The 144,179-nt window shown below is 33.2% G+C and overlaps 13 protein-coding genes, 1 long non-coding RNA gene and 1 other non-coding gene across 50 annotated transcripts in view; 6 read left to right on the top strand and 9 right to left on the bottom strand.

Annotated features, from left to right (window-relative positions):
- Positions 1 to 6,662: 6,662 nt before the first annotated feature.
- LOC108209144 (glutamine synthetase cytosolic isozyme-like) lies at positions 6,663 to 14,538 on the bottom strand. Of its 33 annotated transcripts, none has more exons than XM_064087331.1 (13): positions 12,324 to 14,533; positions 12,155 to 12,207; positions 11,756 to 11,817; positions 11,560 to 11,662; positions 11,409 to 11,465; positions 11,179 to 11,256; positions 11,029 to 11,068; positions 10,450 to 10,602; positions 10,004 to 10,122; positions 9,780 to 9,853; positions 9,138 to 9,457; positions 8,770 to 8,860; positions 6,663 to 7,073 (listed from the first exon to the last, which is right to left on the bottom strand). In XM_064087331.1, the coding sequence occupies exons 4-8, from the start codon at positions 11,619 to 11,621 to the stop codon at positions 10,480 to 10,482; spliced, it is 360 nt and encodes a 119-aa protein (XP_063943401.1). In that variant the 5' UTR covers positions 11,622 to 11,662; positions 11,756 to 11,817; positions 12,155 to 12,207; positions 12,324 to 14,533; the 3' UTR covers positions 6,663 to 7,073; positions 8,770 to 8,860; positions 9,138 to 9,457; positions 9,780 to 9,853; positions 10,004 to 10,122; positions 10,450 to 10,479. The 33 variants fall into 33 exon arrangements, 31 of the variants coding, with proteins under 31 accessions (XP_063943401.1, XP_063943405.1, XP_063943399.1 ...); XM_064087335.1 differs by having other exon boundaries at positions 11,756 to 11,792; positions 12,159 to 12,207; XM_064087329.1 differs by having other exon boundaries at positions 12,453 to 14,533.
- Positions 14,539 to 31,835: 17,297 nt separating this feature from the next.
- Positions 31,836 to 31,907, bottom strand: TRNAE-UUC (transfer RNA glutamic acid (anticodon UUC)). Its single transcript has one exon. It is a non-coding gene; the product is annotated as a tRNA-Glu (tRNA).
- Positions 31,908 to 32,129: 222 nt separating this feature from the next.
- Positions 32,130 to 38,260, bottom strand: LOC108208867 (enoyl-[acyl-carrier-protein] reductase, mitochondrial-like). The gene is made up of 10 exons (XM_017379446.2): positions 37,800 to 38,260; positions 37,523 to 37,620; positions 36,356 to 36,487; positions 35,784 to 35,927; positions 35,607 to 35,709; positions 34,238 to 34,337; positions 33,795 to 33,871; positions 33,632 to 33,710; positions 32,951 to 33,069; positions 32,130 to 32,546 (listed from the first exon to the last, which is right to left on the bottom strand). Exons 1-10 carry the CDS (start codon positions 37,982 to 37,984, stop codon positions 32,453 to 32,455), a joined length of 1,131 nt encoding a protein of 376 aa, XP_017234935.1. The 5' UTR covers positions 37,985 to 38,260; the 3' UTR covers positions 32,130 to 32,452.
- Positions 38,261 to 44,727: 6,467 nt separating this feature from the next.
- On the top strand, positions 44,728 to 48,182 carry LOC108208866 (probable serine/threonine-protein kinase PBL7). The gene is made up of 5 exons (XM_017379445.2): positions 44,728 to 44,950; positions 45,750 to 46,000; positions 46,187 to 46,376; positions 46,595 to 46,980; positions 47,767 to 48,182. The coding sequence occupies exons 1-5, from the start codon at positions 44,851 to 44,853 to the stop codon at positions 48,046 to 48,048; spliced, it is 1,209 nt and encodes a 402-aa protein (XP_017234934.2). The 5' UTR covers positions 44,728 to 44,850; the 3' UTR covers positions 48,049 to 48,182.
- Positions 48,183 to 49,904: 1,722 nt separating this feature from the next.
- On the top strand, positions 49,905 to 57,629 carry LOC108208865 (phototropin-1). 2 transcript variants are annotated; one of them, XM_017379443.2, is made up of 24 exons: positions 49,905 to 50,162; positions 50,836 to 51,329; positions 51,470 to 51,644; positions 51,796 to 51,978; positions 52,551 to 52,642; positions 52,716 to 53,004; positions 53,175 to 53,382; positions 53,503 to 53,573; positions 53,759 to 53,865; positions 53,996 to 54,045; positions 54,121 to 54,225; positions 54,327 to 54,386; positions 54,469 to 54,558; positions 54,736 to 54,812; positions 54,902 to 54,986; positions 55,090 to 55,170; positions 55,432 to 55,535; positions 55,686 to 55,735; positions 56,013 to 56,119; positions 56,244 to 56,357; positions 56,512 to 56,563; positions 56,678 to 56,790; positions 57,011 to 57,151; positions 57,256 to 57,629. In XM_017379443.2, the coding sequence occupies exons 2-24, from the start codon at positions 50,843 to 50,845 to the stop codon at positions 57,355 to 57,357; spliced, it is 2,943 nt and encodes a 980-aa protein (XP_017234932.1). In that variant the 5' UTR covers positions 49,905 to 50,162; positions 50,836 to 50,842; the 3' UTR covers positions 57,358 to 57,629. The 2 variants fall into 2 exon arrangements, with proteins under 2 accessions (XP_017234932.1, XP_017234933.1); XM_017379444.2 differs by lacking the exon at positions 49,905 to 50,162 and having other exon boundaries at positions 50,698 to 51,329.
- Positions 57,630 to 59,630: 2,001 nt separating this feature from the next.
- Positions 59,631 to 66,705, bottom strand: LOC108209453 (kinesin-like protein KIN-5D). Its single transcript, XM_017380363.2, has 23 exons — positions 66,572 to 66,705; positions 66,114 to 66,302; positions 65,788 to 65,917; positions 65,506 to 65,661; positions 64,939 to 65,415; positions 64,737 to 64,834; positions 64,490 to 64,646; positions 64,308 to 64,377; positions 64,094 to 64,170; positions 63,945 to 63,998; positions 63,770 to 63,850; positions 63,527 to 63,638; positions 63,224 to 63,310; positions 62,962 to 63,137; positions 62,703 to 62,864; positions 62,513 to 62,620; positions 62,270 to 62,428; positions 62,103 to 62,186; positions 61,126 to 61,331; positions 60,910 to 61,011; positions 60,707 to 60,816; positions 60,264 to 60,415; positions 59,631 to 60,135 (listed from the first exon to the last, which is right to left on the bottom strand). Exons 2-23 carry the CDS (start codon positions 66,290 to 66,292, stop codon positions 59,935 to 59,937), a joined length of 3,138 nt encoding a protein of 1,045 aa, XP_017235852.1. The 5' UTR covers positions 66,293 to 66,302; positions 66,572 to 66,705; the 3' UTR covers positions 59,631 to 59,934.
- Positions 66,706 to 72,979: 6,274 nt separating this feature from the next.
- LOC108208509 (two-component response regulator-like PRR1) lies at positions 72,980 to 76,367 on the top strand. The gene is made up of 3 exons (XM_064087309.1): positions 72,980 to 73,433; positions 75,747 to 75,920; positions 76,049 to 76,367. Exons 1-3 carry the CDS (start codon positions 73,086 to 73,088, stop codon positions 76,235 to 76,237), a joined length of 711 nt encoding a protein of 236 aa, XP_063943379.1. The 5' UTR covers positions 72,980 to 73,085; the 3' UTR covers positions 76,238 to 76,367.
- A 4,942-nt stretch (positions 76,368 to 81,309) lies between these two features.
- On the top strand, positions 81,310 to 82,930 carry LOC108208864 (uncharacterized). The gene is made up of 2 exons (XR_001804443.2): positions 81,310 to 81,780; positions 82,693 to 82,930. It is a non-coding gene; the product is annotated as an uncharacterized LOC108208864 (long non-coding RNA).
- A 109-nt stretch (positions 82,931 to 83,039) lies between these two features.
- On the bottom strand, positions 83,040 to 91,371 carry LOC108208863 (calcium-transporting ATPase 4, endoplasmic reticulum-type). The gene is made up of 9 exons (XM_017379441.2): positions 91,215 to 91,371; positions 89,535 to 91,018; positions 88,228 to 88,300; positions 88,007 to 88,128; positions 86,778 to 87,059; positions 86,301 to 86,678; positions 85,706 to 85,815; positions 84,009 to 84,237; positions 83,040 to 83,897 (listed from the first exon to the last, which is right to left on the bottom strand). Exons 2-9 carry the CDS (start codon positions 90,930 to 90,932, stop codon positions 83,313 to 83,315), a joined length of 3,177 nt encoding a protein of 1,058 aa, XP_017234930.1. The 5' UTR covers positions 90,933 to 91,018; positions 91,215 to 91,371; the 3' UTR covers positions 83,040 to 83,312.
- A 1,032-nt stretch (positions 91,372 to 92,403) lies between these two features.
- Positions 92,404 to 94,174, top strand: LOC135150180 (putative F-box protein At1g47790). Of its 2 annotated transcripts, none has more exons than XM_064086325.1 (2): positions 92,404 to 93,640; positions 93,742 to 94,174. In XM_064086325.1, the coding sequence occupies exons 1-2, from the start codon at positions 92,703 to 92,705 to the stop codon at positions 93,752 to 93,754; spliced, it is 951 nt and encodes a 316-aa protein (XP_063942395.1). In that variant the 5' UTR covers positions 92,404 to 92,702; the 3' UTR covers positions 93,755 to 94,174. The 2 variants fall into 2 exon arrangements, with proteins under 2 accessions (XP_063942395.1, XP_063942394.1); XM_064086324.1 differs by having other exon boundaries at positions 92,555 to 93,648.
- A 6,624-nt stretch (positions 94,175 to 100,798) lies between these two features.
- On the top strand, positions 100,799 to 101,929 carry LOC108207481 (F-box protein At5g18160-like). The gene has a single exon (XM_017377923.2). It carries the CDS (start codon positions 100,799 to 100,801, stop codon positions 101,927 to 101,929), a length of 1,131 nt encoding a protein of 376 aa, XP_017233412.2.
- A 1,423-nt stretch (positions 101,930 to 103,352) lies between these two features.
- On the bottom strand, positions 103,353 to 106,392 carry LOC108207951 (ankyrin repeat-containing protein At5g02620). Of its 2 annotated transcripts, XM_017378405.2 has the most exons (5): positions 106,312 to 106,392; positions 105,857 to 105,958; positions 105,156 to 105,681; positions 104,669 to 105,078; positions 103,353 to 104,328 (listed from the first exon to the last, which is right to left on the bottom strand). In XM_017378405.2, the coding sequence occupies exons 3-5, from the start codon at positions 105,481 to 105,483 to the stop codon at positions 103,456 to 103,458; spliced, it is 1,611 nt and encodes a 536-aa protein (XP_017233894.1). In that variant the 5' UTR covers positions 105,484 to 105,681; positions 105,857 to 105,958; positions 106,312 to 106,392; the 3' UTR covers positions 103,353 to 103,455. The 2 variants fall into 2 exon arrangements, with proteins under 2 accessions (XP_017233894.1, XP_017233892.1); XM_017378403.2 differs by lacking the exon at positions 106,312 to 106,392 and having other exon boundaries at positions 105,156 to 105,602; positions 105,857 to 106,270.
- A 975-nt stretch (positions 106,393 to 107,367) lies between these two features.
- LOC108205812 (nudix hydrolase 9) lies at positions 107,368 to 115,472 on the bottom strand. The gene is made up of 9 exons (XM_017375894.2): positions 115,301 to 115,472; positions 115,142 to 115,216; positions 113,256 to 113,312; positions 111,324 to 111,406; positions 110,450 to 110,508; positions 109,891 to 110,039; positions 109,612 to 109,746; positions 108,920 to 109,078; positions 107,368 to 108,248 (listed from the first exon to the last, which is right to left on the bottom strand). The coding sequence occupies exons 1-9, from the start codon at positions 115,379 to 115,381 to the stop codon at positions 108,159 to 108,161; spliced, it is 888 nt and encodes a 295-aa protein (XP_017231383.1). The 5' UTR covers positions 115,382 to 115,472; the 3' UTR covers positions 107,368 to 108,158.
- Positions 115,473 to 119,107: 3,635 nt separating this feature from the next.
- Positions 119,108 to 120,930, bottom strand: LOC108206302 (3-ketoacyl-CoA synthase 12). The gene has a single exon (XM_017376551.2). It carries the CDS (start codon positions 120,797 to 120,799, stop codon positions 119,423 to 119,425), a length of 1,377 nt encoding a protein of 458 aa, XP_017232040.1. The 5' UTR covers positions 120,800 to 120,930; the 3' UTR covers positions 119,108 to 119,422.
- A 21,407-nt stretch (positions 120,931 to 142,337) lies between these two features.
- LOC108206492 (exocyst complex component EXO70H1) overlaps positions 142,338 to 144,179 on the bottom strand; it is a 2,322-nt gene continuing 480 nt past the window's right edge. The window contains exon 1 of the mRNA XM_017376813.2: positions 142,338 to 144,179. This exon is cut by the window's right edge and continues 480 nt beyond it. Within this exon, the coding sequence (XP_017232302.1) occupies positions 142,680 to 144,179 (1,500 nt within the window). The 3' untranslated portion in view covers positions 142,338 to 142,679.

Here is a 144,179-nt window from a genome sequence, read left to right as displayed (position 1 = left end):
AATACTACTACTGCTGCTGCGTCCCATTCATTTTTATACAGTTTCTTTTTTTAGACATCCCATCAATTATATACATACCCAAAGTAGTAAGATTTTATAATATAAAATTTCAACTACACCCACTACTTTCTTCCACCACACCTACTTTATACATTAAATATTAACTGGTCCCACCACTTAACTCACACTACATCCACTTCATACATTAAATATTAGTAGGTGCCACCACTTTACCCACTTTTACTACTTTACTTCACTAAACTCCAGATTTTTCTTAACCTCCATGCCATACCCCATATGCATAGAACTCACCGGGACAGGACAGAGGGAGTACTTAACTAGTGATCAGATAGTTAAATCGGAGATTCATTTTACTTGAGTGCCAAGTTGTATGACCTGCAGTGGGCCAAACATGGAACTCGAAAGTCTAAAGTGAGAACATTTCTTATTCTTTTCCAAAATATATCTACAAACACATATCCACGGCACATTGTAAGCGCGAACTCTCATAAAAATGACTTGTTTTTATTGATGGAATTGATGTGCATGCAGGAGGCCATCAACATTTATTACTCATTTTTTTCTAATACTCCCTCTGTTTTGTTTTATAGGTCATTTAAAAACAGTTTTTCTATGGTGTGCCCATGGGCACATGCTAAGCGCGGAAAATTTTGTGCTTGGATCATCTTGATTGATTGGCTCTTATCTCATGATAATGGTGGACCCCCTGCAAATACACCAACCACACCAATCAAAATCTCTCAAATACAAAAATTTCCGCGCTTAGCATGTGCCCATGGGCACACACTAGCCAAACCGATTTAAAAAAATGTTGTTTGTTCATAAATATAGGATGTCTAATGACTTATTTTACCCTTATTTAATACCATGAGTCACGAGAAGAAAGAGGGAGGAGAGATATTAAATGAGAACAAAGATGAAAAAAAAGGGTTATTAAATGTTTTTTTGATATAATAATGAACTTTAAAAAACCTTAAATGACCTATAAAACAAAACAAAGAGAGTACTATTAAAAGCGGTAATCGGTAAAAGTAGGTGCAGACACTGATTACTAGTCAAACTTGCATTTATAAGTTAACATGTCATTTAATATATAACGTTACTTTGTAAAGTAAATTGTAAATATAGCATCTATAACTTTTTTTAATTCATTAATGAATATGGTTGTGTATATGGTGCCTCAACTATCACATTCATTTTTCCATTAATATATACTCCTTCCATCTCATTTTAACAACCTTTTTAGAATTTGATTTTTGTCCCAGTATAAGTGATTTTTTCTTGTTTTCATACGTTATTTAGTAGGTGAATTTTAATTTTGCCTGTCATTAATGCAACTTATATTTTCCATGTAATACAAATAAATGTAAAGTTTGGTTTGTGTGCATCTCTCTAAAAAGCGGTTAAAATGGGACAAATGGAGTAATATTAACACTGTCACCTTTAAACTATTTTTGCATTCTAATAATTTCTTCATCTCGACAGTTTTTTTCATATGGCGAATTCTAACTTGCAACTTCTCAGTCTAATTTGCATAGTTCTTCTTTGTCAATTTACAAGCATCCAATGTAAGCATGTTCATTCCTTAAACATCTTTATTCCTATGTTATATATACTTGTACATGTCTTTGTCATTTATAACTGTTTACTAAAATTTCAAGTTCTTTGACTATTTTGTCAATTAGGCGAAAATGTGATCGAGAAAAAGTCTTCCACATTATCAAAAGCAATAAAGATATCTGATGAAGTTGACAGACTTACTTTCTGTGTCCCTCGTATATGTCTTGGTTTTCCTTCTGGACCATGTTGGTGTTGCATACATGATCTTAGTAGTTGTTCAACGGATAAACAAACATGCATTTACTTCTGCAAATTATAAAGTGCAGTCACATTATCAATAAAACATGTATCCATTTATTTTAATTATATGATGATCGTTATGAAAAGTGTTAGGTATATTTAAAGAAATTATTATTAAAAGAAAATAAAACCTATCATGTCAACATGAGTTTATATGGGGGGATTTTTGTATACTAATTAATATGACTCATTTGGAAGTTTTATTGTGTTCAATATTAAATACACATTTGTAATTATATTTGCAGGTTCAAAAGTGGAAAGAGTTTACATCAAACTTATAAACTAAGAGAAATGTTACTTCCAGAGCTCTTTTTTTATTTCCAGAGCAACAAAGCTTGAAAAGTCCATATTATCCTTACATTGATATTTTCTAAGGGCTTCTTATTTTGCTCTGGAAATAAGAAAATGCTCTAGATTTAGCATTTTCCTAAACTAAAAGTAAAGGAAAATATTATATCCAGAGCAAAAGTTTAATTTCCAGAGCATACACAACCACAAATGGAAAAAAACAACGTGAGGGGTAATTTCGTCTTTTCATGTTTTTTCAGGATATAGAATTTCCCATAATAAAATATATGTTATATAATTTTACTAATTTCAATATACACTTCACTAGAAGATACTGAACTCTTAAAAACATGGGGCTAATATTACAAAACACAATCAAATTTAAAAATATCAAAGCCAACATAAAGATAAATTAATTTAAAAGTTAAAGAATGTATCAAAATTAATTTTTTAATTCAACCTACATGTAATAATAATTTTAAAATTATTCTAAGATTAACAGTAAATATGTAAATCTCTTTTAAAATAATTAAAACTTGTATTGAGGTCAATAATTAGCTCATAAACATCATGTCTATAATTTGGATTATGGGTTGAACAATAAAATTGGATTAAATGTCCATCATTCAAAAAATGATTCTATTTTAGTTTTTATACAAGATTCGATAATATCTGATTTTAAAATTTCTTATAAGATTTGATATGTTAATCTTAATTATAGTTTAATTTGTTGTCACAAAAATAAATTTTATAATAGCATTCTCTCATATTCAAACCCAAACAATCTCGTGTTAATATTAAGGGATTTAAAAGTTTGGAGAAAATCGTTGAGAGTTGGTTGGTTCTTGTTGATCAGAGGGATGTAGATAGATTTGTCTCAATCTTACTTTTGTGGCTCTCTTGTACTCCCTCCGTCCCTATTTATCTATCCACTTTTAACATTTTCACGCATATTAAGAAAATTTAAGTTTGATAAGAAACTTCCATCAATACCCTTATTTAATGCCTTAATTGTAGGAAAATACTAGTGGGATTACTCCATTATCCAATACATATTTGATGAATCAGTGAATCATAGTCATGATATTTATAGTTAGAAGAACAAAGTCAAAGACTCTTCAGATTATTAAATGAAAATTTTTGCTTTGGTTATATAAATGGACAGATATATAGGGACAAGTTTATTTCCATAAAATTACCATGTAATTTGAAGATTATCTTCAATCATGTAAACCTCGGTGGCCTTGACATTGTTGTCGGGCTTTTTTGGGCCCATCAAGGAGCAGTTCCTCATCCTCTCTTATGGCGACTTCTATCAGGTATTTCTGATAACATGTACAAGTACATGTAAGTGTAGCTATGGTTCTCAGTTTCCATGGCCTGTTTACTGATCATCTATATCAACTTTTGTTTTGCAGAATGTTACTGATTTTTATTTATTTTTTTGCAATACAGGTTTTTTGAATTCTTTTTAATATAGATTAAAGCAAAGGTTAACTACTATAAGTCTGAGTGCAGCTTGTTTTATTTGCTACTCCATAGAGTGATGATACACTTTATTATATATGATGATATTAAACAAATATTTTTTTTTGTGCAGACATTTGGTTTTTTTTGATATAGGGTGTACATGTTTTGATTTGGAATATTTTACCAATAGAGACATATATCATCACCGTACGTAATCCTTATCTTATTTATTTTAAATCCTATTACAAGGTGGTAAAAGGGAGGGTTATCATTATAGTTACAAATGTTAGTATCTTATTTAATGTATTACAAGGTGATATCTGTATTCATATTACTTGTTGATTGATTAAATATTTTGTGATTGATGACAAACTAGCTATGTAATCAAGGTAATATATATATGAATTCTTTTTTCTATATAAATGTGTACGCGATTAAATCACAAAGTAGCCACGTAATAAAAGTAAAATATACAGATCATTTTTTGTCTATATTACACCCCAGGGACCAGGTTTGCTCATTGCAGTGTTGCTATTTTGTATTTAGGTATTAAATTATACATCAGAAGTTCTGCTGTATAAGCTTCTTATTGTAATTGCCTCTACTGTAATTTAGATGTAACAACTGTACACCAATGTTCAGTAATCAGTAACAGCAATTTTTTTCTTAAAGTAACTTTCTGGTTCACAAAATCACTTCTGCATTTCAGGATCTAAGTGAGCCACCGGTTGAAGGTCGTCTTTGTAATGCTACATTGGCTTAGTATGCTTGATTTATTGATCAGTTTCAATGTAGTGTTGGATGTTAATTGTACATGCAAAGACAAAGCTCCGAATGTTTTATTTAGTGGCTAACTAAACTGTGGGAATTCATTTTCTGATGCAGGAAATGACCATTTGAGAGTTGTGTTCGTGAAACAAATGGGACTTTTCGACAAGGATATTGTTACTCTTTCTGGCGGGCATACTCTGGTAGATGCCGCTACAGATTATCTTATTTTGTTTTACTAGTTCTCTTTCGTGCATTTTATAAATAAAGAAGGCTTAATGTTATGTCGCACCTTTCCTTCAGGGAAAGGTGAGCACTGTCATTATATTCCATTTTTTGTACGAGCCAACAGGGAGTTTTCAGTTTTAAAAGAGAAGGGCGGCCCTTAAAATAATAGAGTAAATTGTGAAGGTTTTCTTCCCAGATACTGAAATGCGTACATAGAGGCGCTTCTGAAGCTGGTGTGTTGTGGCTAGAAGATTCAAAGGGGTGTTCCTGTTTGAATTGGAGTCGATCAGGAGGCTCTTGGAAATCTCTTAAAGAGTACTATTATTTTCAACTTCTGAGTACAAGATCAAAAAAGCTAGTAAATTTCTCTTGGGTTTAAAGCTAGGCAATTTAAACGTGTTTCGCATAAAAGGTTTTTTTTCCATAATATTACTGTTTTTAAGAATTACTCCTTCCGTCTTACTTAATTTTATACGGGTTTTTTCAACTGCGCGACACGCATTTCAATGCTCTTATGAAATGTAGTTGTGCAACTTATTTTTAAGGTTTTCTTTTTCTGAATAAAAATTTAACATCCAAATTTTTATTCAGGAAAAGAAATTACAGAACTATACTTTCGCTACTTTACAAGAGTATTAAAGTCTGTGTCGTGTCACCGTCCTCCAATGTATACTATCTAAGGGAACGGAGGGAGTAACATTTACTCATTACTATCGTCTAATTTTTTTTCTCAAATGACATAGTAGACAAATGACTCATTTTAATTGGGTCGTTTATGTCCATATATGGGGTTCCATTATTATTTTTTTGACAAACAAAGGGTTCCATTATTATTAGTGTAACTCGAATCAATCATATAATGCCAACTAAGAGCAACTCCAACCATGAAAAACCTTTAACTAAAAAGTGAGTTGGCATACTAAAAATAAATAATATAGCTAAGAGTATCTCCAACCATTGAAAGCCCTTAGTTAAAAGATGAGTTGGCATACTAAAAATAAAATTTTTTAGCTAAACTCGAAAAACTCATACTCCAACCATACCCAGCTGTTGTCTATAATTTTAGCCAACCTCCAGTGGATGACTAAATTTGTTGAACCTCTACAGGTCTGTAAGAAATCTGTAGGAAGATTGCACATCATTTATTACCATATTGAACTGATATATTCTATTTTAACAATCTAAAATATTAATAACATACTATTTTTAAATTATAGCCAACCAATATAGCCAATAGCATTGAAGCAAAATGTCTTACAGGTTCAGCAAATTTTACATAATGTCTTACAGGTCCTATTTAGCCAACGATTATAGCCAACGTCGTTGGCGACGCTCCAATGTCTTGAAAATATCATACTCCAATCATCCCCATCCGTTCTCTATCAATTTAGCCAACCTCTTATGGATGACTATATTTAACTTAGTCAACCTCTTATGGATGACTATATTTGTCGAACCTCTACAAGCCTGTAAGAAATTTGTATGAAGATTACACATCGTTTATTATCATATTGAACTGATATATTCTATTTTAACAATCTAAACTATTACTCCCTCTGTCCCATCAATTCTTTACGTTTTAAAAGAGAAAAAAAAAGTGGGTGAAGTGGTGAGATCAATTGACTTTGAATGTATAAAAAGGAGATATTTGAGTAAAAGAAATGTGAAAGTGGGAAAATGGGAAAGTAGTAGGACCCATTAATTATTTTTGGTAAGTTTTGAACTGTAAAGAATTAAAAGGGATATCCCAAAAAGGAAATGGTTGGGACAGAGGGAATAATAACTTATTATTATTAAACTAGCATAATAGCCCGTGCAAGGCACGGGACGCTAGTTCGAAACATTATATGATGAAATTGTCGAAATATTATTTTCGCTTTAATCAAATGTTCCTTGTAAAGTTTGAAACGTTTTGATGAAATTGTCGATATGTTTTTTAACAAAAGTTTCTTGGTTATTTTCAAGCATTGGGCAATAAGATAAAAGGAAACATAATTTGGAATATCATCTAATGATGCATAACCCGATTATAAAAGAATAACACAACTATTTTAAATTATTTTGGACAAACTTGCAAGTCTACACATTCCATGATTAGAGGTGAATAAGCTCTATCATATCTAGAAAGTATTTAATGATCTCGCATTGTAACGATTGCTGCCCCAAGAAGATTAACGTATTTGTTGGTTGAAATCTATACCAGTTTTGACAAAAATGATGTCGTCTTCCACTCTCATTTTGTGTTCAAAAGTGTGCTGAACACTCATCCGCATTTATGTAGTGAAAGTTGTCAGTTTAAATAGGACAAAATATTTATCGTTGGGGGGCATATAAACTGGAATCAAAACACCGGGCACAATGCTGACCTAGTTTGGCAACTTTATATGCATATGCAAGATATGTGTGCCCCTTCCGCAGAATGCGGGTTTGTCCAGCAACTGAAACACACAAAGAAAAAGATCAAACTAAACATATGATATAAAAATCATTGAGAAGCAATCTAAAAGCATAAATACAATGCTCTGAATCCTGTGAAAGCAGGAGCAATCACATTACAAAGCTCTAGTGCAAGTTTAAACCAAATATTTCTATAATGTGTTCATTTTTTAAATAAAAGGCATATATACCCTTAATAACATAAAAATCTAATATTAGTTCAAACGAACCTCTAACTTTATTAATCAATATTAAAGAAGAGCACACAACTCAGGAGGCGGGCCTAGCAAACCTAAACAATGATATATCGCTACAGCTGATTTTTTGGGAAACGCAATATAAAGAGCTTGAATTTACTCAGCTTTAAAACTTGAACATAAGTACAGACCTCAATGACCAAATTTACTCTAATTTCTAATTTGGTTTATTCTATAAAGCAAGAAGTGAAGACTAATGTCAAAATACAGTGCAGAGCTGATTAATAACATGATGATACAACTGGTCTATTACAGTATTTATTAAACTAATTTATATACCTAATTGTGACTCTGTTTGGGTTCAGGTATTTACGTGAAAGAACGTATAACACCTCACATGAGGATAATTAATTCGGAAGGGACACCTTTATACAAAATATCTTGTGTGTGGAGAGATATAAAGAGATATAGCAAGGATTATATCAGGGGAGAGGTTACCAGTTTGACTTGTACTCTCGCATTAGTCGTGACATTAATTAATCACTTTAAATAATAATATAACAAACTGATAAATTTTAACTTGGTTGAAACAGATTAGAAAAGGTGATCATTCTTTAGATTTACTTTAACTATTTGTAAGTACACGACCTGGTCCACTTTTCGTGTGCAAGCATTCAGGTAAAACATCAATTTGCAGCTGAGATTGTTTGGTTGTACAATAAGAGGAAAAAAACTAAAATAATGGTATCTTGGGTTATTAAACTTTTATTTATGTTACGAAGCCATAATTATATCATGATTTAAAATTATTCTTGGAAAATAAAATTGTTTTATATTATAAAAGTAGAAATATTTTAATAAAAATATATGTTTAAATAAATAATATGTTGATACTAAGCTTATGATATTTAACTTTTAAATAACTATGAATACTATATTTGGAGACAGTAGAATAATGAATGAAACAAATAGAAGAGAACTTCCATGACTGATACGGTTACTTGTTAAAAGGTACGTGGAGTGTGGTACAATTCATAAACCAGTTGATGCTAGAAGAGGAGCATGCCTGAATGAGGAAATCTGATGCTCTAACCCAATAGAATTTGTTAACTAAAGATAGTGCTTCTCACAATATTTTATTTTCCAATTTAATTTATTTATCTTAAAATTCAGAAATAAGAGTATGTACTGTAAGCAGGACAAACTATTGGCTGTTGACATGACAATTAAATTTGAACACTTAAATAGATAACTGGAGCACATGAATTCAGTCTTTTGAGTGGTAGATTTTTTTTCCTCAAGTAGATTTTTTTTCCCTCAAGACTGTGGAGAATACTGTAGTTAAATCATATAAATATGTTTCCACAGCATATTCAAGCCTAAAAGATTTGATCATATATCAAATAATCATCCACCCCGACATTAAGACACATCAGAGCATGTAAGTGGAGAAGCATAAACAAACTACAATAGAACAGAAAGTGGATTAATCTTGTCTTACCAAGTTCAGGAGAGCTTTTTAGAAGACTCCAATTGCGTGTAATTTTGTCGCCCTCTCCATTACGTTCAGCGTCACTGCCTTCTTTTTGTTCCTATTTTTAGGAAAACCAAAAGTGTTACGAAAGCATTGGAAAGTAATTGGTACAAAGCTTTGCACTGTAAATACCACATCTCTAGAGCATAATAATGAACAAAAATAATGGAAGAGAACTTGCATGGCTCATACAGTCACTTCTAAAAAGTTATACACAGTGTGGAACAACTCATAAATCAGTTGCTGCTAGACAGAGCTGTGTAGACCTGAATGAGGACATTTTTATGCATTCCTAGTCTTTATTTGAATGAGAAAGATAAGTGGCTGTACTTTACCAAAGTAATTCTGGTTAAAAAAGTAAAATTCTCGTCCAGTTTCTTCCACATCCTGTATTTTTCTCAAATCTGGAATCCTGATTTTATCAAAAGGTATTGGACTGCAATGAAGGCTGTCGCATTGGCGCTCCTCTGTCCATTGACATAATAAATTTGTTTACGTGTATCTGGAAGAGGTAATTTTTCCTATTGGAACATACAAATTTGTCAACCAGGTGTTTCTGTTTCCTCTAAGCATCCCAAGGGAAAAAACCTTGTATTACCACCGGCGTTAATGTCTCTTTAGCAGAAATGAGGGTGGAGAGTCACAAGCTCAAAATCTACAAAATATTAAGTAGTCAACTCATTTAAAATTTAAAATTATGCTTTTATTCACCAAAAAAATTAAATATAATAATGTTAAATAGGTAGTGGAAAAATTATTAAAAACTGAAACGACCTATGGGAAAAACGGAGGGAGGACCTTGTATAAATTACTTTTCACAGAAATCTCGAGTTCATTTAAGCTAATCGATGTATAAATTGTTACAGTGCCACATGTTCATTGCTCCCTTATGATAAATTGGGCATGTGAGCTAATTAAAAAGAAAAGAAAAGATAAGGGTAATAAAATGATTGTATTTTAGCAAGATTAGTATAAACCTGTCACATGATTACTCTGGATTACCTCGACCCGCTAATAATTTATGTAATTCCTTGTCTTATGGCCCTTGAACCTGCATTACATATATTTCCCAAAACAAAATTGCTTAGCACATGTTATCAAGTTATCATAAATTTTTTAAAGTAGGTGTATTATTGTAGAGAAAATGACAACACTAAAAAATACATGCATATTTTGTAGGCTGGAATCAAATCATAACTACCTGCGCGACAAAGAATCTCCAAATCAAATTGGCCAAGAATGTATGTTCATCTTCAATGTGCTATCAAGTTGAAATTCAACAGTGTGCTAACTATTTAAGAAATGTGTCCAATTCTGCTCCTGTAAAATTATAATTGAGTTGACCAGCAACAGTAACGTAAGCCTGGAAAAAATGTCCATTGCCAAATTTCTATATTGAATCAAGTTCTACATTTAAAAATATTTTAAAATCATAATATCACCTACCATTCTCACACAAAGATATAAATGGGTTTTAAGTTTAACTACTCACCATAGACCGCTAGAGTTTGTTGATGGCATATAACAACATTAAATTTTTATAGTCATCTTAGACCAAAACAGACCCTTAAATTCGGCAAAAAAAAAAAAAAACAGACCCTTAAATCACACAAAAGTTTTCATAAAAGCATAAAGGTAGCTTCTTACAGTGTGCATTGGACATAATTGTAAGCAGACTTATAAATACTGCTCCTCATTCGAGTTGACTGCATTAGCTGCATTTTCAGGATGCGTCTTCCTTCTCCGTCTATTATGACCAGCTAAACCCTTGCAACAACTTATTTTACCTTCATCAAACTCCTGAAGAGCACAAAACATGCCATACGTTTATCCAACAAAAATCAATCAATATTTTTATGTAATTATTACATTCAGCATGAAAAGTATACACAACCCAATTATACATTTATCAAAGGCTCAACTATATCAAACCCATTTTAACTAAATGCTGCAGCAGATACGCAAAATACATCAAACAAAAATGCATCTCATTGTCAATGTTGACTGTTGAGCTTGTGTCCTCAGTCTCTGCACAAACAGTGTACAAGTCTCCTTGACATGGATAACATTATTCTTAAGTTTTTGCTTCGGGCTATTAAGAGCACAAGATTATTTCCAGAGACGGCGGAGCTAAAACCATCAAGAAAATCACTCTTGGAGAAGGTATATTTTCAACTATTATATATGTTTTTCTAATAATGTCACGACAATTCTCAGGAAGTTGACCTCTTTCTTCAATAGGGTGTATTCTTGCTCAATACCAAACCTATTACAAAAATAACATTTTTAGAATATATACAAGAAGTCCTGGAAAATAAGAATTTCAGTTTGACTGTTAAAGATAGATATGGAAGACTGAGAATTTAAAAAGCATACCAAGGAACTTCAGCTGAAAATCTTAGCCGCATTACATCTGTTGTTTGTAAGAATTGGCTCATCAGCTGGTGTGTATACCTGTATCATAGCAAATGGACCGATAATTACTGGTTTGACCGGTTCATCTTGTACACTACAACTTCAAACCAGGTTGTTTGTTTTTCATTATAATTCTTTTGTGCAACTTAACAGTAAAATGGTTTAGACAAAAGAAAGTGAACATAGCCTACCAATATGTGGTTACCCCTTCTGAATGGATCCTTAAATATTGCTTAAGGACTGATAAACTAACACAAACAAAAAAGAAATTACCTAAGCAATTTTAAGACAACAATCCAAATTGAAACAAACACAAGAGCACAGTAAGTGACAAAAACTTACTTTACGATCACTTCACTATCATCCCCTGGTGCCTGACCAGTACTTGATCCATCAAATTCCATTTTGGGAGCTTGATGGGATCATCGACCGGACCAGAAAGGGACTGAATACAATCAAATATACAAGTTACATGAGCGACGACTGTTAACCAATAGTGAATAATCCAAAATTACTTTTAAGAATTTCAGATAATTACTCTAGCTTAGCCCTTGAGGCCGCCAACAACATCAATCCTGTTAAGAAGGACCATTAATAACCCTATAAAAGGTTACACATATGTGTAAGATAGCCATCAATTCTCTTGGAACTCATAGAGAACCTATCTAACACATGGAAAGGTGTTTGCAAATTAGGAACTTTTTAAGTTAAAATTTATAGAGTATTCGTTATAAGCAACTGGTGAGGCCTAGTTCTATTATTCTTTCCTTCTATTTAATTACTTAACATATCTATTTATCTAGTATACTCAGTAGTTGACACAAAACTAAATTCAAATCCTTAACATGCCAGTACATACACCCATCTGCAAATAATATATCACAAAAGAAAGACAAAATACAATACACGATGCATTAAACAGATAGAGTAGATACACCTACAGACAGCCCACCACTATTCGGACCTGCTTCGGATCCTGATCCTGCAAAACTGCAAGAAAGAAATTTTAAGTACAATGCAACTAAATTGCGGCCATTAGGCCTCAAATTGTAAAAAATGGTGGGCTTAAAGACAGCAGGAGGGAAGGGGAAGCAAAGTAATGAGACCTCTGATTTCTCAATTTTTTGCAAGAAATGTACCATCAACATGGTTAACCAAAACCATTTCCAGATTGACAACCTTTATAATGATACCAGCATTTTCACCTGGAGAATATGCGAGCTTAGCATACAAACCTTGTTGGCCAGTTTGCCGAGTATTTTGCCTCCGCTTAGATAGCCTTCACCTTTCCAAAACATCCTCGCTGATGGTAACCTTAGGCCGCCCAATATTTCTAGTAGCTTGGTCGCTTAAGTTCAAAGGGTCATTCTCACAAACACCTTGGACTGGAATACTTCTTTCTACATACTAAAATCAGACTTTTATTAAACTACTCACTAATCATCAGTGAAAACATTAAATCAGTTTTAAGATTAACCTCTATCCTGAAAAATAAAACATATTGTTTTCTAACACGAATTTTGCCACAAGGCCCAGCAAAAGCTCCACTAAAATGACCACTCAGCACAGAAAATTAAGCGAAACACTTCCTGAAAACATAAACGAAAAGGCAACCATACAACTAATTGCAACCTGTAAAATTTAAAACATTGTCTAGTTGTCTTACAAGCAAATTCAGACAATTCTATTGGACACTATTGCATGCGATATATACATGGAAGTTTTATTTAGCTATCAAAATCAACATTTTTTTTGTGCCTCAAGACAGGACCGAGTAAATTTATAATTAAGAGAGGCACATGTGATTTTAACCATCAGCATGTGATATGCACAGGTGATTTTTAAATGAACATCTTACTTATATTCTAAAGTAGACCGCACAACCCTCTTTCATCGTACATAGATATAACACAAACAAAATAGCTCACAGTAAATAACCCTGTTGAAATTTTCAGCAAAAAATAAAATAATAATATACCAAAAAACAAACATATTTATCAAGGTATCAACACAGACTTCGTCATATGAATTGGCATGTATATGAAAGTCAAGTCAGGATACCCAGTACCCATTATACCAAGCTTTACTAAATGATCAATCACCAAAGAGCAAATCGAAACAGTTGCAAGTGTGTAGCTACAACAAACAAGACATAACAATACCAAACCAATAAAATAGTGCAAAAATAGAGATTAAAATCATGTTTCATCACTGATTCACGATCAAAAAGCACAAAAAAATATGAAACTGCAGCAAGACATTAGTGTGTGCAATATTAGCTCCATGAATTAGGAAAAGTCATAAACTCAGAAACCTTCCGAAATGGGCATGGTCGGGGTGTGATCGGACCGAAGGGAACCGCGGAAATTAAGGGGAGACGACCCGCCGAATTCACACCAAAAATCGATAACATAAACACAACGAAAGCTTTAACTGCGCATATAAACGAAACGGTCATCTAAATTGAGAGAATTAGGAGGCTTGGAGTTATCTTTAATTAACCAATTATTAGTCATATATTTGTTAAGACTCCCCTCGCACTCTTCTAAAACAAAAGGGGGTTAGGTTAAAATCATCCAATAAAAAGAATAGATATTTACCTACACTTGATCATTTGCATTTAATCCAGAACCTTCAAGTTGTCTAACTTGATTTTAATTAGTTCTTGGCAAACCTTATGCCAATAGTGGAGGACTACTGAAAGAATAGAGGGAACTGTGTAGCTGGGGGAAGACTAAAAAATAGATAAGTATTCAAATTATATTTTTTCATTGAACTCAACACAACGACATGATCAATATATCCAATTAACTCAAATCTACACTTCATAACACAGCCTAGCCGGTAGTTGCATTCTTAGATATTAAACAAATAGAAAACTAATAACGACTAATTAACATCCAACACCTTCAAAATTAGAACACGTTATTCATCAACTGTGATTGAAAGATATAAATCAAGCACTCGTATATTAATGAACAGCCTTCCGGCAATCGAAAAACTAAGGCAGACGACACGCCTTTGATCCGAACTTTACTTGTAATTTCACACTCAAAACAACTCAACCAGCTCCTAAGATAATCAAAACCCTAAAAGTAATATACATATTGACCAATACAATCAGGAGCAAAAAAAATCATAGTTCGACCTTGTAAGAATTGGCACCGACATGGATCGGGGGAGCGAACGCCAGCGGACACTTTTGGAATTTTCTTGATTAGTGTAATTTTTGTAAGAGCAGAAAATAGCGAAACCGCAGCTTTGATTTGTATAAGCTTGTTAATAAAATTGAGATTTTCATATGCTTGTAACGTATCTTTGTTTAGGAACTAGTTGAGAAGCCGCGCGTTGCGGCGGTTTATAAAAGTTATATTAATGATTCAATATTAATATTTGTAGGATAAAATAATTTTATAGCTGTCTATAAAAAGTATATTAATGTTTCAAAGTTAATATTTGTAGGATAAAATAAATTTATATTATAAAATTCTTGATGTAATACCAATACTAACATATAAAATTGCAAAATTGGACTATAATTCATGGTGAAAAAATGAAAATAAATTTATACACGTAATTAACAATTTAAAGTATGACGAATCTTAATTTTATTTGTTTTTTTTTTTTTAAAGTAATCATGTTCTTACATTGTCACCTTCCTCCAATTTTTTTGGATTGATTGTGCACAAAAACATCTAACTTAAATATAACTACTCTCTCAAAAATTGATTGAACGGAACAAACAAATAATGCATGAATAATTCTTTCATGTATACAAAGTAAATAATATAAACATTAACAACAACAAACATGTCCGATGAACAAAACAGATATTATAAAAGAATAACCAACAAACATACATCACTAATAATTAATTTATTGACATCAACCATCAATATCATGTCAAGACTATATTCTTTTCCCGTGTTTGGTTTTGTCGACTCCAATATAACGGTTTATAACTACATTTGCTTGCAACAACCTTTACTGTATAAACAGCCTTCACTTATCGTTGCAGAAGAACGACACTTCCAAGTTAGAAATCGAGCAAGAGAAAGGTATTTCTAATTTTTGATATTTTTCATCCAAAAATTTCAGAAAATTAGAAAAAATAGAACGGAGCGATGCGAGAGCTGCCACCTACACGCTCCTCGCTTCTCCTCTAAAAATCGAGTAAGAGAACTATCAGGTAGGTTTGTGGTATTGAGAGAGGAGGTTGTGTTTAGATGATTCAAAATCCTACGATCTATACGGGTATTGAAAATTTGAAAAATAGAACGGAGCGATGTGAGAGGCGCCACCTACACGCTCCTCGCTTCTCCTTTAAAAATCGAGTAAGAGAACTATCAGGTAGGTTTGTGGTATTGAGAGAGGAGGTTGTGTTTAGATGATTCAAAACCCAACGATCTATACGGGTATTTATAGATGCAGAGAGACTTGTTTGCTACTCTTTTCCATAATTAAATAATCTGAACAAAATCAGATTAAAATTTTCAAGCTACTATATTCCATAAATAATTTGTCTTTCCCATAATTTAATAATCTGAGACAAAATCAAATCAGATTAAAACTTTCAAGCTATTATATTCCATAAATAATCTGAAACAAAATCAGATTCTGAAACCTGCTTCTAATATATCCGAAACTAAAAAAAGGTAGTTCTAATTTTTGATATTTTTCATCCAAAAATTCCAGAAAATTAGAAAAATAGAACAGAGCGATGTGAGAGGCGCCACCTACACGCCCCTCGCTTCTCCTTTATATAAGTATATTGATTTGCTTCGGAATCCGGCTTTGTTTAGGAATTTGCTTCGGAATCAGGCTTGTAATGTATTTCTGCTTATGAATTTGCTCCGGGATCAGGTAATTTATTTGCTCAGGAGCTAGGCTTACCATGTACCTGTTCTGCTATAATATATACTAGCAGAAAAGCCCGTGCGAGGCACGGGCCTCTAGTTTATGTAGTGTTTTAAATAATATTGACGTGTCGTTGTATTGTTTCGAGCAACCTAATAGCAAATATGAAAATTATATAATATTGACGAAATTTTTATTTTTTGACAAAATAAATAGATATGAAAATGTTATATTTGCAACCTAATAATAATAATAATAATAATAATAATAATAATAATAATAATAAGTACTATATTTTTCAAAAATCTATGTATCAAAAACTACAGCTGAATTGATTTTTCTATATTCAAATTCGTGAGGATATAGAGGTCATCATCATACTATCTACATGTTCAAAATTACATTCGACATAAATACTGAAATTTTTAGATTTTAAATATATTATTCCTCATTAAAAGTATTTGTAATTTATTGTTGAAAATTATTAAATTATTTCACCTAACATAATATGATTTTGATGAAAACTTGTTCTTGATATTTTGAATTACGATATTCTAAATCGTCATTACAAGAAGATGTGTAGCGTGCATTGTTTTACATTTATTTATTCTTTTTTTGAGCATAGATTTGGCGTCATAGTTAAATTCAAAATTACATTCGACATAAATATTGAAATTTTTAGATTTTAAATATATTATTCCTCATTAAAAGTATCTGTAATTTATTGTTGAAAATTATTAAATTATTTCACCTAACATAATATGATTTTGATGAAAACTTGTTCTTGATATATTGAATTACGATATCCTAAATCGTCATTACAAGAAGATGTGTGGTGTGCAGTGTTTTACATTTATTTATTCTTTTTTTAAACGTAGATTTGGCGTCATAGTTAAGTGACACATGATGGGGCAGATCATCAACACAGTCTTTTTTAGCATATGCTGCACACATTTTGCATAAATAGAAATTGTAACAATTAAAAAGACTAATACCTTATTTTCTTATAAAAGTATAATTTCAACAAATAAACTTATAACTGTGCCCAAAACAATTCTGACACCTTTAATGTGGTTTAACTTTTTAATTTTCATATCAGCGGTAAAGTATTTTAATGTCATAGATTTTTATTGTTAATTTAAAATATTAGAAGATTATTACTTTGATACAATCTGTTATAATATCGGCTTGTTGTTAAATTTTAATTTTTATAATTAGTTTTCTAAACTTGATGATCAAGACTTTTAATGATTTTTTATATAATTTTTATAAATTAGATCTCAAACAATGATTTCCTGGAATCTGAAATAGCAAAAACATATAAGTCACACCCCATGAAGTTCACAAAGACATGATATAATTAGCTCAATTAGTTGTGTATTTATTTTTTTAGCTTTGTGCAAACTTAAATTTTTAAATATTTTGATACTCGTATTTCTTAGGGGTGAGCAATGTAGCATATCATGTTCATTTGTTAAAGATTAATTTGCGTGAGTTCGTGGGTTTACCCAGTGCGCACCCGAAAGGTAGCGGCTGCGGGTTTCTACGTTAAAAAAAAATAAAATATATTCAATATCTAATATTCTGGATTATGAAAAGAAAAACTATTCTTGTTCTACTTCCGTTTAGTCAGATATTAGTTTTCACCGTATCGCGTCAAATTATCCGGTTCAAAATTAATTATATTTTTTAGATTAATTTGTAAATGATTAATTAATTTAATTGCAGTTTGAATCATTTTATTTAACTGGTATGTTATATATTATCGATGGCATATTAAAAATTATAGTTTTAAGACTTTAATATATATATAGTTTATTTCTTTGTGTTATTTCATTTTAACCAAGTAATTTTTTTTGAAAATAAATCAAGTAAAATTTATAACTCAATTCTTTTTAGTAGGTCTCGTAAACGCTTTTTATTATTATTTGATTAACAATATAAAATTTCCCTAAAATCAACTTTACATCACAAGTTTGATAAAAAAAAAAACTTTATATCACAAGTTATAATATTTCAAATTCATATATCATTAAAGTTACATCATTTAGATATATATTCTGACACCAAATTTGATGTCTTTGGCAATATTCTTATATCTATATTTTTTTAAAATAGATTTAGTTACACGTCCAATTCTGAATTCATAAGTTTAAAATAAAAACTATTCTAAATAAGAATATTCTTTTAATTACCTTATTTAGTGTTCTCCAAAATATTGCAATCTCTATATAAATCACCTTTTATAATAATTTTTTTTAATATGACATAGTCCATGTTGAAAGGCCATCAACTTTTTGTTTCAGAGATGCTCACTGAAATCTTACACGATATATGAGACTTAACTGAAATAATAACTTATTTTAAATAAATAAGATATTGAAAAAATATAAATACCACAGTTTTAATGTATGTATTTAAGGCTTTTGAATGACATGTTGAATGCTTGTGTAGCTCAAGTGGTTTAAGCGGTGCATATGAATAGAGAGGTCTCGGGTTCAATTCTTGTCAATAACATATTTTTTATATAAATGAGGAGGAGGTAGGTTCGGAGTTAGGCTCAGGTTCGGATCTAGGTAATTTATTTGCTCAGGAGGGAGGCTTAAGTTTAAAATAAAAACTATTCTAAATAAGAATATTCTTTTAGTTACCTTATTTAGTGTTCTCCAAAATATTGCAATCTCTATATAAATCACCTTTTATAATAAAAAATTTTAATATGACATAGTCCATGTTGAAAGGCCATCAACTTTTTGTTTCAGAGATGCTCACTGAAATCTTACACGATATATGAGACTTAACTGAAATAATAACTTATTTTAAATAAATAAGATATTGAAAAAAATATAAATACCACAGTTTTAATGTATGTATTTAAGGCTTTTGAATGACATGTTGATTGCTTGTGTAGCTCAAGTGGTTTAAGTGGTGCATATGAATAGAGAGGTCTCGGGTTCAATTCTTGTCAATAACATATTTTTTTATATAAATGAGGAGGAGGTAGGTTCGGAGTTAGGCTCAGGTTCGGAGCTAGGTAATTTATTTGCTCAGGAGGGAGGCTTAACACGAACCTGTTGGGCTACTATATATACTAGCCTTTAACCCGTGCAAAGCACGGGCGCTTATATAACTCGTAATTTATTAATTATAATTTAAATCTTAACACCATTTTATTAGTATTTTAGTATTAATAATTTGGATTTTAGTTAAATTATATTAACCAACTGATTATATCTTCTAACGGAAATTTAACTTTCACAATTTATTATCTATCTATAATTATTTTTCTGATATTAATATGTGATAGTTTATTCAATTAATTTTAAATCAAAATTTTCATATTTCATATATCTTCATATGTTACGTAATGGTTCGTGTTTGTAATGAAATAGAACACGTTAGAGTTAAATTTCGAGTAGAATACGTTATAATTAAAAAATAGCGTCTCTAATTATTTATATGTATTTTAGACAAAAGATATTCAAAATTGTATATTTATAATTAGTTATACATTTATCTATAATTTTTTTTAAATATTAATATATGTTATTAACAGTAGTTTCATCTTTTTCAACTAATTATAAATTATATTTAAAAAGATATTAATATACATAAGGAGTGTTTTTAGTATATGAAACTGTTTAATAGCTATCTACATGTTGTAGACTTTTAGTTTTAGAAGAGAGTACAAAACCAAAATTTTGTACGACTACAAATTATACGTATGTTGGCTTTTTATAGTATAGTATAGATAAGTAGATTATAGCCAATTAATATAGTCAATACCATCGAAGCACGATGTTTTACAGGTTTAACAAATTTTACATAATGTCTTATAGATCCAATTTAGCGATTGATAATAGTCAACCGAGATGCTCTAAGAGTTATGAAAAAAATTGGAAATAATTTTTTGGATACCTAGCATTCTTCTAATACTATTGAAAGCAATAACCAATAAAAGTAGGAGTAGACACTGATTACTAGTCAAACTTGCATTTAATTTAATACGAGATATATAAGGATCTCGTTATTTTGTAAAGTAAATTGTACTCCCTCCGTTCTTAAATATCTGTCTTTTGACTTTTTAGTACACATTTTAAGGTGCTTTGACCACATAGCTAGAGATGTTATTTTCAAGTATTTCTTTTTGTGAATGAAAGTGTTGATATAATATTTTTATTCAGAAAAAGAAAATTTCAAAAATAATATTTTTAACTATATAGTCAAAACACTTTAATATGCGTGCCAAAAAGTCAAAAGGCAGATATTTAATAACGGAGGAAGTAGATAACAACATCTATAACTTTTTTGAATCCATTAATGAATATGATTGTGTAGATAGTGTCCCAACTGTCACAATCGGCTGTTCATTAATATATAATATCAACATAGTCACCTTTAAGCTACCTTTGCATTCTAATAATTTCTTCATCTCGGCAGTTTATTTGTATATGGCGACTTTTAGCTTGAAACTTCTCAGTCTAATTTGCATAGTTCTTCTTTGCCAATTTGCAGGCATCCGGTGTAAGCATGGTCATTCCATAGATATCTTTCTTCCTATGTTATATATACTTGCACATGTCTTTGTCATTTATAATTATTTACTAAAACTCAAATTCTTTGAATATTTTGTCAATTAGGCGAAAATATGATCGAGAAAAAGTCCTCTACATTACAAAAAGCAATCAAGACATCGGATGGAGTTGACAGACTTACTTTTTGTGTCCCTCGTATATGTATTCCCGGTGGACCATGTTGGTGTTGCATACATGCTCTTGGTGCTTGTGCAAAGGACAAACAAGTGTGCCTTGACTTCTGCAAACAGTAGAGTGTAGTCACATTATCAATAATACATGTATCCATCTATTTTAATTATTTGTTGATCGTGATGAAAAGTGTTATGTATTTTTTTTTAAAAAAAATATTATTAAAATAAAATAAAACCTATCATGTCAACACGAGTATATCGAGAGATTTTTATATACTAATTGATATGACTCATTATAAATTTTAATTGTGTTCAACGTTAAATACACATTTGTAACTACTAATTGGAAGTTCAAAAGTGAAAAGAGTTTACATCAAGTTTATAGTTAGTAGTAAAATATGAGTGGCCGGAAAGAGTTTACATCAAGTTTATAGTTAGTGGCATGGTGAGTCTGGGGTGCGGCCTAGTGAAAGGGCTTATTGAGACTAGGATAGGTATGTTGGGAGCTCTTGGGCATGTCTGAGATTTGTTGAAAGTTTTGGTAGGGCTATAGTGAGCATGTGATGGATTGAGAGGGGCTAATTATGACATCCCAAGCCCATAATTGAATGCATATCGGACCCAACAACCCACCACCGCTCGTCCCAAAAGTGCTAGCAAATTGATATACTTTAGTTATGTTATTTGCTTGTACTTATAAAGGCCCAAATACTCTTACAAACACCCCCTCTTATATGCTCGACCTCCTCGTCGAACCGACAATCAAACTTATAAAACTCGGACAGTGCCTTTGCACTTCCAGCCGATTAGAACTCTAATGCCATTTATAAAATCCCAAACTCATAACATGTATTTAATTAAAAGAACACAATATTTACAAGGTGAAGAAAATAGATACAAGAAGGGAGAAAGAGAGCACGCTACTAACACTCTTCAAACAGAGTATTCCATTGTCTTTCCAGGGATTCCTGAAATTACCCAACCATTGCTTTAGCCTGGAAGAATCTTACCACCTAATTTTTTTATCTGATATATAAGATTATGAAATGCTTTTAATTTAAAATTTTAAAATAAGTGTTGAATTTTTAGCCTAGCAACGAAAAAATTGGGGGTTAGTTATCACTTAACTCTTTTATCATGATTTGCTATATCATTTGATAACCTTTAACTTTTTGATCTCATTTGCATCATTTGACATAAATTAATTATAATTATTTAAATTTATATAATTCAAGTTAAAATAATGAATTTCGGTGAAGTTCCCTGATGTATATTTGACTAAGATTTGACGTGAACTTCTTTATATGATAATATAATGATAAAATAAGATATAATTAAAGAAAAGTTTAAGACAACTCTCCATTTTTAAATAGGATGATCATTTTCCCCGTCTCGCCTATATGAGTCTCGAGGACCAGAATTTTTTTTATAAATAATTCGGGATCGGGACGGGGATTAGTGTCTCCCGGCCCGATCATCCCAATTATGTGTGTGTGTGTTTGTGTGTATGTGTTTTCTTATATATAAATTTGTGAAATATAATTACATTTAGATGTGATTTTTTAACATCTTAAGACATAAGTAAAAAATCAAAAGCAGTTAAAAAGAGATAAATGAAATAATCTTTGATCATCTTATAATTTTAATTCTCAATTATTTTATCGTTATTCTGATTCATGAACAAGTTCGCGTCATGTTTAATCAAATTCATGTCATTTCATGAAATTTTAACATAAAATGTTTATTTCATTAGCAACTTCAAATTAACTTTGCGTTGGATGACTAAATTTGTGATATAATTCTAACGAGATCTAAAATTTACGAAGATATACTTGATAATTCAAATCAAAATAAGTGAATTAACGAATAATTAAACTTAAAACAAGTCCGGCAACAATATATGTGGTTAATTATTTCAATATTTCCTCTTTATATTGTCCATAGTGGCAACCACATGACCTATTTCATCATACTTGGGAGTTGGGAGTAATTCTTTGTGTTTATTTCATTCCATGAATTAGATACGAAGCCCCCGTTTTTTACTTTGTTTAACAGAATAAGAGAAGCTAAATAGCTGTGACTTCTATTTTCTTTAATCTGTTTTGTTTATATAAGTATAAGTATTTTTAAAAAGTTGACAATTGATAGCTTTTATCTCAAGCTTGGTTCTTCTCCAAACATTTTATTAATTTATTTACTTCTCATTTCTAATCCACTTTTTTATTTTAAGCAAGAAATCATTTTTCTTAAACTTATCCAAACGGCCTCAAAGTCTATTTCGTATGTACTTCATATTTCCGGCAAATATACAATAATGTGCATCGCAAAACCTCTGTTCATAAAAACACTCCCACGACACAGCAACAATATCCAAATCAAACCAAACTGAAAGAAAGTTTCTATTGGAAGATTTCTAATGAAAATACAACCCCTTAAAACAATGCAAAAAAAAGAAACATAAAAAGAAGCCAAGTTTCTAAGCAACAAGCATAACCAAACTACACAAACAAGTTACGACCCATAATTTATTAACTAAAAATTGGAGCAGATCAGGCATCGAGATGATCATCTGAGCCATACCCACTTAAGGTTCCATCTGAAGCAGATGAACTAGAGCTAAGAGACCTTCCACTTCTTCTGCTAACTCCTCCGGATCCACGACTAGCCAACGATACAACTGTAACTGCAGATTTGAGTAGTTTGCTTAGAACCTTCCTTTGTACTTCTCCTCTCTTTGGTGGAATCCTGTGATGTGGGCTGCTCTTTGACTTATAAGCTGTGTATTCCATTGCTTCGAGATTTATTACTTGGACAAAAAACAGAGGAAACAGAGCAAAAACAGAGGAAAAACTGGTGATGAGGATGCTAGTAGAAGTGGTCAATTTATAGGTGCAATAATTAACGTGATAATTAACTGGTGATTAGATATTTAAATCGGAGATTCATTTTACTTGAGTGCCAAGTTGTGTGACCTGCAGTGGGCCAAACATGGAACTCGAAAGTCTAAAGTGAGAACATTTCTTATCCTTTTTTTCAAAATATATCTGCAAACACATATCGAATAAATGTTAGGTTCAACATCGATGAATATCATATTGTGCAATGATATTTTCATGCTATATGAGTTCAAATGTCATATATTAATAATAATATAGAATAAATGACTTTTATTGAATTGAAAAATTAAGTTCATGTATTAGATTATTTATCTTTGGAGTAAAGTATAATATACTCTTCGATCTCCTTCACCGGATTCTCATTTCTCATTTCGTCTAATCGGAAATTATATCTCATGTTTAGTGACTATATTAAATTAAATACTCTTTCTGTCTCACTTATTTTTATAGAAAAATTCACTACTCGGGTACGCCTGCTTCTATATAAAATATAGTTTTATAGTTTATTTTTAAAATATTTTGTAATGGAAATTTAGTATATTTTTATTCAGAATGTTTTTTTCTAAAAATAATTTATTAAATATACTTTACATTATCGAAATATTAAAATACGTGCTTCGTCCCCAATTCTCAATATGCAATTTAGGAGGAATAATAGAGTATCAATTATGTTAATGTATTTTAAGATAATATAATTTTCCTGATAATCATCAATTTATTTTATATAAATAAATAAAATATGAATTTATGAATACAAATAAAAAAGAGTGAAACAGAATGTGTTAATTAATCGGTAAAAATTTTGGATTTACAACGAGTACTCCTTTACACTAGGAGGATGGAATCAGACTCCACCCAACAAGAAAATGACACATTACCAAATGTTCCTTGTCAAGTAAGCTAACATAACAAATTGCACAGAATATATTTGTCTTGTTTAAAAAGCAATCACTGTCGTAGGCGCTAATAGTATAATCTATATCTATAATCCTTGTTCTAGAAAGAAGTAATCACATAATTTAGCATTTTGTGCTCTGTTCAAAAATATTCTTATGTTATTATTTATATAGATTTGAAACATGTGAAGCTCGCTACTATAACTTGAGTAAATATAAATAGATACATATTTTCAAAAGAATTGATTCAAATTTCAAAGATACAATAATTGGCTAGTTGTGGTTAGCATCAAGGAAATATAATCGAGAATTTTATACTTTTACAAAAAGCAAGCAAAAAGATAGATTCTGTAGTTATTTTTCTAGTTAAAACTTGAACATATTTTCCACCCATAATCAGGCTGCTAACTTGCTTTTTACCAAGTCCCTATCTTCTGCTCAGTTGTCGTTCTCTCCAAGTTAGGAGTTTTCAAGCTTGAGTGCCACGTCACTGCTGAGCTGGTATAACAGAATTAACAAATTCCGCCACTAGAAACAGAGGATGCTAGATTCATTTTATGTAGACAATAGACATTCACAATTAGATTTTTATATCTCCCTAAACATTGAATACATGGGGACGGGGGTTTAAAAGGCTGGCTTCTAAAATTATAATTTATAAGCACTTATTCGTATCGTTTGTGTAAAAAATAAGAAAATATTTATAAAAAACTGAAATTACCAATCTACTTCTTTCTCAAACACTTTAATCACTTATAAATATTAACTTGTTTCTAAATTTTACGTCACTTTTTAAATTTGAGCACGAAACACTTATTTTAAAACTCAAACGAGCCTATATCTCTTTGCTTTCTCTCTGGATATTATTTACGAGACGATTGATTCATGTTAACCAGTATGGTTAATAGGAACCAGGATCGTAATAATGTTTAGATTTGTATTTTGTAATATGAGATGAAAATTCCAAACCATCTTAAAAATTAAAAAGATAAATCATTCTTGCTTTCAGAAAAACGAAAGATAAATCATTCTTCAAACTTGATTTGTGATGCATATTCTCATATCTTTTACTCTCATTTAAGTTCTCATTTTCACTCAAGATTTGAACGCATTGTTAGTGCCCTTTTACACTTACATACTGGAGTTGGTGTGGGATTATTGTTGATTTACGACTTATTTTTCGTTACTGATTTACTGCAGAGTGATGTGTTCTCACGTATACATCGGGATAGTATACATCTTGCAAATTTTAATTAAATTTTTGATGGCCTCCCCTCTTTCAGAAATGATTTCGTATGACCTTCATGTCTATTAATTTCATAACAATCATAATTTTATTCAGAAAAAAAAGCACAAAATATAACAATCACGATTTCACGTTACATAACCTATTAATAAATATGATACTTGTCATACCATTACAAGGTTGGCACAGATGGCCATCGTAATGTTCGCATTCGGCATCTAGATTATAATTATATTGTACACTTATTATTTTATTCACGGTGTCAGTGTGACGTAACAAACCTCTTTCTTTATATTATTTCTTATGTGACGTGATGTCACCTCATATAATAAGAGGGGAAAATTATTTTAATCAACAGTACAGACGATTAGATGCACAGTCATTACGCATGTATATCTTGTGTAAGGTAGACTAGGTAGTTGATTCTGGAAATGTGAACAGAACTTCTGTTACTTTCGAACAAATTGTTCTTTCTCATTTTATTTTTAAAAGCAATGATCCATGATAAGTTTCTAGATCACTGAGGGGCCGTTTGGTTCAGACTCTGGGAAATGAAATGGAATCCAGAAAGAGAAATGAAAAGAAAGGAAAGGAATGATGCTGAATTATATTACATGTTTGGTTTTAATCCGGAAACGGAATGGAAAATTATATGATTATCCCTATATTTGATTTTCAAATATTTTAATATCAAAAATTTCAAATATATTTACATATATAATAATATAGTTCATTTATATTTCATAATTTGATATATTTAATTATTTAAAAATATTATTAATTTTATATTAAAATTATTTTTAATATATAAAAATTATATTAAAATTTATTTTTGATTTTCAAAAATATTTTACATATTACTTTTGATGTTAATGACAACTGAAATAAATTATAAATGTTAATAAAATAAGAATCAGGAAAGAGAAAAGAAATACTCAGGAGAGGGTGGGGAATTGATAATGAGGGATTTGGGGTAAACCTAAAATTAAAAGAAAGGAAAAGGAATGACAATTTTTGTAAAACAAAGGAATGAAACTGGTTGTTTCCCTTTCCTTTTGTTAACTACCCCAACCAGCCCCTAAAATTCATACTCATATCAATGACGGTAGTGAATATTCCCGTGCAACAAAAGTTATTGTCAAAGTAAAGTGGGTTTAACTTCTTTATTTAAAATATATAATAATTTTTATATATTTTCTCTGAATTTTTTGTATATCGATCGGTGATTTCAAGATTAAGTCAAATATTTTAACTTAAAACAAATGGTTGGAGGATCTCAACTCTAAAAATCGCTCAACTAAAAATCTATATAACATGTTAAAAATGAATTTTATAAATATCACACGTGTAAGTTTGAGCATACCTATGATACAAAATCTTTATATACGACGAACATCTAAATACATGTAACAAGATTATGCATCATCTATATCCATAATAATAACATACTCCCTCCGTCTCAATTTATAAGTCCATTTTGAAAAAAAAATTTGTCCCAAAACACTTGTCCCTCTCTTCTTTCAATACAAATTTATCTACATATTAATTGTGATTTTTTTGAAAATCAACATTATTTTCATTTCTCAATGCACTAAATCCCAATATTTATTGTGATTTTTTTGAAACTCAACTATATTCTCACTTATCAATGTACTAATTAATGATACATGAGATAAAATTCTATCTAACCAACTTTTTTCTTAATATGCTTGTTTATTCCAAAATGGACCTATAAATTGAGACGGAGGGAGTATCATCTTTGAAAATATATTTGACCAATATAAATTCACATAATATTTTATATCTCCAATTTAAGCAAATATTTTTATTCCATACAGTTAAATTATTTTATATGGTCAAGAATCAATTATTTTTATCCCCGTGAATATATCACTTGAATCATTTATACTTTTTAATTTGACTCGTTATTATTACTCAATCTTTCAGAGCCTTCTCTATTACATTATCATTAAAATCATGTCGATAATTGTAGTTAGTTTATAAATATGGTTGTTTCCTTCAAAACTACATTAGAGATTATAACATGGTATCGCCAGGTCTTCAATAAAATAATATATGATTAAAATCAAATTATTAACTATTTTTATTTCAACAGTATACAATAAAGTTCGGAATCTCCCGTATAAATACCTTCTTATATATGCCTTATACAGTAATCGCACATTGGTGTTATTGTTAGCTCTCGGGATGACCCGTAACAATATTATTAAATATATTATCGTTTAGTTTTGTCAAAAAAAAAATATATATTATCGTTTAGTACTACTGGAACGCCAAGTAAACTTATACATACACAAATATAATATGGCAAAGGCCGGCATGTATCCAATTAGTTCACCCGATTTACACTCTTAATTCAGACCAATCATCTTTCATTGCGCATCACTGTTCACTGCATTCTATTTCACGCCGGCCGAATTAATTTGGTTAGCAAGGCAAGTTAAATTACCAAGAAGATAATTAAGCTTCTTGTTGGGAGCCGCCAACACAAATCCTGGAGTATGATTTAGTTGAATACTTGGAATAAAATAAATAAATAACACTCGAATATTGTTTGAATAATAATCAAGAATAGTTTCAGAATTGGGTCTGTCTAATATATGTTTATGTAACGTGGATGCATAACAATAACTAGCTTGATAAAAAAAAAAAAAAAATCGTTAACTAGATAGAAATCGAGCATAAACTAAAAAAATCATTCATAATTTTGTTAAATGTTGATTCCGAATTAACCGATTAGTGCATATACGTATGTGTAAACTATGTTGACCAATACGAAGTCACGAAATAGCGGTAACACCGAAGCTTAGCGTAAAAGCGCGTGGGGTCTAGTTGGATGTGACCCGGGACGCGGCAATATTTGATGGAGACTGCCCCTTAGTTCAGTTTTGTTTTTGTTCAGTTTAAAGCATGGCAGCGAGTGAAGTTAATCTAGAGTGTCTTAATTAAATAACGGGTCTTTCTAATATGTGCTCCACTAACAACTACTTTTTGTTGAGGTGGATAAATTTTATTGATCATGATTTTTGTGATCTCTGGTGGACCTCTCAGTAGGATTCAAATTGAAATGAAGTTCTGACCTTCTGTCGGAGAAAAAAGAATGAACGGGTCTGGTAGGATTCTCAAGAAATTCTTCGATTTCTTTTTATACAGATTATTAATGAAATTTGGCCAATAAAAATCTTTCAACTCAGCAAAAAGTGGTTGTTAGTGTATCTGGAAAATCCGAAGAAAGGAAACCAACAGAAAAGTTGTTTTTTCTTCTATTTTTAGAGATATGCAAGATTTCTACTTTTTCTAAATACTTAAAGTATAAAAATGCATGTGACGTAACTACAACCGGAATTCTATGACAGACATGAGACAACTGACTAAATCTTATCTTAACATGCCGTGCAGAATCTATAACCTGACAGACAGTATATAATCTGCATGTCGATAATCAGAGGCCTCTTAAAAACATGTACTATTTCGTTTTGAGTTACACAATTTAAGATTTATATTAATATGGAATTTTGGAATTTTAATTGATATTTAAATTAAATTATTTGATCAATAAAATTCAGGCTCTCGATTTTTTCCGGTCATGAATTCATGATCAATCAGAATTGTCCGGTGAGAGAAAATAAAGCATAAAAACTGTGAGAGAGAGGTTCGATCAGACGAAATGTAGAGAAATGAAATTTTGTGATTCACCCAACAAAATATTTTACATAGCACATGGCCAAATAGAGCTGAAAAATATCATACAAGACAAACCCTACTCACATCTGACATTTAAAATCACACAGAAAGAAGAACATCTACATTCTACCCCACACTCATCTGCCCTTTCATTTATTTATGCACACATGAATATCTTACACTGAAAAAAGGGCACCATCACACTATATAAACATCAGACTGTGGGGTCACACTTACACGCACACACACACTTTAGCACCACCTCTCCACCACCGGGCTTGCAGCCCAAGAGGTGGTGCTGTCTTAGTCGCTGCCGCTACCAGCCTTCTCATTGTCCCCTCCACCACCAGCTCCGCCGCCGCCTCCGCCACCAGCGCCGCCGCCAGCTTCGAGTTTGACTTTAGTGAGAGCTTCCCCAGCTTTAGAGGCAATAGCAACAAGGGCCACAGCCAAGCTCTCAAAAATCTGAGCTTTTATCTGTCCTCTATAAGCTTTGTTTCTTCGGGCTATGGGCCTCAAGCATGTAGCCACCGCCATTTCAATCAAATATTTAACTGAATTCAACAACTCTAAAACCCAACAAAAAAACCAGGATCAGGAGAGGTTTAAGGTTAGACACTACTATAAGCTCAAGCTTTTTTATAGAAAAAAACACTACACAGACATGGTATATATAGATCTCTAAATGTATTAAACACCCTTTCTCTATCAAAAATAAGAGAGGAGAGAAAAGCAAGAGAAAGGAAAAATTAGATGGAGAGAGATATTGATGATCTTTGTTGTTTTTGAAATAAGTATATGGAGAAGTATTGGGCGGAGAAAGGTATTTATAAGACGAGAAATAGGGGGATGAAATTACGATATTTGAAAATTTCTTTTAAACCGTACTCCTTTTGTCCCGTTTAATTGTATACGTTTCTTTTCAACTGCTTGACACGCATTTCAATATTCTTATAAATATATATAGTTCCATAATTTATTTTTGAGATTTTTTTTAAAAATAAATTACACAACTACACTTTACAAGAGCATTAAAGTCCGTGTCGCGTCCACGTCCCCCAATGTATACCACTCAGGGGACGGAGAGAGTAAATATTACTAAGTAGTCCCTCCGTCTCATTCAATTATATACTTTACTTTTTGGTATTCTTTAAAATATAGATTTATAATATATTTTTAATTTTTTTTGCCTGAATAAAAAAGTTTGATGTTTTACTTTTCTTCGAAGAAGAAATATTTTTAAAAACTATTATAAAATTATACTTTATAAGAGATTCAAAATACGTCTAAACAGTGAACATATACAATTCACCGGGAACGACGGAGTAAAGCGTAGCAAATAGAACTACCCATATATCCATCCAATCAAAGAGTCGAAAATTTGGACTTGTATACTTGTGGTTGTGGAGATGTGGTAGGTGTACGGATCGTGGCACTTTTTCCACAGGTAGTAGGCACTTCCACTCATCTTGCAGTGTTGTGCCGCGTCAGTTGGCAATTTTTTTATGCTTAAAAAGGTAAAATTATACTTTTGGATTATAAGCGCGGTTTAATTTCACTCTACATAACCTAAGAAAATTTTTCGACTGAGACCATATATATCACTTAATCTTTTCTTAAAAGATTAATAAATTATGTAATTTCTAGGAAGTTTATTTATTGAATTAGACAAACACCAAACTTGTTTTATATTTTATTTTTATTTGAGAAGAAGGTTAAAGATAGAATCAGAAAAAAATGAATATCATATTTATAAACTAAAAGTTAGGAACACTCACTCGACAATCTTACAGAAGACGCACGTTGCTCTTAAATTTGGAAAGAACACGTTCAGTTAATTTCATTACTAGACAGTAGATACATAGTGGATTAGCAAGAGTTGCATTGATATGCTCTCAGGTGGATTCTTAAGTAATAGACTCCAGATTCCAGAAGATCTGTTTAAAGAGAATCAGGAAGCATGGTACCCTGGATATTAGATTAAGGACTGAAGCCCGGGAGTATAATATTTTATGAAAAAAGTAGTATTGAAAGTGATTTCTCGCTATAATATTTTTCTCTCTGCAAAAACAAGAATTCATTTCGACTTATCAGGGAAAGAGAATGTCAAAGGAGTATATGATCATATCCCTGCTAAAACAGGATTCAGAATTTTCATGTGTATTTTCCTTACAGGTTCAGAGTATTATTATTCATAGGTTCTTCTGTAACTATATATCAGTAACAAGTTTTAATACAAAAACTGCCTTTACTTGAAAGTAAATTCAAGGCTTGATCACAAGTATTTTTTCTTCAAGCTGGGAAAAAAGTTCCATTGCCGGGAATCGAACCCGGGTCTCCTGGGTGAAAGCCAGATATCCTAACCGCTGGACGACAATGGATTGTTGATACACAGTGGAACTTAAACTACTACAACGAAACACAGGCATAATAGCCCTGACACTAAAGCCACTTTGATAGTTAAGAAAATTGTATAATACTGTATATAGGTTGTTTGCCACCTGTATTACATGAACTGCCTTGTAAAATATTGTTGACTTATATATCACTTGTAAGTTGTATGAGATCCAAAAAGTTGAAAGCTTATACAGAAGATACTCTCATAAACAAACAGCGAGAAAACTTATTTAGCATAACTCAAACTGTGTCAAATTAAACAAAAAGTTCTTCTTTTATGGAAAATTCAGAGTACGATTAAACTATACAAACCGCCATTAGAATAACATTTAAACTAAACTCTATTTCTCCTGATTGATAGTCCAGGAAAAGTGGAAGAAGGATATATCTGTCAAGGCCACAGTAACCCACGATGTATACTTGCATAACAAACATACTTCCTGAATACTCTCCTCTTTCTTCCTCTAGTACCTTCCATCTCTTTCTTCTTAACCTAACTCTTTAAATATCTTCCATTCTATAATCCCCGTTAAAATTTAATGATTTGTTTAGGCTGGCTTCCTAGCTTCCCCAATGATTTATCCAACCCTATGTGGAAATCCTTAAATGGGGTCGATTCCATCCTGTAAAACAAATTTCTGATTAACATGGAAACATCATCCAAAAAAATTAAAAAAACTAGCACAAACTTTTTTGGTAATGGTATGATCATCACTGATGTGTACATCTATATCTAGTATCAACCAAATAAGATTAAGAAGGTTCACTACAGGAGATCAGTTCAGCCTTACTTGTATAAGCCTAGCTACCAAACTATAAAGATTTTATGCTGTATTTTTTGTGACAGACTAATCCTGGTGTAGCACTGTAGCTAGGCCTAGGTTTATTATTGCTACTGTATAAAGCTGAAGTGCAAACGTACATTTGTCTCCAGGGAAGTAAAAGCGGGTGGAGTTGCATGTATTTATGGTTTTAATTATATAAAGTTGTCAAATATGACAAGAACAATATGATAAGGCAAACATACCCGTATGTCAATTTCCCATCACGCGCGAGGCCCAAAAGGTAATCTACCATACTCTTGCACTCTTCTCCTTTAGCAGAACTCACCAAATTTTGCAACCAAAATCCCCTTAAGGAGAGTTCCTGGAAACAGATTAAGTGCATATAAGAATTACAACAAAATGAGATGAAAATATACCATTAAACCTATGATACCATAAATAATCCTGTTGTATAAACTTGGTTTAAAGGAAATAATACAATAGGTAGAATCTGGTACTTTTATTTTCTTTAGCTAATTTACAATGGATAAGACTGTGTAATTTAATATAGCTTTCCTCCTTTTACTCCACCTACTCCTGCCCAAACTAATACTCCGTATAATCAAGCCTTGCAAAGTTGAACCGAAAGTGCAAAATTGTTCACTCCGAACCTCACTACAGGACAAAAAACCATTGATCAGACTGCTCAGGACGACAATAAAGAAACTTGAAAGACGTGCAAATACATTATTTTTCTGCTTATCTACTCATCCAAGGTTATTATTATTCCTACTAATGTTTTCAGGGGTCAGTCACTATAAAGGCAAAAATCTTATTAATTCACTAAACGATTTTCTTCCTGAATCTGTATTTAAAAACAAAGTCTTGACTCTTCATCTCTGTCTTATTACTATGCATGAATATTTTCCTTATAATTTCAGTACCTTAAATATGAAGGCCGATGTTGATACAGTGACAGGTTTCTTCGACATCCCACCATATGTTACCATGGTTCCTCGCTGCCTGAAACCATGAATGTCACCTTAAAGAGGAAAACTCAGGAAGAAAGCATGTCGAGTTAATAAAATCTGATATATAACCTCTTACCTCAAGAATTTCATAACCAGTGTTGCAGCATTTCCGCCCACACAGTTAAATCCTAAAGCTGGTTCAGGAATATTATCCTAGCAAATTGGTTATGAAATGATTAAAATACTTGCAGTAAAGAAAGCAATGCATATGAAACACAAACTCAACAAACTAGTTCAGCAGCCATAAATAAGGTATAGAGGTACTCTGTTTTGTCTTTTTTTAAAGGTATATGCTCACAAGTCATTGCAAAGTACACAATAATGGTTCAGCTAATTCAGGAATAAAGATAAAAGGGATTCCCTATTTTTTTATATTGGAGATTCCAGAGTTCAGCATCACAAACTTTTTTATTTTCACACCACGGGCTTAGTTGTGTTCTGAAAGAGTTCGAAAATAAAAATGGGAGTATTTTTAGAAAAAAAAAAATGAAGAAAAATGAATATGGGTGTAGCTCATACCAGGAGACTTTTCACATTTTTCACATCCAGTTGGCTCTCTGTATATACTTCATCTGCACCTAGCTTTTTTAGCTTTTCTTTTGCTTCATCTGATCCGGCTCTGCAACAAACACTCCATGAAAACCAGAGCCATTGTTCTAACTCACGATCCACATATATATATATAAAACAGATGCTGGTAAACCAATCATAGGGAAGGCCAACAAAAGTAAGACCAAGTAAATAGCATCAAGGAATTATAATTTACTACACCATATTCTTCCTTTTCTATAGAAGATCAGTCCCACTACATGATTGTTACTGCTAAACACTGTTTAGGTCCTAGCTATGAGTCTAGTATCTAGAAGAGTGATTAGGATTTTACTGGGCGAGTAAATATTATATTTTCTCATCTAATGATTTAGCAAAATAAAATAAAAGAAGTTTCATCTAACGATGTGATAGAAAATGTGAAAATTTAGAAGCAACTGTGCCAGTAAGTTGGAAAGTTTCATGACTTGCTAGGTCAAACCCATAACATCAATCAAATTTACACAATTATAAGAAGTACAAACAATGGGAGTGCTTCAGAAACATGAGATTATAAGAAGCCTAAAATTGAGAAGGCTTCATTTACATGAAGATCGAAATTACAAACCACCAGAACAAGGAACTGCTCCATATATAGAACCATTTACGTTACTATGTTTTTACGATGAAACCAAGATAACACACACCACACACTACGATAAGATTGATGTCTTCTATGCTCGGTAGGTCGGAAATTTTTACTATCATCTGCGTATATTTTACATCTTCATCTACTATGTCATTTGTACTCGTAACTGTGCCCGCTTTTTTTAAATTTAGTATAAAAAGCATCTTTAGCAATTTATTTTAAGAAAATTGTTATCCTTCACAATGAAAAAATCTTGTACTTAAAGATGAATAAATTCCACATAATTAGAAGGCCTTATATCAGGACATATGACCATGTTATATAAAATGCATGTCCATTAAGCCAGAGGGAGTAGTATATGGATTTTGATAACTCCACTAAACTATTGTGGAATTTTCTGTTCTCTTACAAATTTAGCAATTTGTCTCCAATTCTGCAGGCAAGAGAACCACTACTTCAGAAAATTTGCTTTAGCATATACAATAAAGTTTTCATTAGCGATTATACTCCTTTTCCCATCAACACCAACATAGAAATCAGAGGCTATCGTAAAGCCAAATATAGAGCTCACCAAGAAATTCATAGCATTATTTGGAGTCTTAAAGTTACCACAACAAACATATTAAAGAATCCAATCTGACAAATCTAAGCATGCATTAGCATATATATTTGTGAGTGTACTATAGAATCTCAAATTAATCTGACTCGCACCTGTCCCTTATAATATTAATGCTCCTGATACCACGAATTCGAGCAAGCTGGATGATGCACTGTCCAACGATGCTTGTAGCCCCATTCTGCACAATGGAATCTCCTGTTCCGGCATAAAAACTAATTAGAGGGATGTACAGCAAGATAGTCCTGATAATAACATTGTAGCTAAATAACCTGGATTTAGATCCACAAAGTCCTCGAGCATTCTTAAGGCCGTCAAAGGGTTAACAAACACAGTGGCAGCATATTCTACTGGTGTCCCCTTAGCAACTTTATGCCAAACACTCTGCTCTTTCACCACATATGTCTGCCATGTACCTAAAACCACAAGCTTCATGTTACTTCTATTGATATATAATGAAAAAAAGAAAAAAACAGATATCCTATTGTGGTTCAGCTACATACTACTGTCTAAAGTAGATCACTTTAATCACTTGGAGTATGGAGCATTAACATGCAACGCTGTGAGCATTTGATTCTTCGTCAATTATCTACAATCCCACTACGAGTAAAATTCGTCTTCACAGCCAAGACACATAGTTTCAGGGCCTTAAAAATTCAATAGGTGGAGCAATAAACATGATTATTTTTATATGCAAATTATATGAAGGATGTGTTCCACTCTTTGTCATATCTGATTCAAACTTATCAAATGTAAATTTAAATAAACAAGAGAACGGGCAACTATAAGGACAAGTTTATTAAGATATATGAAATGAGTCTTTGACATAAGCAAAAGAGGGTACCAAAACTTGGTGGACATGGAATGACTAAATCGCCAGGAGATAAACCCTTCACTGCAGATCCTAATGAGTGTACCTCTCCAACTCCCTCATACCCACCAACTGCTGGAACCTGTGGCCTCACAGGGTATACACCTACAGTGCCAGTCAGTAAGAATCAATGAAGGAAAGTAAACTGTAAGTTTGTATGTCTATGCACTTCAAATTAACAAAAAGGGATACACCTCTAATGCCAGTCAGGAAAGAAATAATGAACGAATATAAACTGTAAGTTTGCATATCACTGCAGTTATATCAACAAAACCACAAGCAAGAAATTCTGTGTAACAAAATTCTCTAATCCCTCGACATTAGGGTGGTGAAAACAATATTAACCAAGGAACATGAAGTCCAGGCCCACACTAGTATTTGCAAAAGGAAAGGGGGAAAAAGATAAAAAAGAAGAAACGAAAAGGAAACAGGCACCTACACAAGTTTTCAATTTTCACAACCAAAAAAAAAAAGTGTCATTCTAAACGAGAAAGCGTTAAATAATACAGTTCAGCGTGTACTCTTCAAATTATATTGAAACTGGTTCACACAGTTTTGACGTCTATGTTTATAAACTTATTAAGGTTGAAAGTTAATGTTCATAAAATAAAACATCGAACCTCGAACTATGTAAAAGCAATAAACTAAACTTTCAAACCACTTTCTGCCCAGATATGACAAAACTGGGAGAGTGTGTATAGCACAAAAGTCTTTTTTTCAGCATAATAGTAGAACATTAGACTCTTGAATTCTACAATTCAAAACGTGCGACAATTTGATTCCTGATAATTCACATACTTGTAAGTTCATGTTGCACTTCCTGAACATTAGGATCACCGTCAAATCAGTAACATACATAAAAGATCAATATCACCTTGGAGGCAAAAAATAAAAATGGTTCTTACATCAACAAAAAGTGCTAGTAAATTATATGTTTATGCAACGTGGCGATCATTTTGCTTAATTTAGGAATTTATCGCTACCTTTCTATTATCTTGAACTCGAAATCATCTTCCACATTTAAATATTTAAGCGTATTAACCATTTCAAAACACAAACAAGGTCTCCACAGCTCCAATTAAGAAGCAATTCAAAATAAAGAAACACACAGAATAAATTGAATTACAATTTAAAGGCAACCTTGAATTCTATTGATATCGGACGGATTGATAGGAGCAGCAAGCATCTTAACACAAACATCATTCTCTTTTATTTCAGCCGGGGGTAGCTCCACCATTCTGCACCCAAATGCAAATAATTACACAAAGTAATCAATAACAAATAAATCTGCAGATACAAATAAACACTAAATTAAAACCTCTAAATATACTCCGCAGCCTTGGTCCCACAGAAACAGAACTAAAACCACAATGTACATATTATTATATTTTATCGGAAAACGAAAAATAAGAATTACTTGGTGACGGAATCAGGGGGGCCCTCCTGATCATACATAACGGCGGTGGAAGGCGGCGACATGGCGGCGGAGAATGATCGGAAAGTGAATTTCATGTTAGAAAAATGGTTGATGATAATCGAAGAAGAGGGGGGTTTATGAAGAGGTTTTAGGGTTAGTAACTTGAGAAAGGAGGAAGACGCCATTGATTAATTGATGGGCGTAAGTGCAGGTTAAGTTGAATTAGAAAGGAGGGAGATGAGGTGGGAGCTGGTGGAAAAGAGTTGGAGCAGAATATAAAAGAGAGATGGGTAGAGTTGTATTTGAATTCCGTGGCCGGAGCTTGCCAGAGGAATGGACTTGATTCTCCCGATTTGTTCTTTACTCGAATCTTGTATAGGCTCGGTCGCTCGGAGCACGCCGATTGGCGTCCATTTGTTGACTACACTGTTATAGTGGGCATTTTTGTCATGTTTCTACTTATTTCCGCCAAAAATATTACATTTACATGAAACTATTGTTTTCTTCCCTCAAGTTGCGGAATAAAAGTCTCAAATATCACAAAATATGCTGATTAAACATTCAAAATAACAAAATGATAGTTTTGGGAGAAATGACTCCCCGTATCATTCACTAACATAGACAAAATAACGTTTTGTTTTTAATATGTAAAACATTACACGATACAACGTTATAGGTTTTAAAACCAACCTAACACTATACAGGATTTCATGAATACTCCCCTTCTTAATAATTAATCAACAATCATGCCTGATGTTTTTGTGTAACGTTTTTTGTGTTGAAAATACTATACGATATAGTGTTAGATGAAATTAGGGATACCCAATGTTACATCGTGTAATTTTGTGTTTTAAAATGAAACGCCGTTAATAATTGATATTGAGGGTCATATTTTTGAGTTTTGCTATTTATGACAATTTACAATGCTAAAACTTAAAATTATGATATTAAGGGCCAACATCCCAACTTCCGTTGCCTCGATAATATACATTAAGGACAGGACAGGCATTTAATAATAAAAATCTTATATACAAATTATAAAATTATTGAAATATGTGTCGAGTAGTGAGAACAATATATAAAATTAAATAGAACAAAGAGGCAGTAGTTTGTATTTAATAGATATCTAATATTACTTATTTGCAAAACTAAGTCACGTATTTAAAAAAAAATAGAAATTTACATAATTTTTACGTAAATGAGTGACCTCTTATTTATAAGATAAGACGATCATAGGTACCAAAAATTATACTCCCTCTGTCCCATTTAATTGTATACGTTTCTTTTCAACAGCTCGACACGCATTTCAATGCTCTTAAAAATATAGTTCTGTAACTTATTTTTGAGATTTTCTTTTTCTGAATAAAAATATAACATCCAAACTTTAATACAGAAAAAGAAAATTTCAAAAATAAAATTACACAACCACACTCTACAGGAGCATTAAAATCCGTGCCGCATCCCCGTCCCCCAATGTATACAACTCAGGGGGACGGAGGGAGTAGTTATCAAATTTGAAAAATATTGCAACCTTTGTTTTATATGATAGCTATTTTGAATTTCACATATTTGAGATATAAAAATTAATGTTATGTTTTTTCAAAAAATTCTAAATAAAAATAAAATATTTAACTTTTATTCAGAATAAAAAATTTGAAAAACATATTCATAGAAATAATAAAAGGATAATTGCATTAGAATCTTTTAATATTGTAATTTTTAAATTTTAAAATGACAATGAAATCCTATAAAATTATAATATTTTAAATAAACATGATTTAAGAATTAGAAATATGAGTTTTAAATATTCCTTTTCTCAAATTAATTATCATATCTGATTAAAAACAACGAATCAAACTATATGGGACCCAACCATTGTGAGAATCAAGGGGAGGATGCTGACATGAACGAGTATTAAATTTTTTCGATTAATGATCGAATGTATAATTACAATTTTGTAAAAATTAAAACTGCGGACCACCTACGCCAAACCTGTAATGAATGAGTTTTAATACACACAGACACAGTTACACAGGTTTATTATCTGTTCATGCATTTCATGTTCATCTTCTAGAACCGAACATGGAGAAGAGTATTTTATATATGCATGCTTCATGCTATGCGCAGTACTTCTCGACTCCTGTGGGCTGTGGACCTGTGGCATGATTGTTTACCCATAAGAACTGGTTTTTACTTGTGCAAAATTTCTGGAGATTTTTGTTTTCTATGACAATCAATAATCATTATTAATAAGATCAGACCTAATTGAAACTTATCATCAAAGTAGTAAAATACGACTTTAAAATATAAATTCAATATATTTCTATAATTTTTTAAAATACAACTTAATATTAATTTACTTATTATATAAAAATTAATTTTGTGGTTAAATATATTCTCGAGGATAATAATTTATTTGTTTATAAATGTTATATTTTTCATTATTTCACTCCCAATTTATATATTTATAACTAAAATTAACATATCTACAATATATGCAAATCATATATAGCCATAGAATCAAATTCCGATGATTTCTGATATGTACACATTTAGTCGAGAAGTAATCTTGAATACATTTGAAAATAAAATGGGAATGTATCTTACAGTTATAGAATATTATATATACGTTTACAGAGAGGTCGCAAAGAAGTAACAAAGAAAGTACGATGAAAATCATCGATTTGAATTTTAAGTAGTTGAATTAAAAGTTACTGATTATGTGCGTGTATATTGGGTGAGAATTTTGGGTTTGAAATATGAATAGGCATGAAGCCGATCGATCGACCAGTCTTCATATATTGAAAAGATTCTTAGTGATATTGGTGTACTAATGTATCTTGCCAATTGTACACGTCCAAACATTGCTTTTTCAGTTAACCTTTTGGCAAGACATAGTTCTGTCCAACTCGAAGACATTGGATTGGCGTGATATTTAGATATCTTCGAGGAACAATAGATATAGGTTTGTTTTATTCTAAAGACTCAAAAATTGAATTAGTTGGTTATGCAGATGTTGGATATCGGTATGATCTCCACAAAGGTAGATCTCAAACAGGTTATGTATTCACATATGGTGATACCGCAATATCTTGGCGATCTACAATGCAGACTCTTGCAGCAACTTTTTCAAATAATGCTGAATTATTCGCACTACATGAAACTAGCTGGGAATGCGTGTGGCTATAGTCTTTGGTCCATCATATTTGAGAATCATGTGGTCTTTCAATTAATAAAGGAACCCCTATTGTTCTTTACAAAAATAATGAAGCATGTATCGCTTAGACTAGAGAAGGCTACATTAAAGGAGATCAGACAAAGCACATTGATACAAAACTCTTCTTCACTCACGAACTTCAGCAGAGGGGAGATATTAATGTTTGTCTAATTCGCTCATGTGAAAATCCAGCAAATTTGTTTACGAAAGCACTTCCAACATCTTCTTTCGAGAAGTTGGTACACAAGATTGGAATGCGCAAACTTCGGGACATCTTGTAGTTATGTTAAAATGAGGGGGAAACATTATCTTAAACTATGTACAACACATGTACTCTTTTCTTCACTAGGGTTTTTCCCACCGTGTTTTTCCAAATAAAGTTTTAATGAGGGATGATGTAAATACGTGTCATCCAAGGGGGAGTGTTATGTATAATGTGTGGATGACTCTTGTGTTTCTCAACCTTTTGTGTCATCTCATTATTAGTCAACCTTTGACTCTCCATTTTCTTGTAACATACATTCTACTAGCCTATAAAAGGCTTGCTTGTACCTTGGTTATGGACATAGAAATAAGATGATCTCCTTCCTTATTAGTTAAACTCTCTCTCAAAGTCTTTTCTCTTTTTTTGAAAGCTTAATCTCCATTAAAACATCGAAAAATCCGACAAGAGTGTCTCCAACAAACAAGATGGAGGAGACGAGAAATCTAAGAAGCCATTAAGCATACAGGGAATTTTGGCCATTTGATGAGCCACCCTGTTAGCCTGCTTTCTAACAAAACTTAAAAACAAAACAAACCACTACGACTAGATATAAGAGCCTGACCATGAAGAATCAAATTGCCCAGCTCAAGAAAATTGTTGTTCTCTCCTTTCAAGGCTTGCACACAGAGCTGCGAGTCAGACTCGATCATCACTGAAGAAGCTTGAACATGACTAATCCAGGCGATAGCTTCAAAGATCCCTACCAGCTCTGCCTCTACTACTGGGACACAGCCTGCAAACTTCATGACTCTGCCTGCCAAGAACTGTCCATGGTTATTGCGAAGCACCATTCCAACTGCAAAGTGGTTTTGTCCTTCTGTCACTGCAGCATCAACATTTACTTTTAAGGTACCATGACTTGGGGGATTCCACTTTATGACTGGATTAGAAGAAGGAGGACAATGATCTGTGCCTGTCAGAGGCTTTCTGTTCGCCTTTCTCCAGTCCTCCACTTGATTTTTGCTCCATCTCATGGCTACTGCCGGTGGCAAATCTTTGTTCTAAAAAATCTTCTTGTTGCGAGCAAACCATATACCCCATAGCATTATTGCGATTCTTATCAAAATCTCCTGGTTTGGTTCAGAACTCAACTTATCAAGAAGCCAGCCATCAGCAAACTCAACATCCCACATGCTGTATGAGAGTCCCATAAACTGCCAGCATTCTCGAGCAAAGTTGCACTCAAAGAACAGATGAATAAGGTGTTCGATGTCACCAGTACACATAGAGCAGCTGATAGGAACAGTAATACCTCTACTCCTGATAAGCTTTCTGATAGGAATATTATTACGACAAAAGCGCCAAAGAAAAATTCTTACCTTATGAGGCACTTCCAAAGACCAGATTCTTTTCCACCCTGTTGATTCTTGCACTGCAGTTACATGAACATTGCTTGTATGCCACTGTTGATATCCAGATTTAACCGTGTATTGCCCATTAGACGTATGGGACCAGGCAATCCTGTCTTTAATACACATAGATGGTTTCCGGGTACAAATTATAGCATTAGCATCCGATTCACTGAAATGCAACCTGACCTTTTCCTCATCCCACATTCTCGTGTCTGCCAGAAAGAAATCACAAACTCTCGCGGAATCGTTTACAGCCGTATTCTCTTGATGTACTCGAAAGTCTCGAGCACCTCTCAGCCATCTGTCAGACTTTATGGAAATTGTCTGACCATCACCTAGCACCCAACGCAGACCATTCTTCATAGATTCTTTCGCTTCCCATAGACCTGACCATATATAACTTGAACCTCCTAATCTAGTAGCTTGAAGAAGGTGACAATGCGGATAGTATCGTGCCTTAAGAACACGGGCCACTAGGGAATTTGGGTTGTTAATAAGGTTCTAGCACTGCTTTCCCAGCAATGCCATATTAAAACCCTGAAGATCTCTAAAACCAAGGCCTCCCTTTTTCTTGGACATGCTGATTTTATCCCACGCACACCACCGAATCCTTTTGCCTGCAGCTCCATCGGAATTCCACCAGAACGCGTTCATCAGCCTTTCAATCTCTTGACATAGAGTTTTAAGGACCATAAAACATGGCATTGTGTAAGCTGGAATAGTCTGAAGGACGTTTCTGATCATAATCGTTTTACCCGCTCGAGAAAGAAGCTTTGAGGTCAATGTTTGAATCCTCTGAAATATCTTGTCTTTCAAGTATCTGAATACAGTTTTTTTCGACCTCCCTATTAACGACGGTAATCCAAGGTACTTGCTGCTCCCTACATCATTATTTACTCCCAGGGTATTTTTAATCTCTATCTGCTTATCCCTCCTGACGTTCGCACTGAAGAAGATTCCAGACTTTTGGAAGTTTACTGCTTGACCAGAGAAACGAGCATAAGAACTCAGAATATTTGGATGGCCATGGTTTCTGCTGTTGTAGCTTTGAAAAACAGAAAATTATCGTCAGCGAAATGGAGATGGGTAATAGATGGAGCTGAGCTACAAACCTTGCACCCAGAAATAGAGCCCTCAACTGCTGCTTTCTTAATCGAGAGAGAGAGGCCTTCTACACACAGCAAGAAGAGATAGGGTGACAACAGGTCTCCTTGACGAAGTCCACGCTTCGGAAATATAGGCCCTATCTCAGACCCTTAAAAAGAGATGGAATAGGATACCGAAGTTACACATAGCATCAACCATCGAACCCACTTTTATGCTAAGCCCATTCTAACCATACTGCTACGGAGATACTGCCAACTGACCCTGTCATAAGCTTTAGAAATATCAAGTTTAAGGGCCCCCTCCCCCTCAGTCCCTCCACTTTTACGTTTCATATAGTGTATTTATATATTTATAAAATAATATATAAGATCATATATATTTAGAATTATGGTTTGGGGTATATTTATAATATAATTTAATAAATAAAATGACGAGAATTGTTTGAAATTACAAATATATCATTTATATTTATAATATATATTTGATATTTATATTATATTTAACATGAATCTTATTTTATATTTTTACTATCATATAATTTAATCAACTACACACACATTAATTACAAAATCTGTATAATAAAATGAAGAAATCTTTCTAAAACTAAAATCCCGTATAATACGAAATTCCAAAAATAAACGCGTGCCCCCTAAATACTGCAATAACATCAGCTGGTAACTCACGGAAACCTCTTGAGAAGGGCAATGATCCGCTGCATGCCAGCCCTCCCTATCTCTCATTCACTCTCCACGTGGCAACATATAAATAAGCAATTTGATCTTATTACATAATGATTCTGACTTGGCAGCATCTTATTAAAGGTACACATATATTATCATACACCTGCACCACACCCAAGCGTTTGAAGACAAAGGAATACTATTATTTAAAAAGAGTAAACACGAAAATATAGTAATTAATTTTGAAATAATAAAAATGGGAAAGAAATTAAATACACACTCATATACATAGTCATACATATTGTCTGTCTATGTGTGTTGTCTTTAATTCTTTCATGTCTGTGTAGTGAGCCTGAGAAGAAGAAACATATATACTGTTACAGAGAGAGAGAGAGAGAGAAGGAAAGAGAGAGAGAGAGGGGGCAGAGAGATGGGTTGTTTCCCTTGTCTTGGAGGTTCGAATAAACAATCAAAGAAAAAGATTAACAGCAGCAACAATCAAAACAATGATCAAGCAGATTCTGCTGCAGGTTTATCTTTTTTACTTGAAGTTTATGTTTTTTTCCCCAAGAAAATTATGAATTGTGCTTAATGTGTGTATCAGTTTGTGTAAGCACCGAAGCAAGTGGGCCTTTTCTTGATTTCTTGAATTTTTGTTGGTGTGTAAATTTTGTGAAGCTTAGAATCAATGGTTGATGGGTTTTTTAATTTTCTTGAATTGGGTTTTTTATGATGATTGTAGTTCTTTTTTGAGAATTATTTCTTGGTATTTTGAAATTTGTGGTTCTTGATTTTTAAGGTTAGTGGAAGGGTTTGTTATAGATGATGATGGTGATGATGTTGATTATGTGTGTGTGTGTGTGTGTATCTTGAGGGTATTGAATTGTGTTCAAGAATTGTGATGCTAAGTGTGAGCTATATGATTATGGAGATTTGGAAATGGTTATACTTGGGAAAACATTTGATGGAAACTGTTAGTGCCCTTTTATGTGTTTAAGTATCTGATAGTTTGATTGAGTTTGTAGGACCCTTGTTCGAATGATACTTTTTGGGTACCGTTATTCAAACGATATGGCTTTATTGCTTACTTGGCATTTTAAATATAATGATTAAGTTTGTTCAGCCATTTGGAATTTAGTTGAATTTATCTTTCTTGTTAGTTATTGATATGATTTTGTGGTGCTCATATTACTGTAGATTATCTTCTTGCACTTTATAGTGTTGTAATTAGTTTAAGCGTACACCCATGTGCATGTGCAAAATCCATCACTGTTTTACGAATTCAGTTTCTGTTCTCATGTTATGTTTTATCATCTTGCATGATTTTAGATACATTGGAAACTACTCTGAATGATGATGTGAAGAATGAAGAGTCCAAGAAGGCTGTTGACCAATCTGTAGCAGTTCAGCAGGACACAAACTATAAGGTTGATAGAGATGTTCGAATGGATGCGATTAAGGCAACATCATTTACCTTTAAAGAATTGCAGTATGCCACAGAGAATTTTAAGCCGGATAACTTTCTTGGCGAGGGTGGATTTGGCAAAGTCTTCAAAGGAATATTAAAGGATACTGCCCAGGTCAGTTGAATCTGGCTGAGTTTTTAATGTCACTCTTACCTTGGATAAAAAGCAGTAAATACATGTGTCCTTGTTTCTCCTGCCAAAAATATCAAGGGTTTCTCTTTCTGTTTTCTATGTTGGAGAGAAATATCTGTTTGACTGTAGTGACAAATACCTGCTTTTTGTCAAAAAATTTCTTGGCAGGTTGTAGCCATCAAGCAACTAGATCGCAATGGAGGGCAAGGCATCAGGGAATTCGTTGTTGAAGTGATGACTCTAGGTTCAGTTGATCACCCCAATCTTGTGAAGCTAATTGGTTTTTGTGCTGAGGGTGATCAAAGGTTGTTGGTTTACGAGTTCATGCCCTTGGGTTCTTTGGATGATCATTTGCATGGTATTAATATATATCCAATTCTAGTTTTACTTTACAACTTCCTGGTGCCATAATACTAAATCTGTGATTAGTTGATTTTTCCCAGTTCCCCATATGTGGGACAAAAATTTACGTGCTTACTAACTGTTTACTTGTCTCTTCATTTTTTACATCGATTTGTTTAATTTTCGTAGGTCCTGTCTCTTCAGTTTTTACATTGATTTGTTTAATTTTCATAGGTCCTAGGCGGAGGCCTATTGATTGGAATACAAGAATGAAAATAGCTGCTGGTGCAGCATGCGGATTAGAATATCTACATGATAAGATGAATCCTCCAGTAATTTATCGTGATTTGAAAAGCTCTAATATTCTGCTTGGCGAGGATTATTACCCTAAGCTATCTGATTTTGGCTTGGCAAAAGTGGGACCTACAGGAGACGATACCCATGTCTCCACCAGAGTGATGGGGACTTATGGCTACTGTGCACCAGATTATGCAATGACTGGCCAGTTGACCTTTAAATCAGATATATATAGCTTTGGTGTCCTTCTTTTGGAGATCATTACGGGGCGAAAAGCAATTGATTTTTCAAAACGTTCCAGAGACCAAAATCTTGTTGCATGGGTAATTTCTACTATTTTCTTTTCTTACTGGTGGAAGTATATAATTTTTATTGTTTTACATGAGCTTCAGATAAAATTAAACATGTTGTCTTAGTTCTACTATTTGCATCAGGTGTAGTTGTCTCTGATTTTTGATCCAAGTGCCTTCACATTAGCACAGTAAATAAAGGTGTCAAATGATTGATATTAATACACTATATCAAAAAATATTCTGTAATTGTTAGAACAGTCGTGCCATATGGATTTTCCACCTAGGTTGCTATATATTTCAGTTGGGAATTTAAAGTAGCTGTATTAGTTGAACAGCCTCAATTGATTATAGAAGGGGACCCATTTAATAGTATCTAGAGCTTTTAGGCAAATTATTGTTTGGTGTTGCCATCAGTTTTAACATTTATGTGTAACATAATAGTATAATCATTTTTGGATTGATAAATTATGCTTTTCACAAATTGCACTGAAGAGTGAAGACCTATCTCTTATTGATTGTTACAGCCTTTATAAAGTCATCCCAGTATTGATTATCATGTTTATCAATGCAAATTATAATTGAACTCTTACTTCTTATTTTAGTAAGTATTAAAGTTAATCTATATTTTCCAGCACAGCACTTATTGTATATTTGTTTATAATATAAGCAAAACCCTGTGCTGTGTAACGTGTACGTTAATAATTTATTTTATTCTGCACAGTATATAGATTTTATTCGACAAATTTGATAAGTACTTAACAGGGCAACCTTGGGTTTTCAGTGTATGGAATACACTAACTTTTGAAAATCTTGTAGGCACGACCTTTATTTAGGGATCGGAAGAAATTTTACCAGATGGTAGACCCTGTTCTCCAAGGCCAATATCCAGTAAAAGGGTTATATCAAGCTCTTTCAGTTGCTGCAATGTGTGTACAGGAGGAACCTTCACTGCGGCCCCTTGTAGCTGATGTCGTAAAGGCTTTGGATTACCTTGCTTCACAAACATATGATCCTCAAACTCAACGGGTTCAGAACTCTGGCAGGCCCACGCCATCTCATAGACCTGATGTGAATGACAATGAACAGAATGTTAGTTGAGTTGGAGACAACATGATGGTGGATCAATTAGGACTAGTAATTGAGTACATACAGGTACTTTTTCCTGGTTAACAATTCTGGAACACATTATGATGGCAGCTGCTCTAATATGGACCATAGTAATCTCGATTTCTGCCTCTCTTGCTCCTGCTTTTCCTTGTAAATTTGAGGGATGACTATCTGCTGGGAAAATTGTTAGTTTATACATTAGTTTCAGCAATCTGGAGAAATGGACTCCAGTTTTTCAATTTTGAAAATTTAGAGGATAAACGATACTTGCATACATCAGTTACAATTTAGTTTAAAAGCCTTGGCACTGTCTCCTTTCCTTTATGGTGTTCACTTTAATCTGTGTTACTGTGTTTTAGTATGCACTTTGTCGAGGTGACGAAGAAATGTCAGTGGAGCACTGGATGGAACTCTTAATGTAAGTGTAAAAGTGCACAACACCTGATAAACTTGAAACTTCCTTTCATTAGTAGGGGCACAAATACCACATACAAGTCTTCTGCATTCTATCATTGGTACCATTCAACCCGGGATAAATTTGAGTGCATCGATCCTAAGCCTTTGTTCTCAAAAATTTGGAATCTTAAATTTTATGCACAATAATCACAGTCTTCGATTAGTTGAGAATTTCGGTTAGTTTGGCCTATACATAACGAATGAAGCTGGCGGTATAAAGACCCAAATACTCTTTATCTAAATGATTCGAGATGTTACAGATCTGATATGATGAATGTAGCTGAATAGATATAGATATTTTGTGGCCAAATGCTGAACAAATAATTCATTTCGTCTGCTTGCTCTTCTCCCCAGTGCTCGCTTAATTCCACATGGCACTGTCCTTGCACAAGTTCTCTAGTCTAGTCACTATAGCAACATCGATATTTATCCATGATCTATTTTACGGGGCCGTTTGGGTTATTTTAAAAGAAGTGACTTCTTACTTAAATTAGAGAAGTGAAGTAGAAGTAATAAGTAAATAAGTTAATAAAGTGTTTGGAAAAAAATAAGGTATATGTCACGGGAGTTTCCGCTGGCATGCCTATAGACATGTATTTACGAAAAGGCATGCCATATTTCGTTAAATATATAGTAAAAACGTCCGCTATATCTGCAAACTTGGTTCTTGAGTCAGAAACAGATTCGAGTTCAGATCAAATTTAAACAATTTTCGACCTAGCAAGTTAAACTGAGATTACAACCACAAGAAGAACACATTATACTATCGAGGGTCGTTTGGTTTGAGATGTGGTACAGGGTCGGAATCAGGGAGATAGATGGTTTAGGATTAACATTGTTGTCATAAAAGGAAAAAACAGGATGAACATGAAAACCGGCAAGTGGACATCAAGAAATAGACCTGAATTAATTGTTGAAAGTAACCTATCGAACTTTTGCAGTTTTTACTCCAGCAGTCCAGCTACTTAAACAACTTGAATGCAAACATGATTGTACAACTCATGATGCATAATCAAAACTAAAACTTATCCACCTAGACATCTTGTGGAGACACGCAGACAAGAGGAGCAATGTTTGCAAAAGAAAAGGATGGGCTGCAGAGACTGGAGTCACATGCATGGATTTTCTGCTTAATTTCAATCTATCTCTATGCTAATCTAGTGTTTGCATTGTTTTGAGTTTAGTTACTTGGCAGCCCATTCTTCCAGATAATTTTCACTCTCAGTTTGTGATCAAGTGTTGGATCGGTGGATTTGGAAGTGAATAGGCCAAGTAGGCCAGATTTTGACATTATTATTACTCTGGGACAATTTTTGCATGTGTATGATTGGATTTATGGAACCTGGGAATTGGTGCAGATGCAGCTAGCTAGGCTGCCATGTGAATTGTTGGGGTAGAGGCATGGGAGGCCAGACCTTTTCGGCAATTATTCTCTGATATATACTGTATATATATAAGTCATCTCCTTCCCTTCACTATCATATCCTCACAAACTGTCTTAGATGTATCTCTCTCGCCCACATATAATTTAGAAGGGATATAAATAAGATTTTTCTGGCCCTCTCACTGTCACTTACAGTTGAACTCTTCCCATAGAGAACTGCAGGCTATAAGGAAGTTGATCAGCAAGTTAAGTTAGCTTCACTTAGGTACCTGCCATACATCTCTCTCTCTCTCTCTCTCTCTCTCTCTCTCTCTCCCCCTCCCTCCCTCCCTCTCTCTATCTCCCCCCCTCTCCCTCCCTCCCTCCCCCCCCCCCCTCTCTCTCTCTCTCCCCCTCCCTCCCCCCTCTCTCCCTCTCTCCCTCTCCCCCTCCGAATTTTTTTGATAACTTGTTTTGTTTACTTAACGAATATTATGTTTTGTAACTTGTTAATTAGTATCATAATTTGTCTATAATCATATGTGAATGCTTAGATTATCCCGGCAGGATTACTCAGCTAACTGGCATGCTGATCAGTATTAATCCTGTAATCCATCCTGAGTAATAGTAATAGCTAGTACCACTATTTGCTTCATACCAATAATTGTGACCATGATGTTGTCAAAAAGAAAAAATAATTGTGACATGCATGCATATCTAGGCATACAGCATACAACAAATATAGGGCCTACATGTCTCTCTATATATCTGCTTTCATAAATGAACTGCCCACACATTTATGATCATATCATATCTGTGTCTTTGCATGTCTTTTGTTCATTTGCCAAGTCCCCCGTGATCTCAGCTTCTTATCACCATATCCACTTAACTTATATATCCCCATACAAACTCAAATATACGCTTACTTGAATCAATACTAATTAGTGTTAACACTGCAGTAAAGAGATGGAACAGAAGAAACCAAATCAAGCACCAACTTCTCGAGACTCAAGAGGCTCACTAGAAGTATTCAACCCATCAACTTACAGCAATCCGGCCACTAGAGCAAGCAGGCCCATTCCCCACCCACTGTCCATCCCTGCCACTCCAGAGCTTCCACCGCCGCAATCAGTTGCCAAATTTGATGACCAGTCTGTCAGTACCTCATGGATGGCTCTCCCTACGCCGCCAGCTAAACAATCCCTTGCAACTATTATCAATGATGGCAAGAAGTCTCCTGCGGTGGGTAATGCTGGGGGAGAAGTGGGGGCTGCAGCACAAAGGGCAGCAGAGTGGGGATTGGTCTTGAAGACTGATGAAGAGACTGGTAAGCTGCAGGGAGTTAAAGTCAGAAACTCGGGTGGTGACACTGGTTCTGTAGGGGCGGCTGGTACTTCTAGGAGGACCTCGGGTAATTCCATGCGCGACTCTGATGATCTATCAGATGATGGAGGTACCTATGCCAATATTAATTACTTAATTATATGAATTTATGCTGTACTAGGAATCTAGGATCCCCTCTTTGTTTTTGCAACAAGAGGTAAGATGATCAGAGTCTTAACTCTGTCCTGAATTGACTTAATTTATGTAAAGGTAATAGAGGGAACATACCAAGAGTGTCAGAGGACTTGAAGAATGCCTTGTCAACATTTCAACAGACTTTCGTGGTGTCGGATGCAACAAAACCTGATTTTCCAATCCTCTATGCCAGCGCTGGTTTCTTTAAAATGACTGGTTACACTGCCAAAGAAGTTATTGGTAGAAATTGGTATGCAATTTTTTTCAGCTCCTTTCTGCAATACCTTGCTGCTAAAAAAGATTAATCGACTGCTCACTGACATTCCTAGCAGTTTAGTCTAGTGTAAACCCATCTACTTAAATTCTGTTTGTTACTGAATTACTGGTTGTTGTGCATTCAGCCGATTCATGCAGGGTGCAGATACTAATGCAGAAGACGTGGGGAAAATAAGGGAAGCTTTGCAGGAGGGGAAGAGTTACTGCGGAAGGCTACTGAATTACAAGAAAGATGGAACTCCGTTTTGGAACCTTCTCACTATTTCCCCCATCAAGGATGAAGATGGCAATACCCTCAAATTCATCGGGTCTGTTCTCTTTCATATAATCACATGTTACTTCAAAAATCAACACTCCTCAATCATTTTTTTCCATTTGCAAAAAGAGAAGAAGATATTCTTACAATCAACATAAGTATATAAGTAATATGTTCTTGTTTTCTTCATAACATGACAAATGAATGCATGTATCATAGGACCCAAGCATCTGTCAAATTAAACCCTAACTACTCCAACACTCATCACTATCCAGATATTTAATATTAGGAAACTCAAAGTGGATATATATAAATATGGGTGAACATTGGATCTATTGTACTAGTGTTTGCAACTGTTTTTGTTTTATTTTGTTTTGGAAATTAAAATTTGAAAGAACATACACATCAGTTAGAAGTAGTATTCTTTTATTAACAAATTAAGACCTCAATTTGAGTGATAATTGGTGCCATTTTTGGATTTCGCCTTATAATAGAGTTGTGTGCAGATGGCTGTGAGTCTGTCATCACTGAAAGAGTGAAACTAAATCATATAATTCGCTATTCTTTGAAAATTAAGTTTACCAAAAAATTGATTTAAATTACATGCATAATTTGTCGTTTCAGAATGCAAGTGGAGGTGAGCAAGCATACAGAGGGCGCCAAGGAGAACAGCCTTCGTCCTAATGGACTTCCTGAATCTTTGATTCGATATGATGGTACATATTGTAGTAGTATATCCCTTTGCATCATGAAATTGCTACTCCAAAATGGCTGAATATAATCATGCAGCTAGGCAGAAAGAAATGGCAACAAGTTCAGTGACTGAGCTGTTGCAAGCGGTGAAGAGGCCACGGGCACTGAGCGAATCCACTAACATACGTCCAGTGATTACAAGAAAATCTGCACCAGGCAGCGATCAGGAGCGACTGGATGCCCTTGGGAAGCGAACCACTGAAAACATGGCGCCAATTCATCCCTCAAGGAGAAACTCTCATACTGGTGTCAGAACTACAATGCAGCAAATCAATGAAGTCCCAGACAAGAAAATCAAGAAAACCACACGTCGTTCTTTCATGGGGTACATTTACCATAGTTACAGAATTTCAATTATGCATGCATGCACTCTCCCCTAACTCCTTTTGTGTCCCACTAATTAGAACAATAGTGGATCTGCGGTCCACCTCTGGATGTATTCATGATAGTGTACCAGTACTAACAAAGGCTTGGTGTCTATATGAAATACTGCAGGATAATAAAGAAGAACAGAGCTAGTACCGATGAGTTTGGTACTGGTGGATTTGAGGAGGACAGTGACGATGATGATTATCGTCCAGAGAGTTTGGATAACAAAGCACGAAAGAAAGAAATGAGAAAGGGTATTGATCTTGCCACCACCCTTGAACGTATTGAGAAAAATTTTGTCATCACTGATCCTAGGCTTCCTGACAACCCCATTGTAAGTCCTTTCTTTCAATTTTCAGCTGTCTAATATTTTTTCAAATTCCTGTGACATTTTTGATTATTTTTATAAACATTACTGTAATGTAGATGATACTAATCTGTCAAAAAAAAACAGATTTTCGCATCTGATAGCTTCTTGGAGTTGACAGAGTACAGTCGTGAAGAAATCTTGGGGAGAAACTGCAGGTGAGGACTGAAACACAGTTACTGATCAACTGTGTGTGACTAATACCAAGAATGTTCGATGGTTTGGTTTTGAATTTATCACAGTCCACTAAATTGCAGAGGATCATAAGTTTGAGCATCACTGTAATTTTTTTTTTATATCAATGGTAGTTAAATAGTAATTGGTTGTTGAATTATTGTTATAGGTTTCTTCAGGGACCAGAAACTGATCCAGCCACTGTGAGAAAAATCAGGGATGCAATTGATAACCATAAGGATGTTACTGTTCAACTTATTAACTATACTAAAACTGGTAGGTTTAATTTTGTACTTAATTTGAACTTCTGCTTGTACATTCCCTGGATTTCATATTATATGTGTGTGTGATTGGTCTTTTCTGTGGTTCATCTTAGTCATTATTTTTTCATTTTGCTATTACTTAGGCAAGAAATTCTGGAATTTGTTTCATCTGCAGCCTATGCGTGACCAAAAGGTACAAAACCACCAATGTCAGGCTGAAAATGTTTGTCGCATATACAAATTAATATGACAATTGCTTTCTGCACAGGGAGAGGTTCAGTATTTCATTGGGGTACAACTAGATGGAAGTAAACATGTTGAGCCACTTCAGAACAGTATTCCTGAGGCTACTGTGAAAGAGAATATTAACCTGGTAGAAATTCTAACTAGAGCAAGCTTACTATGTTCTTTTCTCTTTTGTAATAATGGTTTTTCTTGATCATTGTCACAATGTTCATTCTAATTTATATATAGGTAAAAGAAACTGCCGAAAATGTTGACGAAGCAGTGAGAGAGCTCCCGGATGCTAATTCTGTAAGCACTGTCCTGCATAAAAAATTTGAAATTAATTTTCCTAGTTTAGATTTGTGACACCACTTTGCTTAATCAACCTCAGACGCCAGAAGATTTATGGAAAAATCATTCCAAGGTGGTTCAGCCAAAGCCTCATAGAAAGGACAGTGCGTCATGGCAAGCTATTCAAAAGGTAATCAACGGTTAGATGTAATATTAGCCACCTTTGGCGGTGGAAAGGACCCTTTATATACATCATGATTTTCATACTAGTTTCTTTATTCATAATACGTTTGATTGACTTTTAGATAAATCATGATGCTAAATTTTCTGTCAATATTTCATCGCCCTCTTGGACAATATTATTCAGATCCTCAATAGCGGTGAACAGCTAGGCTTAAAGCATTTCAAGCCAGTAAAGCCATTAGGGTCTGGAGATACCGGCAGGTTGGACTTACCTTCTGCGTTATCAATTTTCCGTATATTTCATTTTTTCTCTGCAAGCATTGATATAATTTTGTTGACATGCATTGCAGTGTGCATTTGGTGGAACTGTGTGATAGTGGTGAATACTTCGCGATGAAAGCAATGGACAAAGGAATTATGCTCAATCGGAACAAGGTATTTAATGTCAACTGTGGCGCCTAATTTTGTATTCTTAAAAAGGTAATTTTAGGTAACTGTAGCTGCAGACTAAAAGTCCTGTTTTTATCATCTTCCTCAGGTCCATAGAGCTTGTGCAGAAAGAGAGATATTGGATATGCTAGATCACCCTTTCCTTCCTGCATTATATGCTTCATTTCAGGTTGGAAACAATATTAGTCAATATAAACTCAGCACTGGAGTGCCTATAATAAGTAAATATTTATATAAACTAAGAAGTCCCTGTCACAGTCTCAAACTTCATCTCGGTTATATATTATTTGAATTTTTCACTCTGTGTACTTCAGATTAAGGGAAAAAAAAATTACTTTGGCCGGCGTTCTAGATGCTAACAACTAGCACACTACTCCCTGCCATTCAATTCATGTAGCTTTAATTATTTCGTTTCCTAAACATTTTGCAGACTAGTACACATATTTGTTTGATTACTGATTATTGCCCCGGAGGTGAGCTATTTGTACTTTTGGACAGACAACCAACTAAGGTCATCAGTGAAGATGCTGTAAGGTAGTATACAAACAGGCATATATAAGGTCGCCTCTGAGTTTTCAATACAATATCAAGATTTCATGTTTGTTAATCTTCTTTCACTACTTCTGCTCTGTAATTTGTTCATCCAACTATACTAATTTTGCATAAACTTCAACTTTTAATCAGGTTCTTCGCAGCTGAAGTTGTTGTAGCATTGGAGTACCTTCACTGTCAAGGTAAACCATATGTCCATCGTGTTTTCTACCTTTTCTGTTTGAAAAATTTACTGGACATTGTAAATTTGTAATTGTACTACAAGCATATCCAAACTTAAAAAAACATCTCATAAGAGTGCGCAGTATATTCTCATTGGATCTCCATGTAAGATTTTCACTAGACGAAATTAGAACCTGTTATTTAGTCTAACATGCATATGTGCAACCGTTTCCTTTTATATTCGACTCTTGACTGATAATTCTGACACCTAATTGCTGCACATTTGTCTTGACACAGGTATTATTTACAGGGATTTAAAGCCTGAAAATATTTTGATCCAAAGCAGTGGTCATGTGGCTTTAACAGATTTTGATTTGTCCTGCTTAACATCCTGCAAGCCACAGGTATATCCGCTCTTATAATTTTACAAAAATATATATTATATCATCATAGGGGACAAAGTTCATGGCACCGAAATACTATTACTGAGAGGATTTCCGGACTCCTTTTTTTTTTTTTAAAATGCAGCTTCTGATTCCAGATATAAACAATAAAAGTAAGCATAAAAAAGGTCCAATTTTTATGGCGGAGCCAATGAGAGCATCAAACTCTTTCGTCGGAACAGAAGAGTACATAGCTCCTGTTAGTTTATTCTAAATCCCTCTTTTCTAGTTTGCACTTCAAATTTACTCTCAGTGACTTGATCTCTGCATCAAACGATTTCTGTAATGAAAGTAAAATAGCTTCTGCGGTTATAATCTATATATCTTCTTTGACACTGTTTCCTGATATGCAGGAAATCATATCAGGTGCAGGCCATACTAGTGCAGTGGACTGGTGGGCTCTTGGTAATTAAATTCGACTTTTAAGAGAACATGTTATGAATTTGTATAAGTTTTATTCTAGAAGTATTATAAATCTGGCTAAACTTGAATTTACTGATCTTTCTCATTTTTCTTTAGGAATCCTTTTGTATGAAATGTTGTATGGATATACACCATTTAGGGGAAAGACAAGGCAAAGGACATTTGCCAACATCCTGCATAAGGATCTTAAGTTTCCAGGAAGTAAAGCGGTGAGTTTAAACTAAATATAATCATCCGTTAAAACAGTGAAAGAAAGATATTTCCTGTTTTAAACATAAGTACTGAATGAATGTGATGCATATGTAAATAGAGGTTAGAATTTTTCTTGTTTTCTTAATAATCCACTTTATTACAATGCTTCATCACTTGAAAATTTCAATATTAATTAGCAAAAAGAAAAATAATTCAATATTGATTTTTTGAATGTAGGTGAGTCTCTCAGCAAAGCAGCTCATTTATCGATTGTTACATAGAGATCCGAAGAATAGATTGGGATCTCGTGAAGGTGCTAATGAAATCAAACAGCATCCATTCTTCCGGGGGATCAACTGGGCTCTAGTCCGTTGTGAGGTAAAACAGTAGGCAGAGTAGAACAAAATCTATGTTACACTCTAATGCTAATCGGTGAATATAATGTTAATCTAGTAATGACTAACATTTGCATCATCTTTCAGAATCCTCCAAAGCTTGATGCTCCTCTCTTTGGAACAGAAGATGAAAACGAAGTTACAGAAGTCGACCCCGGGCTACAAGATTTACAGACAAATGTGTTCTAAAATACTTCTCCAGAGTCATGCGTGTTTCTTGCAAGTTCATCATCTGCTTCTTTCCGAAGAGATCAAATTTTATCTATGTTTCATATTCATATATTCCTTTAAAGCTGGCCTTTCCCTAAACAATTTCAAGAAGTTGGATGCTCTTAATCTTTTTTGCCTTTTGTGTTGTGTAATCATGTATCCTGTCCTATAAATAGGAAAGGAACAAAACATGTTGTTTATTTGTTCATTATTTGATATTTTTTAAGTTCAAAATAAATTGATTTTTTTCAGCTTTGTCTCTCTTGATCTTATGGATATATACGCTGCTCATTTTATTCTTTCCAGTTTCTTGACATCTGAAACGGACTCTTGTTGAAAATATGATAAGACCAAAATAGTAATCGACTTCGTGGAACTGAAGTACTGCATAGCTCTGCTAGGAATATATCTATGAAGGAGTCGAGGTGAATGAGACACATTAATCAGAGGTAGCTTGATGTACATCGCAGCAAGTGAAGTTGGTAGTGAGATTGATTGTTGCTCTGTAGTCAGAGTCCGAAATTGCATTGACAAGCTGCCTACAGGTTTCTCAGCTATTTGAAAGGAACCACAACCATAGGAGTTCTGTACTCAAGTGTTTTCATCAAAGAGCCTGTTTTCCATTCTGACTTTAAAGCTGCATGTTTGTATAATAAGTCAGAAGTCGCCTAGAAACTGACATAAAGCCATAAGTTGGTTTGAGGTATCTTTTTCAGTGATTAAATTTTTTGAACTTTTTTTGATAAAAAATTAGCCACAAGTCATAAGTTACCCGTAAATCACTTTTAATTTATTATTATATTCTGAATACCCCATAAGTCATTAATAAGTCAAAATTTAAGTCATAAGTCATAAGCTCACCCGAATGGGCTCAAAGAGCAAGTGGCCTTTACGGACAATGATTATGAAGTAGATTTGAAAGAGAGAAGAAATAAGCACATTTGTGTACGTACTTATGGGTCCGGGTCCCTGACATACGTATGTTAGTAGCATACGTTCATCACAAAAAAAGCACCGGACAGATTAATCTCAAGTTTTTCATGGGGGTGCCATAGTATTATTCATCGGAGAATTAACTCATCCCAGGCTTTTTCATGTTCCGGACCTGCCTTCAGAAACCGAGCAACTGTTGCTTATTTATTGAAGAAAAAAGATCCGTGCAACTGTTGTTTATTTATTGAAGAAAAAAACCAATTGTAACTTCAACCTCTGGCTAAACCTACCACATTGCGGCAGCTGTAGCCTATATAGATGAGAGGGATTTTAAGAAACGGGTTTGTTATAGCAAGTACAATGGAGAGGGACATTACTGCATCAAATTAGCAATATGCACTTCGTTTAACCAGCTCAACAGACTCAACGTGCACAGTGCAGTGAAGATGGGACTATGTTTTACTTTCAGTTGGTAATCTTAAAACCAATGAACATGCTGAGGTCAGTGGATCCGGTACAGGTCAATTATTAGTTTGATAAATTGTTAAGCTTAGACAAATTTCAGATTAACTGCCAGAGCATCCCAGGAGCTTCCTTCCTAGTCGGCTCTTAAATATAATATATAATATATAATATAATATATTGACATTTAGGAAGTTGGAATACATTTAAAAGTTTTAAGTCCAACAATACTCTTTATACTTTTTTTTATTTTGTATTTTATTAATATATAAGCTCAAAAAGAGGGGGAAATAAAAGATAAATAAGAGGGAATGAATTTTTTATTACTTAAAACAAATTAACTCTTAAATTTATAAAGAACCATGTGTTAGCAGAGAGAATAAACTCTTACATTTATATAGTCAAGCTTTTTTCTACTTGAAACTTGTACAGAGAGTCTTTTGAACATGCCACACTGCACATGTGTGAAATCATTAAAGTCATGCTATGTTACTATTCAAGCACGTATATGTATAAATTATGGAACTCAAAAAAAGCTAAAATTATCTTTATAGAACTCAAAAAAGTTAAAATAATTATAATGATGTGTTTGGTTGAGTAAAATGGATATGAGATGACATAAACGAATTTGAAATCTGTGAAGTGTAATCATTCAAAAATTTCATTCTCACTCCTTTCATTTCATTTCTTGCCCAGCTTTCTTATATTCAATTTCTTTCGTAAATTTCATTATAACAATTTTGTTGTATTCACTCATCTATTTTCCAAAACTTCTCGATCTCTAGTAAAAAAAATTCCTTTTTTTAATTTTTACCATTCTATTCTCCTCAACCACACGCAACAAAAACAAAAGCAGATAAATAGAGCATCGGTCGATATCTCATTCACAACTCTCAAATGGTTCAGTACTTCAGTTTAACAAAATGAATATTAAATCTTAGCGGGTGAAGTAGAAGCACACTACAATGTGGATTGTTTCAATAAACTGAAACTCCCATTTTCTAAAGTAGTACTCTATATATAGGTGGTAGAAAGAAAAAAATAATACAGCAAGGGAAATGCATAATACATATCCCACATGCCTTCCAATCCATATATTCGACTAACATATACTTGCATGTACTGTACAGAGTCCTATCCTGGTTGCTCCCCCACCTGTTTTTAGTTAATAGCAGTAAGGGGAACTCGGGAGTCCCCTAGAATGTGTTGCTTTATATCTCCATTTGCAAGTTTCGAAGCTTTTGATTCCCAGAATGACTTCAGCAGCTCCTCAAATGCAGGTGTTCTAAGCTCTTCAATAGATGTGATGCTTGGAAGATTAAATGATCTTTTTTTGGGTGTCGAGCATGAGGGTTGATCCACCTGTTTGTATGGCAAAGGATAGATATAGACTTAGGGAAGTGAGTAATCATAGTTGGCTCTAAGACTAACTTAAGCATGTGAAGGCATTTACATTGTGTAGTCATGATTGAACATAAGTTAATGCTTACCACGTATTCAGTCAGGAGGCATTTTCCTGCGTCTTCTGTGATCTCTACAGTCTTGTGGTAGTGTCCGCTCTTCAACTCCCTTAATTCTCCACAGCAGGGTGTAATTATAGAATCAAGATTACTACATGCATCATGGTCGAGTTGCAACGAGTCTGCAAGGGTTTGTTGTATATTAATTAGTCATGTTGGCCTCGTCACATGACAAACTACATACTTCTGGTCTATTGAGCAAATGAAATTTTTTATTAACTGTCAAGCACAAAATGGAGATTACTATCCTAACAGGGCCTCGAGTATTTATAGTTCTGTTTTGTTGTTTTATGATTAGTTTTTTTAATATAACTATCTTCCCTGGAATAAAACCATGCCCAAGAGTGGTTGTACCTAGAATTCAATGAATGTTGCAATGATGTTGATTATGTATATATGAACTAGATACGTACGGTCTATGGAAGAAATGAAATTCCTGCTTGCTATATTTGCATCTTCAAGAACAGATGACACAGCAGTGGAAAAGCGAGAACGTAATATTTGATTGGCATCCATTCCTCCCCTAGTAAGAAAAGCAGCAAAGACACATTAATACAATATATGACATTACAAATATTTAAGAACACAGGAACCTGTTCAGAAGATCTTTGCAAACCTTATTATGTCATCAACGGAAGCAACATTGGTTTTCTCCAGACTAAGTAAGGATTCTTGAGCACTGCTCCACTGCTTTTGTCCCATTTTTGCCTTCTGTAGACTGCCAAAATCATATAATTGCATATTAAGTCGGACGCTTTTAACAGGAGAAACTAAGTTGCAACACTAAGAACATGATTGTAGTTATAATCTGATAATCACAAGCGGCTGTTACCATTTCTGGAGAACTTCCTCGATATCTTTCTTTCCACTCTCCACTGCAGCAGTATCCTCGGTATAATGTGTTTCAGCTTTGCCAATGTAGCTCGACCATTCGACCTTAACTAAACTTGTTGAATCTTGCATGGTTGACATCTCTTGTTGAAATTTGTTGGTCCGGCTGGCTGCACTGTCTCGAAGGCTAGTGACTGCAGTGTGAACCTGCATTATGTGAAGAGAAACATAATCAAGGATACTAAAAATTATCAAAGAGTGTACTGCAATGTGAATACTTAATGCCGATCCTACACATCAGTGATATGAAACCAAGTCAAATTGCATTATGAAACCAAGTCAAATTGCATTATCAACTCATAGAGCGGATTTGAGAGAAGATGCACAGAAACTTCAAATTAAATTTACATTAAGAAACCAAGATATAGTATTACTCTATACCTACTTTTTACCAGAAAAAAAATGTATATTAATTTCAGATAGAAGATTTACAGTTAATATATAAGAAAAAGAAATTAACTGTTCACCTAACTGCAGATAGAAGATTAAATTATACAACCATTTTTATGTACAGTACATTGCAAATAGAAAATTTACAATAAAGATATATGAGAAAGAAATTAACTGACTTAACTGCAGATAGAAGATGAAATTAGATGACCATTTTGCAATTAACAACTGGATATGTGAATAATAGCGTTTACAACTGGCATGCATTCAGTTAATGCTGCATTGATGTTTATAATTTGGTGTTGGGTATATACTTAATTTAAACACATCAATACCTAAACAAGATGACTCTTGTCTACTTGGAAATATAATAGTGTGTGTGTGTGTGTGTGTATTCTTCTTCATCATTAATTTATTCTGCATCTAATTCACCAAAAAGAATTAGCTGCAGTCCGAAATAAAGTGAGCTTGTAACAGTAGTCGCTGCTAATTATAATGATTTATTAAAAACAAAAACTTGAGGGATACCAGTTTCTTCTTCCTGGAATTTGAGCTGGCAAGTAGTTCTGCAACCTTCTCCAAAAGTTGTCGTTCCTCATTTGCGGCACATTCCTGGGGATACACAGACATTAGACATTAGAAAAGAGAAATGAAGCATCCATGTTGCTCCGATTCAAATATAATAACTATGTTACCTCAAACTTCTTTTCAAGTTCAGACAATTTCTGGTCATTGTCTGTTTGTGCTTCCTCCACAATCTGGCTCAAATTGGATGCATGTGTGTCTAATGTATTGAAGAAGTTAACAGTAATCTGAGAAATTGATCGTGTAGTTTCCATGGCCCTGGAGTGTGCCTGCATAAATAGTGTCACCATTAGTATAAAGATCATTATTGCTGTACCCTATCTGTAACTGTAAAATAAAGCAGAGCCACTAACTTCTCGCTGCTGTTGTGCATAAGAAGTCATTTTATCCTCCTGACTGTAGAGACTTCTTTGAAGATCATTAAGAAGCGTATCAGCCTCGGAAGCTATTTCTTTAAAATGCTGGTAGATCACAAGTGATAGTCAAGACAGACGGTAGATAAGATGTTTTCAGTTACAGAAACAATATGTTAGAGATACATACATCCTTAAGAGCAGATGAATGTTTAGAGACTTCATTGTTCAATTGTCCAACTGTTGACTTGGAATTTTCATCAAGCTCCCCTGCTATGTCATCCAAAGCTCCAATACCAGAACCGTACATGGTTTTTAACTTTATTAGGTTTTCTCTAAGTTCTTCGGTAGCCTGAATCAAAAGAAAAAGAAGAAAAAGAAACTCTCAACACAAACAATAAAAATCCCGATGGAACATTTATCATCACACAACTCTTACAAAGTTGTACCTCTGCCTTTGTGGATACAAATGATTGCATGTCCTCCTCCATGGCTCTCAATTGCTGCTCTTGTTGTGTGACGGAAGCTGCCACAGTCTTGTGCAAGATTTCAAGTTGTTGGGATAGCTGAGCCTGGAATTTCTGAATAAGGATTCTATTTCCATTTTCTATCTTGTCTTTGCGCTCTGAGTAATCAGCAGAAAATATTAGTAAACTTGCATAAGTAATTAATTATTTAATTAGCTTTGATATCTTAATGCTGCATACAGACCAATTTTGGTGAAGAGGTTAGACACATCTAATGCAGCACTCTCGAGCTCTGCTCGTAGCTCGAATGCCCGCTCGATAAGTGATCGCTCTGACAATTAACATACAATCATATATCAGTATCTAGAATTTATTAGTGATAAACTATGTGGAGTTTCAAGTCGATAACATTTTTCAAGTCAAATATTATTGTAGAATAACATTCACCCTTGAAAATATATATGAGATGATAAGCACTAACATATAAGAATAAATAGATACTGCAGTATATAACTATGCCAAGTACAACAGTGAACATGCAACTTACCTGACTTGATAAGATTAGAAATCAAATATTCTTTCTCTTTGATGGTTGCATTTGCTTGTCTATGTCTTTCTTCAAGATCAACCAATGCATGTTCTGTTTCATGAAGCTTTTTCTGAAGCACAAAAAAAAAGAAGAAACACGTAAAAACTTGATAATTCTCAGGAAAAAAAAACAAGAGGCAATGATAGCCCAATGGCAGGTAGGATATTGGCTACTAAAGTGAAATATTATACAAGGTGATACCTCAGTTTTCTCCAGCTTATCACTTAATTCTGCAGTTAGTTGCAGCTGAGAATTGTGAAGTCCCTGGAGCTCCATAAATTGCTGTAAAAACAATAAAAGAAAAAGTAATAATCAAATCAAATTACAGAAAGTGAATTGGTAGAAAACTTTTGGAATGTAAAAAAGAGGTAATTACCTTGTCTCTTGATTCAAAATCAAGTTCCATGCGCTCAATCTTTTCAGCCATTGCCTGTAAAAAAGTTTCAAACCAAACTCAATACTACTTCACTACCAACACTCTTAGATAGGTGATTCTAACCTTCAAAATAAATTACGAGGACTAACCTTCTTATCTGCTTCATCCTGAAGATAGCGATCTTTTGGTATGTAAATTCCATTTTTCTCTCTTGCAGAAAATACCTCTTTTGTAAAAAATAATTATATTAATAAATTAGGACCATAAATATGACATTAGACAATGGTATAAAAAAGAGGAAATCATTCTGTGGGACCTAAGTGTGCAAGAGGTGATGGGGGGATAAGCATCAGAATACTGTACCTTGTTTAAGCCTATCGATCTCAGAGTACAAGTCCTTGATCATTGCCGATTTCATCATTTTCTGATTGATCTGAAATTATAATCAACCAGAAGATTATACTTAGTCAGACTTATGGCTGGAAGAGGGAGAAAAGAACATGATGAGATTAAAAAACACTGATATCACCAAAGTAGTGACTAACCTCTGGTTTGTTTTTGATATTTTTAGCACGGTGTGCATAATCTAAAGTGCTTAGTGTCTCTTCCAAACTATAGACCGAGGGTGATATTGTGGCAATTATGCATGTCTTTGTCTTCCCTCCCAAGGAATCTCTCAATAACCTAGTCAATTTACTATCCCTGACATATAAAAAATAATTATGTTGGTAAGTAATTTGTCCAATTCCGCATAAAACAAATCACTGAAAATGGTTGCAAATAGAAATATACCTATATGGTACATGGCCGGAGTGCTCCACTAGTGCATTTATAACTCGACCAAGTGTAAGCAAGCTTTTGTTAATCTCTCCAGCTTCCCTTGCTCGCCCCTTCAAAAAGACCACTTACACTTGATTAACCATTGGGCAAGATATAAACTTCCCAAACATACATGTCGCCTACATTATTATAAAGTTTTAGACTTGGATTTTACCTCTCTTGCACCAGAACGTGAAATATTCTCAGAACCAGCTAGGTCAACAAGATTGAGCTTCCCGCACTTTATCATTTCTTCCCCTTCTGGAGTACACTCCTTAATGTGAATTGTGATAGAAAATATTGAGTGAGACCTGCTACTTTGTTTGTTAAGAAGGGTCTCCGCTGTACGCCTTTTAGCAGAACCTTTTTCCAAAATTTTGTAAATTTCATTTGCAGTGCATACAATTTCCTCTTCCAGTCCTCGAACGAAAACACCTCCCTTCCCATCCTCCATTAGTGCTATGGGTTTCTTAGATTTATCCTCAATGAATTTTGAAAATTCTTCTGGAGCCAAAAGATCAGTTATCTCCTCATTGTACAGCTCAAGAAAAGTAACTTTCATGCTGTACTCAGCATTTTGAGATTCTAATATATTAAATATTTGCTTAACAGCTCTTGGAATAACACCTGCATCACTAGGAAACTCCCCATTCTGAACATGAAACAATATAAAGCTTTAGTTAGAGAAATCAACTTAAACAATACAAAGACGAGGATGTTAATTTTGCCCTCTAAATCTCACCTTTTTCCTCCCACCTCCTTCCATTGTATATGTTTTTCCTGTTCCCGTCTGCCCATAGGCAAAAATAGTGCAATTATATCCCTCAAGAACTTCGTACACAATAGGCGATACAGCCTGCTCATACAGATCCTTTTGTTGGGATGCAGGACCAAAGACCTAGACATTCCATCCAAAATTCCAAAAATCTTAATAGTTCAACAGGACCAATAATACTTCATTACAATAAATAGCTAAAACAGTACATCATCTTCTACTAAATCGGTAATAATATAAATAACAGACCTTGTCAAACATGAAGCTTCTATCAATCTGCTTACTAGCAATATTCTGGACTGCACAAACTTCTCTGCGATTCTCAGTACACGTAATAACTACCGGTGTATGCGCCTTAATTTCATCCTCACTCAAAGGCCTACAATACATCATCATCACAACATTTCATATATTAAGTCTCAAACAATTACCACTTCAGCTTGTGACAAAAAATTTAGCAACAAATTCGCATTACACAACATATTACAAATCCGCAATCATACATAATTATGAATCGAAACAAACAAAATTTCACACTAATACACAATTATTAACAAATAAGTCAAAATCAGCACCTGCATCTGACAATGACTTGAACATTGACACCTTTTTCTCCTCTACTGTCATGCTTGAAGCTGGCATTTCCGCCTTCGGATCGCAGATCTCTGATCGCTTTCTCACTCGATTTGGGAGTCTGAGAAGGCGAAATCGACACGAAACTACCTCCACCTCTTCTACTTCCATTACTCTCCATTATCTTCTATCTAATCACAATCAAATTCCAATTCAATCAAACACCTAGGTCAACTCAGCTCAACTCATCAAATCAAATCGAATCTCACAAAACACACACACATACAATCGATCACTGTAACAACATGTATTAAACGAATCAATAGACACATTGCAAGTATAAACAGGAGAATTAAATACAGAATCTAAGAAGTAATCAAAGTGAAGAACAATCCAAATATGTAAAGTTGCGTAAATGTGTAGATATAGAAAGATGTAAGTATAGTAATGGTGTACTTACTAGTGTGTGTGTGTTGTATGTAATGTGGCCGGCAGGTAAGAAAGTATGTAGAGACGAGAGAGCGAGAGGTTTGTGTTGTGTGGATGTTATGTATGTAAGTTGTATGTATAGGTTAAATTAAATAAAAGTGAAGGGGATGTGAATACTCAAAATTTATGGCCGTTACGGATGCGTTTGAATTCTTAGACGATAATACAAAAATAGGATCACGACGTTTGCATGTTTCCGTCTTGTTTGTGACCGTTTCCTATATGCTTTTTCTGCATCTTCAAATTAGCAAGCTGTCAAAAGTCTCGAATTCGTTTCTCATTTATTTCGATATTTGTTATTAATAAATTTGTAATTTATAAATTTACAATTTTTTATCAAGAAAAGTTAAAATATACATGAAATACTAGTAAATGTCAGCCACCGAGTCATATTTTATACATAGTAACTGAATTATATAGTCGTAGATTACCTAGAAATACAAAACTTATTTAATTATGAATAATAAAATAATATCTCATATAAATTCTATCATAAAAAACAGTATTGTAAAAAGCGGTAATCAGATTTAATCAGTGAAGTCACTGAATAAGAATTAATCGGAAATCAATTGACTTGATCGGAGATTAATCGGATTTATCAGTGATTAATCAGAAATTTAATAAGTTCGACAAATTATAGAACAGGATTAATCGGTGATTAATCTTTTAGAACAGAGATAAAAAAAAAGATAAAAAGGTATAATGCTACATTATTGCACTTCTTTTGATAAGTTAAAACCAAAATATATCTTTAACATGTGTGTGTATCGTGTTCATTAAATTTATATATACGCAATGGTTATCATGCTCATTGATAACTCCTTTTCTCGTCTAGGGTTCCAATGCACTGTTTTGGGAAATTCAGGTCGCGACCTAACCCGCAAGACAACGCCGCACGGGGAGGTGTCCCGTGACGCGCTTCCGACGTGATAATCAGTGATCAAAATGCTTGACAAGTGAGGTCATCACAAAGTTATAACTCTAAATATAAATGGTGTGGTATGCTTTGTGGGGAGAGTTTTGTGAGAGAATTTGCACTTACCTTTCACTTTGGCTAGGGAGCTCTTTATATCGGTCCTTTCCCGTCACTGTAGCTACAGTATCGGGCGCGGATCCATACCTGCTCCCCAGCATGGTTGTCTGTTTGATGTATCAACTGTCCTTTTCTGTGTTCTTTTGAGATTTATGCATGGTTTTTATCCTGTTTGTCTTGTACTTTGTAATGATGAGATTTAACTTGGGATGTCCGCGTAAGTGGGAGGCGGACACTGTAACGGTTGTTGTAGCATTGTATCATATCACTCATCAACTTAATAAATTTTTTATATTTACAAGGTAAAAATTGAACTTCTAGAATTGTTAAAAGACAAGGTAATATTACCCTAATAAATTAATCGTAGGAATCAGGAGGGTTGTTGATTTCAGCATTTAAAGAATTTAATTTAGAAACTTCATTCACTTAGTACTTACATCTTTGTTTTAGGCATGGAAAACATTAAGAATGATTTATGCACTTAAACGATATTTCAACAAACATGTGGAGCTGTCGGGTGCATATGAATCATTATATTTCAGACAAACTATAACGAGTTGAGATCAGAGATGCTGCACGTATCAGGTATCTGGATTAAATTATATGAATAATTTAATTTTAAAAACGCAATCTTTAACTATAACTATTTTATTATATTATTATATTATTATTAGCCTCTGGTAAATTTATTTATCACATTTAGTAATGCAAAATACAAAAAAGTCGAACCCGACTCGACTCCATTTGCGGAACGTTTTACGGCTCTTACTATAATGCAGTGGGACTCATTTTGTGGAATCTACAAAAGCACCAGAAAATTGGTTTCATTGCAGGCTGACTGGCCAACTAAGTGAGGGTGAAAATGTTAACTTAAGTGGCACTCTACGTATAGAGGAATGTAAGTTAATATTTGTGCGTATTTTTCACTTCACAATCGCTCCTACTGACACACAATCTGAGAGCAGGTGGTTTTGATTCTTCCCCACCTGGGTAAACAAGAACTGTAACAACTTTCGGCAACTCTAATCTTCTTATCATGAATTTCTCACTTTACATACTGTATCAAGATGAAGCCTTCTTTCATTCACATGCTCTCTAGCAAAGTTGCTAAGATGAGTTGTAAACAAGTGACGTGAAATATAAGATGAGGCGTTTTTCTCAAGTTTAACCTTAAAATATTTAGTTTAATAAATATTGCTCCCTTTTTTAGTACCAATGTCACACTTTCGATGTAAAACCAATTTATGCATGTATAAATTTTTCTACGAAATTATGAGTGTTAAGGTGATATTGAGAAGTACGTTTTGGAGATTTTTCATCGTCAACAATATTATCATATTGGTGAATGTTGAGCGAGTGTGGTTTAGATATTCTGATCCTGCGTAACTCTTACCTAAAAATCATTAATATATATTTTAAATAAAAATTTAGAAATTTTGTCAAAAACTCAATTCCAGTAATATATTTTTTATGTCTAAAAATCACTAATACATATTATAAATAATTATTTTAGAAATTATACAAAATAATTAACTCCAATGGTACATTTAACTTGTATAAAGAAATTGTCGATCAAGAGTATCAATTATTTTCTCAAAAGAGTTTTTAAACTAGTGATGTGTCAATTAAAAGATGATACGTGGAATTTGAGAAAAAAATTGGTATATCTAGCAATTTTTTTGTGGAGCTTCTACGGACCTGTAAAAAATTTGTAGAAAAATTTCATATCATATATTACTATATTGAAGTGATATATTTTATTTATAAGCAATACCATCAAAGTATAGTATTTTGTAGGCTACAAAATATTTTAGGAATTCAAATTTTTTTATCTAGATCTTATTTGGGAATTAACGGTTAACATTTACTCGCTGTTAGCGAATTGAATTAGATATTTTTGACTAGCCGATTGAAATAGATGTTTTGAGTATCGATTTCTTGTAAAACTAGTTGGTAAATTAGGTGTTTGATTAACTTTTTATGATACATACCCAAACTTCTAACCCAAAAAACTCGTCAAAGTAGCTTTTTGAAAATTAGTTTTATATATAAGTTCAAATTTCTATCTTAATTGGCTAATTATCAAACATAACATTATCAGATTCAAATTATCAAACTTCTAAAATACCACAAATCTCTGATTTTACCCGAAGTTCTAACTTTCAAATATGTCCATAATATTTTACGATTACAATATTAGCCAATTCGGTGGAGATTCTTATTTATGGGTAAGATTGCGAATGATTTGCGATATATTGGTGAATGCTGAGTGAGTGTTCATTACATTCTTACTTGATTTGGGCTGGAACTTTTATGCTGGCCCGCAGCAGGAACAGTTCGAAATTGGGCCGGGCCCGTAAACGTTTCATTCGTGTAGTTGATAACTTATTGTTTGTGCCAGGAGGCCACAGACAGAGATGTTTTCCAGCATTTCTTCAATCTTCATTCAAAATTATATTACTCCATTTCAGAGTTCTACAATCATATCAAATTAACTGTTATCACAGAACTTTAAGATATCCGGGGAATATTTTATTGAATATTTGTTATCCCAATGCTGTAAATTGTAATGCATCTGCGATAACAAATTCAATTCGGTGCGGAGTCGCGAGGACAGTAGCCATGCTCGTCCTGCATGCATAATCGGCTCCTTGCCGAATAAATAAAATGGTACGATTTATAATTCACGATATCGAACCGTAAAATAAAGCAATGCGTGTGTGCACACGCGAGCGAGCGTATTCTCATGATTAGAGACCTAACCCAACTGTGAAAATGGCAAACCAGAGTTGACTCTTGCCAAAAATTTTCCGGACCTCCTCGATAAAAGCCGTGTCTAGAGATTCAAGAGATCGGTTCCTATTCAACTTTACAGAGAAAAACGGGAGTGAAAATGACCATAGTGCTTGTTGGATTGGGTTAGCTCTTATCTTTGTAAGAGGGGTAGGGGGCCTTTTGTTATTCTGTCTTTCGCCTTTCTTTGTCAGTCCATTTCAACATCCCACCGCCCAATCTTTCATGTAATGAGTCTACTGTGATTGAGCATTTGAGCTCAACTCCATTACTTGCTGTTGAAAATCTACAGAGTGCAGGGTCAATGTAATTTGATGCCTTGGTTAAGATTTTAGAAAGTGGCTTCGCTAGCTTAGGTCAAATACATCAAAGCAAACTGATGGCTACAGGTACAGATGTTGTATAATCCTTCTCATTGGGCTGTTGGCATATGGGGGTTGAGTTCTGTAGTAAAAATTTGTGTTGCGTTGATTTGAATGGAGTGAGATAAAAATTATAAAAAAATTAGAAGAAGGAAAAATATATGAGAAAACAATAATTAATTATAAGTGAATTTAAATTTTTAATAATGAAAATCGTTATATGATAATTATTGAAGTGAAATAAGCATTTCACGTGAATTAGATTTCATCCATTCTTCTCGTTCTATCAAATTTTAAAATAAAATTTTTATGTGTTCATATGCATACCTAATAAAGATACGTAAAATTTGTTAGCCTATTGAGTGGAAAAAATTATTTGTCAACTTTATTTAATTTGCCGACTATAATTGATCGACATATACTAATTACTTTTGTTACAATAAACGCGTTATAAGATTTTTTTTTTTTAAGTTTTTCCCTGTATGAGCTAGATTGACCCTTGTCTTGTGCTTTTGGCCAAGATTTATTTGGTCAACGACCTACCGAGCTAGCAAATTTTGAACAGTCTCTATCACCACCATTATAAACATGATAGTAGTAGTGACTAGGAGCTCCCGTCCATTTGGTTCGTGTATATGTGCATGCCGTTTAACATTTTGATCAGTTTACTGAAATCATTCTTCTAAATATAGTACTAAATTGAAATATTATATTTCGTCTTTACTACAAAACAAGGACTATTACGAAAGGACGAAGAGGTGCTCTTGACGACAACAATGCGCATTAGGCAACTCCTAAACAATGATTAAGAACGGAATGTAATTAGTGATGATTAATCTAGCTAAATAAATTATTTAATTATCGGGTATTTTATGCTCTGCACATGGACTTGAATTAAATAAATATTCTTTTATGCTTTTTCTTTAACATGTAGGACTGCAAGCTAGAGATGGTTTTCTTAGAAGTTAATTACAAAGTGGTGGGGTCTAATGATCTCTTCAAAAATTCAAGTTGGGTGGCATTGTCTTGAGGCCCAGTTTTAACTGCAAAAAGGATTTGTACATGGGTTCCAAAACGTGTACAAAAATTGAACTTTATTAGTAATTGGAAGCTTAGAAAGTGGAGGCGATTAAGATGGGAGAAAAGCGATTAGGCTCTAAAGTTATTGATTGATTGTTCTGTATATTATCATTTTCGGTTCAAGTTCCATTTCTCTTGTTCGAGTTGTAATGTTTACCCATATATTGGCATCTTTGATATGGAAATTTGTCAATAATGAACGTAACATGCACAAAAAGTCAAATGAACATGATCAGATTTTAGGCTCTTTTATCTGTTACAGATGAGAGTAATAGTTTCTTACTAAAAATTGGTAAAAAATTGTTTGACACTTAGGTATTGTTTGAGTTGGCTTCTACAATAACAATAATAGTTTTTTCCTGAAAAACATGTAAAAAAATAATTTGGTAAATCTAAAAGCAGTTTTTCTGAATAACAGCTTTCAGCTGAAAAGCTGATTTTAGAAAAAGCAGGTCCTCCGGTGCTTTTGGATAAAGTTATTTTCAGTTTTTGCAGAAAGTTATTAAAAATTTCACTATCAAATCTCACTAACTTTTTTTTGTTTTCATATTATAACTCAAAATAAATAAATATTAAAAAAATTACTGAATAGTTATCTGATTTCCACAACCGCACTTTTTTTACCAGCACAACTATTTTTAACAGCACTTCCAAGCAGACCTACTAGTTACAAAACAGTTTTAAACGACACCGTCAAAAATAATCATAGTTATAAGTACGAAGAGAGAGCAATCTTTTTAAATTTATTTATTTATTTATTTATTCTTGATACATAAATTTATTTATTTATAATTTGAATTAAGTGCTTATTTAAAAGAGTTATTTGATTTAATTTCAAAAAGTCAGGAGGCCAAAAACCTATATATAGGTGTAAAATAAATTTTAACCGATTGAGACATGAGACATACATTAGGATTTATAAATATGAAAAGCGGAGTTTTTTAAGCCGCGTAAATCACCCGTAAAAACACTCAAAAGAAAGTCTAACGATTTGAGAAATTGGAAGGTGCGGTTGCCCGTGATAGTAAGTGAAGTCAACTCTTCATTTGACTCTGTTGGCTGATGACGTCATCCAGCACTTAAAAAAACGCTTTAAAGTAGCAAGTCGAACACTCTCGCTACTCGTATCATCTATTCATCATCTTCACTTGTGTAGCTACCTCACTCACTCACACTCCCAGAGCTACACAAACATCATACTCAAAACACCACACGCCATGTACGGATACAATAACACCAGCTGTACTAATAACTATACCACCACCAATGATTTTTCCACCGACTTTTTCGGACATCCTCCGCTCCTGGACAACCTCGCAATTCCAGTCCAAGCTGATTGCTTGATGATTCCCAGCAATGAGTATAAGCCGGAGTACTCAGCAACACAGATGATGATGATGATGAAGCAAGAAGAACTGTGTAATTATAGTGGGGGCAGTAGCTATGGTTCTCCTTCTTCACTTGACCGAAATATATATGGCCTTCAGTACCACCAGCTCACTCAGTTCTCCGGTTATGATGATTCCGCTCCGGTGAGAAAGGCTTTCAGCACTGGCGATTTGGAGGTAACCATACTAATTTACGCAAATAACATATAGCACGTACAGTTTACACACCTAAACAGCGAGGACTGAAGTACATGCAATGGTTTTTCCAGCTTAAACTATTTTGATTGAAATTTACATGTATCATGTAATCGAGAAAAATAATAAAATTATATCAGTAGAAAGTATGCAATTTTCAGATTTTAAAAATAATAAATAGATAATTTATAATCAATATACTTATATAAAGGAGAAGCGAGGGGCGTGTAGGTGGCGCCTCTCACATCGCTCCGTTTTATTTTTCTAATTTTCTGAAATTTTTGGACGAAGAATATCAAAAATTAGAACTACTTTTTTTAATTTCAGGTGTATTAGAAGCAAGTTTCAGAATTCGATTTTGTTTCAGATTATTTATGGAATATAGTAGTTTGAAAATTTTAATCTGATTTTGTTTCAGATTATTTATGGAATATAGTAGTTTGAAAGTTTTAATCTGATTTTGTTTTAAATTATTTAATTATGGGAAAGAGTAGCACACAAGTCTCTCTGCACCTATAAATACCCCTATATATTGTAGGGTTTTGGATCATCTAAACAAAAACTTCTCTCTCTCAATACCACAACTCTACCTCTCTCTGGTGATAGTTCTCTTGCTTGATTTCTAACTCGGTGGTGCCGTTCTTCTGCAACAATAAGTGAAGGCTGTTTATATAGTATTAAAAAAATAAAGATTGTTGCAAGCAAAGGTAGTTATAGATCGCTATGTAGGAGCCGACAAATTCAAACAAGGGAAAAGAATATAGTCTTGACATGATATTGATGGATGATATTAATAAATTAACTATTAGTGATGTATGTTTGTTGGTTATTCTTTTATAATATTTGTTTTGTTCATCGGACATGTTTGTTGTTAATTATTATATGATTAACTTTGTATAAAGGAAAATATGGTGGAGAAGCGAGGGGCTGTAGATGGCGCCTCCCACATCGGTCCGTTCTATTTTTTAAATTATATGGAATTTTTGGATGAAAAATATCAAAAATTAGAACTACCTTTATTAGTTTTGGGTATATTAGAAGCAAGTATCAGAATCTGATTTTGTTTTGGATTATTTACGGAATATAGTAATTTGAAAGTTTTAATCTAATTTTGTTTCAGATTATTTAATTATAGGAAAGAGTAGCACACAAGTCTCTCTGCACCTATAAATACCCCCGTAGATCGTAAGGTTTTGGATCATCTAAACACAACCTCCTCTTTCTCAATACTACAAACTCACGGATTTAAGTTAGATGTTTGTGTGCACAATCAATCCAAAAAAATTGGCGGAAGGTGACAATGTAAGAACATAATTATTTTTCAAAAAAAACACAAATAAAATTAAAATTCGTCGTGTTTTAAATTGTTAATTACCTGTATAACTTTATTTTCATTTTTTCACCATGAATTATAGTCCAATTTTACAATTTTATATATTGGTATTGGTATTACATCAAGATTTTTATAATATAAAATTTATTTTCTCCTACAAATATTAATTTTGAAACGTTAATTAGTTTTTATAGACAACTACAAAATTATTTTATTCTATTAATATCAATATTGAATCATTAATATAGTTTTTATAGGCCGTCGCAACGCGCGGCTTCTCAACTAGTATTTACTTAAAACTTAATCAATTTAACTTTTTTAATTTGAAAACCCAAATAGACATATAAAAGGGGACAGACCGAGAATATAAAACATGAGTATCAGTGTATCACATATATCTTATGCATATCATGTCCTATCAATTACAAGTCGATATTAATAATAATAATCTCTCGGAAAAGGTAGCATTACATTGTTGTAGAAAGTATTTGGCATAGTTGTGGGAGCTAGCTAGTTGATACAGTTACAAGTGGTTTAGAGTGAAGTTGAAAAAGCTCTTGCCATATGCCTTCTCGAAGTATATGTGAAAGTGTAAGTGTAAGTGTAAGTGTAAGTGTAAATGTAATCATGGTATCCTCTGGTGCATGCAACTGCAGCTATAGGGTCCAATTGTTGCTATTCAAGATAATGACCCGGGATTTGACACCATCAACTATATATATATATCGATAACCATCTTCTAATTTCCTATATATGACCAGATTTGCATGTCTCATGAGTAACTAGTTTTTTAACTTATGAGGAAATTGTAATTAATTAAATTGTTGACTCATCTCTGAGTAACATACAGTACTCTCTCATCACTACTATTTGGGAGTGATAATATAAGTGTCTATGATTACTTTACATCTTAACTTTTTGATGATGAGAAACACTAGCTTATTTTGAAGTTGATGCGACAGAGAAATAACATGGCACAACAGCACCATCGATCACAAAGTCCATTGTCAAATGAGAGCAGCATTATTGAGTGTATGAACGCTAAAGCATGCAAGTGCAGTCCACAAGAGAAAAAGGACAAGATTGAGAAATACAGAAGCAAGCGCAACCTCAGGAATTTCAACAAGAAAATTAAGGTACTTAGCTTTCTTAATTACCTTTTTTTCTTCTATATGACCTTTCTTACTTTTACTTCTATCATTACAGTTATTCAAGATCTTATATTAATTTAATTTACTGACATGTATATATGTTGTGAGAACAGTATGTATGCAGAAAGACATTAGCTGACAGTCGACCGAGAATCAGAGGCAGATTTGCGAAGAACAGTGATGAAAATGACAAGGGAGTTCATCTTATAGATGAATGGAATCACATTGCTGCTGATAATGAAGAAGATGATGAGAATTGGATCAGTTTTGTCGATGCTTTCTCTGCAAATGTCATTCCTTAATTACTTCCCTGCATATAACATATAATTATTATTAATGTAGCTAATAATAATAAGTGGTAGCTGAAAAAATCTTTTATCTCTTATATATATATGTTGTTGTATTCGTGTCTAATGAGATTCAAAAGCACTCGATCAATTGTGCATTTTAAGTTACAAGCGATACTAAGGGGGTGTTTATTGGCCGGGGCTTAAAATTCCGGTTTCTGAATTTATAAGTTAGAAACAATTGTTTGTTTTTATTGTGTGTAAAGTCAAAAAGTACTTATATTTGCTTTTGTTTCATGACTTCTACTTCTTTTCCAAACACTTTAATCACTTACAAGTCTTAATTTGCTTCTAATAACTTTTACTTCATTTTTTTTATTTTAAGTAAGAAATACTTATTTTAACCTCAACCAAACAGCCCCTAAGCTTAATATTGAGATCTGCAGATACTAAGGACCTCTCATCATGTAAACAGTAGATATTTAAATGAACTTTTAAGATGAAAATTTGCGAAATCTTCAGCAGTACTTCTTTAATTTCTTACCTGTCCAGAGAGCTTGCAGTATGGTTTCTTCTTCCTTTAGCATTGTCTTTATTATAAACTTAATAAACGGTTTTTCTAATGTGTGCATATGTACACATGCTAAATACTAACAAATATATATAACTTTGACTCATTTTGATTGGCTCATATTTCTTAATAATGGTGGAATAATCTCTGCATATACAACGACCACACCAATTATAATCTTCCAAACATATAAAAGTAAGTGCTTAGCATGTGCTCATGCGCATACATTAGACAAACCCTATTATAAAATATCCCACGTAAAACTGTGTGAATCGACTGAGGGAACCATTATTTTGAAATATCCGTGCCTAAAAATAGTTGCTGCTAATTTTTAGATGCATCTCAGACTTTAGAAAAAGATTACATTAAATTTCAACTAAAAGTTGTGATTTGAAAAATAAATTATTTACTAAATATATGTTCTGACTTGCTTTTAGCCGCTTTAACCTTATAGGTATGTTAGGTTTAAAGTTTGTGTACCTAAACATGTATTAGTGTTTTCTCTTAATAAGAAATTACTTCGAGCCAACTAAATTTTGTAGAAATGCATGGAATGGAGTCCTCGGTTTAATTATGTCTTTAATACATTGAACCATTTCTTTGTGTGATATCATACTGCACAGAATTTTATTTTATTTTTATCAGAATAACTTTTTTATATGAATAAATCGTACAGAAATAATACATCTGAGAGAAAGTTTTTTTTTTCGTCTCCGGAGTTTAATAAGATAAAATCTTAATGTCGTAGACATGAGAATCGGATGTGTCTCGCAAATATCAAATCCAAATCCGATTTTTCAACCAAACACGAATTCGAAAATATCCAAAATCTTAAATCCAAACTTTGGATTGGTACAATCAAAACTCAAACCTGATTCACAAATAATTCGGGTTCAAAAAATAAATCTAAATCCAAAAATTTCAGTAAAACTAAATAAGATCGGTAACAATTTCATCCTTATAATGTCAAAAGAAAAACAAAATACGTGATTATATAAAAGTAAAGAAGAGAAAACTTCTTCAAAAAAGTTTAATTAACATGTGACCAAAGGACATGTATATATGTACCCAATAAATTTACATAATAAGTTTTTAACTTTTGAGAAGATTACACTAAAAATGAAAACGAACTGTGTGGATAAAAGAAAAAAAGAGAGAAAGCTTTGTGAAATAAGATAAAGATTCATATTGGACTTTCTCCGACATCTTACAATTTCTCGTATCAGAGTTCTAGTTTGACGGAGATCTCAAGTTTGACTATTTATCACCTCCAATATATTGGCAATATAATATGGATATAGAAACAAAGGCATTAATTGCGCGGGCATCCCATGATCCATTCTTCACCCAAAAAATGGATTTCAAGTTAGGGAAGTGTGAAATATAACATAAGATCTATTTGGAAGAGGTCTCAAGTTTGACTATCTGTCATCCCCAATATTCTCACAATATAATATGGACACGGAGTCATTAATTGTTCCCAAGATGAGCGCCCGTGATCCATTCTTCAACTCAAGAAATGAGATTTCGAGTGAGGGAGGGTTGAAATATAACATAAGATCTACTTGAAACTTTTCTTCATTCAATCAAGAAAGTTTACCATCTGAACAAAAAACATGCAAAGATGTCTTAAAAATTAAATTAAAGGCAGTAAAATTAATGTCCAAAGAACAAAATCCCAAATAAGAAGCATTGTTTGCATTAATAGAGTCTGCAGAAATGCAAGTCAGATAACGTCTACTTTCTTGATGGAGTTCTGTAAATAGATTAATATTGTTGTAGTGGGCATCTGGCTTTACACAGAATCCTAACCATGCCTAATGTTTTTATAACTGAGATTAATTAGTCCACGTCCTGTATCATGCTCTTCCCCTAATCATTTGGTCGCTCATGTTACCTAATCATGCTATGAACCTTGTAATATTAAATACTCCTACACAGGATGAATCTAACTGACGCTGAATTCTGGCCCCCCAGGAAGTGGGAGAGAACGGCTGTGTCTTATTTTTGTCGGCCGCCATCTTGTCTGCTGCATAGCAGCTGGATCGAAACTATTTATTCTTTACTTCGATCGATGTTCGCAAAGCAACATAGTAGCCAGAAGATTTTATTAAACATCAAGGACATCTCCATAATATATGTTATGAAGACAAAATTAAGTTCAATTGTGAGCGATGCATGTTATGATTCTATGTTACTCTTTTTCAATTATGTTGAAGTATAGCATAAGATCCATTTGGAACATTTTTTTAAGGTACTTAGATGGATTGATTCTCAACACGGTATCATAACTCTGGTTTGATGGAGGTAAATATAGCATAAGATCTATTTGGGACCTTCCTCTAACACCTTAATGTTAGTTTGGTGGAAGTCTCAAATTCGACTCTCTGTCCAAAAATAGAATATCGAGTGAGGAGAGTGTTGAAATATAACATAAGATTCATTTGAGGCCTTCCTCTAGCTAGTACCTTAAGGTTGGTTTGACGGAAGTCTCAATTTCGACTCTCCGAATGGGATTTCGAGTGAGGGAAATGTTGAAATATAACATAAGACCATTTGAGCCTTTCTCTATCACCTTAAAGTTGATATGATGCCTCCAAATCTTGCTTTTCTGAATGACATGTGAATTTTGCCATCTTCACCGCAACAATCAGGTCTATTTACGACGGATTTACACATTGCTTACAATATATCTTACTAAATCTTCTTATACACAAATTCTCAAACACTGATAACACATGAAAATAAATTAATTTGTATGTTTAATAACAGATGCCATGAAATAACTGTTCAAATTTATCAGTGCAGCACTCAAAACTTGACCTAAAAAGGTACCAAGTTGCACATCAAACTCAACTCACCTTTCTGGAATTACAAATGGCAGTGCATAGCAAGACACTCATAAGCAAGATCCTGCCCTATGAGTGTCGGAACCCCTAGTAATCTGGAAAAGAAGCTATAGCAATGATTTTAAGCAAAGTACAATAATATATTGCACCACCACTTCAACTTATACAATTAGCATAGACTCTATTTCTAAATTCTAGCTAATCATGCCACTTTACAATTGAAAAAATAATGGCACAAAGATGTTGCAGCACATGCAAAGCAATACGATCTGATATTATAACAAAGCATTAAGATCAAAAATCAACAAAAGGCATCATAAGTAAATTAAAATAAAGGAAGGTTTGGTGGTTGTCTCAACTTGTCTATAGGCATTTTTTTTTTTCAGATTAAAGCTCAACCCCGAGGAACTTGAGGGAGTAAAGATTCTGAGCATATCAATTAAGTTATATACAGCTCAAAAACATATCAAATTCGAAGATGACTTATTTTGTGTGAATATATCCTATGTTTTGTGTGAATGTATTCTATAAAACAAGACATACTTTTACTAATTCATAATCCTAATTGATTATGTGATCAATATTTATGTTGTAGCATTTTTAAATTTCGGGTACATTCTCATTTTATTTTGCAGCTATCTTATGGAACATTTTGTTATTTGTTATCGTAGCAATGATCTTTTGTCATACGATCGTGTTTGGATCCAGATTTTTATTTTGAGATTATGGTGTTTTATATTATGAGATAAGTGATAATGGTTATGCGGCAGTCGTTTGATGTTGGTATGCTGTGATGATGTGAGTAACCAAAATTTAGATATGATTTTTTTTAGTTTTTCTTAGTCTAGAACATCTTAAATCATGGAGAACTTTCTGGTAAAAATTGAGTTGGCATATCAAAAATAAAAAAAATATGATCAATCTTTCTAACAAATCACACTCCAACCCATAATACCCACCCCTTATCTATAGTTTTAACCAACTTCTAGTTGATAATTATATTTGTCGAATCTCTGCATGTCTATATGAAATCTGTAGGAAGATTATACATCATTTATTATCATATTAAACAAATATTATATTTTATTTACAACAATCTAAATATTAATAACATACTATCTTTCAATTACAGTCAATACCGCTGAAACACAATCTCTTACCAGTTCAGCAAATTTTACATGATGTCTTACAGATCCAATTTAAACAACGATTGTAGCCGACACAATTGGAGATGCTCTTTTACAAGGGATGAGGATGGTTGGATTATGATTTTTTCAAGACATTGGCTATATTTGTATACCAACTCATTTTTTAGCTAAAATTTTTTCATGATTGGAAATGCTCTTAGCTAAAAAGTGAGTTGAAATATCAAAAATAAAAAATATTGTCAATATCTCGAAAATATCCCACTTCAACCATCCCACCTTTATCTGTAATTTTAGCCGACATCTTATTGAAAATATCCCCTTATCTTATTTAGCCAACAATGATACACAACCTCATTTGAGATGCTTTAATAAAAATGACATCAAATACAAAGAATTATTATTAAATAAATGCTAATTGTAACTTTATAAATTAGATCTTTTTAAAAAAAATCTGGAAATGGCTAGAATTTGATTTATGCAGCACCACAGAGCAGGATAACATTGATGCAGTGATGAAAGAATCATCAGTTCTACGAGGTGCTTTCTTCACAAATGTCAGTGACTGATTAAACCACAGAATTATTGTGCGAATGATGATGTTTCATGGGCTGTAATTTCAGGGAACTTCCATATTGTACAAAATTTGTAAAATTCCAGGAAACTTCCTTCCAGAAAAAGACAAGAATGTCTCAACTACACAGTCCATGTAACAGTGGGGTCTCAATATATCTCCTAACACACAGAATGTCTCTCAGGAACTACAAAAATTCCTGGCAAAACAAACATTTTATTTTATTTTCTTTTTCCCTGCACAAAATTTTTCATTCTACTGATATCTCAAATTTTCCACAGATTTAACAAATGCAACAGGCTTCAATAGTCATTCCTTAGATGCCTTTCGTCCATGTTCAAATTCCAATACATTGTATACAAGCAGAAGGCACTGATCCAGAAAATCATCGATGTTTCATTGTGTTCTGTTCTTGACAGGTACCTCATTTCATGTCGTGCCTTCTCTTATACTGATACTGGGTATTGCACACTGTTTTACACCACTTTACCTCAGATTGGTACAACTATTTCCTCATAAGAATTTGCATATTACTGTTTAATGATGAAATGGTAAGCAGTTGGTGAAATGTTCTTTGTAGTTGGTGTTTGCTGTTGTTGGGCAAGTCTTGAACTGCTTGTCTTAGCTTGAGTTGTATAACACTAGCACTTGGGAAAACTTCTTTGTTAGTGTCTTGCTGTTTCTTAGAGCATCTCCAAGGGGAATATGTATAATGGTTGTCTATATTGATTGGCTAAATTGATTATTTAAATTTTTTGCTAAGGGGACATGGATATGCTCCAATGGGATTATTTATAATTGTGCTTGTGTAAAATTATACCTAAGGGCTCAATTTGGTTCGACAAATATAACCAACCAAACATGGTTGGCTATGTTTTTTGTTAAGGGGATGGAGGGTTGGAGTGCTAAAATTTTTAGAGAATCTTTATAAGTGTCACCTAGATGCCACAGAGACAATTTTAGCTACGAGTTTTTGGGGTTGGAGATGCTTTTGGTAAGCTGCCAATCTTTTAATTTTGTTTCACACTTCCAGAACTTGAATCTTGATAAACATGTTCAAATTTTGCTCTCTCAAAGTTTTGAATAACATTCCTTCTTTTTCCCTTCATTGACGTCGTAACTTGTACGGTACATCCCTTTTTCAGTCCGTTTAAAATATGTTAAACATGTTCTCTGTGCGAAATTAGGATTTCTCTCTTTCATAGTTCTTAAATTGATCGCACGAACAGGTTTAATTAGATTTTAATTGGCTAAACTGCTATACATTGAGATAATCTTTACATTTAGTGAAAATCATTGTAAATTTTATTTATCTAATATAATTATTACAGCGATACAGGAGGAGATGGACGGAGACTGTCCGGGAGTAATAAAAAAACACAATAAAAACTCTTCGGACGAGCATTCTAAGCTTAAATTGCCTACACACCTCATGAGATAAAGCAAGGTCCACTACTATTAATCCACTACTATTACTCTCTGTCTCATTATGCTAGATTCAAGTTTTTGTTTCACTCCCCATGTTTCTAGTTTGACTGTTAATGACTAATACAAAATCTCAATTTCTAATCTGAGGCAGCTTTCTGGTGTTTATACTAAATAAATAAAGCTATGTTTTTCAATGTATTACACCATTTATACATAACACATTGCTTGAGAGCTAAACAAACACTCAACATGAGATAATCCTCAAATATTTCATGTAAATAACTGCCAAAATTGGATCATGCGGATAAAAGAAAGCTTTTCAAGTTCTACTAAATTCTACCGTGATTCAGTGATATTACAATTTGTCTAAACAGATTACTTAATCTTCATGGTCCAACCAGCCCTCGCTGCCTTTAAACATACAAGCAAGGGAGGAATCAAGAACCAAACAGTAGTAAGGTCAAACTGACCTCTTGAAGATTTTATGAATGACATCCTCCAACTATATGCTTGAAAATTGGCCTTAATCAGCTTTAGCCTTCGCTGTTTTTCTATCGTCTGAAGATCCAATCCCGCTTCTAAACCTACCGACTAACTTCAAGACCTCATCAATTAAGATAACTGGGAAAGCAACAGCCACTACTAACAACCACTCGTTCAAGCTTAGTGGTACTATGCCAAATATTTGAGCAAGGAACGGAACATAGAGGATCAAGAAGTGCAAGCCAAATGAGACTGACATTGCTAATAGAAGCCATGGGTTGACCCAAGGAGGCATAGTCAAGAGACTCTCATCCTCAGAGAGAGCATTAAGAGAGTTGAACATCTCAATCGCAACCAATACAGATAGAGAAAGGGTCATGGCTTTTACTTTCCCAGTATGAAAGTATTCACACGGATTTGCATCAAAGTTATAAACTTGAGATCCAGCTGTGAAAGGTGAAGCTGAGAAGTTTCCCCAGGAGCTGCACTGACCCCAGTTAGCAAGTTGTGAATAGGTGACAAGGCTGTGGCCGTCTTTACTTAGGTCAATTCCTAAGAAAGAGCTTTGTGTGTACCAAATTATAAATACTCCAACAGTTGCTATCCCAACATAGAGCCCAATGACCTGCACCAACAAGATTGCAAACATTAAGCAATAATACAATATGAAACACATAGTAGGGTAGCAAGTAGTTGAGACATCTAAATGTGGCTAGAAATTTAATCTTTGTAGTACCAGATAGCGGAATAATATCCATGCACTGATCAAAGAATCATCGCTTCTACGAGGAGGCTTCTTCATAATGTACTTGTCAGGCGGATTGAATCCCAAGGCCGTTGCAGGGGGGCCATCAGTGACTAGATTAACCCACAGAAGCTGAACAGGAATAAGGCCTTCTGGGATACCTAGAGCAGCAGTAAGGAAAATTGAGGCAACCTCGCCAATGTTTGAGGAAATCATGTACCTGTAACAAATTGCATAAAACCAACTGTCAATATCATTGTTATTTCAAGTATGTCTGAAGGAAATATGGCACAAGGGCCAGTGTCTTTAATCATTCAGTGCAATTAAAAAGGCATCATAGGCTTTAAATATACCAACAAAAACTGTAAAATGCCAGGAACTTCCTTCCAGGAAAAGACAAGAATGTCTTCGGTACATAGTCCAAGTTACACTGGGAATTTGATATATCTCCTAACAGAAAGAATGTCCCAAAGATGTTGATTGATGAAATTTGTATGGGAAAAGACTATATAGAGAGGCTTTGTGTGTTTAACAATTAACATTCCCTGATACACATACCAAATATCGATTGAATATATTATCATATTTCAATTCTGCCAATTCAAATATTTATGTTATATTTTGAGCTACTAGTGAAGTCAGCAAGGAAGAGAAAAAAGGTGTAAGCATTTGGAGATCGGAGATCTCAAACATATACTAGAAGAAGAGCAAAATATATCTATTAAGAAAAAAAATGCCTAGTAGGTTGATGGACCGGTTATGGCTCCCGAGAAAAATTACTATTGATGAAAAAGTTGCCCACTTATGCCTCCTAGAAGAACCACAATTTTCCTACACACATTTCCTTTTTCTTTTTTCTTTCTTTATGAACTCCCAGCACACGTTTCTTATAATTTATCTCTATATAAAAACAGACTGTACTTAGAAGGTACAAGAAGTTCCATTTCCATTAAATTGTTAATTTTGAATAGATTTTTCAACAGATTAAAGAGATATCCTTTGAAAATCACATATTCCTAAGATGACTTCCAGGAATTTTCAACAAGTCTAGGCAGGGGCAACTTCCGATACATTTCGCGCAAACAGAAAGCACTGTGATCCAGAAATTTGTGGTTTTTGCCATGTGTTCTGTTCTTGGAATGATCATCAATTTCATGTCACGACCTTTTTCAAGCTGATACTGGGTATTGCACACTGACACAGCCGACACATGGCTACATCAATTAAAGCAACAATCTCATTTTGCATTATTTTCCAACACTTAACTAGGTATTAATGCCAGTATTCCCTCATAGGAATTTGCATTATTGTTTAGAAAGTAAGGGCAAGCACTTAAGGAAAGGTACTCTGCAGTTGGTGTTAACTGCTGTTGGGTAAGTTATATGTGCTTGTTTTGTTGCAACTTGTAGAACCACTAACCATTGTGATTTGTGAAAGTTCTTTGTAATAGTGTTTTAATGGTTTTTAGTAAGTTGAGAATCTTTGTTTTGTCTCTCACTTCTAGAACTTGATTTACATGTCTAATATTTACTCTCTGAAAGCTTGGAGGTACATGTCTTCTTTCTCCCTTGATTGAGGTAGATGTGCAAGATAAAATTATTATACACCAACAACATTTCCTACATGTGACAAGTATCAAAACATCCTGTACTGAAAGTTTAGTTGCGAAAGGCAAAAAGAAACTAGACCTGATAAAGGCCTTCATATTGTTGTAAATAGATCTTCCTTCCCCAACAGCAGCAACAATTGTACTAAAATTATCATCTGCCAAAACCATGTCAGACGCCTCTTTAGCAACCTGAAACCCAACAAAGTACCAGTATTAAGAGATGGAAAGCTAAGCTAGTTACAGAAAAACTTTAAAGTCAAAGGTGATGAAATAAGAAACCTATGGTTACTTTTTGCCCTTTCTTTAGGGAAACATCATTTAAGGAAGAGTAATTTTCTCTAAGAGTAACAATTTGTGAAGCACACATATGTATATGAATTATGACCATAAATTGAAAAATACAGATACTAGTGCATTAAGGCTGTACAGTGTTGTCTATTAAAATAAGGCATGCTCAGCTGATCAAAATTGTCAGAAAAAGGTTTTAAATGGGGGAAATGTACACTTAAAAGCACAGCTACTATTAGTACCCAGATAATAGGTTGCACATTTCAACACAAAGCTCAGAAGTGGACACCCAGAAAAACCTTATAAGCAAAATTATCAAGTCTGTTGCTTTAAATTGCAAAATTTTGCATTATGAACAAAACAAACTATAAGATGAAGGAAAAAACCTCAGTTCCTGAAATGCCCATAGCAATACCAATGTCAGCCAATTTTAATGCAGGTGCATCATTGACCCCATCACCTGTCATTGCAACAACTTCACCATCCTCTTTCAGCAACCTCACTATCTCTTGTTTATGCCTTGGTTCTGCCCTAGAGAACAGAAGGCCTCCGCTTTGCCTTAAATGAGCTTTCTGGTCTCGATGATCCATGAACTCTCTCCCTGTTAAGCTTTTAGACCTGATGTCCTCATTTGGTCCAAAAACACCAATTTCACGGCAAATAGCTTCAGCAGTGCCCTTATTATCTCCGGTTATAACCATAACCTGAATGCCAGCTGCTCTGCAATCCTCAATAGCCTGGCGAACCTCTTTACGAGGAGGATCCTTTTCACACACAAAATAATGGAAACCGTTTGTTAATCATTCTTTCTAGTCTTATCTAATTTAAAATAAAGGTGATAATACTGAAATCATGAAACTCACTCTTAGACCAGCCAAACCAGCAAAGACTAGTTTACTCTCAATAAAAGAATAGTTAGTGGGATTGAGTAAAAGCTCATGGGCGGGGTGGTCTTCATCACCAGTATATGTTGCAAACTCAGGAGGATCTTCCTTGTATGCAAAACCCAAAACACGTAATGCTTTTGATGACATTTCATGAAGGCTTTGTAGGATAACTTTCTTAGCATTTTGGTCAAGTTCTACAACAGAACCATCAAGTAATTGGACATAGGAGCTTCTCTCCAACAAATTTTCTACCGCACCCTGCCAAAAGTTCCTGACAGTCATGACACATATAGAACACAACATATATATTGATTATGGAAAAAAGTGAAGATATTGTAACTCTCAATACTATTGACATTTGACAACAATATTTCCCAATATACACGATGAAAAATGGACTCAGTCTTAGGATATAGTTGTATATATGTACAAATTTATGACAGCTTAATTCTAGACACGCAAAAACTCATCCATGCAGCAGTTAACAATTAAAGGAAAAATATATGTCATTACTCATATGGCATCTCTTCTCACAGCATATTTTGAAGGGAAACTTGAAAAATAACTAAGACACCTATTCCTAGTTTACAATTTCATGTGTGCATAAAATATGATATCATCGGAGGAAGCACCGGTAAATGATATCTTATTGTTATTATGTCTTATGAAGAAATTCCGATCAGATCCATTAAGAACTGGTCTGATTTATCGCTTATCGATAATGAAGCAGTCTTCATACTTCTCATGTGCCAGAGATTAGTCATAAATTTTTAATAAGAACTAGGATGTAAACATTTCTCCTAAATGTGGTGATTAAGCTCTTGAAAGCTTGCAACTGCCATCGGTCAACAGGAAAAAGGCCATATTTGTGGAGTTATATCTGTGACTTATTCCGTACAATCCACGTTGTCTATACCAAAACATGTGATGAAGTTTGAACCTCTAATTTTGCCAGATGAGGCTGTTAAAATGTTGTAGTCACAATTCACTTTCTAAGGTTTAAGGTATAATATTAAACTCCTGTTCCTAAAAAGAAGAAAAGTATGAAATATAAGGAAAACGTTTTATTAAGTATCCATGAGGGCATGAGGTACTATGAAGAAAAGGAAACAGACTCACCTAATATATAAGGCATCGATGTATTCTAGCGTACAAATAATATATGAAACATACTAATATGAGAGGAGTTATGAAAGAAGTATCACCTTCACAAGCAATGACCTTCTTCCGGACTTGGAATTCACTATCACTCCCATTGATTTCCTATCACGGTCAAATTCAAGTGTTGCAATGCGAGACACACTTCCGGTCCATGTTCGACAGCAACCTGACATTTCATAGAACAGAAGAATGAAACAATCAGTAAAGGAATATTAAGATGACAACAAAATGTAAAAGCAGTGACACTATGCGAGTTTTGACATACGTTGTGCGTCACCATGATCAGAGGATGAACTCGAATCCAGTCCATCAGGAAGTCCCATTTTCTCAACAAGAACCTATATACAAAACCATAAATATTTTGTCACATAATTAACTACAATTTGTTAATAAGTTTCCACAGTCGAATTTTCACATAACCTAGCTTCGCACAAATATATTCGTAGACACAAGGTTCCGTGGTTTACAAATAATTACAATTCAGATATGATAATTCAATAGATAACAGTCCCCTAACTATCAATTCCAGGACTATTTTAAATAGTAAATCTCATTGTTTTTCCTATAAGATTGTACTTAGGGAGTCATGATAACCACGATTACATGACCTTGCTGTTGTAATACTACATTTTAAACTCTACTAATTAGTACCAGTAAGTACCTCAACCAAATAGTAGAGTAGGTGCAGACTCCGGACTTGTAACTAATGTGGTAAATTAGATTAGAAAACAATACACCCTATTTATCAGTAAATGAATTAAGATGAAAAGTCCATTTGACAAAATAAACAACTAATTTTATTATACATTCAAATCAAATTGACACAACACAATTATCTATGGAAGGTGTTCAATACATATAAAGACTATTTTCACTTGTTTCTGCTAGACATGTCTTCTTGCATATTATCCCCGACTTCAGTTAATCAGCTTTGCTTTATTTACATCATCAAAACGAGATTCAACTATACCTGATTTCTATATTATTGATATTTGATCCAAACCAATTTTTTTAATTCTAATAGTTTTAAATTTCCTAATTTGTTTATATTATTTAGGTATACACTTTTGCCATTACAGTGTTGCAAAAACAAGAACCTACAAACTTTAGACTAGTATTGGTTTTGGATTTGATGGTTTACGATGCACGTAGAAAAATGAAAACCCATAATTAAGTAACTATGTAATATTTGTATACTCATTTTTCATGGACTTGCTTGTTGAAATGTCCAAAGCAAACATAACTAGTTAATCAGAAAAGCTAGCCCATTGAGCATATATGACATATATCATGTGAAACAATTGATGTCATGACTTGTTAATTTTAATCCTAATCAAAACTGAAAATTCGTCGCCGTGCTAACTACTTAACAATAATTATAATGCATATTTCCAGATATTCAAAGGAAGAAGCAAAAAGTGTATTATTGACTATTAAGTGAAATAATGTCAAGTTTAGCAGCTGGTACTCATCAATCATCCTTGTCAATTGGAATGCTAATATAGTGTTCAAATGTATTCTAGAATCATAAAATGTCTCAAAACTGAGATGTATATGCTTATGTTATCTTACCTTCAATGCAGCTTCAGTAGGCAGTCCACTAGCCACATAGTGATTCCCTGTTTGTTCAATACTTGAATCATTGCACAGAGCAGCAATTTTCGCAATAGTTTGGATGTTAATATCCATTTGACCACGAGTCCAGTCTTGTATTTTTCCGTCAAAAGGATCATATGAAGTCCCCTGAACATCGAATGATCTAGCACTATTTATATTAGAACCCATCGCAACAAACTTAGCCACAGCCATCTGGTTAGTAGTCAAAGTACCCGTTTTATCTGAGCAAATGACAGTCGTACAGCCAAGAGTTTCTACACTAGGCAGCTTTCGAACAAGAGCATTCTTTTGAGCCATCTTACGTGTGCCTAGGGCTAAGCATGTTGTTATAACAGCAGGTAAACCTTCTGGAATCGCAGCAACTGCCAATGCCACTGCAATTTCAAAGTAATAAGTGCACTTTTCAAATGAGAACTTGAAATTTGCAGGCCAGCCATTCACATACTCCCAAGAAAGAAAGTACTTGACATTTATTAGCCAAACCAATGCACAAATTAAACCAATTAACAATGTCAGGACCTCTCCAAATTCATTTAACTTCTTCTTTAATGGAGTATCTTCCTCACTCTGTGAAGCTTCATGAATCTGAGAGTGCACCTTCCCTATTTCTGTACTCATACCAATCTGAGTAACCATAGAAATACTATTTCCATTCACAATAGTTGTTCCTGCGAACACCATACATTTCTTTCCCTGAATGTCAGTATCTTCCACCACTGGCTTCACAGTCTTACTAACTGCTTCACTCTCTCCTGTCAACGACCCTTGTTCAACACGGAGAGTGGAGCTAATCAAACTCAAAACCCTCATATCAGCAGGCACTTTATCCCCAACCCTAAGCTCAACAATATCACCCGGAACAAGTTCTTTCGCAGGCAAACTCGAAATTTTTTGCCCATCTCGAATCACACACGCATGTTCCGATTGAATTTCTTTAAGAGCCTCTAAAGCTTTCTCAGCATTACTCTCCTGCCAAACCCCAACAAAAGCATTCACTATCAAGATCAAAAAAATCACAAGAGGCTCAACGAAGGCTGTAATTTCCATTTCCCCGCCTTCATCACCATCGTACCACGCCAACACAAACGATACCACAGCCGCAACAAGTAATATCCTGACTAGCGTATCATTGAACTGATCCAGAATCAAACTAAAAATTGACTGTCCTTCATGCTTTTCCAACTCATTCCATCCATAGATCTGTCTCCTCTTTTCAACTTCTTCCGAAGACAATCCCCTCTCTCTACTCACTTTCAACGCCTCTTCGCATTCACGAACATCTTTCGCCCAAGCAGCAAACACTACTTTATCCGATTCACCATTAGTCCCTGTATCCTGCCCTCCTTTCCCCATAAAATCTCAATATCTATCCCAATTCCGATTTCTACCGCAACCTAATATCGATATCTCAAATACATACAATTTTCGGTGCTTTCGACCTAAAAACAAACACAATTCACCAGATCAACCTCAAATTTGACTACACAAAATTCAAAAACCTAAACAGTAAACACAATTATTCAGAGATCTACATACACGAGTAAATTAACAAGTAAAAAACAAAATCAAATGCATATAAATACAATTACACAAACATTTCTGTAATATAAGTCGAAAATTAGGGTTTAATATTACCTGAATTGTGGAGAAGAGAGAGATGGGGACTGGAGATTAACTTTCTCTCTCTAGAAATTGTAGAGTGAGAAATATGTGTTTGTATAGTGCTCCTATACTCGAAGCATTAACTAAGTGGGGCCGCTAAAATATCTAGACAGATGAGGACGACTGAGACACATAAGATCAGCCAACAGAGTTTCGACACGTGGAAATGTAGACGCTCATTTTCTTAGTTGAGCTACGTATAAATATTTCTGGTGACGTGGCCGTTTCTTATTGGTTAGATTGTTCTAGAATTATGTAGAAGTCTTAAGAGTGGAGGAGTACTAAATAAAAATGATTAACGAAACTTCGAGTGGCTTGCTTAATTGCTTTTAGAAAATGAAAAATGGAATACGGAGAATATGCTCCTTTTTTTTTAGTAAACGGAGAATATGCTGGTAGCGATGTATGTTTTATTTATTCATCTTTGAAACTTTCTATATTTTATATTTTGTATGATAGATTGATAGTCATCATTTAAGCATTCGTAATTTTATATTTATAGAATTTTCATATACTAGTTATTTAATCTTTTATCTTACAACATACTTATCAGTTGTCCAAATTTTAGTTTTAGCATCTCATACGGACTTGATTACGATGTGTGACTAAAATAAAAAATAAACAAAAATATATACTAATATACTAATTTACTAATAATTATATATTTTATATTATATTTCAGATTTAATTAGAATTGCCTCGGAGATGATTTTAATTAATAAACTTGAGCTTGCATATTGATATTGAAATTTATAATTTTTTTAAGAGAAAAAACTTTGTTCGATGCAGTCGTAAAGTACATAACATCGTATCATATTTATATTAAAAGATCAATAATATTATAACAGTATTCCAATGAAGTAAAAATTATATATCACCTTTAATTCATGTAGTGAAATTTTTACCGCGAATAGAGTGAGAGAATACAAGTACCGATCTGCTAGATATGATATCATTTATGACAAAATATATAATAATATGTGATATAATTATTTCTCCGATAACTTAGACAAATAACAAAATATGAATACAATCTCATTTTTAACAGATATTATAATATTAACATTTGGACAAATTTCTTGAAAATATCATTATACCGACAACTCGGTACCTCTCACGAGTTTCGATAACGCAGACGAACGTATAATGTCACATTCCTCGGAAACTCGGTACCTCTCACGAGTTTCGATAACGCAGACGAACGTATAATGTCACATTCCTCGGAGATATCATTATACAAGCATTTAGACAAATTTCTCGGAAATATCACCGTAATGACAGTTTCGATAACTCAGACAAATAACAAAATACGAACAATGTCACATTTATCGGAAATGTCATTATACTACATCTAGAGATAAATTTCTCGGAAAATATACATTCATCATTGTGGTGGACATTAACTCTTATTTTGTTATTATTTAGGACGGAAAAGGTCTTTCCTTCGTCGTATCCTTTTCGATGAGCGATAATACAATGAAAGGGAGGAAGAAGACGGCGGCGGCGGAACTGCCGGAAGATATAATATGCAATGAAATACTCACGCGTCTTCCGATCAAATATGTGGTACGTTTTAAAACCATTTCTAAATATTGGCAATCTCTGCTCTCAGCTCCCGAATTCGTGAAACAACACCGAATTTGTAGTGCAATTCGAAATCCTAATGATCATGACTATGTGATAGCTAAGAAGTACAACAAAATCTACATGCTTTCTCGCTACAAAGAAAAATATTTGCTCCCTGCAAGTAATTATCAGTTAATTGGTTCCATAAATGGCTTAGTTTGTCTTGGTAGTGGTCGAAAGTTAGCCTTATGGAACCCGGCTATTCATCAGTATAAGGAATTCACACTTCCACCAAGTAGTGACTATAAATTTGATTATAGTATGGGACTCGGTTATGATGCTGCAAATGATAATTACAAGGTTGTAGTTCTGTCGGCTGATCTGAGGTCTGCCAGTGTTTACAAGTCTGGTTCGGATTCCTGGAGTGACATAACTGTTGCTCATAACATATTTTCTAAGAATGCACTTGAGAAACGGACTCCAACTACTATTGTAAAGGACTGTCCTTACTGGACATGTTCCAGACTATCGCACGATGAGAAGATTGTCGTATCATTGGGTGTAGTAAAGTTTGATGCAACCAGTGACAAATTCAAGTTGCTGCCTGATATAATGGCATGTCGACCGAATTATAAATTGCATTATAAATTCGTGGACATGACAGATGGCCTGTCATTGATTGTACTTGAGGAACGATCTACAGATCATTTTATGCTGGATATATATTCTTTGGAGGGAGACGAGGGATGTGGTGCTTGGATTAAAATGCGCAGTATGGGTCCAATTGATTTCCAGAAGCGACAGAGTTCTGTATCAGTGTTGCAGGTTTTTAAGTATGGCGGTGAGATTGTATTTTCTGTTTACGGACTTATATCCTGCTATGATGGCAACAAAACTAACGGAGTTCCCTACTATCATACTAATACTGCTGCAGTCAAACAACTTGAAGGTACAGGTTTTTCATATGATGGCTATATAAGCTGCTTCAGATATATGCCTACTTTGGTCTTCATTCAAGGAATGAAGTCTGTTCACTCTACAACCCAAAGTCGCACAGTTCGTGGCTATTGGACTCCCCGGAGATTAATCAGTTCATTGAGAAACTAGTCATCTGCTTCAGGTTATTTGACAGTCTAGACTTTATGTTAGTGTCTGATGAAATGCTTAAGTGTTTTATTAAATGTTTAGGTAAGAGAATTAGAGGGCAAAATGTCATTTGAATTGCTTTGTACCAGATTTTTTCCTTGGATTTCTTTCTGTCTTGTTTGTACTTGGGTTTTGTTCTTTCTTATATTTGGTAATTGGATGTTGCGACTCTTTCATATAACCTATGCATTGCAACCGTGCCTTGTGTGTATGTCTCTTAATACTTGTTCATTTAATATTTTCCAGTGACTGACTAGCTCCATCGCATAAACAAGGATAAATTTAGAGGGAATAACAAAAAAATCATAAGAAGCTGTTAAATGTGTTCATGTACTTTTACTTTCTATTGTCCGTGACGCAGTTTTTAACATTTTTTCTGATGCACTGCAAAGCCGTAATTGTAGTACTCTTACACAACAGGGACGTAAGACTTGGGGGGCTGTAGGCTGTGGGGAACAACGACACCTTGAGTTCGTAGTCGTAGATGCACAGTTTCAGGAACCATCATTGGCCCCTGAAATTAATTCTAACATTTAGGTTGTAACAAAAGATGGAATTCATTGCGATGGTGACCTCACAACCTTGCAGCTTACCAAGCTGTTAGCAGTAACAATTTAAGCACTGGTCCCGTAGGATTGGCCAGGATCGTTGACAGTGGTGCAATATATAGTGCCAGTTCTCGTGCTCCTGTTTTTATTATAGAAGTAATTTGTTTGTACCTCTGTTATGGAATAGTGACGAGTCTGTTGCAAAAGATTCATTTGGCCTAAGATAAGCATGATGGAACTTGATCGATCCTTGAGTGGCAGCTTAGAAATGTTAGTGCTTTATCGAGAATTAAAATATATATCTAGCTCCTTTTAATCTTGAAACCAAGCTAGATCTTCAAATACTAGTGTAGTACTGAGAGATGAAGAGAACTGGTGCACAAACATCAGGTGACATACAAATATAATTGTCAGTGAACCGACTTAAAATATGAGATAGATCTCCGCAAATTGATCTTGAATACTAGATGGCTCTATTAGTTTTAGTAAGCAACCGTATGTGACTTTCATATGGATTGGTGTTTTGTAAAGATCCCACCTAAGCCGTAGCCGTAGAGAAAAAACACACACAAGAAATATAATTGATAAATGATAATGAATTAATTACAGCAGATTTAGTCGAACAAAGATCACATGGGTTCATAATATTTTGTCTAAAAATGGCCAAAAAAGTAAGTTTTAACATTTTGGTTGTAATGATATCAGTAAATTCACGGTAGTAGCTCATGAATTAAACTATGGATGATTCGAATAATAGGGTATAAATTTCTTGTTCTCGGAGCATTTAAGCAGCTCATTGCGCTTACCAAGCTGTCAGTGCCAGCAACAGTAACCCAGCTTGAGCCTATCGTAGAATTAACTTTAACAAGCACCCGAAGAGAGTATAATGCAGGTGCCTCCGGACAAGAGTGCCATGTCATTTGAAACTTGAAAGCATTATATTCTCAGAAAGATTGTGACATTTGAAATCGATCAATGTCGTAGTCTAGATATTATCACATATATTGGCTTTTTAATGGACAGATTTGTGATACTTGAGATCGATCCATGTCGTAGACTAGATATTGCTACATGTATTGGCTTTTTAATGGAAAGATTTTGATACTTCAAATCGATCATGCCACTTTGAGTTTGTTGCTGCATTTTTTCCCTCTTTATTCGTTAACAGACGTGAACACTAGGTCGTTCTGAATGGTGATGATGGCCGGGAAATACTCATAAAATTTCCATAGTGGAACTCTCTTTTTTTCCAGCTTTTCTTCCTTCTTTCTCATTCTCACCTCTTTATTTGCTTCAGAAGGTTAGTCATCTCCTTTTTTGTCGGGGGAGAGTGCCATTTGATACTCCAGAGTTACACAATAAGTGACCGGGGGTGTTTAAGATACAGCCAGGCAGGAGAAATACACGTGACTTTTCGGCAGGACCTGGGACCAAAGACCGCAAGCATGACGAGACGTAGGCTCTTGAAGGTGGGGCTTCCCTTCTGGGGTTGTTCTGCTCGGGGATTGGTAGGATGGACCATTCGGTCTTACTTCTTAGGGACTGGCGTTCATGTCTTCATAGCGCGTGCTTTGCTCTTAAGGAGCACGCATGGCCATAAGCGTCTCGTGAGAAACCGGAACCCAAGGCCTGCTAGTCTGAAGGTCCTGGATTTTTGAAGGTTAACTTTGACGCACCTTGGGTGGGGGAAATCGGGTACCATAGCTTACAGATCGTAATTGTAGCCATCAAGGACAATGTTACAGTGTCTTCGACCTCTTGGTAAACATGTCATCAAGTGTAATGTTACAGAGCCCATCTAGGTGAATTTAGCGGCCGTTTGGGTACACTTTAAACAAGTGCTTCTTGCAGTAAACAAGTTACTAAAAGTGAGAACTAAATTAACACTCATAAGTGATTAAACTGTTTGAGAAATAGGTAGAAATTCTGAGGGAAAATAGATTTTTTTGCCACACAACTTATTATTTGTTTAGAAACCTACCACTGAACTATAATTTTTTTCTTTTTTGTCACTAATGTTAGGTTCGGACTTTTTTTTGTCACTAACGTTAGGTTCGGATTTGATTATTAACACTATGTTATTTTTTTAGTATTATTAAAATATAGTGTTAGTCTGCAATATAATGGCGATCTGATATGTGTCTATATCTTTATGTTGTGTCCTAGGTAGTTTACCTTGGAGGACGAGAGTTGGACACCCATTTTGAGACTCCAAAAAATTTCAAAAATTATTTTATTTTATTTTTTTTGAATAAAATTTAATGTTGGTATTTTTTTTCTTAAAAAAAAGTTGGATTTTTTCTTGTCACTAATGTTATGTTTTAATTTGATTATTAACAATATGTTATTTTTTTAGCATTATAAAAATATAGTGGTACTCTGCAATATTATGGTGATATGATATGTGTCTATAACATTATATACAATCATCTATGTGTCACTTAGCTAGTTTACCTTGAAGTATGAGAGTTTAACAGATATTTTAAGAACCTAAAAAATTTAGTTTTATGAATTATTTTAATACTCCACAAATATATGGTATCACTTGACTTTATAGTTCTTTACCACTACTTGTCACATATTTTAAGGTTCCCACTTTTTATAAATATAGTTCCATAAGTTAATTATGAGATTTCCTTTCTGAGTAAAAAAATCCGTACTCTCATCCTCTAAGATAAACTACCTAGGACACATTTAGGGCATTTCCCAAAATGCTCCTTCAAAAGTTAACGGTAACGGCAGAAGATAACGGAAAGGGTGCAAAGTGTCTACGGTTTAAAAGTAAGGGGCTGTATAGTGTTTATTCCAAAACTATTAGGTGCAATGTGCAACATGCTGAAATTAAAGGGGTGCCAAATGCAATTAACTCTATAGTGTTAATAATCAAATCCGAACCTAACGTTAGTGACAATAGAAAAATCCGAACCTAATATTAGTGGCAAAAAAGAAAAAAATTATAGTTCAGTGGTAGGTTTTTAAACAAATAATAAGTTGGGTGACAAAAAAATCTATTTTCCCAAATTCTGAAACAAAATCTAAGTATTCTCAGCTTTTTATAAATATTTCAGGCTTTTTAAGTCGGGAAAAATAGAAGTTGGCTTCTTAACGAAAGAAGCCAGAGGTATTGCCTAATTTAAATTTTCTATTTTGATAATTTGTATTATAATTGATTTATGTTTATTATTTATATAATAATAAAAATAAATTTGATATATTAGTTATTTGAGTGATGAAATTAAGTTCTACTTAAAAGAAATTGAAAAAAAAATTGTTTGAAAAAGTATATCCTAACAACTTCATATTTAAGTCGGTTCTGACTTATTTTTCACTTTAACTAAACTTTTGACTTATTACATAAATAAATATTTATGCAAACAGTTAAAGTCAAAAATGACTTAAGCCGAGGTTATATGCTTGGCGAAACAGGCTCATGATATCTTAATAAATATGCTATAAACCAGTACTTACTCTGTCTCACTCATTTTTATACAATTCTTTTACATTGCTTGGCATGAATTTTAAAACTCTTGTAAAATATTATATTATAACTGAATTTCAATTTTTTATTTCTAAATAAAAATGTATACATTTAAATTTTATTCAAGAGATTTTTTTAAAAAAATAATTTACAAAACTACTTCTCTCACTTGGAGGGAGTATGAATTTACCGACAATTTCGCCCTCCACTTCTGCCTTCCTGGACAGAGCTACGAGAACTAGCTTTTGTACAAGAGGTTCATTATTTTTCTCAAATTATGAGAAGAGAATAGTTTGGAGGAGTTACGATTCAAACATTATCTACAATTTCTCAAAAATCAATTACTTGTGCAATTTTATCGTGCAATCTAGATGTAAGAACAGTTGATGTCTTGGATGTGTGAGTTGCCGTAGTGATTTCAGTTCTTTAGGTTTCTAAGAATGGTCAAACCATATGGTGTGTGTTGTAACTAGGAGGATAAAAAAAATAGTTGATGCCTTTGCCAGTCCTAATTTGACAACTAAATTATAAATAATATAAAATCGACAACTATAACCTAAAAAACAACGAAATTATAAAAAAAATAAAATCGATAATTAATACCTAAAACACCATACTTGTTAGCTCTAATTTGACAACTTAGAGCTCATTTGTTTAGTTCTGAATGGAGCTTAATGATACTCAGCTGACCGATTCTTCTCATTCAGATTGTTTGGGCTTTGTTCAAAATTGGCTGATCCAATCTCACAATTTCTTAACCGGTCATTTACAAAATCATGCATGACTCATTCATACACCTGTAAAGTCACTTCACACCCATATTAAAAAAGCTGTGATAAATTTATCATAGATACGCACATATAATCATTATATATTTTCTATAATTCGGCTTTTCTGAACTTATACAATAATTCAAATAATTTTATTAAATGACTAACTAAATGAAAGAATTTGAAAAATTAATTTTTATATTTTTATTTATTATAAAATATTATTATGACATCATGCACGGTCCATATCAAAATTGTCACATAATTTAATATATCGTATAAAATAAAAAAAATGTCATTCAGATATCATGAAAAATATCAAATGATATTATTGATTAAGATTCAGATTTTTGATTGATTCATATCATTCAGATATATTAATTATTCAGATGAAAATCATTCAAATCTGCCAAATGACCCCTAAATTATAAATTTAAAAAAATTCGACGATTACTATCTAAAAGGTAATTACATATGTCCCCATACTTGTTAGCTTAATAAAACCTCTCGCTTGAGAAATCATTAATTTAAAATGTATAAAAATGAGGTCATATGAACATAATTACTTACGGTGGTAATCTCATTATGTTAAAAATAAGTTCACAATGCGGAACGGGGAAGGGGGATTGTGAGTGTATTGTAATAGATTTCAATCGATCTTTATTTGCTTTCTTTGGATTGTTTGAGAATAGTTGGAAGTTTTGTATGTTTATGGCAAAGATTTATATATGTATATGTATAAAATATATAATGATTAACAAAAAAAATATAAAATTTAAAGTCAATGTATTATTAAGATTAAAAATATTACAGTATGAAAATGCGAGATGTTATATTCTCGGTGTATTCCTTAAAAATTATGGGTGAATAATCAAATTTAAGATATCTGAAACAAATGAGTGTTCAAAATGTCTTAGTGATGTCTTAGTAGGATATATAACAATTGTCTTATTTTTAAGACAACACCTTACATGTCCTGAATTATTTTTATTTATAAAATATTCACTTTACTCCATTTTAACACATCTTTAAAAATTCAGATATATTATTATTTTATTAATTAAACACAATTATAATGTATATTGTTGAAATTAATATATCAAAATAATGTAGATATTGAAGTTGCTGTAATAACTTATAGAGAGAGATTGTGTCTTTAGGGTATCTCCAACCATAGAAAATCCTTGGCTAAAAAATGAGTTAGCATACCAAATATAAAAAATATAAGTAACTTCTCGAAAAATCACAGTCCAACCACATTCATCCGTTGTTTATAATTTTAGCCAACCTCCTATGGAGGCTTGTAAGAAGATTACACATCATTTATTATCATATTTAACTGATATACTATTTTTTTAACTATTCAAAATATTAATAACATATTATTTTTAAAATATAACCAATTAATATAGCTAATATCATTGAAGCACGATGTATTACAGGTTTAGCAAATTTTACGTAACTGGCATGTCAAATTTATCGGACGATTATGTTAACTGGATTAGAGATGCTCTTACAATCGAAGCACGCTATTTTCCTTTCAAGTTTCCGGATCTAGCCCTGCTACTAGAGGGCATATACACTATTTATTTGAAAACTTCTGAAGCTAGACCGGTAGATCACGGCAACTTATGTTAGTTCGTCGCAAAAATTTCACATCTTAACTATTCACATCTAGCACGCTTATTTGGTGAACCAATACAAATATTGATCCTTGCTTGATATGATATCGTTCATGACAAAAATAAATAATAATACATGATGATCGTCACTTCGATAACTTAGACAAGTAACAAAATACGAATAATGTCACATTTCTCAAAAATTTCATTACAGTAACATTTAGACAAATTTCTCGACCATATCGTTATACTTACAGCTTCGATAACTCAAACAAATAACAAATTACGAATAATGTCACATTTCTCGAAAATATCATTATACAGACAAATTTCTCGAACATATCACTGTAATTGACGTCCAGTATTGTCATAAATATTAATTTTTATGTTGATATTATTCATGACGTAAAAGGCTATATCCTTTTCGATGGATGAAAATACAATGGAATGGAAGAAGAAGATGGTGTCAGAACTGTCAGAAGAGATATCCTTTTCGATGGACGAAAATACAATGAAAAGGAAGAAGAAGAAGATGGTGGCGGAACTGCCGGAAGAGATAATCTACAATGAAATACTTATGCGTCTTCCAATTAAATATGTTGTACGATTCAAAACCGTTTCTAAATATTGGCAATCTTTGCTCTCAGCTCCCAAATTCGTGAAACAACACCTGATTCGTAGTGCAACTCAAAATCCTAATGGTCATGACTATGTGATAGCTAAGAAGTACAACACAGTCTACATGCTTTCTCGCTACAAAGAAAGATATTTGCTCCCTGCAGATAATTATCAGTTAATTGGTTCCATAAATGGCTTAGTTTGTCTTGGTAGTGGCCGAAAGTTAGCCTTATGGAACTCGGCTATTCATCAGTATAAGGAATGCACACTTCCACCAAGTCGTGGCTATAAATTTCATTATAGTATGGGACTCGGTTATAATGCTGCAAATGATAATTACAAGGCTGTAGTTCTTTCAGCTAATCTAAGGTCTGCCGGTGTTTACGAGTCTGGTTCGGATTCCTGGTGTGACATAACTGTTGCTCATAAAATGTTTTCTAAGAATGCACTTGAGAAATGGACTCCAACTACTATTGTAAAGGACTGTCTTTACCGGACATGTTCTAGACTATCGCCCGATAAGAAGTTTGTCATATCATTGGGTGTAGTAAAGTTTGATGCAACCACTGACAAATTCAAGTTGCTGCCTGAGTTCCGCTCTAATATATTAGCAAGTTCAGAGAATTATAATTTGACTTATAAATTCGCGGACATGACAGATCATCTTGCATTGATTGTGATTCACCGAAGCTCTGCAGATTGTATGGTGGATATCTACTCTTTGGAGGGGGATGAGGGATGTAGTCCTTGGATTAAAATGCGCAGTATGGGTCCAATTGTTTTCCAGCAGCGACTGAAGTGTGTATCAGTGTTGCAGGGTTTTAAGTATGGCGGTGAGATTGTATTTTATGTTCACGGAGTTATATCCTGCTATGACTGCAACAAAACTAGCGGAATGGTTCCCTACTTTGATAAAAAAGTGGTGCAGTCAAACAACTAAAAGGTTCAGCTTTTGCATATGATTGCTATGTAAGCTGCTTCAGATATATGCCTACTTTGGCCTTCGTTCGAGGAATGAAGTCTGTTCACTCTACAACCCAAAGTCGTACAGCTCGTGGCTATTGGACTCCCCGGAGATTAATCAGTTCATTGAGAAACTAGGCATCTGCTTCAGGTTATTTGACAGTCTAGACTTTATGTTGGTGTCTGATGAAATGCTTTAAGTGTTTTATTAAATGTTTAGGTAAGAGAATTAGAGGGGAAAATGTCATTTGAACTGCTTTGTACCAGATTTTTACCTTGGATTTCTTTCTGTTCTGTTTGTACTTGGGTTTTGTTCTTTCTTATATTTAGGAATTGGATGTTGCGCTCTTTCATATAACCTATGCATTGCAACTGTGCCTTATGTGTGTCTCTCTTAATACTTGTTTCATTTTATATTTTCCAGTGACCGACTCTATCTTAGAAACAAGGATAAATTTAGAGGGAAGAACAAAAAGATCATAAGAAGCTGTTAAATGTGTTCATGTACTTTTATTACTTTCTATTGTCCGTGACGCAGTTTTTACCATTTTTTTCGATGCACTGCAAAGCCGTAACTTTAGTACTCATGCACAACAGGGACGTAAGACTTGTGGGGCTGTAGGCCGTAGGGAACATGACACTCTGGGTTCATAGTCGTACATGCGCAGTTTCAGGGACCATCATTTGCCCCCGAAATTAATTTTAACCTTTAGGTTGTAACAAAAGATGGAATTTCATTGCGATGGTAACCTCACAACCTTGCAGCTTACCAAGTTGTTAGCAGCAACAATTTAAGCCCTGGTCTCGTAGGATTGGCCAGGATCGTTGCTAATGGTGCAATATATAGTGCCAGTTCTTGTGCTCCAGTTTTTATTATAGAAGTAATTTGTTTGTACCTCTGTTATGCAATAGTCACGAGTCTGGTGCATGATTCATTTGGCCAAAGTAAGCTTGATGGACCATTTAGCAACAAAAAAAAAAGAGCTTGATGGACCTTGATCCATCCTTGAGTGGCAGCTTAGAAATATTAGTATTTTATCGAGAATTAAAATATCTAGCTCCTTTTAATCTTATAACCAAGCCAGATCTTCAAATACTAGTGTAGTGAGATTTTCTGTTGGTTTCTGATGAAATGCTCAAGTGTTTTCTTAAATGTCATTTGAACTGCTCTGTACCAGATTTTTACCTTGAATTTCTTTCTATTCTGCTCGTACTTGGGTTTTGTTCTTTGTTATATTTAGGAATTGGATATTGCACTCTTTCATATAACTATGCATTGCAACTGTACCTTATGTGTGTGTCTCTTAATCCTTGTTTCGTGTTATGTTTTCCGGTGACTGGATCCATCTTAGAAACAAGGATAAATTTAGAGGGAATAACAAAAAGATCATAAGAAGCTGTTAAATGTGTTCATGTACTTGGACATGTATTAGCAATTCATCAGGCAAAAGTAAATAAGTTTCCTTTCTCTTTTTAGGGAAAGTATTTGTATCATTGGCAAGCTCATATAGCATACATTTTCTTAAATTCATTGGCAAGTTCTGTATCTGAATTGATAGAGGCTGGTAAGCTTCGTTGAGACCTGCTTTCCCGTGAACTCTTCCTAATGCTTCTCAAATTTGAAGCTTCAATACGATGCATAATCACCCAATATAACATAGTTCCCAAAGTTGTAGCCATGATTGTCGTCCCAATAATAGTGACGCCAATAGCTAGCCACCTCTCATGTTCCCCCACCACAACAAATGACAATGCCAAAAATGCAACTGAAATTAGGACACAGGCCAACCACATAAGCTTGTTTATCACTGCCATCATTTGTTTCTTTGCCTTGCTTTCTATAACTACCACTGATGTTTGCACGACGACGACAGCTAGAGAAATAAAAAGGGCAATGGAATCAAAGATAAAGAATATCAAAAATGAGACTCTTGGAGCAATATTGGCTTCACCCAAGGAAGTTCCGGGTGTCACATCTTTTGGATCATCAACATACTGTCCTGGGACAGTAAATATTGCTGCAAAGGCAACAGTGGCAATGAGGACAGCTACAACAGTAGTGGAGTTGATGGCATTGTTAAGGCCTTCCGAGTGCATTTTGTTGAGGCGTTTGGCAATGCCTTGGACGCGTTTTCTAGTTTGGCGAGTATGTTCTAGCTGGTGGTGGACCTCATGTTTTATGTCACTCACTGTTTGTTTTAGCTCTCGTGCTGGATTTGCTTTTGGCATTGACTTCACACTTTGAACACCATGCTCTTGAAGTATAGGGGCTATCTCAGCTTGGCTAGTCTTCTCTGCCGTATCTAGGGCTGTTTCGTTAGACCTATTCACAATTTTTTTGTCAGTTTCACTCTGCGCTAGCAGCACCCTAACAATCTGCAGATGAAACACATGTTTTATCAATGCCTCCATCTTTCATAGTCACATGATAATTCATTTTCTTCCAATGAACAAGTGTTGATCAAACAATTATGTCTAGTAGTGATGCTTTCATGAGAAAGTAGCAACAAACAATATTGTTTAAGTTAAAAGTTATGGAGCAGGAGGTACTAACAAGTTTATTTTGCCTTGCCTAGATGCAATCATGTTACTAGGCAATTGCAAGTTGTGACCAAAGTATCCTTGAACATGTATAGTTATCAAACAAGTGAGACTATTACATTATCATATGCTTTCACAGTAATTTTTTATATAGAATAATAAAATGGAAATTCACCTGAACCCTGCCTTTTCTTGTTGCTGTGTGCAGTGCTGTATTGCCCTTATTATCAGTCATATTTATTGACGAAGGATCTGCCCTAATTAGCTCTTCCACCACCTCCATGTTCTGACCCTTGGCAGCCATTTGTAAAGCAGTCTGCCCCTTCTTGTCAGTACGTGTTGCAAGTCCAGGCTCCTTACTCAGAAGGGCCTTGACAATGTCCACATGACCATTTCTTGCTGCAGAATGCAGGGCAGTCTTACCATTGCTTCGAGCTATATTAGCCAGGCTGCTTTCCATCTCCAAAAGATAATATACAACCTCCCTATGTCCTTGAGTGGCAGCTGTATGCAAAGCAGTCGTGTTCGCCATATCAACAGTCATTGACAGCTCAGGATGAGCCTCCATAAGCACCTTAACCATATCTATAACATTCAGAATAAAAATTACATTGAAATTACCCCCTTATAAGCATAAAATGAAATAAGAAATGGAGAATTACCCAAGTCCCCTTGTTTTGCAGCAATATGGAGTGCATCAAAACCATTTCTTGCTTTGATTCCAGCAGTAGCTAGATCATAGTATTCAATCAACTCTCGAACTAGCTCAACATAACCATATTCCACCGCAACATAAAGGGGTGTTTCACCAGAAGAATTCTGCTTCGACAACAATTCTGCCAATTCTTCTTCATTACATTCACTAAAGAGTTTCCTCATCAAACTAACATTTCCAGCTCTACAAGCAGAATGGAGCTGATTATCGTCTCGTTTCCCAGTCAATTGTTTTGTCATCTTTTTCCTGGGAGCAGTCACTGGTGCTTCCTCCATGTTATCCAACAACCTATCAATTCTCTCCCCACACTATTAAACAGACAGATTCTCCTCTTCCTCCTCAAAAACCCATATCAAAAATCGCATTTTTACTCCTCAAAACAATTCAATCCCACCTAGAAAACAACCAACAACAAGATCATTCACAATATATCCAATCCACAATTCTTGAACATTATTTCCACCCCTCCATATCTGGTCATTTCCCAAACCAAATTTATTAGCCTCTTCACAAATCTTACCTCATAAGCATATAAATAAAGAAATATGGGCCATTAACAAATTTCTTTATTTTCCTATCCTATACTAAAAACCGCCTAAACAAAGTTGGTCAAAATATACACACATAACACATTTTTATATAACTTACCTTGTGATGAAGAAAAGGCCACCTTTAGTACTCCTCCATCAAAAAACCCACATGAGTTAATTTGAGGAGGCTTTATTGTGATCAAAACAACCTGTAAAATGGCTTGAAAAAAAGATTCCAAATGTTTTTACACAAAGTTTATATCATATAAATAAAAAATTCAGAAAAGAAACAGAAGCTAGAGGCTGGACAAGAACATGAAGGGCACATGTATGCAACATTGCTTTAATGTTTTTAAATATGCATGTATATAATTATATTCATCTGAATCAATAAAAGGACCAAACTGAGACAAATAAAGATTGGTCTTTTGTAAAGTTGAGGATGATGATGGTTTTTAAAATCTGAGAGAATCTAAATTTTGCATAAAAATAGACCCAAATAAATTTCTAAGGAAAAAAAAAGACAAGGTAATGCATGGGGCGCGTAGGGAGTAGACAGACCAACTATATTACCTGAATCACGGACGGTGCATCTACCGGGGTCCAGGGATGGTGCAAACTGCAAAAGACCCAGAAAAAACAGAAAATATTAGATAAGAATAATGTGAGAAAATATATGATAGAGAATAATGTAATTGGGAATATGCCCATAAATTATAGTATTGTATGTTCAACTGTGAATAAAATATTCTGTGATCACATTTATAGTCCCGCATAAGTTTTACAAAATGTACTTTTTGTTAAAGAAATCGGTGCACTTGGATAAAATTACATGTCAAATAAATTTTGCCAAATCCTAGATTCTTTCAAAAATTGAAAATAAATTTTTTTTACTATCTTTTGAATGTGTAATAAAGAGAAGGAAAGTCATTTTTAGATGTTTATCTGAAATTAAGATATATTTTAATACAAAATAAATACTCATGTGTCCCTCTCATTTCTTTACACTTTTTTTGCGTTACTTGACACGCAGTTTAAGCCGCATATAAAACATTATTTCATAATATTTTTTGAAATTTTTCTTTTTTTGTATAAAAATTAGATAGTAAATATTTATTCAAAAAGAAAAAAAATCAAAATAATTCATCAAATTACATTTTATGAGAAAATGTGTACCTAGCCCCATCCCCAAATATAAATAATTTAGTGGACGGAAGGAGTATACATTTAGGTTAATTCAGTAAAATAAATTAGAAAATAAAAAAAAAATTATAACTGAACCAAATTATTGTAATTACATTTCAATATTCCGTCAACCAAACCCAATACTTATCCTAAATATAACATCAATATTTCTCTCTCATTCGTATCATCTTTATAAGGGGTGGTTTGGTATGAGGTTGGAATCAAGAATCGGGTAAGTTGATATGGGTTTGAGGTATCATATCTGATATCATGTATTTGGTTGAGTGCTGGAATCAATATATACTATTTTTATAAAAAAATAAGTTATTAATTTATATTGACTAAAAATATTAATAAAATTATTGTTTTTATATATTTATGCATCATTGATTTAATTTTGTATCAAACATTAATATTTCATTACTTAAATGGAGACAAAAAGAATAAAAATTGAATAAATCTCATACCTCCATCTCATACCCACCTCCCCACTTGGGTATCAAAAACCCATACCTTGGGGTATAAAGTATAGGTTTGAAATTTTATTTTTTCCAACCAAACAGGTTTGGACAAACCCCATACCTGATTCTACATACCCATGAACCAAATGATCCCTAATTTAATTCCCCCTATGTAATCCCCACACAAATAATAATTGTCAGAAATGGTATGATTTGCAATTGCCAATCTATGACGGTCTTGACAACCTTCCAACTTGAATAGGCGGTCATATCACAATAATTTCGGGGCGACCCTGGCCTGTTGTCCATCGCATTCTTGACATAGACTGATCAACGATCACTGCCAGTGATACTCAGTGTCCCAGTAATTGAGCTGTAATGTTGCAACATACGAGCTCAGCTCTAGAGGGTTGTTTGCTTAGTATGCACGATTGATATAGATAAAGTTAAGAGCAATGTTTTGGTCTTTAGGATAAAGTTGAACAATCTTGAAACAGAGCACCTGGACTATTTTGGCTAAATATTGTGCTTGCTAACAGGATAGATTGCACCGACAAGGTTCTGGCTCCATATACAGTATATGTTGCACATCATTCTAGATCTGAATAAGACGCACTGTCGTACTCGAATGTTTGCATTTTATCATTGTCTTTCCCTGTTGAAGCTTGAAATCCTTGGGAAAACCACCTCTTTTTCACGACTGAAAGTAAAATCTGCGGATAATACAAATGTGGAAAACCTTGATAGAGTATTGACCATGTCATTTTATCGTCATTACTTCATAGCATCTAACATCAGCTTGTAGAGTGCATATCCTCCTTGGTGGCAGCCAGGCATATTAGATGCCATGCTCTCTAACTCGCTCTGAAATATAAGAAGCAAATCATCATCAATATAATTCATAGCACATCTATAGATCTTAGGTCTAACTGTATCTTAACATATATTAATTATGAAGAGGTCGAAAGACATTTTTCTGAACTGCCAACAGATTGTAATGTATACAGATTTAAATGGAGTCGAAACTGCAAACGAACATATGAACTAAATCAGGAATCAAAACTAAATTCATCCAAAACATAACACAAGAATGCTGGTTTAAATTTCTAATTATTCAGTCGAATAAGTTATGACATCATTCTAAATTTTTTGATATACAGATGAAGGTAATACCGATCACTATATATATTTTGAATATAAGCCGTAAATACAAAAATATATACTGATGAATAAACAAATTATAAGTACAAGTACAAAAATTGTACTATCACATTTTGGGAAAAGTAACTGTTATATTTTCTGGGTAAATAGGCATTTGCCAATAATTTGGATATGAAAGAAAATAAGGTTATTATTTATGTGTGTATCAGGATTAGTTCAGATGGATTTTCCGGAAATACCCATTATTTCCAGCAGAAGAATTAATCATCTTCTACACATGTAAAGAGTTTTATTTTCCTTCAATTTTTTTGCACTGGAATATAATTGTTGAATTTCTTCTGAAATAAGATTAAAACAAAACTTGAATCACTAACCATAGGCACAATGTAAAGTTGTGTAGACTCGTAGGCATCTTTTGCACTGGAATATAATTGTTGGATTTCTTCTGAAGGAAGGTTGCATTTTATGAAGAAAAAAGCAGCTGGTCTAACATTAATTGCCCTAAGAGACAGGCCAATGAATATGGGGGTGCACTGCATAGCAATTAAAAAAAAACAGCAGTTAGGCTTCCATACACTCAGTCCTTCATTTACTTTGGTCCAGAGAACGGTAAGAATAAGGAAAGAGTTCCTTGTACAACATCACAGTGATTGCTTCTACATGATTCAAATGATGAGAAAGTCAAAATATTATCATCTAGCTGAGCATTAATTTATTATATATTTTCACAAGGAAAAACATAAATAAAATGGTTGACAAAAGTTTTATACAAAGGAAGTTAATAGTTCTGAAGCTAAAATATGTTATACATGTGTATATCACAAGTTTATTACAGATTTTAAAGCCAGAGTACTATATTTATGGACATATAACGTTTAAAGAAGCAAATAAAAAGATACAAACTGAAGAGAAAGAATAGGTTAACAGACAAAGACAAAGTTTTAACAAATTCACTGTGTGCGAAAAAAGTACAAGAATGAAAGCATAAATTCCATTGTTTTCATATAAAAGCAACAAAGACTAATAATATAAACGTAAAGTCGTAAACTACTGTGCAGTCACTTACAAGAGACTCTGCAGGAACTCCAATTTCTTCCACTACTTCACGACTGATGCTGTCAAACATTTCTTGGGATATCATTTTATTAATGAGCTCAGTATCTTGATTAGACTGATGAGCTGTTATTCCGACTTCACCAGGCTGTCAACCATCAGGAAAGATGATTTCAGTCATCAAGTTATAGTGAAAATTAGAAAATAACAGAACACATGGATTTATACAAGTGTAAGACATGTGACAGCTAATGAAAATGTCTAAGCACTGATGATTCATATAATAGGACACCTCTGGATGTCCTCCAGGAAACACAAAATGTCCAGGAAATTCTCCAACATTGTTGCTTCTCTGCAGTACCAGTATCCTCTTGTCAGATGTCTCTACAACTGCACCATTACCCAGTGGATTTGAGGTATGTTGACACCTTGAACATTCATCTACAGACAAGCAGAAATATTACAATTGACGTATTAGCAGTTAATAATATTTTAAATCAGAATTACCAAATCTACATAATGGGATTGACAGACCAGGAGGCATAGGAAACCTAGCCTATGCGCTTCAGGATAATTGACTAATGCAGTTGGCAATAGCCTGCAGTATAATACACCTATAGCAGGATCAGGGATTCCAAGTAATATTGATTTATTTGGGTAGTATATGTGCTCAAGAAGATAGCTCATATTTCCAGGTCCCGTAAAATTAAAAATCATCATTTTGGTGTTAAAAAAAATAAATTAAAGAATGAACCTAACTGCTCTGTTTTGGAGTACAATAGCAAAAGAACAAATAGAAGAGAGAGAATATTCACCTTCAAACATAACATTTATGGTAAAAGTATGTTTACCTTGTGATTCAACTATAAACTTTTCCCACATTGGGTTTAAGTTTGTACCAACAAAAGTTCTGCACAATACAGTTTGACAATCAATAGTTGGGAATTAAAACATTTATAAAAGGATATTTTTTGATAGATAAGAACAATCTATATTAGGTCATTCATACACATGCTATCTTATTTCGATGAACCAATATCAGGAATTACCTAGAGTATGAAATATTAGGAGTTTATCGTTTTAATACAATTCAAACCTCTTCAATACAGAGCTGCCTAGTGTACCACCCTTTAAAGGTACATTTATTAAAAAATGTTGCCGGACTCTGCTCATTAACTTTATGGCATGTCTTTTTTGGATTGCGGAGCCAAATATTAAAAGAGGATCATATTACTGCTTGTACTTTGAGAGTTCTGTTTATTTAGCTTCCACACTTTACTTATTATCTCCAAATATCTTGTTTCCACTTTTATGTCTTCATCTTTGTAAGGATAAAAAGGGTTGACCCTTCTCTTGTTCAGATGAAAGAGTTGAGTTAAAAGATGCCTGGATTGAACCCTGCCCTTGTTTGGATGCATGATTTGTGTGAGGGGTTGGGCAAGAAAGGGTTTAAAAATTAAAAGGAACAAGAAAATCTCATCATCCATATAGTTTCTCCCCATGTCGTAGAAATGCGATTCACTTGCATGCATGGAGTAATCATATTTGAAGTTTCATGAATGGAGCAGAAGGATATTGAAAATTCAAGTGATTCAAGACTTGTTAACGTACAAGATGAAGCTGGTAGAATATACGCTCATGTTTATGATTAAAGTCGTGATATATCAGTTCAAATTATGTGTGTTTGTGTCCGTGTGTGTGATAGAGAGAGGAGGAGGGAGAAACCTATAATCTGTCAGACCAAGATGTAAACATGCACTGGCCACTTGACTAGAATCCGCCACATTAGAGGAGCTATGCCCTGCATACTGGATTTTAAACTGTTAGGCAGAAACATCCCTTAACTCCTCATTTTCATATTTTACACAATTCTTCTTTTGTCTGCTAGATGTGAGGCTTGAGCTCACACAGACTATGCTACTATATAGCCTGTCAAGAACCTGTTTCATTTTCAATAGTCTATTAAGATATTATTGTTGATTTCAAAGATATCAGACAGTACCGCGTCATTCTAGCTTGGGATGAGCAATTGTTCCAAAAGGGAAGAACCTTATGCCAGAAAGCATATTCTAAGGACCAAACTGTTTTTACAACATATAAGAACCGAAACCAAACGTAAATTATGGTTTAGTATCATGAAATAAAATTAGTTAACTTTCCATACTTTACTTTTATTGAGGAAATAAATTAATTTGATCAGGATAATCAATAAACAAAGTAGAAAACTTATCAATTCTGCTATAATCCTCAAAAATAACGTATAGACATCATTAGAGATGTGCTTTTTCTTGTATCATCAAAATATTAATTAAGTTTATCACAATATGATATAAGAAAATAGTGTGAGGGCATCAAAATCATCCATGGACATAAACACGATAAAATAATTAGAAATATTTTTCAAGGCTCCACTAGTGTTACTAGTCAAAGACTAACAAGAACTGGAAACCTCTGGTTATAAGATAACTATAATGACTATTGAGAATGATTCTTTTACTTCTTTGAAAAAGGAGAATAATTTGCTTCGTCCAAATTTCAGGTTTTCAATCCATCATAACAATATTAAGCTTTTCATTCCCACATAAAGCAACCATCATACTAGTCAAGCAACAGTGGACAAAAAAAAGCGTTGAAAAATTACTCAAATAACTGATATGAATTGGTAAAACCAATCTTGTTGTATCAATTCCTATCAACTCTTCTAATCAATTTTTTGGCCAATATGATTGTTGCCTCCTGTGGAGATGGAAAATTTAGTATTTTTTATGATAAATTGCATGAATCCCAAAAATATTGGGTACCATTTTTGAGAAGTTAGAGAAAATAATTTTGGATAGCCATTACAGTAATCTAATGACCATAAAGCGCATTCGTATTTGTCAGTAACTTAATAACAAGGAAACATTTATGAGTCATTTTTTTCATATAACGAATGAAATTATGCAAATATAAATTTATATATAGTGCATAATATATTATAAATCAAAAAATATTCGGGTCGGGTTCAGGTAGTCTGGGGTCAACACAAACCTGACTTATTTTTTCGGGTGAAAGTTTACTCTACCTAAACTCGGCCCGAAACACAAAAACCCCCAACCCTAATTCACACTGTTTTGAGTCGAATCCGTGTGGGGTTTCAGGTCGTGTCCGATCTTGCCACTCCTAACAAAGATTACTAAGAGTGAAAAAATAAATATATAATTATTTTCATCTAAAAAATTATTTAATAAATAATTAAAAAGAATTTTAGATCAAACAAATTCATTCACATGCTATCAGCCATCAGGTTTCAATTCCATACCACCCTAATATGATTTTTAATTCCAAACCGATACCGCTCTGCAAACCAAACGACCCCCCAGTGCTTCACAATGCTACAACTTATAATAATATATATTTCGGTTTTTGTTCTTGTATATTGTAAAAATGGTTCATTCTTATGGTTTTTATCTTTTCATTCTTCCGACGAGGTTGAGTTTGAGTATTCACTCCTCGAACAAGTAACCCAGGTGTTCAACTACTAGTAACTAGCTTCAAGTGATCAACTATTTTTATTAAATTATTATGAACTAGATTTTCATGATTTATTTAGACCTAATCAATGAAAATTCTTAAACATAGAGCTCTTATAACAAAGACGAATAGTAATTTACATACCCTGAATTTACTTCCATTGAACAACAATGATGAGTGCTGACTCTTTCGATTCCATATCTAGAATACCAGGATAACAATACATAAATAATGATAGTCAGGTGTAAAGGACAATTGCTAAAGAACCAACCGGAAATCCTTGTTTTCTTAAATTTATAGTATAAAAGCAAAAATGCAGAACACAATTTAAACATAGTTGACCATCATGCACAGTGTTACATTGGACCGGGTTCGATATGAAACGGAGTACATAAATGGATACGTGAAACATCAATTTTAGTGTATCCGATACGATGGAATGCTTGGGTGCGATGGGACGCTTGGGTGCTATAATTTTTTTTCATAATATGGACTCCAAGACTCCAATGTAAATGTGGAATCCATATAACTTTACTCTAATTCTTAAATAAAATATACATTGTAATTAATTTTATACATATCTATTACAAAATCATTGTGTATTCATTACAAGTTCAATATGATTGTTTGTGATTTGTAATGTTATTAAAATTGAACATTTGAATGATACAATTAGTTGAACTCACGTATATAAAACATTAGAAGGGCTTACATAACACTAGTACTGGACTGTTTAAAACCTTAAAAATAGAGTTTTGGGCCTGTACAAGGGCCAAAATTTAAGCAGGTGTTGTACCATTAATTTCAGCCGCCACGTATTGTAATATAGATACAGATATATACAACCGTTCTCCCTATTGCCCCTCTTCTTCCTTTCCCCTGCTTCCTCCTCAATTAGTGTGCAAATCATTCATATTCGTCAGTTCGTCACTACGAGCGAACCGAGACGCGATCCCCAGCAAACTGAGACGTGTTTGTTCCCGGATCGAGGACGAACTATCCGGATCGCGAAACAGGGCAACGTCCCGCGTTCCTTGTTTCCATGATCATGCAATATAAACTTAGACTATTGTTAGGGTAATTTCAATCATTTACATTATTTTAGTGCTCATTATTTCAAGTCCTTTACTTAGAAATTTCAAATGACTTAAAAAATAGTGAACCAGAATTTCTAGTACTTGCGATCATATAATTGCAAGTACAACCACTAATTAAATAAGTGGTAGTGTGGTACCCACTTCATTCAATATTCAGATAAAAACAGAGCTATCTACTAGTCCCAACTCCCAAGTGGCAAGATTGACTAAGATAATGCCTTCAGTTATAGAAGTTACTCATTTTTTAATACCGAATTCAAATTTATGAATCAATATTCTCAAATACTACCAAGATTCCAAGATCTCGAATAGAAGTAAATTTCAGCCAATACTTCCCCCTTAGCATCTCCCCAACATATTCAATCTATCCTATACAGGTTAGCCACTTTGAAGAATCATAATCATGTTCTGGCTCCAAAGCAAACAACTGGGAGCTACAACGACAAACTACGACTCAACCTTATGGTAGCTCATGCAGGTCTTCCCCCAACTTCCCCTAACCAAGGGCTACCATAAATACATATCATGTATTCCAACATCAATTCCCTCGCAGGGGACCTACTATAGCTATCATCTGTAATTCCCCATCAATTGCGTGGTTATAAGCAGAAGTTCTCCCCCTCCATCTCACACACACAGACGTAATCAATTATTGCAGTCAAAGCACTAATTATTGTAATTCTAGCTATATACGAATAAGACATATTGAGATAAGGCACATTCAAAAATTCATGTGCATATATGTATTAGATCAAGCTCTACTGCAGACCAATTCAGCTACGACATAACAAGGATTAACTCGCAAAATTAACTAAACAAGTATATGAAATTCCCTAAACTAAAAATTCAAAATCCACAACAGAATCAAAAGTTAAAATTCAATTTTCCACTCAAATAACATTAACTACATATACACATCATCAAGTAATGTACCTCAGAAATCGAATTCTCCAGTTGAACATCTGGATGAGGAATACGATCGAACGAAGCATCAAAAACTACTGAGACCTTGAATTTAAAAAATTAAAAATAAATAAATAAATAAATAACAAATAAAAGCACTGATTTAAAATGAGAAATGAATTGGAAAACCTGTGAGGGATAGAGACCAGAGGGACACGAGAGTAAAAGCTTGAACGGAGAAGCGCTATCGTCGGCGGCATTTGGTTGCATATCTGCAAGCGCTTTTGCTACTGTATATGTTTCGGATTTCAGATTTGAATCGAATTCGTATTTGTATATCACAAAGCGGACAGCAGACTGTAATGTGTTTATCTCAGGTTTTTTTTTGCTGGGAAAAGAGAATCGAAAAGTGGTTCGGGACACCAAATAAATAAAATTCCAATTATAGGGATAATATTTGATAAAATTAAATAAATATGTAAATATTAACATAATTTAGTAAATTCAGATTTTTCATTTTCTAACAAGAATAATCGATAAAAATTTAAAGTTGACATTATATAAAAAAAATATTATTATAAACTCAATACTCTGCAACTTAAATCTTTATAAAAAATTTAAATAAGCTATTTTATACACTCATTAATTGAAAAAGTTGTTCTACTTTCGCTATTTAAGTCATTTTGGTCTATTCGTGAAAAAAATCTATTAATTCTGATTAAGTTCGAAATAGTAACTTATAATATAGATTAAAATATAATTTTTTTTGATTTAAAATCAAGTTATCATATTAATATTCATATATTTGTGTGTTTGGATATATTTTAACTATGATTTTTTATCGTTTGAAACTAAAATTAATATGTAAATTACAACTGTATATGTAATAAGCAAATATGAGGTAAATTTGTCGCAGATATTAGTATTATATTAAAATTTAATGTAAGCACCTCAATAATAGTTAAATTTAATAACTAAAAAATAAAATTAAATTCAAGATTTTGACAGTACACAATTACGAAGCAGCAACCTCATAAAATATATAACAAATATTGATAATTAATACATGAATTAGCAAGATTAAATATTTTTAACAAATAATACATACATACTCACTCCCGTGCGCGCGTGTGTTGTATATATATATGTGTGAGTGTGTATAATCGATATTTATAATTATAAATTAGTTATAAATTTGTTTTATGATCCAATTATAACAATATATGCATGTAATGATGATGTTTGATTGACATTAATATTATGTAAGTAGGATTTGTAAAAAAAAATCGAAAATTAAAATTGTAAGTTTATATTCTGAAATCGTTGTCGTGTTTTATTTTTGTGCAAATTACTCGTGGTTAGAATTTATTTGAAGAAAGACAGGCATATTTTTATAATGAGTTAAGATGTGTTTCGATTAATTATTAAAACTCGCTAAAAAATTTTAATCATTATAAGTGTTCATTAAATTGAAAGACAAAAATTAATATGTTATATAAGAAGTCCAAAACAATGCTAACTGTCATGAAAAACAAAAACATATACTCTAAACTAGTCATTGATAAAATAAGACAAAACCGACATAAAATATGATTTTGCAAAAGTCATGGTTGAACTTGGAGGCCAAGACATATTTTGACTTTAGTCATTTACGAAGGAAAGAAATTTATCATTTGTGAGAGAAATGTTTGAAAGATATATAAAACTATTTATCAAAGACAAATCTTACCAAAAAAAAAAAAATTAACGCTAAAAGCTTGAAGTTAGGTTTCAACTTGTTTTGGTTGAAAGGATAAAGCCTGACCTGAAAAGACAGAGACAACTTATCAACACAAGAAATTAGTATCACTATGAGACAATTTTTACTAGTAACAAAGAAAAGGAACATCCTATTTCTTCAAATTATAAAATTAGGATGTATAATCAAGTGTTATACTCTAATTTATTTTGAAAAAACAATTTCACAAAAGAAATAACCGTGAAATTAATTAAGTGCATCCCCGATGATGCTCAATTTTAAAAAATATATAATATATAGCTTGTAAGAAGTTAAAACAAATATCGTGACAACTCCAATCTTACTATTTATACTTACTATTTATTTATTTTTGTTATTATTTTCTGAGAGAGAAACTAGAAAGAGAAGTGAATCGGCAATCTGATTGTGAAATAACAAACGAGCTAAACCAATTGTCATTTTATTTTTAAATCGCTTAACACATAAAATATTCAAATTCTTTAATCTACAAAATATTATAATAACATCTTGAACAATCGAACCTACATCAACTACGAGACTAGTAACATCACAATTAACCTTCACATAAGCACCATCTGTAATCTAATGTTCAGATTACTTCAACTGATATTGAAGTAATGTTCAGAACTACATCTCGTAACATCACAATTGACCTTCACAAGCCATAAAACTAGTAACATCACAATCGGCCTTCACATAAGTACCATCTGTAGTCTAATTTTCAGAATTATCAGTTATTTCAGCTGATATTGGGGGTATTTGTTACTTTAACTAATACTGAAGTAACAAACAGCCCCCAAAATATAAACTATTTTTGTTGTGAAAGGTGAGTTCTTATGGTATCCGTCATCGTCCCAAAATCGATGCGAGTCTTATAAATCTTCCAAAATATTATATAAATTCTTCTTAGAAAAATAACCGAAATACATACCAAAAAATACAAGAATATCAAAATACAACACACTGGCATCCCAAAAGATGTGCACGACTAACTACCTTGATAACAGGTACTCAATAAGATCTAATCAGAAAAAGATTAAATCTAGATTTTATTCAAGAACTGATAAATAGAAGAGAAGATGGGAGAACGAAGAGGGGTTCTCGGCGAGAGAGATGAAGATTTGAAAGACTAAAAAATGACGACAGTTAGAACCCTAGTTACGGTAGTTGACTCTCAGAACAATTATTTTCTCGACACCCGTTATTTTTAAAGCTAATCACAAACAAATTTTAACCTCTTAAATTTTCAAAAAGTTACTTGAGAATCCATTTAGATACCAATCTTCATTTATTCTTTAAATTTAGAATTTAAAACTTGTTTGAATTATCTATAAAAGATGCTCTAACTATTGTTGACTGATTATTACAGAAACTAGTACTCACATAACTTCTTAACTAACTGCTTGTTGACTAAATAACACACTTGCAAGTTGCAACTCGCATAAATTCAAGTAAGCTTAACTTAGCTTTTAAGACGCAAGAGGGTATATTTGAGTCGGTTAGCACATGGTTGTGTTACATTAAGAGTAACTAGACAGGGGCCAGCTGATCTTGATATTTAGATCCTCTTCTTGAAGTGCCGATTTTAAAGTTGTAGCAATAGATTGTGAGAAGAGAGAACCATCACTATCTTGCCAAACAACGACCTGGAAATTACTAATCTTAGCTGGTGCCGCTAATTATTTGAACAGCCAACAGGCTGTCTCTGCCTAGCAGAAGTAACTGCATCTGTTTTTGTGGCGCAACCCCCATTCATAAATTTGTTCCAATTTATAGGTAATCTGCATTGTCATGTTGATGCTGATAGTGAGAGAATCTATTGCTACTCTTTTCATTGTCAAGCCTTCTGAAATTCCTACTCAGAAAACACATTTAACAACATTGACAGTGGGAAGATTTCACCAAAAGAGATCGGATCCCAAACCATACGTATTGCAAGGAGTTCCCACCTAGTGGGTTTTTATCGCTTGATTAGTTCAATTTACATACTTGTATTGATTATGTAGCTAGTCAGCAAGTTCCTAGGCAAAAATTCTAGGCATGCTAGGATGTCATATAATACGTCTTTTCATCAAAACACATTTAACAACACAAAAACAGAAAATACCGTTAACGTACAAACATCTTCAATATCCTAGGCCATATATACAGTGACAATCATCCTCAAACTCGATCGCCTAGGGTAATTAGCCTTAAAACTGTAGATACATAGGAAATTCATCTAAAATTTTCAGTCCAGCCAGATTAAACCCCTTCCATTACGCCCTTCTGATACAAATCACTGAAGTAATTGGATTATATGAATCATCATCAACAATAAAAGGTGGTTGATGAGATGTTATAACATTCTTGTATATATTCCAATTTGGATTTTCATTTGAGTACACATTTGTATCAAACAGAAACAAGGTAGTAAATATACAAGTTCAAGGAAATAGCTTTGCTTTGGTACCAAATACTGTAAGAGAAGAACTAAAGCATTAAAATGAGAATAAACAACTTATTAAGAATCGAAACTGTTATTGCTCCATACTTGAATTCTGAACTACCCTTCATTCAGGAAGAACAAATGTGTCGATATCTTCATCATTCACCCAACCATACTGCTCCATAAATGGATTAACGAAGCTTGTTGGTGGGTACTTGTCAATGTCACATTCTTTCCAGCAGTTCCCATCATCCAAATCTCTAGCCACTTCCCACAAACAACTGTTACACTTGAACCCTGCACCGAAACTTATCATGAAAACTCGGTCACCTTTTTTAAATCTCTTCTTGGCTTCCATGTATCCCAAGACATACCATATGCTACTAGCTGATGTGTTGCCGAATCTGTGGAGCGTCATTCGGGCAGGCTCCAGGTCATGCTCATTTAGGCCAAGGCTGTTGCCGACAGCGTCGATCACCGCCTTTCCTCCAGTGTGTAGGCAGAAATGATCCACTCCAGTCTTGAAGTTGATCATCGGCCTTGGTCCTTTCTTCGAATTCGTATTCAATTTCCGTAAAATCACAAGGACCGCGTACCTAAGAATTTCTCTTATTGGCAATATTTTCGGTGTTATCACTTTGAGATTATCGACGAATGCCCGAGTTGCGGCCTTGGGGAGATTCTTCCCAAGGTAAATTCCAATTCGGCCTTCTTCATCCTCCATCTGCGTACAACTTGCATACGAATCGTCTCTCGCGCCATGGTGCGTTCGAACCAAACACTTGAGCTTGAACATCGCTCTGTGCCTCAAACTCGCCTTGTTCGTCAACAAAATCGCGCACCCTCCTGACCTAAACAAACAATTCGTCAGAATCATGGACTTATTATTCCCCGAATACCAGTTAGGACTCAAAGATTCGGATGTCACCACAAGCGCATTCACATTCTTTCGACACTTAAAAATACTCTCAACAATATTAATCGAAATAATGCTCGCACTACACCCCATCCCCGAGATATTATAAGTCTTGATATCCTCCCTCATCTTGTAGTGATTAATGATCCTCGAAGCCAAACACGGGCTCGTAGTCATCGTAGCCACATTCACAACAAGCACATCAATATCTTTAGCCGAAACTCCAGTTTTCGCGAATAGCTTCTGAATGCTATCTTGAAAAAACTCATCCATCTCGGTGATCCCATCTTCGTAAGTTGGATTCGCTTCTCGGCCATCAAAAACCATCCTCGGCGCGTAAGTTTCTTCACCAATGCCGGATCCCACAATGGCTTTCAACAGAAACCTGTACTCACTCAGCCCCAGGTTCTTGTTCCTCTTGATTATATCTCCCGAAAACTCCGTGCTGAGCTTTCGATCATCGGTCGGCTTGTAACACTGGTAATCCAGTATGTAGCAGCACTGGTTTCTCTTTTTATCAATCATCTTGAGTACTATCAAGACCAAAGACAAGAGAGGAAACAAGTACAAAATGAGATGGTCCATGAGAGAAACAAATAAGATTTTTTCTTTTGTTTTAGATGAGATTAGCTCAGATACTCTAATGTATATAATGGAGTCGATGTAATAGTAAATTTCTAGCTCTCAACTTCCACCAGCTCATCTTTTGCATGAGTTTCTTGGAGCCTTTATATGGTTAAAATAGGTTATTTATGTTTTGTTACTGGAATAATTAATACACACATGCATGTTTGAGTATTGTGTGGCTGCAGAACCTCCAAATATAGATATGTCAAACTTTAGTTAGATAGATTTTAATTAACAACGGTTTTAATTAATAGGGCCACTTGACACACGGATTTGATAGCAACGTCTCCCAAACGTAGAGTTTCTTTCGTTTAGGTCAGTAGAAATTTGTTTTGTGTTAAATCAAATTTTTAAGGTTCGAAAAAAGTTGCAGAATTCTGTGTGTTTAGTGTTCACAGCTGTACAAGCTCGGGCCACTGTAATGTAAAGTGTCACGTGAATAAACCGAGTCGACTTGAGTTGGGAGTTCGACTCTATCAATTTTAATTTTCGATTGCTGTAAAAATTTGATGAGCATAAATTCGGGTTGATTTTAAGTTTGTCATGCTTGATAGAAACCTGAATATGATAATTTTGTCGATTTTGATTTTGATATTGAATATTGATACAACAATAACATATGCTCAATTAGATGCTGAACATGTAGCAGAGTATGAGTAAACGGAAATTCAAATCCAACTTCATAAAGCATGAACTCAAAGTTTAAGCTTCATTTCGATTATTGTCGAGTCACATGCTATTTAGTTTAATTTATTTTTCAGGAATACTGACCCATAGCATTTTTGTCGGGGCTTACATCCCGGATTTTAGACTATTTTTGACTTTAAAATGAAAATTATTTATTTGTATAATAAGTCATAAACCAGTTTAAAGTTAGAAATAAAACTAAAATTAAAACTAAAATTTAGATTAGGATACTTTTTCAGTAAATTAATTTTTAATTATTTTTTTACAAGAATTAATCTAAAAAATAAGTATCCTATATATCACTTTTATTTTTATTATTATATTTTTAGTAATTCATAAATCATTAATAAGTCAAAATTTAAATATTTTTAACAAGAATTTGATAAGTTCCAATTCAGCTCAAAAATTTAAGTTGATCATATTAGTTAGCCAAGAATTTAAATACCATTTTTGCTCGAGTTCGGCTTAATTTAATATAATATGAAAACTCGTTTAGATTCACGAGTCTTGTAACCGAATTGAATCCTATTAAATTTAAATTCGATTTATAATATATGATTAATTCAAGTTTTAAATCATTTATCCTAAGATCAACAACTAGACCCGACAAATTTTCACACGTCACGAATACACGACACGAAAAAGACACGAAAATTTAGTGTTTGTGTTTGCATTTTGAGTACACGACACGAAGTACACGATTGAGATGTCGTGTCGGTTTTGTGTTTACCCTTCGGGTACACGACACGACACGAGGTACACGAAATAAATATAATTTAATAGTTGAATATTAATATCTAATTATAAATATTTATATTTATAATAAATATATGTATATTTTCTTTTAAAATAATACATAGTTTATAATATTGTAAATGTAAATGATTTAAATATATATATATATATATTTCATATTATTTTGTAAAAAAATTTGCCTAGAAATCTAATATTTACATTAATTTATATATTTATTTATATTTATATTTAAATTCGATTTTACACGAAACACGACACGAGAACGACACGAAAACGGAGGTACACGACACGAAAATACACGAACGCTAAACGGGTCGGTTTTGTGTTTGACCTTTGAATACACGACACGAAAAAGTACATGACACGAAAGTACACGATCGACACGAATTGCCAGGTCTGTCAACAACCCAAAAACCTTAGCCTTTTTTTCTCTCTTCTCTCTAGTAGCCTCCCTCTTTTCATCGCGACAGGGCTTTCATCGGTTTTCCGATGAAAAGCCCCAAATCTTTCCGTTTAATTGTTTGGTTTTTTTTATTGTTCTTACTTGTTTCATTAATTTTCTTAATAAATCTCCCTCTTTGGAGAAAGTTTTCATATATCTATATCAGCGAAACTTTCGATTTTCATTCTTATTCACTTCCATAGGGTTTTTTTGGATTTTTGAGTGGATCAATTATCTTCGACTTCTAGTGCAGGGTCGTGGTGCAGATCTAATTGTTTTAGTTTGCGGTTGGTATTTTCTCTGTGTTTTGATTATAGTTTGATTTCTCTCATGGTGAGAGTGTGTGATTTTTCTCTACTTCTTTTATGAGAGTTAATTTGGATTTATCAATAAAAGTCTTCCGCGAATTGCATTCGTGGTTGATAGCTCAAACGGATTGTGAATACAGAGTAAGGATCTATAAATATATTATCGTCAATTTCAAATCGCTTATTTGTCTCATGTTAAGTATGAAGACAAGCATGCTAATCTATTCTATATTTGTTCAACTCGATCATTCTTATATACGGCTGTTATTTATTGAATTATCTCTTTCTCTTAAAAAAAATAATTTTTCCTGAGTTCGATTGCAAATTCGTGCATCTAACGAATAATTTAACTAAATCGCAATCAGAATATATATATATATATATATATATATATAGGGTCATACTCCAGTACAAACTCCTTATGGTACAAACATACAAACTAGTGATTATGACAATAATATTTAGTGATTTGCAGCTTTTAGTGTCAATAAACTCTAACAACCCCATCTCCACCTCCATCTTCACCAACCTCCATAACCATCTCTATTATTTCTATCACCACCAAATCCACTCCGACCTCCATCGTCCCCTACAGCCTCACCACCGTCGCCTTAAACCACAGACACATCTTATTGTCACTGCCACAAGCATCTATTCTCAGCTCGCTGTTTCACCAATTTCGAAGTGATAATCATTAATTTATAAAGCACAAATCACTAATTTGCAAAGTGAAAATCACTAAAATATATAGCAGTGGACTTATGGAGACGCGATGGTAGGTGAATACACCTATGCCTCTGCCACTACCCATTGCATCACCACCATTCACACCTCATCACCAGCATCACCACTACGAAAACATAGCATCATCAAATACCAAAAGCACCGAAACTTCATCACTAAATTATATCTATATGTGTGTATCTATCTCAATGGGAACAAAATTCAGCTGTAGCAAACTATATTAATTTACAGCGTCGCGAGTTGAGAGAAAGACGGAGGTGAGAGAGATGAGGAGAGAGAGAAATCAGATCTGAGTAAGGAAAGAATGAATGACCACTGTGTATGAATTATGTTATTTTTATATATGGTTTGTAGTTTGTATTTTAATATTGGTTTGTATTTGATCACTCCTATATATATATATATATATATATATATATATATATATATATATATATATATATATATATATATATATATATATATATATATATATATATAGGGTTGCACTCCACACAGAACACCTTAAAAAAAGAACAACACAGAACACTATCATAACACTTCATTTTTCATAAAAAATGATTTGTTATGGTTATAATTACATGGTTAAGTAGTAATTAAACTTGATATATGAATTCTAACATCCAAACTCATCCAAGTTATTAATATGAAATATTATAGAATCCAGACTAGAATCAAGAATAGAATCCAGAATAGAATCATATAGATATATCTTTTGCACGATTATTTAACATAGAATCATGTTATTTTGTAATTTATATTTATTGTTAAACATGGTAGAAACTGTTTTTATTCATAATAAAAAGTTAATCACCTTAAAATTTGAATTTAATTCAAGTTTTTGATGAGATTCTACATTTGATTCTAAAGTGTTCTGTGTTGTTCTTTTTTTAAGAGTGTTCTGTTTTGAGCAATGGCCTATATATATATATATATATATATATATATATATATATGTATATATGTATGTATTATATTTGTTCTCGCAGACAATTTCAACATAATGCGAATCTTATGGTTGGAAGTTAGCGAGAACAATAATTTGACATGCATTTACTAACTAATGTGCAGTCCGTCTACTTAAGCACGTCAACATGGAAAACATTAAATGGTTACACGTCAGTGTGGACACGTTATGGAGGCTCCGTTATTTATCTGTAACTGTTGTGAGAAAAAAAAAAAAAACATGTCTTCTATGTTTATAATGAACCAAATCTGAAGTATATTCACTAAATTAATCTTTTATTATTATATTAATAATCGATATAATTTTTCTGGAATATAATTTTCTTACATTAGTGTTGCACTGTTGCTTGTTTTCTTACCCCACTTTTCTAAAATTGGATTCAACAATAAGATCAATATTTATATGAAGCAATCCACCTAAATCCGTGAGCCTTGGTCATCACCTGAACTCACGAGTCACGACCCAGCAGCATAGCTTGACGTCAGCCGAACCAAACACAGTACCTGGTTTCACATCCGCATTCTCCGATCTTTACTTGATAAAAGTCCGACTTAGCACGTCCAGTCCGTTTGGCCAATAACAATCGCAATATTGTTAGAAAACATATTGTTTATGATAATTTAGACTTATATACCTTACAAACGAGTATCCGTTAACTTGGTAGAACCGTGGAAATGATGATATTTTACTTATGTTTTGTCGAAAATTTGGATTGATGAATATGTATATGCCCTATAAAATAAAGAGAATTATTATTTCAGATCAGCTTAAAATTTGACAGCGGACGATCGGGGTATTTCACTCCAACTCATAACTCTGTCACTCTTTCATGTACAGATGGTTCTTTTTATATTAAAAAAAGTCTAAATTATCATTTTGGCATTAAATTATGAGTAGACAAAATAGACATTAAAACATGGGCCAAGGACTCAAGTGGGCAAAGACCGGTAAGTTTGGCAATCTAGCTCTGCAGCTGCAAATTCAATACAGTACTCTTTCTACGTGGAGTATAATTTCTGACATTTTCAGTACATGTTAGTTCCAATTTGTATGTGCAGAGTACCCGCACATGAGGACAATTCCAACCATGAAACATAATTTAAATTTAGGATAATTTTGTCCAAAAATCAATTTAATTATGGATTGAGAAAAGATTCGAAATTATTATGGGACCGTTTGGCTGAACTTAAAATAAGTGACTTATTGTTTAAAGTAAAGAAGTGGATTAAAAGTGAGAAGTTGGTTTGGACTTATAAGCTTTTACAAGTGTATGGATACCGTGACTTACAAGTTTTTTGAGTATTTGGATAACTTAACTTTTAAGTTGGTATAGTTTCGTAATTTTGTAATTATAATTATTTGATATTTACGAAATAAATTGAGAAAAGTTGATTAAAATATTAGATTTGATTAATATTTGTATTCTATAAAAATATAGTTTTTGGTTGCTTTGTCTCAATGGAGATAACATAAAGTAACAGCCATAATAAAAAATGAACAAAAACAGGAGGAAAGGGCATGTGAAAGAAGCAGAAGCTAAGCAGCAGAAAAAGCTAGATTTTATAACTTCTTTTTCCGACTTCTTTCACTTCTTTTAAGCGCTCCAGATTATTAGCCAAACGCGCGACAAAAAAATAAGAAGTGGACTTCAAGGCTTTTAAGCCCAGAAGCCTGCTTCCCAAACACCCACTATATAACTACTATTCAATCACTAAGATTTTTTATTTGATTATATCATTAACTTTTGGGGATTGTTAATTCTATTAAATTAAAATTAATTGGATTTGAAAAATATAATTAGAATTAATATTAAATTATAAAATAAAATTTTGAAATACCTAAAAATTCAAGATAAACAAAATTAAAAATATTAAACAAGATACCCCACAAAAATAATTTCACGATAATACAACTTTAAATAACATGAGACAAAAATGAAATTTTATCAATATAGTCATTGGATAAATCTTGTTCATTCGAGATAATCAAAGGGCGTCGTAAATTTTATTTTGAGATCTTTGAATTTCATATTTAGATATCCGATTTTGAAAGGTTAATCTTCGTTGTTGAGCTCTTTTGTACGTAACCGAAAAAATTGACGTAACTTTCGATCACATAAAATTTAAACTTTTTAACAAAATCTAAATATAAAAATATAATAACGATGACTAAATTTGATTCTATATTTGAATTCATATGGTTGAAATATAATTCGGATCCGATCCAAAATTCTGATCATTAGGTGAGATCCAATCATTACCAAATTTTGGATCTATAAACTGAAATTGGTCGTATAAGTCGTGAACTCATTATTTTGATAAAGGGAGAGTATGACGTGATTGATAAAAGTATTATCTGAAATTTAATCCGATAATGAGGAATTAACAAAAAAATAATAAAAATATTAATAAAATTTTAAAATAATATACGTAAGTCTTAAATTATTTTTATATTATTTAAAAAATATATTGTTAAATCGTATGAAATTTTACTATCATTTATTATTCTTAATAGAAGATTATAATGTGCCTGTTTGGCAACCTCTCATTTAAAAATTAAGTACCCATTATTTTCGGAAAAATGTGATACATTTATAATATTTGCATAAATATTAATAGCCATTTCATATTCGATACTTGACAAAAAGAACTTATTTCAGAAAAATTAAAATTTTTATATATTTTTATAAATAAATTCTTATTTTATAATACTCCCTCCGTCTCTTAATATTTTTCCTGTTTACCTTTATCTCCGTTTGCCAACACGCACTTTTGATCGTTAATATCTTTAATTTTGTATTAGTATTAAATATAAAAACTTCACTGTATTAAAGTACTCATGAATACGAATCCAACAAGATCACTCATGACTATATTCAGTATTATATATTAGACGTAAATTAGTAATTTATCTCATGTTATGAACAGTCCCGACATTTCAAACGGGAAAAGTAAATAGAAACGGAGGGAGTATAAAATTAGCAAAATCGCCCCATATTAGATTATTTTTTGACGAACAATAAGATTTTATTGAATATAAACATAAGAACATAATTGTGACAAACCCCCAAACTGACAATTACAGCCTGATTGTGAAACAAAAACCGAGCTAAACAAACAGACGTTTTGTTTTCAAAATGCTTAACGGATAGAATATAAATATTCTTGATAATAGAAATGATTACAAAAATTTCTCGAGCAATCTAGTCGACACCAACGTCACTGAAAATAGTAGAATCACAACTGACATGCGCACATAAAAAAACCGGTGATAGACCAGTGTTCATATCCATTAGTTACATCCACTGAGGTTGGGGTTACAGAGCCCCATATATTGAACAATCTTTTGTTGTACAAGGTGAGCTTTCGCGATAAGTACTACAATTTAAGATTTGAAGCGGGTTGCCCAAATCTCTCAATACACCGTAGAAATCATTGTAACACAATATGACAATGTATCAAAAACGCAATAAGATATACACCCGAAAATTGGGGACAATCAACAACCCAAAAAGATGGGTACGATGACAAGATCACACCCAAAAGAATTTAGATCTCAATTTTATTGAAAATTATTATAATAGAAATTAAAGATTTAGAAATAGAGCATATGAGATGAGTGGATGAATGAGACGGATGTGTATTTAATAGAAGAACGGGATGGTGAAAAACGGATGATAATTACTCCCTCTGTCCCATTTAATTCTATACGTTTTTTTTAACTGCTCGACACGCATTTCAATGCTCTTATAAAATATAGTTCCGTAACTTATTTTTGAGATTTTTTTTTTTCTGTATAAAAATATAACATCCAAACTTTAATTCAGAAAAGAAAAATTTTAAAAATAAATTGCACAACTACACTTTGCAGGAGCATTAAAGTCCGTGCCGCGTCCCCGTCCCCCAATGTATACAACTCAGGGGGACGGAGGGAGTATGAATAGCGGTAGACTCTTATTAGAATTTTTTACTCTGGACTCTTGTTATGCGGCCCCATTTTAGATTAAGTCAACTTTAAAATTATAAAGACAGCAGAACATTTAAAGTCCCTCCTATTGATTATTCCGCTGGGCGCTGGAGTATATAGCAGTAGCCAGCAGAAGTTAGTGATACTTATGAGGCAAGCCAGCATTGACGGGAACTCAAGTTTGTCAACCAGCGATTCTATCTACTAACTTCATCCTAACACAACTATGAGCAGGATCGGCCCTATAGATTTGGATGCTCTAGACGAATTTTGAAAATAGATGCTTTGTTTTTCATGATAGTAGAGAAAAATTTAGATACATTCAAATCAATATACAATGACATAATCAAAAATATTGTTTCAAATGTAACAACACAATTAATTCAAATGTATGTAAATATATAAATACATAAAATTATCACTATATACTACATATGCATAGATTTTTTGGTGCCCCTGCGATAGTGGTGCCCTAGACGTTCGTTTTGGTCACCTTACCCAAAGGCCGGCCCCGACTATTAGTGTATCTCTACCTTGATTTAGTTCATCCCCATTTTCAAATCTACGTTGATCGATTAATTTAAATGGAATTAATTAAGTTTCAAATATCTCTACAAATGTGGAAACTCATTTAAAATAAATGTGGAGGGATTATTTTGATATATATATAATTTGTAAAGTTAATTTTTAAAAAAATAAAAACAAATGACTAACATAAGTTAGAGTTTTCAACTTTTATTTTAACTTATAAAACGGAAGTTAACTTATAACTATTTTAGACACAAAAAAACATAATATTAATATTATTAGGGTATATTCGGGTTTGACTAAACTTATTTGCCTATATGAATTATTTATTGTTTAATAAAACTATTATAGCAGGTTATATTTTAAACATAATATTTCATTGTTATTTTAAATCATGAAAGGAAATATTTTATTATTTAAATATTATAAAAAAAATGTTATAGTTAATTATATATAGCATATATGATTAAAATATATACCATTTAATGAATTTTATTTATATTATGATGCCTAGATCTTTAGTCCGGGGTCATTCACGAATGTGCCACCAAGTCGGACTATGCAAAAGACTTGAGACTTCTAAAAATAGGAACCAGGCTTTGCTATAAATTGATTATTTGCGGTTGCAGTTATTAAAGAATCAAATAGCTGTAAAAAGTTGCAGAAGAATAAAGTGTGTTGCTTCTTGGTTCTTGATTCTTGTTCTGAATTTTTAGATTTGTAGTATACATATAAAAACAAACAAGCGGAGAACAATCATAAATTTTGTCAGGCAGTTGCAGATTTAGGTGAACCTTTTAACATTTCATAGCAAGATCCGCTGAAGTAGGAACAGAGTACTATATTTCTTTACTATTAAGAAGTCTAGCTGTCAGGTAATTAGATTTGATTTTAAAAATAAAATTATTAAATGTCATTTATCAAAAGTATAAATTTATTAAATGTTAGATTGAAGTTTAGCCTATATTTGTTTACAAGGATTTGAACATCTTCCTTGAGGATATATTGTTGAGTGGGGGAGAATTTTGATCTCCGATCTGTTGAGTATCTTATCTATCTTTTATAATTAAAATAAATATTAGTAACTTTAATTTTTGAAGTAAATTCAGGTATCTTGATCGTATAGTTAAACTAATTATTTTAAAATTTTTATTTGAATAAAAATATATTGATATTAAGGGTTTGTTTGGTTCGCGGAGTGGTATGGGGTTGGAATGAGGAATCGGGTTGAGGTGGTATGGGTTTAAGGTATCATATCTGATATCATGTGTGTTGGTTGAGTTCTGGAATCAATAATATATTCAATTTTTTTTAAAAAAATATATTATTAATTAAAATTTTTGAAAAATATTAATATTATATATTTTTGAATCATTGATTATTGTTGTATTAAAAATTAATATTTAATTACTGAAACAAAGACAAAAAATCAAAAATGAAATTGATTCCCATACCCTCCATCTCATACCCACCTTCTCCCTTGGGTATCAAAAACCCATACTTTGGGGGTTTGAGATATGGGTTTGAAATTTTAATTTTTGCCACCAAACAGCATGTATGGGTTTGGAATGAATAAAACTCATACCTGATTCCATATCCCCATGAACCAAACGACCCCTAAAAGAGATAGATAAAAAACTAATACTCCCTCCGTCCCACCCAATTCTTTACATTGGGTTTGGGCACGGAGGTTAAAAAATATGTATAAAGTAGTGGAAAAGAGAAGGAAAAGTGGGTGAAGTGGTGGGACCCATTGATTTTTAATATATAAAAGGGAGTTGGTGGAGTAAAAGTAGTGTGAAAAGGAAGAAAAAGTGAGAAAGTGGTGGGACCCATTAACTATTTTAGGAAAGTTTTGTGATGTAAAGAAATGGGTGGGACGGCCAAATAAGGAAACTGTAAAGAATCTGGTGGGACGGAGGGAGTAGTAATGATTAAAGCGTCTAAATCTGCGCGTCAAGACTCAAAAAATACGATAGTAAGAGTAAATTATCGTCTCTATGATTTATACCTTTTACATGTAATTTCAAGAGTAACAAGCACTTATTTGTGCAAGATATTTTCTTAATTTTTATTTTTTATGTTAAGGTAGAAATATTTATTTATGTAATAAGACAGAAGTCGGCTTAATAATATGCCAAAAATTATTTTCAAGATAATTTTTTGATGAATTAAGTGTTTTAAACTTCTTTGATAAAATTTATCTTTAAAAGTAACCCATAAATCTTATTTTAATTATTATTATATTATTAATAACTAATAAGTTATTAATAAGTTAAAATTATCTACACATCCTTTAAACTCCCAGCTAATAAACATAAGGCAACCTAAAATTATAAGTTGCATTAAGTTAAGTCTTAGGCAAACATATTCAAGATTCTCAAAATGATAAGGGGTCGTTTGGTTGAGACTTCAGTATGAATTTTATTCATTCCAAACTCATACCTGATGTTTAGTTCGAAATCTTATTTTATGAAACTCATTCATCAAGCCCACAAGGTATGAGATTTTCATACGCAAGTGGGAAGGTAGGTATGAAACATGAGTTTCAAGAATCAAATTTTATTCGTACATTTTCATTACTATATATATCATTTAATATAAATTATTAATACATAATGAATTCGATGACTTATAAATATATATATATAAATACTTCCTCCATCCCATTTTAAGTGTCCACTTTGCCAAAAAAAAATCCCAAAATATGTGTCATACTCTTTAACCCATGCAATTTTTCACTAGTTTCAATATAGTATTAAATACAACCAACTAATTCCAATATGAAGAAATGTCAAATACACACTAGGAGTGGTGCTATACGTAATTAATATTTATAAAAACCAAGTTGAATAGGTGTGTGAAGATAATAATAAAAGCATTACATTAATTGTTTCTTAACATGTGTGAAATTTGCAAAGTGGACACTTAAAATGGGATGGAGGGAGTATTAATTTAGTAATATTTAAAATTGATTACAATTAAAAATTCATAAATATTTTAATTCAATCATATTCATTACACCACTCAATCGAACATGTGATATCCGAAATTATACCTCAACCTCATACCACTTTAACTTGATTCCTCATTCCAACCTATATCCCCTTTTCAACCAAACGACCCGTAATAAGTTGCTGGCGTATTATCAAGTATCATTATTAAAATGAATAAGGTTCTGTTTCGGAACTTGAACACAATTTATATTTAAATTTTATTTGTAAATATAACACTAATATATATATTTAAAATTTTAAAATGGTATCTTAAAATATGTCATTTAAAATTCAAAATGAAATACGTATTTTCAAACGTAATCTAAGATGAATAAACGTAATCAAAGATGAATAGACTTTCAAGAATCGATATTCTGCAACCAAAAAATTGCAATGTGCTCGATATTGATAATTAATGCTTCGTAACTCATTCTTCTTAATTTGTTGAATATCACGATCAAACAAACTGGGGACAGGGACTCATACTATCACGACATGAGACTGGACTTTGAGTTATCTATTTAGGATGTAGCCATGAGTTTTGGCCTTCTACTTTAATGTATCTAATTTATCAAAATTTGTATTGGTGTAAGTTGCAAATATTTCATTTGACTTTTATTACTCAACTAAAACTACAATGAAAATGACAATTCATTATTACTTAAAATGAAATCATACACATTTTTTCTCTGTACAAATAGACATGGAGCCACTTTCACGCAAGAGGGAAGACGAAGGCGTGAGCTCTCAATGCCTCGTACTATTGAGGAAATATTTTTTAACAAAAAATTAATTTTTTCTGTCTCATTCAATTATGCAATTATATATAATATTTTTATAATGATAGACACATATTATTTTAAGATAAATATAAAAATTTATTTTTTATTTTCAATTTTTTCTTCTTTTCATTAATGTTTAAATTAAAAAAAAATTATTTAGGATACTTTTTATGGTACAGTGGTACACTCGTATAGTTGACTTTTCCCGTTGTTACAACAACATTTTTATGCATGATACCCTTCTGATATAAAAACTTTCCCATCTATACACTTTTATTAGACTAAACGTTAGTCTCGACTGTTAATTTCTAGATCAAGCTCGCTTTTAGCATAATATTATGAGAATAAGCTATTTTTTTTCAGTGTGACGATCCCAAACTCAGTAAACATGTTGATCGACAACAATATATTCCCATCTCATCTTAACTCATCTTAACGAAAGATAACAACACTTCCTCCAAATCATCTTTTTTACAATACCTATTAATAAGCCACAATTTGACTCGTACAAGCTATTTTTTTTTTCAGTGTGACGATCCCAAACGCAGTAAACATGTTGATCGGCAACAATATATTCCCTTCTCATCTTAACTCATCTTAACAAAAGATAACAACAATTCCTCCAAATCATCTTTCTTACTATACCTATTAATAAGCCACAATTTAACTCGTACAAGCCTGACAATCATTTGAATCATATTAGATAATCAAACAGCAAGTCAGTAGTATGTTAAGTGGAAGCACAACACAAGTAATTATCCTCTTCCGAATATTGAAGTTACATACAGAATCAAAACGTAGTAGTAATAATACGACGTTTCGTCGGAACACGAGGTGAGAAAACAAAGGAGAGAAGAAAGTAAAAAACGGAGGGGAAGAAATTGGGGTGGGTGTATATAATAAAATAGAAGGGTAAAATATTAATTTAACAATTCCAAAAACTAATTTCAGTATAAAACTTTATTATAATATTATATAATTATGAAGAATATCATTAAACTTAATTTTTCTTAACGTTTTACGAACATAAGTGTATAGCTGAGAATAAATATTACTCCAAGGGTACTATTGTGAAAGTCAGAAATGTAGTTGTACTGACGGAAAAAATCAAATTTTTTTTATAAGCCATTAAATAGAATTAAAACAGAAACATTACAGGCTTCCTCTCCATGCAAGACCTAAGAGAACCTATCTGAAGAACTGAAACCTAACATCATCTACTACTAACAAGAGCATCGATTGAAAATTAGGAGAGAAGCCTTAATAATACAATTTAACGTCTCGCAAAAGAACTACTACTACCAAACTGCATCTTCTCTTTCCCCTTCCCTGATGGAACATTAGAAGTGAAATTCACTCTGCCTGACATCTGCATTCTGCCTGAATTCTCCCGGTTGATAATTCCAGATTGCCTCATCTGCTCCTGATGCACTAGCGGACCCTCTAAATCATCTTCAACCGTGATAACCTCGACCCTCTTGTTATCAGCCACCCTTCCGTCAATCGTGATAACCTCACCTAAACCCAGATTTGGACTGATGTTGAGCATTTCTCTATGCGGCCCAAAACCCGCGTCAATATCCAGCTGCTCTCGAATGTCATTGACTGGGAACGGAGCATCTACCAAAGATGAGCAGTTGTCTAGAGCGTACCTTGATAGGAGGAAGGCCGCCTCTGGTACTGAGGATGGAGGCGAGCTCACATTCCTAGTTCTGCTTCCCTTCTCCCCGGGGCTTATTGTACTGATATAAGAGCATGTTTATCTGGTGTAGGACCTCGATCAGTTCTTCAGCTTCTATGACATCCTCTTCCTCATCCTGATGCCTAAAGATCTGAAAGGCAACAATATTATCAGTTTCCACCACAACTTTTGGAATTTGATTCTCATAGGCCCATTTCATCCCACTACAAGAAAAACCGGGTATTTTTGACCGATTACTTTTGACCGGCTTATTTTTGACCGCTAGCAGTCAAATTTAAGGTCAACTTCATATGATATCAAGTCAAGGTTAAAATTGACCGACTATTTTTGACCGCTTTCATATTTGACCAAAACCGGTCAAATTTAGCACCGGTCAAATTTATCCGGTCAAATTTAGTATGCGGGTCCCCAAAAAAATAGGAGGGAAAATTCCCTCCAAAAAAAATTAGGGCTGACGTCATTAATTTTGACCGCCTTCGGTCAAAAATGAAGTCGGTCAAATTTAACTTTGGGCGGCAAAATTTCCCGCTTGAAGTGGTGGAAATTTTTTGAATAATAATTGACTAGTTTCGGTCAAATTTATAAATTTGACCGCTGGCGGTCAAATTTATCCTTCCCAGATCTAATTACTTTCATTACATGTTAAAATTTAATTAGTTTAAATTTTAAATATTTGTAAATTTTTAAATATGAATAAAAATATATTTATTTTAGGCGTGTGGAATAATTTAAAAAATTTAAAATTTAATTTGCATGACTTTGTAAGAAATATTCAATAAGAAGTACTACTCCTTAAAATGCGATTCATTCCTAATTAATATAATAATTTTTTGAAATAATTTAATCAACGATCCAACCGTACGGATATTAACATATGTTGATTTTATTCATGTGAAAAAATAATTAAAAGATTTGAAATTTGACTTGCATGACCTTAGAAGAAAAATCCAGTAAGAAGTCATACTCCTTAAAATGAGATTGATTCCGGATTAACAAAATAAATTATTAAAATGATTTTTTGAACGATCCAACCGTACGGATATTGAGATATATTGATTTCAGTCATGTGAAAAAATAATTAAAAGATTTGAAATTTGAATTGGATGACTTTATAAGAAAAATCCAGTATGAAGTAATACCCCTTAAAATGAGATTTATTCCTGATTAATAAAAGAAAAATTATATGATTCTTTCAACGATCCAACCATAGGGATGTTAAGATATATTTATTTTTGTCATGTAAAAAAATAATTAAAATATTTGAAATTTAACTTGCATGACTTTATAAGAAAATCTTGTAAGAAGTGCTACTTCTTGAAATAAGATTCATTCCCGTTTAACAAAATTAATTATTAAAATGATTTTTTCAACGATCCAACTGTACGAATGTTCAGATATATTAATTATAGTCATGTGAAAAAATAATTAAAAGATTTGAAATTTGACTTGCATGACTTTATAAGAAAAATCCAGTAAGAAGTACTATTCCTTATAATAAGATTCGTTCCTGATTAACGAAATAAATTATTAAAATTACTTTTTCAATGATCCAACTATACGGCTGTTATGATATATTAATTTTAGTCATGTGAAAAACAATTTAAAAGATTTGAATTTGACTTGCATGACTTTGTAAGAAAAATATATTAAGAGAAGTAGTAATCCTAATATAACATTCATTCCCGATTAACAAAATAAATTATTAAAATTATTTTTTGAACGATCCAACCGTACGGATGTTCAAATATATTAATTTTAATCACGTGAAAAAATAATTAAAATATTTGAAATTTGACTTGCATGACTTTATAAGAAAAATATATTAAGAAGTACTACTCCTTAAAATGAGATTCATTTCTGATTAACAAAATAAATTTTTTAAATGATTTTTTCAACAGTCCAAACATATAGATGTTAAGATAATACTATTTGAATTTAGCACCTTTTTTTTAGTAATTTAATTAAATGATTATATATTTATTTTGCTTTTTTTGAAATTAATCTATTAAATTTTTTTGACCGAAATCGGTCAAATTTACATTTTTGACCAGCGATGGTCAAATTTGCATTCAAATAATTCGAATTATTTTGTGAGGGAAATTTGCCGCCCAAAGTTAATTTTGACCGCCAGCGGTCAATTTTAACTAAATTTGACCGCCAGCGGTCAAATTTATTGCCATGTCAGCAATCCGCGTGAAACACATTTAATGGTCCTTATTTAACATACCAACACAACAATCCAACGGTCTAAAATCATCACAACATATCCTTATCCTATATATACATACAAACACACATTATAACCTAAATACACTCTCCATTCTCCAAATCTCTCTCTCTCCCCCTCCCCATCTTCATCTCCATGACTCCATCGCCCCCTCCCCATCTCCATGACTCCATGACTCCATCTTCCCCTCTTCCCCTCTTTTACATACACATTCATAACCATATATATTTATACATACACAATCTCTATCTACAATAACATGATTTGTACAAGAATATCACCAAGAAAATTAACTCGTGGAATGGTAATTTGGGAGGAATTCCGGCAACTCAAGCAACTCCGGCGTCCGAGAAACAACTCCGTCGACCAAAAATCTCCAGTCACAATTTCTGTCCAAATTGATAAGGAACAAAGTGGAACTACAAAATCCAATTAGGAACTTATATTAAATTTGTAACATTTCTTTTGTAAATAGAAAAATTCTTAATGTACATGGATTTCATTACGATTTTTTTTGTTAATAAGGTATATAATTTTGAGAATTATGTGATATATATATGTTGATTAGTAAGATAATATTATGTGAATTTACTAAATAAAGTATTAAAATTCGCACACAAGAATATACCACAAAGTAGCAAAATACATTCTGTCCAGGTTTAAATTTGACCAGATATGGTCAAATTTGAAATTTGACCGCATTCGGTCAAATTTATAAATTTGACCGAATGCGGTCAAATTTAATAAATTGTAGGCGGCAAATTGGAAAAAAATTCAAATTTCAAATTTTCAAGCGGGAAATTGAAAAAAAATTCAAAATTTAAATTTTTCAAAATTTCGGTCAAATTTAAGCGGTCAAATTTAGTCGGTCAAAAATATTCGGTCAAATTTAGCTAATTTTGACCGATTTTGCTAAATTCGACGACGTTATGACTGACCGACATGAATCGGTCAAATTTAGCTAAATTTGACCGATTTTTTCGGTCAAATTTACCCGTTTTTCTTGTAGTGTCCCGATATATATTGCCCAGAGTTGTGCTTGCATTTGGTTTGCACCTCTTACTGGCCCCATGATTCCATGGATGTACCTTCCTCCATAGTCACGAGCTAAGGCACCAATGGCATTAGTATTACCATTCTCCAAAGGATTGACAGGAGCAGTACCATGTACATTAATTTTGATGGTATCTTTTTTAGGAGGCTTCCACAATGGGTTCATCTTTGCTGAGAAAATTAAGAGAGAATCTCTGAGATAAGTGGCTTAGCGTGTGCTTAACCTTGTAGAACTGGTGGGGTATTTATATACAAACATGAACATTGTTGCATATTTCCCATATCTAGGAAATGGAATCTCTCAGAGAAACTTGTTCCCTGCATGCATGAAAGATTCATTGGGCTGCGAGAAAGTTACATAGAGGAACAGTGAAAGGCCAGGCATGCATCGTGGTACTGACAGAGAAAAGAAATTAAATTTGACTAAAGTTTAAATGGCCCAATAAGCACTAAACTCCCTCCTACAACCAGCCTTGAACCATTCTATTTTTCGACATATCAGCTTTAGCCAGTCCATCTGCTTCCATATTAAATTCTCTTCCTACATGCAAATAAGAAATTTTATCCAATCTAGCCAATTTTTTCGAAGCTTTATGTTTTTAAATCTCAGAATTGTTTCCCGAGAATCACTGCATAAACATAAGCTCCCCCAATTTTTGCTGTCTCCAACTACTTCATTAATCATGTGTACCGCTGCAGCCCATTCTACTTCACAGCTATTCTTGGCCTTGTAAGGTCCGAAAAATATATATAAAAGATTTCCGCTTGAATCTTTTATACAACCTCTAATCCCTGCCTTATTTATCTGAAGAAAAGCTCCATCCACCATGCAAATTAAATCATATTTACTCTGGCATTTTTTCCATAATTGATCTTTCTTTAGAAGACACAATTTTTTGACAGCCAATCGAGGATTAGATTTCCAAGTCTTATACGAGTGTATCACGGACAATATTTTTATTTATTATATAAAATTATAATTTAACGGAGTCTTAATATACATATCAAGTCTCTGTTCTTATTTATACATTCTTACCGAGAGAGCAGTAAAAGAAACAGAACGTCCGTCATATACAGTTATGACCAGTGTATTTGAAATGAATTTATGCAAATATAGTTTTGACTCGTAATATTAATTAACTCTGCTATGATGATCACACTCGTATATATTTGCTTTTAAAATTTTAAAGTTACTTTTATTTTGATTATATTTTATTTAATAATTTTTATTATACGATCGAGAATATTAAATGATACTCGTAGAGTTTATCCTTAGAAGAGATATTTTTAACAAACATTGCCCGAGACACTATAAAGTTATATATCTAGTTATTTAGAAATACTTTCTCCGTTTCAAATTAGATATCCACTTTAAATAATATATCTAAAAATTTGTGTTAGAAAGTTAGAGCATTAAATCAAGAAATAAGTTACTATGTTCATCCTGACAAATTCATCCATATACTTTAAACGTGCGAGACGGATAAGTTCCGGCTTCTGTAATTTCTATTTTCTGGATAGGCCCTAGGTCACTTATGATGGGCTTGCATTATGGGCTTAGGCCACGGACATGGCCTTGTGTGTGGGTTCCTTGTCCCCTTTTGGGTTCCGTCTCCTTTCTTTTTAAGCCCACCATATCAAAACTAAAATTCCAATATACATAAAATCACTATACCTTGGGCTGGCGGCGCCAATAAAATACTCCCTCCATCCTATTTTAAGTGTCCACTTTACAAATTTCACACATGCTTCCTCCGTTTCAAATTAGATGTCCACTTTAAAAAAATCACATAGTTTAAGAAAAATGGTTGTTCACAAATTAATTGCATTAAATGATCAAAATATGTGGAGTAAGATTGATCTAGGAAATATAAATAAGAGATATGTGGAGTATAATTGACTTTGGAAATATGATTTTGCATTGAAAGTTGAAGTGGACAAATAATTTGAAACAAAATTTTTTTTTGAAAATGGACATGTAAATTGAAACGGGGGGAGTATTAAGAAACAATTAATGTAATGTTTTGATCATTATGTTCCCACAACTAATGAGCTTAGTTTTCAGAAATATTAGTGATGCACCTCATTAATTGCTCTTTGTTGGACCTTTCTTCACTTCAAATTACACTATACATTCATAATCTTTTGAATATATTTATGAGGGGCTTGGTGGTTGTATTTAATACTATATTGGAAATAGTATAAATTTTACATGGGTTAAAGAGTATGACATATATTTTGGGAATTTTTTTTTTGGCAAAGTGGACACTTAAAATGGGATGGAGGGAGTAATTCCTTTCAGCGTAACAGTAAGGTTGTTTCACTTAGGATGGAATGGAATAAGGGGAGAATGGAATGAAAAGTTATGTAGAAATTTTATAGAGAAAGAAGAAAGTATGAGCCAATAGTGACAAAATATTAATGAGTTAATTTTTTTTTTTGATTAAGATTGTAAAGAAATATGATGTAGAAATATAATGAGTATTCCTTCCAAAACATGTGGGATATAATTCTAATTAAAATAGTAGAAATGGAATGATTGAAGGAATGAAAATTGTATACATTTTTTTTTATCAACATCATTTTTGAGTACAAAATTCATTCCATTCTTCCTCCATTCCATTCACTCCAAGTGAACACAACCTAAGAGTGCGAAAAATTGAGCGTTTCTTAGGAGCAAGCAGAAAAAAGATGAAACTGAAAATAATAATGGCTAGTTAATTTAAAATATAGGATATTATTATTTTTAAATTATTATTAATAAAATATACTCCCTCTGTCCCTCTCATTTTTTTACAGTTACTATTTTGGGATGTCCCTCTCATTTCTTTACGTTACTATAAATAGTAAGTTTTTCTCATCATTATACCCACTATCCTCCCCCACTATCTCATATTTAACAATAAAAACTACTATTATACCCACTACTTTTCTCCACTATCTCAAATCTATTATTAAATATTGATAGGTCCCAACACTTTACCCACTTTTCATCTAACTTTACTCATTTTTCATACATTGTCTTGGTCTCTGTGTCCCCCTCCAATGTAAACAATTGAGGGGGACGGAGGGAGTATTATTTTATTATAATAATAGATGATTTGGAATATTATTACAAATTTCTGAGATTCGACGAATTATATACTTATATATAATAAGCGTAAGGGAGATAATTTGGTCGCATGGTCCTCTGGTCCAAAAGCTTATCATCCGTTGGATCTTATATTGAACAAATAAGCACCGTTAGATTGGAAAATTAACTTTTGTTCTACAAGGCAACTGATATCACCTTGCATGTTTATAATCCCTTTTCTGAATCCAAAACAAATTCTGTCTTTCACATGTATATGATTTTTTTAATCCCAAATAAATATTTCCTACCAGTTTTATTCGTAGAATCATATAAATCTCACCGTCACAATTTTTTTATAATATATTTTAAAATTAATAAGCCGGATTTATGTGATTAGCAAATACAAAAACTTATTCTTAATCCAAAATAGATTCTACCTTCTTATTGCATGTTTATGATTCCTTTTCTTAATTCAAAAACAAATTATGTTTATCAATTTTAATTTGGAACCATATAAATTTTTTGAAAAATATTTAAATCACATTATATATTTTTATTTTTTATTTTTAACCTAGGAACCCGCATCCGCTACCTTTCGGGTGCGCACCGGGTAAACCCACGAGCTCACGCAACAGCGCTAGGCTCTAATCCACCTTTTGGGGGTCGAACCTGTGACCAAGAGGATACATGTCCTCTTTTTAATCAGCTAAACCAACCCTTGCAGGCTATTTAAATCACACTATAATAATTCTAATATAAAATACGTTTATAAATATAATCTAATAAGAGTTGGCAATAACGTATTTCACTCAAAATATATTAAAAATTTGATAAAAAGAATTTAATACTTTGGCAGGGTACATACGAGAAAAGGAATGGCTTCATTACGATAGTTTATTTGAAGCCATTAATGGCTGTGATGATGTATTTATCACAGTTCCAACTTACAAACAAATTATAACTTCGAATTTTATTTTATTAAAAATTTTAGTTTATTATTTATAAATTAAATTTCTTCACAACATTTAAAATATATTTAAAAAATTTATAAATAATTAAAAAAACACCCGTGCCTTGCACGGGTTATAAGCTAGTATAGTAAACACAACTAGACTGACCAAATTTTGAAACAAGAGCGATATATGATTGGATGATTGGAGTGATTTTTTTTTCCTTTACATCTTTCTTGTGATTTGTATTTATAGTATTGTTATATTATAGCTAATGATTTGGCGAAAATGCTCTTATATAAGTCACCGAAAATCTGCTAATTAAATTATAGAAAATTATTAAAAAGTTCTAAAAAATATGATTTACATAATAAATATTACTAAAATATAATAATCGTGACCATGGAGATATTTTTGAAGGTCATCTAGCTAAAAATTAAATTTACGACGAAATGTGGTTACAAAATTTGCCTTCATTAATATTTTACTAAGTACAAGAAATCTTTTCCCGCGAGCTGATAGGACAAATAACCAAGAATCTAATACTTTTTTAATCACATTCAAACCTAATCTCCACCAAACTACATTTCGTTTTCGCTTTATAGTCAAAAGGCAGGCCGAAAGAGTCCCACATTGCCCCAATAACACCGGTCCATTTCAACGACGTCGTACTTGCCTTGCTGCTGATGCCGCCAAAGGACTATACGACGTCGCATCCCCTCCTCCAGTCCCAGAAAATAAATCAGACAAATATTTTTCCATATCTTCAGGGGCATACTTAACAATCGACGCAGCGCCAATTTCTCCCCTAAAAGACTTCCTATTCTTCTCGTAAAATTCCTTGTACACCGGTATCACCTGATTCATAACCGATATTCTAATGTCGTCCCGAACTTTCGAATCGGGCACAATCCACTTAATTTGCTTCCGATACAATTCTTCAAAACTCGAATTAAAAAATTCAAAACATTTCTTAGCCGCGTCTGGTGAAATATCCTCCGCTGGATTCTCCGGCAACACCGTGATCAATTTACTCCAACTCATCCTCTCAAAATTCGATGCATATTGTTGTACTTTACCTCGATGTTTCACCAGCCATTCGTCTCCGAACAAAGTCCTGAGATTCGAACCCTCGACCTTCGAGACAACGTAATTTAAGTTGTTAGCTAAAAAAAGATACGACAGAGTCACGTCCTTGTAAAGCTGCGACATGCTATCAAGCTTACACAACAAAACCAGTATAATCCACGCAAAACGCAATGAAATTGCGGATGCATTCTCGTTCGCGGAGAAGTAAGACTCCGGCATTGAACACTCCATAGATAAATTTTCCTCGCCAATTATATCCGGTAAAATGTTACTATAATCCGCGAGAAAAACAAAGTAATTCATAACGTAGCGTGTTAGAGGATGCACACCGCCGCCTGGAAGCATCTTCTGCGTGGTGTGCTTCTGAATTGCTGATTCAAATTCAGAGAGAGTAACACGTATAGCATCGCGGAGTGTGGAGAGCGATGAGGCTGCTTGAGAAAGGATTGCTGAAGTTGAATTGAATGAGAAGATAGAAACAATGTCTTCCATGTGATTTGAAATAGCGTCGTAGAGGTCAAGTAGCCGAAACATTTTTTCTGGCGATTTTTTACATTTTGCTACATTTTCGGGGAATTGAAGCAGCATTAGGGCTCCAGATGATGTTATCTCCGCAAAACATGATTCTCTGATTGTGTCAGACGCAGCGAAGATGTGATCACAGAGGATTCTTTCACCGTGAAACAGAGTTTTTGTCGCGGCTTTTATTGCGTTAAGCCATTCTTTGATTTTGAGCTCAATCAGCTGCGAATCAAATTTTTGAATTTGAGAAAAACTTAGACTCTGAACTCCAAGGTAATATAGTGTCTCGTCGATCACAGATTTCCGAACCACTTTGTAAATCTTCGCACATTCTTTTCCATAACCGTACGAGATCATACAATCTGAAATTGTTTTCAAATCAACCGTTGCAGCTTCAAATCGACTGTCAGAAACCGAAGCCTCGTTGCCTAAAATTGATGATTCGGAATGTAGGAAGTCTCTGTGAGCTGACAAGATGATGTAAAACTCCTTCTGGAGCCTCTTCATTGCAATCTGCATGAGATTCTGAGCGAGGATGAGCTTGCT

The sequence above is a fragment of the Daucus carota genome, chromosome 2 (assembly GCF_001625215.2).
Source record: "Daucus carota subsp. sativus chromosome 2, DH1 v3.0, whole genome shotgun sequence".
NCBI classification, from domain to species: domain Eukaryota; kingdom Viridiplantae; phylum Streptophyta; class Magnoliopsida; order Apiales; family Apiaceae; genus Daucus; species Daucus carota.
The sequence above is the reverse complement of the archived record's forward strand: the minus strand, read 5'-3'. Positions and strand labels throughout refer to the sequence as shown.

Bases quoted from the DNA above. Each gene is read 5' to 3' on its own strand.
- LOC108209144 (XM_064087311.1), bottom strand. From the start codon at position 11,621: ATGGAATTTGATGGATCAAGTACTGGTCAGGCACCAGGGGATGATAGT. The intron at 11,069-11,178 runs GTATGCTTTTTA...TTTTTGTAATAG, and splicing joins TTTTCAGCTGAAGTTCCTTG to GTTTGGTATTGAGCAAGAAT. The intron at 10,603-11,028 runs GTCAACTTCCTG...TGTGCTCTTCAG, and splicing joins ACACCCTATTGAAGAAAGAG to GAGTTTGATGAAGGTAAAAT.
- LOC108208867 (XM_017379446.2), bottom strand. From the start codon at position 37,984: ATGGCGTCTTCCTCCTTTCTCAAGTTACTAACCCTAAAACCTCTTCAT. The intron at 35,710-35,783 runs GTTATTTAGCTA...ATGCCGGAACAG, and splicing joins CTTTGTGGATCTAAATCCAG to GAGATTCCATTGTGCAGAAT. The intron at 32,547-32,950 runs GTATGTTTGCCT...TTTGTTTTACAG, and splicing joins GATGGGAAATTGACATACGG to GATGGAATCGACCCCATTTA.
- LOC108208866 (XM_017379445.2), top strand. From the start codon at position 44,851: ATGGGTTGTTTCCCTTGTCTTGGAGGTTCGAATAAACAATCAAAGAAA. The intron at 44,951-45,749 runs GTTTATCTTTTT...GCATGATTTTAG, and splicing joins TCAAGCAGATTCTGCTGCAG to ATACATTGGAAACTACTCTG. The intron at 46,377-46,594 runs GTATTAATATAT...TAATTTTCATAG, and splicing joins TTTGGATGATCATTTGCATG to GTCCTAGGCGGAGGCCTATT.
- LOC108208865 (XM_017379443.2), top strand. From the start codon at position 50,843: ATGGAACAGAAGAAACCAAATCAAGCACCAACTTCTCGAGACTCAAGA. The intron at 51,645-51,795 runs GTATGCAATTTT...TTGTGCATTCAG, and splicing joins GAAGTTATTGGTAGAAATTG to CCGATTCATGCAGGGTGCAG. The intron at 55,171-55,431 runs GTTGGAAACAAT...AACATTTTGCAG, and splicing joins CATTATATGCTTCATTTCAG to ACTAGTACACATATTTGTTT.
- LOC108209453 (XM_017380363.2), bottom strand. From the start codon at position 66,292: ATGGAGAGTAATGGAAGTAGAAGAGGTGGAGGTAGTTTCGTGTCGATT. The intron at 64,171-64,307 runs GTACAGTATTCT...TTTTTACAAAAG, and splicing joins GATCGATAGGCTTAAACAAG to AGGTATTTTCTGCAAGAGAG. The intron at 62,429-62,512 runs GTTAGTGGCTCT...CTATTTATGCAG, and splicing joins ATGCACAACAGCAGCGAGAA to GCACACTCCAGGGCCATGGA.
- LOC108208509 (XM_064087309.1), top strand. From the start codon at position 73,086: ATGTACGGATACAATAACACCAGCTGTACTAATAACTATACCACCACC. The intron at 73,434-75,746 runs GTAACCATACTA...TTGATGCGACAG, and splicing joins TCAGCACTGGCGATTTGGAG to AGAAATAACATGGCACAACA. The intron at 75,921-76,048 runs GTACTTAGCTTT...TTGTGAGAACAG, and splicing joins ATTTCAACAAGAAAATTAAG to TATGTATGCAGAAAGACATT.
- LOC108208863 (XM_017379441.2), bottom strand. From the start codon at position 90,932: ATGGGGAAAGGAGGGCAGGATACAGGGACTAATGGTGAATCGGATAAA. The intron at 88,301-89,534 runs GTAAGATAACAT...TTTTGTATATAG, and splicing joins CTACTGAAGCTGCATTGAAG to GTTCTTGTTGAGAAAATGGG. The intron at 85,816-86,300 runs GTTTTTTCCTTC...GTTGGGTTTCAG, and splicing joins TGGGCATTTCAGGAACTGAG to GTTGCTAAAGAGGCGTCTGA.
- LOC135150180 (XM_064086324.1), top strand. From the start codon at position 92,703: ATGAGCGATAATACAATGAAAGGGAGGAAGAAGACGGCGGCGGCGGAA. The intron at 93,649-93,741 runs GTGAGATTGTAT...ATACTGCTGCAG, and splicing joins GCAGGTTTTTAAGTATGGCG to TCAAACAACTTGAAGGTACA.
- LOC108207481 (XM_017377923.2), top strand. From the start codon at position 100,799: ATGGATGAAAATACAATGGAATGGAAGAAGAAGATGGTGTCAGAACTG.
- LOC108207951 (XM_017378405.2), bottom strand. From the start codon at position 105,483: ATGGAGGAAGCACCAGTGACTGCTCCCAGGAAAAAGATGACAAAACAA. The intron at 105,079-105,155 runs GTAATTCTCCAT...TGAATGTTATAG, and splicing joins TGCAAAACAAGGGGACTTGG to ATATGGTTAAGGTGCTTATG. The intron at 104,329-104,668 runs GTGAATTTCCAT...TTTCATCTGCAG, and splicing joins CAAGAAAAGGCAGGGTTCAG to ATTGTTAGGGTGCTGCTAGC.
- LOC108205812 (XM_017375894.2), bottom strand. From the start codon at position 115,381: ATGCAACCAAATGCCGCCGACGATAGCGCTTCTCCGTTCAAGCTTTTA. The intron at 113,313-115,141 runs GTACATTACTTG...CTGGTATTCTAG, and splicing joins TGGAGAATTCGATTTCTGAG to ATATGGAATCGAAAGAGTCA. The intron at 111,407-113,255 runs GTATGTAAATTA...TTTAAAATCCAG, and splicing joins TCAATGGAAGTAAATTCAGG to TATGCAGGGCATAGCTCCTC.
- LOC108206302 (XM_017376551.2), bottom strand. From the start codon at position 120,799: ATGGACCATCTCATTTTGTACTTGTTTCCTCTCTTGTCTTTGGTCTTG.